This window comes from Gymnoscopelus braueri (genome assembly GCF_963280865.1).
Source record: "Gymnoscopelus braueri genome assembly, chromosome: 18".
In the NCBI taxonomy this organism is placed as follows: Eukaryota; Metazoa; Chordata; class Actinopteri; order Myctophiformes; family Myctophidae; genus Gymnoscopelus; species Gymnoscopelus braueri.
Genome location: NC_137618.1, coordinates 6,890,812 through 7,034,990, shown reverse-complemented (window position 1 = coordinate 7,034,990; position 144,179 = coordinate 6,890,812). Strand labels below are relative to the sequence as shown.

At 40.3% G+C, this 144,179-nt stretch overlaps 4 protein-coding genes across 10 annotated transcripts in view; 3 read left to right on the top strand and 1 right to left on the bottom strand.

Annotated features, from left to right (window-relative positions):
* Positions 1-14,078, top strand: part of ranbp2 (RAN binding protein 2) — a 48,137-nt gene extending 34,059 nt beyond the window's left edge. For both annotated transcript variants that reach the window (XM_080412699.1, XM_080412698.1), the window contains exons 19-27: positions 5,400-5,567; positions 6,797-6,880; positions 8,003-8,217; positions 8,476-8,842; positions 9,470-9,553; positions 9,989-10,140; positions 11,626-11,899; positions 12,497-12,843; positions 13,687-14,078. In XM_080412699.1, coding sequence (XP_080268825.1) covers positions 5,400-5,567; positions 6,797-6,880; positions 8,003-8,217; positions 8,476-8,842; positions 9,470-9,553; positions 9,989-10,140; positions 11,626-11,899; positions 12,497-12,843; positions 13,687-14,001 — 2,006 coding nt within the window. In that variant the 3' untranslated portion in view covers positions 14,002-14,078. The remainder of the gene's footprint in view (positions 1-5,399; positions 5,568-6,796; positions 6,881-8,002; positions 8,218-8,475; positions 8,843-9,469; positions 9,554-9,988; positions 10,141-11,625; positions 11,900-12,496; positions 12,844-13,686) is intronic.
* A 22,731-nt stretch (positions 14,079-36,809) lies between these two features.
* Positions 36,810-44,232, top strand: LOC308073571 (translationally-controlled tumor protein homolog). The gene is made up of 6 exons (XM_080412540.1): positions 36,810-36,964; positions 38,823-38,890; positions 39,285-39,466; positions 41,165-41,270; positions 42,301-42,417; positions 43,681-44,232. The coding sequence occupies exons 1-6, from the start codon at positions 36,937-36,939 to the stop codon at positions 43,681-43,683; spliced, it is 504 nt and encodes a 167-aa protein (XP_080268666.1). The 5' UTR covers positions 36,810-36,936; the 3' UTR covers positions 43,684-44,232.
* A 10,756-nt stretch (positions 44,233-54,988) lies between these two features.
* On the bottom strand, positions 54,989-75,757 carry LOC308073673 (uncharacterized protein). 2 transcript variants are annotated; one of them, XM_080412708.1, is made up of 11 exons: positions 75,589-75,757; positions 69,933-70,201; positions 68,207-68,330; positions 66,462-66,614; positions 64,005-64,205; positions 61,470-61,543; positions 59,911-60,108; positions 58,748-58,885; positions 56,993-57,082; positions 56,044-56,187; positions 54,989-55,263 (listed from the first exon to the last, which is right to left on the bottom strand). In XM_080412708.1, exons 2-11 carry the CDS (start codon positions 70,185-70,187, stop codon positions 55,129-55,131), a joined length of 1,512 nt encoding a protein of 503 aa, XP_080268834.1. In that variant the 5' UTR covers positions 70,188-70,201; positions 75,589-75,757; the 3' UTR covers positions 54,989-55,128. The 2 variants fall into 2 exon arrangements, 1 of the variants encoding a protein (XP_080268834.1); XR_013932023.1 differs by having other exon boundaries at positions 55,123-55,263; positions 56,955-57,082.
* A 2,428-nt stretch (positions 75,758-78,185) lies between these two features.
* On the top strand, positions 78,186-137,312 carry LOC308073671 (serine/threonine-protein kinase/endoribonuclease IRE1-like). Of its 5 annotated transcripts, XM_080412704.1 has the most exons (8): positions 78,186-78,246; positions 81,748-83,755; positions 83,866-84,029; positions 84,129-84,349; positions 84,526-84,658; positions 84,869-84,969; positions 104,392-104,521; positions 104,792-105,048. In XM_080412704.1, exons 2-8 carry the CDS (start codon positions 81,766-81,768, stop codon positions 104,933-104,935), a joined length of 2,883 nt encoding a protein of 960 aa, XP_080268830.1. In that variant the 5' UTR covers positions 78,186-78,246; positions 81,748-81,765; the 3' UTR covers positions 104,936-105,048. The 5 variants fall into 5 exon arrangements, with proteins under 5 accessions (XP_080268830.1, XP_080268828.1, XP_080268829.1 ...); XM_080412702.1 differs by having other exon boundaries at positions 104,392-105,048; XM_080412703.1 differs by lacking the exons at positions 104,392-104,521; positions 104,792-105,048 and adding an exon at positions 85,522-86,348.
* Positions 137,313-144,179: the final 6,867 nt, after the last annotated feature.

Below are 144,179 nucleotides of genomic sequence, written 5' to 3'. Positions count from 1 at the left end.
GCAACATGTTGGGTTTCTTTTCCACATCATTTGACAGTTTGACCTCATTGTCTTGTTCCACCTACGTCTCATGTTTGCAACCAACCTATGTTCAACCTATGTTGACGGGATCAGGCTCAATGTTCACGTTCCTCCACTTCCGCTCCATACAGCCTTTTTTTTCTTATTATATCTTTAAATATATGAGATAAGTATACTTTGACAATTCTTGCAACACATTCAAATGTGTTAACTACAGTCATAACAAGACACACTCTCAAAAGGATTGCCTGAATATATAACCATTTTTGAATAATTCCAATGTACATAACCGTATTTAACCTCTATAATTGACCAGTTTTAGACTTGTTATTGTGATTTATAACTCCACCGTACTTTTAATTCCTTCTCACACGGCAAACCGTTATCTTCATAGGGTTGGATTTTAGGCTTTTCAAAGATAACCCAATGGCTTTTTGGACCAGCACATCTGCCACCCAATTTGAGCCCCCAGGTACTCCTTTGTCACAACGTGTGTGTGTGTCGCCACGTGACATGTTGACCCACTCGAACCCTCACCTGGCTGGCCCGTCACTGCCAGACAGACATAACCCAGCTGCACGGAGTGGAAAAAAACCAAATCAGGATGGCGAATGCGCTGCATGTCTTAGTTTGTGTGACCAAGCGTGGCGTCTGGTTTTTGAAGAAACCTGTACATTTGTTTGCTAACCTCCCCGAGTGACCCGCTAAATATGTGTGAATTCATATAAAACCAGACAAAGTAGCCGTTTGTTGTGCCTACAGCAGTGGTGGAAAAAGTACTCAAATGTTTTACTTAAAGGACGACTTCACCGCTTTTCAACCTATCTTCATATAATAGCTCCTCACTAATGCTCATGATAAAATGGTACAATTTTCTTCTACTTGGTCTGTGTCTCATAGGAGCGCTGTGGACAGTCCAGAAACCCGTCTACCAGTGACATCATCGTTAGGCATGATTTTTTTTCCAACAAGATTTCACATTTTTTATTTAGATTTGTATTAACACGAGAACAATGGCTTCTTTTATTGCATTGCAACTTTCCAGGAATTGAAAGCCTGCAGTTTCTATTAGCTTGGATTCCCCATTGATGATGTCACTGGTAGACGGGACTCTGAACTGTCCACAGCCCTCCTCTGAGACACAGACCGAGTAGAAAAAAATGGTACCATTTTATCATGAGTATTAGTGAGGACCAATTATATGAAGATAGGTTGAAAAGTGGTGAAGTCGTCCTTTAAGTAAAAGTATCAATACTGCATTTATAGAAATACTTTGTTACAAGTAAAAGTCCAGAATTCTAAATTTACTTGAGTAAAAGTACAAAAGGATTGGCATCAAAATGTACTTAAAGTACCAAAAGTAAAAGTACTAAATATTTGAAAATAGCCGATCTACAAGCTCACAACGCGTCGCGATGCGACGCGTTGTGAGCTTGTAGATCTGCTATTTTCAAATAGCCCTAGGTATAAAATAGGTTTAAAGTGGTTAATGTAGGTTTCATTATATCATAATTTATATCTGAAAAGTAACTAGTAACTAAAGTTTTCAAATAATTGTAGTGGAGTAAAAGTACAATATTTGCCTCTGAGATGTAGTGGAGTAGAAGTAAAAATATTGGAAATTGGAAATACTCAAGTAAAGTACAAATACCTCAAAATTGTACTTAAGTACAGTACTTAAGTAAATGTACTTAGTTACTTTACACCACTGGCCTACAGTACAATTCAACTTCAAGCGCACAGTCGAACGGGATGGTAAAACAATTTGGAGGAAATTATTACTAAATATAATTTAATCGGCAAATTAATTAGAACAATAAATTGACTCGTAAAGCACATTATAAAACTGAAACAAATCTTGAGAATGGAATATAAGTGCTGCAAAAATATTGGTCTATAAATGTAGGCACTGTGCAACAATATGAGACCCAACACTTGATGTCATGATTTCACATTTATTTTTTTATTACATTTTTTTACCCCTTTTTCTCGCCAATTTAGTCGTTTTGCCAATTTATTCCTCCCCACACACATGTGTGTTGTCACTGCTGTTATGTATCCTACTGGCTCACCTGGCAGTGAGGAGCCCCCACCAGGAGGATGTAGAGCAGTGGTTCTCAAACTTTTTCATCTCAAGGACCCCCAAATTGACTTATTAGCCCGCGGGCCCCCATTTGAAAAGATATGCCAGGGACCCCCATAGGAGAAGATTTTTACGGCTCTCTAGCAGTGATTCTCAACCATTTTAATTTCAAGGACCCCCAGTTTGACATGCATTAGGGCTACGGACCCCCATTTTATAGCATTTCTATCTCTGGGACCACAATTTAAATAGTAAAATCAATTTAATTTAATTCTGAGAGTGTACAAATGGAACCAAATGGACCCGTTAGGGTCCATTTGTACACTCTCAGAGTTACAGACCCATAAGGGTCCATTTGGTTTCTATCCATCATTTAGCTGGGGACCCCCTGGAACTCTCTCAAGAACCCCTGGGGGTCCCCAGACCCCACTTTGAGAACCAATGATGTAGAGCCTTCCTCCAATAGAGCATCGCAGTTCCCGCCCACTTCCTGGTTTTTCGTGGTGCCGGAAGGAACAACTCAATGCATTTTTCCCATTGACATTTCCAAAAATATTTGTATCTATTAATTTAAGCCTCGAATCAAGCCATCATGACATGACATGAATCATGACCACAAAACGTTTGATTCTGTGATTATTATTTTTTTGAAAACGGCAAAACAAAGGGTATTTATTAAATATAGTATATCATATAATTAAATATAAAATAAAAAAAAATCACAGAAAAAAACGTTTTATGGTCATGATTCATGTCATGTCATGATGGCTTGATTCGAGGCTTAAATTAATAGATATAAATATTTTTGGAAATGTCAATGGAAAAATGCATTGAGTTTTTTCTTCCGGCACCAAAAAAAACAGGAAGTGGGCGGGAACTGCGACGCTCTATACCTCCCACCCAACACTCCCTGCTGACAGGTGCCACCCCCAGCCCGTAGGAGTACCTGCAGTGATATCACATTGCCCGCCACATTGGCTTCCCTCCCCCGAACACGAAACCATTTGTTTTCGTATAGACGCTCGACAAGGCTGGATGCACCACGGTGGATTCGAACCCACAACCTCCTCCGGTGGTGGCCAGGCACTTTACCACCGTGCCACCCGAGCGCACCCCAATTTCACATTATTATGATGATTTTTTTATTTCAACAGGTCACCTATTTCCCATTTTACTGGTCAAAGAAGGCGTGGTAATAATATATTTATAGTAGTATACATCCACTCTTATCGTCCTAACTGGGCCGCAAACATGCTACTACCATACTCCTACTCTCTTGTTGATTTTAACCCATTGAGACCTGAAGCCGATTCTACATGTCTCCTAAATCTCAACAGTTTTCTGAAAAACGTATGTTTCTATATCAGTGGTGCTCAATCTTTTTCATGTCAAGGACCCCCAAAATTATATGTATTTGGCCGCGGACCCCCATCAAAATATTTTGTTCCAGGGACCCCCAGAAGCAACGATTTGAGTTAAAAATGTTCGCTTTAAAAATATATTATGTTCAAAGATTAGCACACATTTTCATGATTTTTCAAAAATAGCAGATATACAAGCTCGTAGCGCGGCACTCGGTGCCGCGCTATGAGCTTGTATATCTGCTATTTTTGAATAGCCTAAAGTGTAAAATGCTTTTTAGCTCAAATCTAAAAATGACACAGTTCCAGGTCTTAATGGGTTAAAGACAGGCTTGCAAGTAACTAAGAGTACTTTGATTTTAAATTAAGACTGAGATTATCTGTCAGCCTAAAATATCACAGAAAGCTGTTTTGCCAAGCTACCATGTAGTGCGGTAACTTACAAACGGCAAGGATTAATGACTTATCATTCAGTATAGATGTATCATATGTGGTCAAATGTCTTTATTTACATTATTTGTAAATACTGCAAAAAATGTAAATGCTTTGTGCTTAAGGTCCTGTTTAGACAGGACTTTAGATGGACAGAAAGCCATGGGCAGAGAACGGGGAAGATGTGCAACATGGGTCCCCGAGGGCGGAATCAAACGAGGAACATTGTGATGTTTTATAGTATGGTTTTCATTTGACAGTAGATTCAACCCTTTGTGGACACAAAATTGTGTGGGCAAAAAATACCATACGTCTTCATTGTGTTCCACGAAATACGAAGTGTACGCTTGATGACGTCAAAAGTGTTTCTACTTTGCGGCCGCACATCAGCATGACCAACGACGTGAAGCGACAACTGCTTGCATTGCAAGTGAACAAGGATGCAGGAGTTTATGTAGTATATTACTTACTGTCTATTTATGGAACAATACAATCTGTAAACCATGTCATATTAGAGGCCCCTGTCAGCCCACTGCTCTTGGAATATTTACAATTTTTCATCCCTAATTGGCTTATCTGTTGCAACACATTTAGATGTAATGCGGTACACGACTATAAGCACCGGTTGTAAAAACAAGGGTCTGCAGGTCCTGTTACTCTCCCTGTGTTGAAAGGTGAGCTGAGGAGATTCCACTGAGCGTTCACGCCCAGAGAGGAATGCGCTGTGCTGCGCTGCCTCTCCACGTCACCCGCAACCATTTTTAGTGCAGGACGGGTAGCAACAGGGTGTAAGGCGAAGCCCCATCCAACTACCAAAAAGGTAGCCAGGGTTCAAGTTAGGATAGAACGCTCCTGTGCTTCACAGGGTATTGGGTTACAAAATGACTAGGAAATGCATTCCGAGTGTGTCCCGGTAGTTTGACAGTAGAACAAATGCATGGTATGGAATTTTGTGCAATTGCATGGAGAGTTTATTCTGTGTGGCTAACTAACACCTGGATATGCAGAGAACCCCTGAAGGTGGGAACAAATTGAAGTTCCAAAGCTGCAAACTTGACCTATAGAGTACCAAAGTCTGACGTCCAAAGCCACACCCCGTCAGTCATACGCATTTTCCCATTTGCTTTTTTGATAGTGATTGTCAGTGATTAGTAGGCAGGCTTGTATTTTTGGCTTCTTAAATTAGTTTTCCAGCATTCATTTATGCTTAGTAACCATATTAATAAAATGCATGGACTGATTTATTATTATGTATACTCTATATATGAATTAAGTTTCTTATATTGATTGATTTAAACAAAGATCAGTGATATTTTTGAATGGGAGCATTTCTTTAGGACGCAGGGGGTGTGACTTGGGTACTCTAGCAAGTCTTCTACCTTTTTGTTACAATGTAACCACAATGAAGCCAGTTGACTGTAATACTGTCTTATGTCTCCTTCTGCAGCCTCTGCTCACACTGAACGTTTCCCCTCTTCATTGTTTCTGTTGTTGTTGTGTAGCGCCCCCTCAGGCAGAGGCAGGTAATGAGTCAGACGGAGAGGTGGAGGTGGTGTATGTAAGGGAACCCACGGCTGAGCAGGCTTCCTTGGCCCAGACGCTGCTCCTGCCCCACACCTTCTTCTGTTACCAGAACGAACCAGACTACGCCAGTGACTCTGAAACAGACGGTGAGACAAAAACACAGCACTGCCACCTCTTTACTTTTTCCTTAACCGTATATGAATCCTATGGTCCCTATTCTGGGGTGCATGGACATTTTAGCGAAAATAGCCGGTCTACAAGCTCACAGTGCGCTGCATTTTGCGACGCACTGTGAGCTTGTAGATCGTCTCTTTTCCACAGAGATTTGGTGTAGAGCGGTGTGGTCTTCAACGTTTTTCATGCCAAGGAAAGCTTAGCTGAGAGAGGGAGAGACAAAACAGGAACCCCCACTACATGCATTGTATAAAATTGTATTGCATATTTAACTTGTTTAATTTTTGAAAGTGCAACTTGATAAGAGTCTTTCAAAGTTAACTCACCATATTAAGCTGTCTGTCTCATCAATGTCTGTTAACCGTTTTGAGAGATTTGAGACTAGCTTGGAAGTATTCCACTTGTTTTTATTTTATTTTAAGTGCCTAATGCCTATGGGTTGGTGCGGCAGCTGTGATGGCTTCATAGATTTAGAGGAGATCAACGCTGGAGCAGCACGGACAGTTTTAAGGTTTTTATTATTTAGGTGCAAGTATAAAAGGTGACTCTTTCATACTGGCACCTAAATAATAAAAGGCTTAAAACTGTCCATGCTGCTCCAGTGCTGATCTTTTCCGCATCTGTTGTCCCAGTGACGCACCGGACTGGTGGTTTTAGGCTTAGGCGCCCCGGTAGACTCCCTTTGTTCTCAGGCTTGATAGATTTGTTTGACGGCACTCTGCTAATTTGTTGAGTTCATGTTAATGTGTATTTTCAGACATTCAACTAAAAACATGTAAAATAGATGTTCCTATTACACAAACATTTGGTGGGCCCCTTGTAGGAATTCTGAGGACCCCCTGTTGAAGACCCACGGTGTAGAGAGAAAAAAGGAGGGGGGGCTAGTCTACAAAGCATACACTATATTTTAAGTGGGTAATTTGACCAGATGTACTGTAGTGTCCATTCAAACTGAGGGGGGCACCTAATATGTAATCTGTAATCTTAACACCTTTCAGAAGCATAAAAATACACGATCTCCTCCAGACATGTATGAGCCCTTAGATGGCCCTGGAATGTCTCAATAAAGGCCTGGATTTGATTTGATACCTTATTTGATCCTCAAGGGGAAAGGTTAAGTTCTGGGCCAGGGAAGTAAGGAAGACCCTCGATCGATTAACATAATCCCCCTGAATGAGCTGAACTTGTGGTGTGTTTTCAGATGAGACCTTTGAGTCTGCAGTGAAGGCCTTGAATGGAAAGCTCTATCCTGATCCCACAGAGAAACGACCTGCAGCCTCCCATGGTATACATTATGTTACATCTCATCATGTAAATGATATACATTATATGTTACATCTCATCATGTAAATGATATACATTATATGTTACATCTCATCATGTAAATGATATACATTATATGTTACATCTCATCATGTAAATGATATACATTATATGTTACATCTCATGGTATACATGATATGTTACATCTCATGGTATACATTATATGTTACATCTCATCATGTAAATGATATACATTATATGTTACATCTCATCATGTAAATGATATACATTATATGTTACATCTCATGGTATACATGATATACATTATATGTTACATCTCATGGTATACATGATATACATTATATGTTACATCTCATGGTATACATGATATGTTACATCTCATCATGTAAATGATATACATGATATGTTACATCATCATGTAAATGATATACATTATATGTTACATCTCATCATGTAAATGATATACATTATATGTTACATCTCATCATGTAAATGATATCCTACATCTCAACATTAGGGCTGTCACCATTACACATTTAAGTTGACGATTAATTGTCACTCAAATAATTGTGATTAACGATGTGATTGTGTGTTTGGCCATTGACCATATGAAGCCTTTAAGGCTTCGTAATAAAAAAATGCACAGGGCAGATATGACAAATAACTGAAACATACAAAGAAATTATTGAGATATTTTATCATTTTATTCATCTAAGAAAAAAGCTGAAATGGCTGATCTACAAGCTTACAAAGTTGTAAGCTTGTAGATCTACTATTTCTGCTTTTTAAAATATTTTTCAACATGGAAACGGTTATGATGCAAAAATAATAATAGCGATTTGACGAGTATGTAATAACTGTGACGGGCCTACTCAACATGTACTGTATTATATATTTAGTACATCTCAACTCTCCTCCCAAATAAATACAGATTATCCTTCTTCTTTTCAATGACCATATCAGTCTGATGTCTTTGTAACAGACATACAGTATACATACACTATACACATATCTATGCATTAAAAAAGGGGGGGGGAAATGAATGAGTTTCCATATCTCTGTGCAAGTTTAATACAAGAGCTTAATTAAATTAAAAGCGGCTCCTCATCTCGTCTACCTCCAGGCGCCCAGGCGGAGGTGGCCGGTGGTCGCAGCAGTACCCCAGATTGCCAGGTGGTGTGGGAGAAGAAGGCCACGCCGGAGGAGGAGGAGAAGGCCAAGAGCTTGCAGCTGCCCCCCCACTTCTTCTGTGGCCTGGGTACCGCTAGTGACAGCGACAGTGACCGAGACAAAGCGGACGACTTTGACACAGAGGTCCGCAAGGCCCAGGAGGCCCTGGTACGCAGCATCCTCTAACTTATCACATTTTAGTAAGAAATAATAACTTAAATTTTTTTGTAGCACTTTTCAAAACTGTTACAAAGTGCTGCACACAGTAAGTGACATGAATGACCAGGTATACAGTACTGTAATACAACTATAAAAAAAAGTCCAATCACATTTTTATGTGGGGGAAAAAAAACGCATGCAAAGGAAATACAACACAATACATGCTGTAAGCCATTGAATTGGAGCTTAATTGTTGAACTGTTTCAGGATGCCGAGCTACGAATGGAAGCTGCTCCATCTTCCAGCAGCCCAGCCGAAGCTCCTCAAGACCAGACCGCTGTCCAGGAGGTTCTGGCCACTTCTCAAAAGACTCCAGAACCACAGGACCTGGGTCAGGATGCCACAGAACCACAGACCGTGGCCCAGGAGACCCCAGAAGAGCAGGCTCCAAGCCAAGGGACTGTAGAACCACTGGCCTTGGAGCAGGAGACTGAACCAGACTCTTCCACACCCCAAGAACAGTCCACTGAGGCCCAGAGTGTGGCCGCTCCCATAGACCTGTCAACGAAAAAGACCTCTGAACCCGACTCCACCACTGACACTACTATTACTACTACTGATGCTGCTACTGAAGGTAATCTAGTGAAACCACTGATTTTTAAGAGACGGACAGGAAAGCGAGGGGGTAACATGTGATATAAGGGCTTGATTTGAACCCAATATGCAACTAACAGTTTGAATATTATGACCTATACATGTAATTATAACACTGTTTGAATATTATGACCTATACATGTAATTATAACACTGTTTGAATATTATGACCTATACATGTAATTATAACACTGTTTGAATATTATGACCTATACATGTAATTATAACACTGTTGTCAATTGACAACAGTGTTATAATTACATGTATATTGTAATTATGTGTAATTGGCGAGATATCTTGCTCCATTGTGTCATTGATGAGGATATTCCCAAAATGGTCTCCTCATTGCCACACACTGTATGGTGAAGCAGCTTGCAAAGTCATTCTTTTAGCACATAAAGGAAAACAAAGAAAGCTCATATATAACATCACATACTATACATTAAGGAAGGTCAAGGTTAATGAAATGAATATACAACACCAACTACTATACAGTAAAACAAAACATTCTCCCATCTCATCCATTAAATACACTTTAAACAGATTACTTGGCGAGTATTCTGGCTGCCGTGCACTTAACCTCCCTTTACCCCGCTTTTCTCTGCAGACTTCGGCTTCAACTCCTTTGGGAGCTTCTCTTTCGCTGACCTGGCCCAAACCACCAGCGAAGAGTTTGCATTCGGAAAGCAAGGTTTGCAACCTCTTTATAAACAATAATGCATCATTGATTTTGATTGGTTGATGGAGAGGAGATCCCTCGAGGGATGAGCGGACTCATCTGAGCAAGAGGTGAAACGTAGACGAAACTGGAAGAGACTTGAGGACACATTTAGCAACCGATGACGCACGCGCAAACCTCCACGAAACTGAGTGGACAAAATCTGAAACGGTGGTTCTCAAACTTTTGAATGTCAAGGACTCCCTATAACTCATGAGAGCATTCCATTTGTGCACTCCCTAGTCCCTAAGAGTTATAGACCTGTAAAGGGTCCGTTTGGAATACCCTCAAGGAACCCTGTGCGTCCCTGGACCCCACCTTGAGAACATTTTTGCTTTTAAGCACTTTACAGCTTCACCACCCAAGCGCTGCCTGTATGTAATTATTAATGTTTTCCTTATTTTCTAGACTCCTCCTTCTCGTGGGCGAACACCGGGGCTAAGGTCTTTGGGGCTGGAGCACCGCCGGCGCCAAAGAAGGACGGAGAGGAAGAGGGGAGCGATGAAGAGGATGCGGCCAACAACGACATCCACTTTGAGCCCATTGTGTCGCTACCAGAGGTGACCTACTGACAGACACACACACACTCGTCTTTAAAAATCTGTTACGTCCATGTCCCACCCCGGGGTTCGAACCTGGGTCGCCCCCCGTGTCTAACAATGTCTCCCACTGAGCTAATAATAGAGCACACCTCTTGATCAGGTGGAAAGATTACATTTTGACCTTCAGGCAAAAATAGTTACCACTTGTCAGCCAGTAGTGGTGATACTAGGTAGCCTGGCTCCACCCCCTGAATCGTTTGCCTTGCATTCAGGGTCTGGTGACGGCGGGTGTTTCTCGGTTGAAAATCTGTACGACGAATCGGGATCGGGATAATCCAGTATGAACCAATCGCCAAAGAGTCTTTGAAAAAAACAACTTTGGCCACGCCCCCATCTCAGAAATCGGCTGCATTGAGAGGGCTTTCAGACTGAATAATGGAGTGAAACGAAATGAAAATTCAGGCTGAGTGTCAGGCTAGATACTAGGGGTGGAAATTAAAAATCGATTCATAGATTAATCGCGACGCTGACATGGACGATTATGAATCGATTCACAAATGTCTAAAATCGAAATCAGCCAGATTTTGTTTGGTTATCAGAATATTGAGAAGTCAGTGTTATTTTACAAAAAAGGGCTTGTTTATTTTCTTGTTGGTTTTCTGCAATTGTTGATGTTGGCACATATAACCTTCCAGTTGACAGTGACACATCTCTTCCATTTGTTTCTAGTATCAATAAAAGATAATGGAAGTAAATTAATCACAATGCATCTCTAATCGGAATGTAAGCGAATCGTAGCCCTCTGAATGGGAATGGAATCGTCAGGTACCTAGGTGATACCTGACCACCTTTAGTAGAGGACCAGGGAGACCAAATACAACCACCACAGTTGTGCTAGTTATATTGTATTAATGCGGCACTATGTAACTTTTTTTGGGCGGTGAAACCGCCCCTACATGTGAGGTTTGGACAGGGGGTCCCATTGCACCCCCCAACCCTGCGCTGTGATTGGCCACCATTGTACCCCCCTAACCCTGCACCGTGATTGGCCAATCACAGTCTATTCAGGACTGTGATTGGCTAGTGAAACATGACACATGTGCATAGCCCTATAAATAGGTTTTTTTTTAAGTTAGGGGTGTACAATGGTTGGTCCACAATATTACTTTTCTTCCATCACTTCTTCCATCACTGTGATGACCACTGTGACCACACCGCCCACTTCACACTGGGTGTGATTTTTTAAATAACATGTAATGTTGTCCAATCTGTATGGTAGGGTATGTTAATACAATATAACTTATACAGTTCGGGTGGTTGTATTTTGGCTCTATTGAGACATTTAGATTGTGTCAAAGGTCATGTCTCATTTTGAATTTTTAATCTGAGGTCAAGATCCTGAGCAAGGGTAAAACATTCAGCACTCCAAATCCGGGGTAGAAGAGGAAAGTTACACTGTGCAGCTTTAACACACGAATGAAAACGCTCTCGTTCTGTCTACAGGTGGAAACCAAGTCTGGTGAGGAGGAGGAGGAGATCCTCTTCAAGGAACGGACCAAGCTGTTCCGCTGGGACCGGGACCTCAATCAGTGGAAGGAGCGTGGAGTGGGCGACATCAAGATCCTCTTCCACCCCGTCAAGCACTTCTACCGCGTCCTGATGAGGCGCGAGCAGGTGCTGAGGGTGTGTGCCAACCACACCATCTCCCAGGCCATGGAGCTCAAACCCATGAACTCGTCGGCCAACGCTTTGGTCTGGACCGCCACAGACTACACAGGTACGCTGTCGCTTGGAACAGTGATTCTTCAAGGACCCCCAGTTTAACCCATTAAGACCTGAAGCCGATTCTACAAATGTCTTCTAAATCCCAACAGTTTTTTGAAAAAAATCTTTAAAAAAACAAAACTCTATTTTTCAAAAATAGCAGATCTACAAGCTCATAGCGCGGCACTCGGTGCTGCGCTATGAGCTTGTATATCTGCTATTTTTCAGTAGCCAAATAAATCTTAAAGTGACACAGATGCGTTTCAGGTCCTAATGGGTTAATATGCATTAGGCCAGTGGTTCTCAATTTTTGTATTTGGCCTGGGACCCACATCTGAAAATATTTTGTGCCTGGGACCCCCCATACAAGATTTGTGTTCCACATTTTTCCACTGTATAATAGGGTAAATGTGGTTGAAATGATTATGCTATATTAACACATTTTGTTGTGCACCCCCTGGAACCCCCTCAAGCACCCCTGGGTGAGAACCACTGCATTAGGCCATGGGGCCCCCATTTATTAGTTTTTGTTTTGTTTTATCTCTGGGACCCCAATCTGCACTGTAAAACCCTCCGTGTTAATTTAACTCTCATTCACATCTCTCTCCAGAGGGCGAGGGCCGAATAGAACAGCTGGCGGCCAAGTTCAAGACCCCCGAGGTGGCCGAAACCTTCCGGAAGACCTTCTGCGAGTGCCAGGAGCGCATGGGCCAGGACACCTCTGACCCGTCCTACACCCACATGTCCCGGGCCTCGCAGCACTCCAGGGAGACCAACCCCCTGGTGTTCCTCACCGTGGCGGCCGACGGCCAGCCTCTGGGCACCGTCACCGTGGAGCTTTTCGCCCACGTCGTCCCCAAGACGGCGGAGAACTTCCGGGTCCTGTGCACCGGCGAGAGGGGCTACGGGTTCCGGAACTCCACGTTCCACAGAGTCATACCGGACTTCATGTGTCAGGTGAGGAGAGGCGCTAAGACACTAAGGGTGACGCTAAGGGTGTCTGTTGATCAAATATCAAAATATTGTGAGAAGTTGGTTAAAAATATTGTACGTCAAGTCACCTTTATTTGTATAGCACGTTTAAAAACGACGGGAGTTTATCTCTTGGAATGAAGAGATTTTTTTTTTTAAAAGACAAAAGAATACTAAAATCAGAGAACACACTAACAGAAACTGAGTAAAACTGAAAAAAGCTAAATGACATACATTGGTTTTGATATAAACCTAGACTATGATATAAACCTAGACTATCAATCGCCCTCAGACAGAGCTAAAAGTGAGGGAGAAAAGTTTTGTCTTTAGGTTCGATTTAAGAAGATTGTCTGTCTAAGAATGAGATTCAGATAGCATGTTGTTTAGACTGATTAACATTTATGGTTGAGAGAGGGTATCGTGTTGAAATCAAGCCACGGGACTCTTAGAAGTGTTTGGTCTGTCTTTCAATAATAGGTTGACTATTATCAGATGCCTATTTTAGATGGTTTTATATTATATATATGTGTGTGTGTGTGTGTGTGTGTGTGTGCTGCTTAATTTCCCCTCTGGGATGAATAAAGTACCTACCTTACATGCAGGGTTTTATTTTTATTCTTTACAAATCAAATGCCTTGAAAATGATCTTGTAAAGAATTCCACATCCCATAGTGACCGGTTCTCTCCTAGGTTGATGAATTGAATACAATGGCTGTCCTTTTAGCCCAAGTGTTTTACTGTACCTCCGTGCCATTTACCTTTTTTGGCTAATCAAATAATCAATCAGTCAATTAAACAAAACGCCTCTATGCGCTGTCGTTTCCTCAGGGAGGCGACATCACCAACCACGACGGCACGGGAGGCAAGTCCATCTACGGCGGCGCCTTCGAGGACGAGAACTTCGACGTGCGCCACACGTCCTCCGGCCTGCTGTCCATGGCCAACAAGGGGCGCAACACCAACAGCTCCCAGTTCTACGTCACGCTGACCAAGACCGAGCACCTGGACTTCAAGCACGTGGTGTTCGGCTGGGTGCGGGAGGGCATGGACGTGGTGAAGCAGATGGGCGCGCTGGGCACCAAGAGCGGCAAGCCCAGCAAGAGGATTGTGATCACAGACTGTGGACAGCGTCCGGCTTTTTAAAACGTCACCTTGCTTTGATAACAACAGTGGATGATGGGGGGTGGTGTTCAGCGAGGCTGCAAAAAGACCTGTAGAGGGGGGGAAAAAGACATTCCGCGTGCAGCACATGGCTTTTGGTCAAAACACCCCCAAAAATGTGACGCCGGAATAAAAGCTCTTAAGGACTGGAGCTGTTGATCTAAGATCAAAGTGACTTTGGTTTTGGTTTTGTAAAGATGTATTTTGAAGCTGAATTGGGATCTGGCTAACCTTTTTTTTTGTGGTCTAAAAAGCACTGGTTCTCAAATTTTGTAATTTCATGGTCCCTCAATTTAGAATACATTAGGCCACGGACACCTATAACTTCAAGAGTTACAGACCTGTAAGGGTCCTTTTGGTTCCTAACTGTCAATCATTTAGCTGGGAACCCAGCTTTGAGAACCGCTGGTCTAAAGTAGTGCACTTCATAGGGTATAGTATATTTGGGGGGTGGGGGGGGGTTTAGACCAGTGCTCTGTTGCCGTGTTCAACTTGCATCTTCCTCATTCTTCTTACCAAGGAATGGTCATGACGCAATATCCTCAAAACTGTATTTTGTGTGTATAATTGTACATGGACTTTTCTTCCTTTTCTTGTTTGTTTTTTTGAATGTGTTCCAAAAAACGCTGGTCTACATTGGCCTCTTATTTAACAAGGTTGTTTTTTTTGTTTGTTCCTTTGTGTAAGTCATACTTAATCTGAAATTGATCGCAGAGTTTTATGGAAAAGCACCTGTCGATTTGGAACTGCGTTCTTTTCCCATTTATCTAAAAGCTGCCTCTGTGTACAGTTTGCTGTAGGTGTATTTTTTTTGTGTTTCTTTGCTGCGTTCATTAATATGCAGAGAATGACAGTTTGCACATGCCTCCGACTGAATAGTAACAGCTGAATATAGCTGTTCCACAAGCTCACGATGCCTCACGCTGTCGTGCTTTGTGAGCTTGTAGATCGGCTAGGGTCAGAATTGACTCGAGTGTGTGTGTGTGTGTGTGTGTGGGGGGGGGGGGGTCATGGAAGTAGTTATAGATGCGGAGGATATTGGGATTGTCTGAGATCTCCATCTCCCTTCTCAGCTCATGTTCTACATCCTCTTTTTCTATCTAAGTATCCCATGGAATTGACACTCCTTTGACTACGACATGGTCCACTACCGGCCCTCTGAGATGTCTGCTTCTGGACGGCCCGCCATGGACTCCCAGTCACAGCAGCACTACGCCACTGATGAGGCCTCCCTAAGCATTGCTTAGAATGTAGCCTTTAGAGCCACACTTTGCTTTCCATGATTTCTCCCTGGCAAAGGTAGACATTCCCAAAGCTGCCCCTTCCCCCAGCGGTCGACCAATTTCAAAGTCAAATCGAAGGTGAATTAATTTGCTGCTGAAGGTTGGAGCGTGAGCCAATAGCCCCCCAGCCCTTCTGATTGTGTGTGTGTGTGAGAGAGAGTTACTGCACATGGGATTGCAAACTGGTCTTTCAAGACTTATCTTTTTTTTTGGTTCTGCATCATACTCAAGAATAAAAAACACGATGAGGCATGCAACAGAGTATAAATCCCCCTTAAGATGGAAGGAGACTGCAACCGTAACAACGTTGCATCTGATTTTGTATTTTAAAAGGACCCTCTGATTATATCTGTTATATTGGGATTATAATTAAGGTTCAAACAGTGCTTATTAATGCTGGAAAAGGAGAAATAAATAAAGTTGGTTTATATAAATAATTTACTAGTCATTTTATAGACTTGTTTTTATCTGTAGACTGTGTGTCGTACGTCATTAACCACTTTCAACCTGGAGCTGAACTTTAGAAAAAAAGAAATACAAATTATCCATCCATCCAGCTTCAACCGCTTATCCGGAATCGGGTCGTTGGGGTAACGGTTCCAACAGAGATTTCCAGTCTTCCCTTTCCAGAGCAACATTAGCAACTTCCTCCTGGGGGATCCCGAGGCGTTCCCAGGCCAGCGTGGAGCTATAATCCCCCCCCCCATCTGGTCCTTGGTCTGCCACAGGGTCTCTTCCCAGTGGGACGTGCAGCAAGGATCTCCCTAGGAAGACGCTCGGGAGGCATCCGTACTAGATGCCCGAACCACCCAAGCTGGCTCCTTTCCAAGTCAAGGAACAGCGGTTTTACTCTTGAGTCTCTCACGGATGACTGAACTTCTCACCCTATCTCTAAGGGAGAGGCCGGGCGGCCACCCGTCTGAGAAGACTCATTTCGTCCGCTTGTATCCGCAATCTTATTCTTTCGGTCATGACCCACACTTCAGGACCATGGGTTAGAGTAGGAACGAAGATTTCTCAGTATATCGAGATATTTGCCTTGATACATAATATATATTATATTTTTTAATATAATTTACAAGCTTGATGCAACATGTTGAGCTTGTAGATTGGATATTTTCACTATTCGTTGTACGAGTCACTTTCAATTAAAAGTTTCACTGATATTTTTCACAACAACCATCCAACTTCTCTATTGTCTGGTACACTATTAAATCATTTCCCTCCGTGAGCGTCTACCCCCGACACTCGCGCCAAAATGACGTAGGCACCTGCAATATGTTTATGTATTTTAACTTAACAAAATATCCTCTGGTGCTTAAAGGGATGGTTCACCCAAAACAATACTTTTTTCCTATCGATTAGTTACCCCATGGAGACTTGAATTCATGGATATATATTTTTGTTTCAATAGAAAAAAAAGGCATTTTGCGGACCACTAAAATGAACGTCAACGCTACACATTACACAATATGATAAGTTTTAATCTCTGCTTACAAACACCATGTTACCATCATGACAGCTTAAAGAATCCCAATCAGAGTCTTACTTGTCACATCACAGATTTACAGGTGTAAAGCAGTGGGTGAAATTCTTCTTTCCGTGTGCACTTTAAACAGCACTGTAAGGGACTGTGTACCATGCAATATGAGCAACATAGTTCAACACCTGTTGATTCACTGTCAACAATTAAGACTTCTTGCTAAGCTGTTTTATGGTGGGATGAATGAAACTGTTTTTTTTTCCATATCAGGACGATGGCAGACTAAACTCTGAACTCCTGAAACTCACTCCTATGCAAAGTAACCAAATTTACACAAATGTAATTTTGAGGTACTTTTACTTTACTTGAGTTATTTCAATTTGTTGATCCTTTGTACATCTCAGAGACAAATCTTGTACTTTTTACTCCAGTACAATTATTTGATAACTTTAGTTACTTTGTAGATGACTAGATTTGCAGGACGCTATGCGGCCTCCAAATCCAATCCTATATTGAGTAATCGTAACCGAGTTATGGTCGTTTTAAGTCTTAAACACTGCTGTAGCGCCCCATATGTAGGCCTACGTATATATTTGGTGTGACTATTCTCATGGCAGAAAAAGTGTTTGTGCCAAGTTGGGTGTGGATTGGAAGCAACTCGCAAGCCCGGATGTTAGGTTTGTGACGTCCACAGTCGACCCACCATCCACCTATCAGGCCATTTTAATATAGGATTATTACAAAGCATACATTAACCAATTAAGTCCTACTGTATTTTGTACTTTGTTTGAAAATAATTAATCTATAAGCTCACTACGCGTCGCAATGTTGTGAGCTTATAAGTAAGTAAGACCAACAGTTTGGGGGTGGCCATAGCTGAATGGTTAGAGAGCACCTGGGTAGCCGGAGTCTCCAGTTGTCCCAGGTTCAATTCCAGGCTTGGCCAGCAATGTGCGAATGTGACCGGTCGAGGTGTCCTTGAGCAAGACACTTAACCCCTAACTGCTCCAGTGATCAGCTGGGTTGAACTGACACCAAATGTCCCCAGTGGGAGCAAGTAGGTCAATATTATTATTATTGGTTCCAGAGCCATGTTGCCATGCCCTACAGTATCCCCTGTATCTGAAGCATGATCTACGTGTACATCCCCTGGACATGACATTAGTAAACCTATATATCCCATGGACTTAACCCCCAATCCAACCATTGGTGCCGAGTGCCAAGCAGGGAGGCATAGGGTCCCGTTTTTATAGTCTTTGGTATGATCCAGCCGGGGAATGGAACCTCACGGGGGTCAAACACTGTAGTTAACACGGCCAAAAAACTAAACAAATCGATCGACAGAGCCATGTCACACTACTTCACACAAGCATTTTCTTTGTGTTGTCTGTGATGCAACAGTAGAAGGTAATTAGTTGAATAAAAAATGAGATGGTTGTCATTGAACATTATTGCCTTTTTGTTTTTCCAGTTCATATGAAAGAGAATCAGAGCTACAAAACTGTTTTGTAAATAAATATTTTCTGTTGAGTTTTCTTTTTTAATTTCTCCCCAGAAACGTTAAGCTCTGAGAAAATCCGGCTTCAAAGTTTTAGCAAGGATTTTCACAGCTCAAAATACCCCCGCCCAAAATACATAGTTGGAAAAAATAATGTATTTATTCATTTATAGAATTATTATATTTAGTTAAAGTCATACTGTGTAACTTTTCCAATTAAACAATTAAAATATATATAATCTTGGTAGGCTATATTTTTATCAGTGGTATATTTTTCACAATTACCATGTATGGTGTTTGTTTTATTTTTTTTAATAATATCACATATCATGAATGCAACATCCAATCAATCATACTGAACCCAAATTGGACTGGCCTAGTAGAGCAGATCTCCAACACCGCTTTCACTTCTGCCCATAGGGGGCGCCACAAACAAACAGTTGCACTGTCTGTCATACAAACTGTATTTCCCCCACAGCGTGTGTCCTGACGGCTGCACCCCACAACGGACCTGGGTAGGCCAGCAGGCCTGGCGGAGATCTGCGCTCTGAGGAGCTTTCAATAAACAATCATCTCTGCATTCACTTTCATGTTGAGTAAGCCCAAAAGCAACAAAAGGGGGAGGGGGAGGGGATGTGTCAAATGGAGTGTAGACCAGTACTTTCAATTATTTTGGGGGAATTATTTTTCCATGCACAATTATACACAAAATAAACTGTTTATGAATATTGCGTTAAGATCATTCCTTGCGTTATGATCACCGACACCCCCTATATATATATATATATATATATATATATATATATATATATATATATATATATATATATATATATATGTATATGTTAAAGGGAGATTGAAGAACCAGGGAGATTGAAGAAAGCGTGCTCGTTTTTACCACCCAACCAGCAATTCTGTAGAAAAAGCACTAGAGGGAGCCACGAGCCAGGCTTTCCAACTAAAGTGCACACACATATATGGCCGCAATCACACACACACACACGCACACACACGCGCATGCACACGCGCTCATGCTTTCAATTTAGAAACAACACTAGAGGGAGCCACGAGCCAGGCGTCCCAACTAAAGTGCACACACACACACACACACACAGTCCACACACACACACACAAACGCACGCGCAAGCTGGGATTTTTTTCTTCAATTTGGTTTATTGAAAGCATGACTGTTAAGATACTTTTATTGTGTTCTGGCTTTTGTTATAGTTTCTCCTTGACTCGCACGCGCACGCGCTCATGCTTTCAATTTGGTTTATTGAAAGCATGACTGTTAAGATACTTTTATTGTGTTCTGGCTTTTGTTTTAGTTTCATGTTGAAACTTAGTTTCTCCCTGACACACACACACACACACACACACACACACACACACACACACACACACACACACACACACACAGTGATCCATGAAAAGAACTATTCTGTCCCTATCGGTTCACAACTCGGACGGCGCTGATTCGACTCAGCAGAGCATCGGCCGGTCAGCGCGGGCACTCGCGCCGCGCGCCTCCTCGGCCTCAAGCTCTGCTGAGTCGGCGCGCCTCCGTCATGGACAATAACTATTATCATGTGTGCGTGTGAACGCGTGTTCAGCGTTCCTCTAGCGTAGCTTCCTGGTTGCTACGTGGGGGGGAACTCTATGGGAACAACAAAAGACAGGTCCGCGTCGCATCAAAGCCCCGCCTCGCCCGAAGCCCCGTGCCTAAAAACGAGCGGTCTGTCTTCAATCTCCCTGGTTCTTCAATCTCCCTGTGACATATATATATATATATATATATATATACAAAACGCCTTATTCGAAGTGCACTACTTTAGTCCAATTCAGCTTCAAAGAACATCTTTATGAAGTCACTTGATCTCAGATTATCGCTCCAGTCTTTAAGAGCTCTTTTTTCTGCTTCAGATTTGGTGGTTTTGACCAAAAGTCATGTATTGCACAAGGAATGTATTTTTTCTCAGCAGAGGTCTTTTGCAGCCCGCCGAATCCCATGTGAGCTTAACCACTTAAACCCCTGTGGTCTCATCTACACCAAATGTCTTCGCCAAAAATAGTAATTGTAGATCTGCTGCAGTATCTCTGGCTAATGTTGCCCCCAGAATATGGACACTGGGGTTCAAGTGGTTAAGCGTGTGAGCTTAAAGTTGGATGCACTAGAGCTGTCCACAGTCTGTGATCACAATCCTCTTGCTGGGCTTGCCGCTCTTGGTGCCCAGCGCGCCCATCTGCTTCACCACGTCCATGCGCTCTCGCACCCAGCCGAACACTACGTGTTTGGAGTCCAGATGCTCTGTCTTCGTCAGCGTGATGTAGAACTGGGAGTTGTTGGTGTTACGGCCCCGGTTGGCCATGGACAGCAGGCCACAGGACGTGTGACGCACGTCGAAGTTCTCATCTTCAAACGTGCTGCCGTAGATGGACTGGCCTCCCGTCCCGTCATGGTTGGTGATGTCGCCTCCCTGACACATGAAGTCTGGTATGACTTTGTGGAAGATGGAGTTTTGCAGTCTGAAGCCCTTCTCACGAGTACACAGGGCCCGGAAGTTCTCCGCCGTCTTGGGGACGATGTGGAAGAAAAGCTCAATGGTAATGGTGCCCAGAAGCTGGCCGTTGGCCGCCACGGTGAGGAACACCAGGGGGTTGGTCTCCCTAGAGTGTTTTGAGGCCCGGGACATGTGCGTGTAGGACAGGTCAGATGTGTCCTGGCCCATGCGCTCCTCACCAGACTTGGTCTCCACCTCTGGTAGCAACACATTAGGCTTAAAGTGGATGTCCGAGTTATTGGGCGCCTCCTCTTCAATGCCCCCATCTTCCTCTTCACCATTCTTTAGTGGCACTGAAGTGTGAGTGGTGGAGCCAGGTTCAGAGGTCTTTTTCAATGGCAGGTCTATGGAAGCGCTGATGATAGGGGCTACACTCAGGGCATCTGTGGACTGCTCTAGTGGTGTGGAAGATTCTGATTCAGTCTCCTGCTCCAAGGCCTGTGGTGCCATAGTCTCTTGGCTTGGAGCCTGCTCTTCTGGAGCCTCCTGGCCAAGGGTCTGTAGTTCTGGAACCTCCTGGCCCAGAGCCTGTCGTTCTGGGACATCTTCATCCAGGGTTTGTCGTTCTGGAGTCTCCTGACCAGGGGTCTGTGGTTGTAGAGTATTCTGGCCCAGGGTTTGTGGTTCTGGAGTATTCTGGAACATGGTCTGTGGTTCTGGAGTCTCCCCGCCCACGGCTAGTAGTTTTGGGCCCTCTTGGAGAGGGGTCTGTGGTTCTGGAACATCCTCCTGGCCCAGGGCCTGTGGTTCTGGAGTCTCCTGAGAAGGAACCTGTGGTGCTGGGGCTTCCTGGACAAGGGCCAGTAGTTCTGGAGTCTCCTGGCCCTTAGCCTTTGGTGCTAGAACCTCCTCGCCCAGGGTCTGTCGTTCAAGAGTCTCCTGGCCTAGGGTCTGTGGATCTGGAGTCTTCTGACCAGACTTGGTCTCCACCTTTTGCAGTGAGACAATAGGCTCAAAGTTGATGTCCACATTATTGGATTCTTCCTCTTTGTCGCTCCCCTCTTCCTCTCCGACATGTTTTGGTGCTGGTGGTGCTGAAGCTCCAAAGACCATCTCCAGGGCGTTCATCCATGAGACGGAAGAGTCTTGCTTTCCAAATGCAAACTTGGCACCAATGTTTTTGGTAGTAGTAGTAGCAGTGTGAGTGGTGGAGTCAGGTTCAGAGGTCTTTATCAATGACAGGTCTATGGAAGCGCTGATGATAGGGGCTACACTCAGGGCATCTGTGGACTGCTCTAGTGGTGTGGAAGATTCTGATTCAGTCTCCTGCTCCAAGGCCTGTGGTGCCATAGTCTCTTGGCTTGGAGCCTGCTCTTCTGGAGCCTCCTGGCCAAGGGTCTGTGGTTCTGGAACCTCCTGGCCCAGAGCTTGTCGTTCTGGGACATCTTTATCCAGGGTTTGTCGTTCTGGAGTCTCCTGGCCAAGGGTCTGTGGTTGTAGAGTATTCTGGCCCAGGGTCTGTGGTTCTGGAGTATTCTGGCACAGGGTCTGTGGTTCTGGAGTCTCCCCGCCCACGGCTAGTAGTTTTGGGCTCTCTTGGAGAGGGGTCTGTGGTTCTGGAACATCCTCCTGGCCCAGGGCCTGTGGTTCTGGAGTCTCCTGAGAAGGAACCTGTGGTGCTGGGGCTTCCTGGACAAGGGCCAGTGGTCCTGGAGTCTCCTGGCCCTTAGCCTTTGGTGCTAGAACCTCCTCGCCCAGGGTCTGTCGTTCAAGAGTCTCCTGGCCTAGGGTCTGTGGATCTGGAGTCTTCTGACCAGACTTGGTCTCCACCTTTTGCAGTGAGACAATAGGCTCAAAGTTGATGTCCACATTATTGGATGCTTCCTCTTTGTCGCTCCCCTCTTCCTCTCCGACATGTTTTGGTGCTGGTGGTGCTGAAGCTCCAAAGACCATCTCCGGGGCGTTCATCAACGAGACGGAAGAGTCTTGCTTTCCAAACGCAAACTTGCCACCAATGTTTTTGGTAGTAGTAGCAGTAGTGTAAGTGGTGGAGTCAGGTTCAAAGGTCTTTTTCAATGGCAGGTCTATGGAAGCGCTGATGATAGGGGCTACACTCAGGGCATCTGTGGACTGCTCTAGTGGTGTGGAAGATTCTGATTCAGTCTCCTGCTCCAAGGCCTGTGGTGCCATATTCTCTTGGCTTGGGGCCTGCTCTTCTGGAGCCTCCTGGCCAAGGGTCTGTGGTTCTGGAACCTCCTGGCCCAGAGCTTGTTGTTCTGGGACATCTTTATCCAGGGTTTGTCGTTCTGGAGTCTCCTGGCCAAGGGTCTGTGGTTGTAGAGTATTCTGGCACAGAGTCTGTGGTTCTGGAGTCTCCCCGCCCACGGCTAGTAGTTTTGCGCCCTCTTGGAGAGGGGTCTGTGGTTCTGGAACATCCTCCTGGTCCTGGGCCTGTGGTTCTGGAGTCTCCTGAGAAGAAACCTGTGGTGCTGGGGCTTCCTGGACAAGGGCCAGTGGTCCTGGAGTCTCCTGGCCCATAGCCTTTGGTGCTAGAACCTCCTCGCCCAGGGTTTGTCGTTCAAGAGTCTCCTGGCCTAGGGTCTGTGGATCTGGAGTCTTCTGACCAGACTTGGTCTCCACCTTTTGCAGTGAGACAATAGGCTCAAAGTTGATGTCCATATTATTGGATGCTTCCTCTTTGTCGCTCCCCTCTTCCTCTCCGCCATTCTTTGGTGCTGGTGGTGCTGAAGCTCCAAAGACTATCTCCAGGGCGTTCATCCACGAGATGGAAGAGTCTTGCTTTCCAAATGCAAACTTGCCACCAATGTTTTTGTCCAGGTCAGTGGATGAGAGGCTTTCAAATGTGTTGAAGCCAAAGGTGGGGTCTTGAGTAGGAGCAGTAGCAGTAGTGTAAGTGGTGGAGTCAGGTTCAGAGGTCTTTTTCATTGACAGGGGAGCACTACTAATAGGGGCCACACTCTGGGCCTCTGTGGACTGCTCTTGGGTTGTGGAAGACTCTGATTCAGTCTCCTGCTCCAAGGCCTGTGGTTCCAGAATCTCTTGTCTTAAGGTTTGCTCTTCTGGTGCCTCCTGGTCAAGGGTCTGTGGTTCTGGAACCTCCTGGCCCAGAGCGTGTTGTTCTGGGAAATCCTCACCCAGGGTTGGTCGTTCTGGAGTCTCCTGGCCAAGGGTCTGTGGTTGTGGAATATTTTGGCCCAGGGTCTGTGGTTCTGGAGTCTCCCTGCCCACGGCTAGTGGTTTTGGGCCCTCTTGGAGAAGGGTCTGTGGTTCTGGAACATCCTCCTGGGCCAGGGCCTGTGGTTCTGGAACCTCCTGGCCCAGGGTTTTTGGTTCAGGAGTCTCTTGGCCCAGGTCTTGTGGTTCTGGATTCTCCTGGGCAGGAACCTGTGGTGCAGGGGCTTCCTGGACCAGGCCCTGTGGTTCTGGATTCTCCTGAGCAGGAACCTGTGGTGCTAGGGCTTCCTTGACAAGGGCCTGTGGTTCTGGAGTCTCCTGGCCCATAGCCTTTGGTGCTGAGGCCTCCTCACTCAGGGTCTGTGGTGGTTCTTGAGTCTCCTGGCTCAGGTCCTGTGGTTCTGGAGTCCCCTGACTAGGGTCCTGAACTTCTTTAACCTCCTGGACAGGGGCCTGGTCTTCTGTGGGATCAGGATAGAGATTTCCATCCAAGGTCTCCACTGCTGACTCATAGTCCTCATCGTCATCCATTTCAGAGTCACTGGTGTAGCCTGGTTCATTCTCAGTGGGTTCCCTTACATACACCACCTCCACGCCTCCGTCTGACTCATTAACTCGCTCTGCCTGAGGGGGCACTTTTTCTGGGATTCTGAATGCAGCTATTGCAGAAGCTTGGACAGGAGGTCCGCTGTCTTTGGCTTTAGAGCAGGACAAAGACACCCCAGTCTCAGGGGAAGATTTGGGTGATTTGGTGGCAGGGTCAAATCTGAACAATTTGACGTTCTGGGGGTAGAGGACCTGTTCGTCCTCCTCCCTAGTCACCAGCCCAGTCACCAGATCTACCTTGTCAGGAATGTCATCGTCCTCCTCAGTCTTAAACACCTGCTCACCAGCACGAGAAAAGCCTTTGAAATTGGGGTCTTTCTGTCCAAACTGGAGGTCTCCTGTAGTCTTAGCCAAATCTGAAAAACTGAAGGTGTTAGGCTGAACAGTGAATAATGGATTTTGATTGGTTTCTTCCACAGATGGTGTGGAGATAGAAATAAAAGTCTCCTTTTCTTTCTCTCTGCGCTGATCGTAAATGTTAGGAAACATGGAAGCAGACCCTGATGTTGGTGCTGGAACTGCAGTTGTTGGATCCTCAGTTGTAGAAGTTTCCTTTCCAGTGTGCTGAGTGCCACACTTTAAGCCACCAGATGAAATGGGCATTGAGATGAACCCTGAAGCACTAACCCCAGATGGTTGAGCCTCAAACTTAAATGAAGCAAAAGCAGGAGCATGTTTTTTTGCTGCGGTTGCAGTAAGGCCTATGGCGCCATTTCTATCTGGCCTTGATGAAGAATCAGGATCGTCACTCTGATTAGCAACGTACTTTGTAGTTGTGACATTATTTCTGACACAGTCCCATTCTCCTTCTTTCACTGCAAACGGGGCTCCAAATGTTGTTAATGGGCATTTAGTTGGTTCTGGTTCTTTCTTCTGTTGCTCTTCATGTTTTTCTGGTAACTTGGGCACAATTTTCTGTGCTTCCGCGAACTTTGTTTTTAAAAGCGCTGCCTCATCAGCTGTTTTGAATGGAATGGCTAGCTGCTCCGTTTCATTGTTATCTGGCTTGGATGAATAATTAGGATTGTCACTCTGACAAGCATCAATCAATATAAATGGTTGCTCCACTTTGCTCGACAGGTCTTCATTACCTGAGCGCTGTGCAGCATCAGCAAAGGAGAACCCACTAGTAGTTTTAGTGCCAACGGTGAAGATACTAGGTTGGTTGGGAGGTTGCTCGGGGGTCAGAGGATTTGAATTCAACTCCTGCTCCAACTTCAAATCCAACTTCAAGTCCAATGATGGGACCTTCAACTTCACAGCCTCTTGGGGCAAACACGGCGAGGGCCTCCTGACGTCACATCTTCCCACCAAAACAGATTCACCTGAGCAGAAGTCAGTTGGCGGCGTGGCTGGTGACTTAAAACGGAGAGGGCCATCAAAGACTTGGTCCTGAGGAGGGTAGATGCAACCTGGAGCCGCTGGTAGAGGTGTATATGTGTGCTGCTGGTATGCGTTGTGCTGTGGTCGTGGTTGCATATGACTCATACCATATATTGGGCCATTTGTAGGGGTTACATTAACTGTTGGACCTGTGGTTACAAATGTTCGGGGGGCTCTTTGGTTGGACCGTGCTGTGTATCCTTCCTGTAGGTCCCCATAGTTCTGTCTATACATTGTGTGATTGCGGTCTGGTCTGATCTGGCCCTCTCCCCAATGAGGTGGCGTCTTGGGAGTAATCCGGTGTCTTTTGAAAGAGATGATGCGCTTATTGGACGAAGAGGTGGCGAACTTGATGTGGGAGTGAGCTGGCTGTTCTGTTCCTACCTCCTCTTCATCATCATCCAGACCTTCTTCACTCTCCCCCAGCTGCTGTTTGACCTTATTCAGAAGATCCATCCCCTTTTCCATCGACACAGGAAGATTTTCTATGTCATTTAAATTAGAGCTGCATATCTTGGACATGTAGGTCTTGAACTTCTTGCGGAACATGATGCATCTTTCCTGGGTCTCTTCCACACCTTTGCCTGCTTCATTTGACAGCCGCTGGTATATCTGTGCCAGAAGCCAGGTGGATGACATGTTATTGATAGGTTCCAGGACAGCAATGGCTTCATCTCTCTTGCCCTCAATGTCCAGGAGGGTGGCGGCTGATATCATGGCCTCCTCTTCATAACCCTTTAAGGCTGAGATCTGAATGTCTTTGGAGGGGAAATGTTTGAACAGTGGGTACAGTGGTTTAGGGATGCTGCATCCGTGTTTGATCTTGTGTAGGAGAGGGACGACAACCTTCCAGTAGTGGTCACTGCGGCTGACATACTCTTTCTGCTCATGGTATGAGTTCACTGCCATACTCATCTGACTGAGATGCTGTGCCCAGTGGATGGCCAGCGCTGGTTGCAAGCCATGCTTCTCTCCGGCTCTTAGGGTGCTCAGTCCATGCTGTACGATCATCCGTAGCTTGGCTGACATGCCGGGTGGAGCTCGTTTGTGAATGAGGCTGTAAACGGCATCCCACCACTTCCTCTCGGGGTCCCACCACTCTCCACTGTCGGTGAAGAGTGGTGGGAGTTGGTTGTCCTGTTCCTGTCCTGTTCCAGCCACACACAGGAGACTGAGCAGTGGGAGGGGCATGCAGCGAGGTTCGTGGAGCTGCTGATGGCCTCCACTGTTGATCCTAGCCTTCTCCTGGAGCTGGCTATGGCTGCAGAACACAACGCCACACACAAACACCTCCAGGTCCAGCAGACAGATGGACTCTGGTGCGTTGGTGTCCAGCTTGGATGTCTCCAGTGTGAGCCTGGGGAACAGCTGCTTCAGCCAGTCTCGTAGGGACGCTCTCTGTCCCTGAATGGCCCACTGGAGACCCAGCCAGCTCAGATGCTGCAGGTCTCCCCCATGGAGCAGAATGGAACCATTGTCCAACTTTGCCAGGTGGATGAGCTTTGGGGACTGGCTTTTGAGAGAGCAGATGTCATCATTGGCGATGAAGGAGGTCCCGGTAGGGACCTCCTTCGTGGGGTCTTCGTCTGTTTGGACGTGGTGTCCAAACAGAAGCTCATAGAGAGTGCACTGACTGCTACGGTTCCCAAAAGCCTCCACCACCTCTTTGACCAGGGTGTCTATGTCCGTGGTGAGGTTGAACAACATGTGGCCCGCCTGGCTCTGTCTGTCGCTGGCCAGGAGTTCCACAAGCCGGTAAGCCGTCTGATCCCCTTTGCTGACTTTAGGCGTGGGTCTGGGTGCCTGGTAGGCCAGCAGGTAGCATAGAGCGGCCAGGTCTACCACGGCCCTCCACTGCTGTTTCCCCTCCTGGGCCATCTTCAGCAGCAAGGTGGCCGTGTGCAGGTACAGATGGCCCTTCATCTCCACAAACACCTCAGACAGATCATCTGACTGGCTGCCTGCTGTGCTGCTCAGGGCCTGCATGGCCTGGTCAAAACTTTTGAGGGCGTCTAGGCTGGCCTTCAGTTCTCTCCCAGACAGTGTGAGTCTCAGTAGGTTGCAGTGAGCCAATAGCAGCTCCCTCTGGAGCCGGCGGGACTCCTTGACGTTGTTGGCGAAATTGGGTTGGGCCAAGTATTCCTGCAGAGTGCTCAGCATCACGGTGTACCAGTCCAGGCTGTGACGCAGGAGGCCTCTCTGCTCTACTGTCAGACAATGCTTGATGGCTTCGTTCAGCCGTCCGTCCCTGCAGTACAGCTGCACCAGCTTGACGTTGACGAGGGTGTCTGACGGTCGAGCTGCCAGCTCAGCCTGCAGCAAGTCAAACAGACGGTTCCACCCTTGCTGGCCCTGACGGCTCAACAGCTTCTCCTTGAGATCGAAGACGGCCGGGTGGCCAGGCAGCAGCTTGGCAGCCTTCTCCACCCAGCACTCCGCCCTGCTGTCACATTGCTCATTACTGCACAGCAACTCTGCCACCTTCAGAACCAGGTCCTTCTGGGCTGGGTTTAAGTCCACTGACCGCTTGTAACATCCCACCGCCTTGTTGATTTCTCCTTCCTTCTCAAAAAGCTGGCCAAGGAACTTGTGTGCTTTGGAATCCCTAGCCTGGATCTTAAGATATTCTGATACATGTCTTTTAGCGAGGTCATACTCCTTTGCTTCCAAGTACAGTTTAGCAAATAAGAATCCTTTAATGGGTCTCTCTTTGAGTGAAGGAGACGAACTCTGTACTGAGGAGATGTAGCGGTCCACCTCAGCTTTACTCCGCCGCATGACTCAACAAAAATGATAATTTTATTAGATATAAATAAAATGCACAGAACACGAGAAATGTACCAATATATCAATTTAACATGAGATCCCGCTCGTCAATTGCCACTGTGTGCATTCATCGTGGCAGTGTGCAGACTCCATCTGTGTTTTCTCTGTCCTGGTGATCCACATATATGGGTATGTGACGTCAAACACAAAAGAAAGTGCTGCCTCACAATGCCGATTTGTGCTGAACAACATGTTCATATTTGGGCATAATTTGCCCACCTGCTACTCCGTCGGGCATGTCCATATTTGGGCATAATCTGAGCACACACTGTGCTGTATGGGCATGTGACGTACCTTTTTGCGCTTGCATTGGGCTGAAACCCTGTCGTTGCCAGGGTTATTGCATTGACAGTGCATCGCGGATGTGTAGTCCATATATGGGCATACCAGCACACCCCCCCCCCCCACCTTCTTGGTATTAGTAATGACTCGAGCTGAATGAGCTGTACTTCTGATAGATTTTGTCCATAGGCATCATTTCATAAATACTAAAGGGTGGCAAAAAAAAGGTTGTGAGCTTGTAGATCTGCTATTTTTTGAAAAAAGAAAACCTTTTTCTTTTGCCTTTTGCCAGTTTTAAAGTGATTAATGAATGTGTGGTTGCAGAAAGAAAACACATGTCTATAAGTGTGGATCTAAAATCATTAATCTGCAAAAACATTCAGATGTGGAGAAAATAATGAATAAAGGATTTTGAGGTTAGGGGGTGGCAATTGCCCCAAATGACGCTCCTGATTTTGCCCTCCACTGCAAGTTACCACTCAACCACTTAGTCACATGTGGTCATATTAACCACTTTAACCCCCCAAAACTTGTCTCAAACATGGGTAAAAATGCATTCTACTATGCTGCCACCAAAAGATATAAAGGTTCTCAACTCTCTACCCAAACTCAAAACTAACAAATTCCTGTCTTTAAAATACAAGTGGACATAGTTTAACTCCTTCAACCTTATGAGTTTTATTCCTATATATTTTGTATTGTATTTGTATTGTATTGTATTGTATCATAATTGTGTTAATTTGTGTATGTATTATAGTATTACTGATGAATTGAATACAATGGACTGCAATGGATACAAGCCCCCTGGGGCTTTTTGTGTTATACTTTTAACATAACCTTTGACTGACTTATCAATCAATCAATCAATCAATCAATCAATCAATCAATCAATCTCCAAGCTCACAACAAACGCCAGTTTTGAGCTATTAGGTTGGTTATTTTAACTTTTTTTAAACATTTTTGACAACTTTTGACAGCCCCAAAAACAAAGACGCCAATAGCCTTATGAATTGAAATACAATTTTGTATGTATAATATATGTTTCCCAATTGGCCTCCCTGACTCCCCCTGGTGGCCCCCACTTTGAAAAGCACTGTAAGGTGCTGTACCATGCTATATCAGCAACGCGTTATTATGAATACTGAGTTTAGGGTTAAGGTTAGGTTTAGGCATAGTTTTACTGAGGTTAGGGTTAAGGTTAGGTTTAGGCATAGTTTTACTGAGGTTAGGGTTAAGGTTAGGTTTAGGCATAGTTGCAAAAACGAGAACTGTCAATCACAGCGACTACTGGCCAATCACAGCGGGTCTCCCTTGAAAAGCGGTGGTATCCATAAGCATGCACTCACTGTAAACAATTAAATGGATACACATGGCTTTATGGCTGTGGGGTTCATATAAATTATCACCTGGGCCCAGGCCAAGAGTTCGAAACTTTTAATCCCTGTCCGTGTGGATCAGATTTGGATTTGGGTGTTAAAAGATAATGTTTGCTAAAGCTTATCCAACCGAAAGCAGACTTCTCCGGCCAAACTGTTACGGGAAGTTTATCAATTTATCACAGGCCTCTTCATTCAAATAAGGCTCAAACTATGATGCCACATCTTCGAGCACCAACAAATATGTTTATTTTAAGCACTTAAACCCACTTCACTGACCCCAGGGTTCTATCCTTGGTCCCCTCCTTTTTTCCATCTACACCAACAAATAACCCAACCTACAAGCCCACAACGCGTTGTGTTGCGACACGTTGTGAGCTTGTAGATCGGCTATTTTCGCGGAATGTGCTCTATTATGACATGCCCAGAATAGGGATGCGAGTGTCCGTGTGGTTTAAACAAAAGATGAAACCATAGAACAAAATAACAAAAGAAGGAGTAATAGGAGATCACAGCCAAACAGAACAAAAGATGGGGAAGCCACTGGGCCAACCACGCAATGGGGCTGTGCTAACGCAGCTCTTCCCTCTATACCATTGGTTCTCAACGTTGGGTCCGGGGACCACCGGAGGTCCAAATGTACCTCTGAGAGTGTAGAGGTAGAAGCACCAATGTCACAATTTGTGTAATTATTATATATAAGTGAACATAATCCTGCTGTTACACTGGCACAAAATATTTTCAGATGGAGGTCCGCGGCCAATTTTGGAGTCCTTGACATGGAAGAGGTTTGAGAACCACTGGCCTGGTGGCAGTGCTGTGCACTGTGCACAGGAAATATGATGCTGATGGTCCAGCGGTTTGAAAGATTACCTCTGGACAGACAGACAGACAGACCCTCTGTCAGAGCCATGCCGTAAAAAAACGTAAACATATTTGGGGGAAACTATGCATGATGGAGGTAATCAGTTGGGCTACTGGCAGTCCTCACATAATTGTGCTCACAATGTCTATCCTATATTGGGCCGACTGTGGACTGCAACATCCGGACTGGCAAGGCGCACCATTGCTCCAATGAATCCAATCCACACCAAACTTGGCATAAACACTGTCCAGGGGTCTGCCATTAGAATAGTAACACTACCGGCCCCAAGTGGCCTGTTAGAATGCCCGATTTGGAAGCAGTACAGAGGTAGCCTGACACTCAGCCTGATTTTTCATTTAGTTTCACTCCATCATTCAGTCTGAAAGCCCTCTCAGTGCAGCCGTTTTCTGAGATGAGGTCGTGGCCAAAGTGGGACTCATTGGCGATTGGTTCATACTAGATTATCCCGATCCCGACTGGGCCGGACCGCCGGTTTAGATTTTCAACTGAGAAAACCCCGCCTTCTACAGCGTCACCAGACCCTGAAAGCGAGGCTAGCGATTCCGGGGCCTGTAGACAGGCTAGTACAGAGGCCTACAGAGGGTGCAACCAAAAGCTATTTATTCACCAACAAAAATATAAAAAGGACAGGAGCTCCTAGAACTGCTAGGGCCTTGGGGGAAGAGGCATTGCCTGTAACAGTTTTTTCTTAGTTTGGTTATCTTTAACGTGTTATTTTTGCCTAAGGCCTGCACAGTAGGCCTTAAGATCCTGCATGGGACTAGCCTGGTTCCAGACGAATCTGCCGTTGCAAAATTGCATCGCACTTTAGCCCTCGGCAGATTAGGTCTGGCCCCCCTCCATAGAGATTTCATTTCTCTCCCTCCGAAGTCGTGAGGGACCAATCAGGGCCCAGTATCCAAATGTGGGCGGGCTTATCACCTTATTTGGAGCAATGACGTACAAGGAAGCACTGCTCTGATTCGTTCGTACAAGGAAGCACTGCTCTGATTGGTTTAGGTCTAACCAATAGAGTCCGTTTGGATCTTTTTGTAACCGCCCCTTGGAAAAAAATCTATCGTTGAAAGGGACCAGACTAATATCCACGCAGTGTGTCGTGTGATATTGTCTGGCCGCGCGAGGCTAGCATGGGACTGTTTTTATTGGTGTTTGGAGGTAAATGAAATACAAAAAAAGAAATCGACATTCTTGGATTTGGTGAATTCTTGGAGCCTTGACCATCCGACCTGTTACAGGTGTATTCTAGAATACAGGCCTACATAAATACATTGGTGCACATACCTTAGTTTTAACCCACATACAATTATATTAAAATTCTCAATGAACTACAAGTAATGATTCCTTCTCCTTCTTCACACTTCAGCAATTACCAAAAGCCCCCCCCCCCGCCATCCTCAGGCCCAATTATACTGGAAACCCTTAACAGGTACTGTTAAGCATTTAATCAAACATAACAATCAAAATTAAATTGCGCTTCTCCATCTGGCACTCTTACCTATAAACAAGACCAGGAGACCTGGTTCTGCCAGACCCAGACTTCACATGACGTGTCAGCCTGTGTCTATGCCCATGTATGGACGAAAGGGGGACAGACTTTTATGGCTGGGGCCTAAGGACAAAGTGACAGTGGTGGAAAAAGTACTCAAATTCTTTACTTAAGTAAAAGTACCAATACTGCAATATAAAAATACTTTGTTAAAAGTAAAAGTCCAGAATAAAAAAATTACTTGAGTAAAAGTACAAAAGTATTGGCATCAAAATGCACTTAAAGTACCAAAAGTAAAAGTACTAAATATTTGAAAATAGCAGATCTACAAGCTCACAACGCGTCGCATCGCGACGCGTTGTGAGCTTGTAGATCTGCTATTTTCAAATAGCATAGGTTTAAAATAGGTTTAAAGTGGTTAGTGTATGTTTCATTGTATCATAATTTATATCTGAAAAGTAACTAGTAACTAAAGTTTTCAAGTAAATGTAGTGGAGTAAAAGTACAATATTTGCCTCTGAGATGTAGTGGAGTAGAAGTAAAAGTATTGGAAATCGGAAATACTCAAGTAAAGTACAAATACCTCAAAATTGTACTTAAGTACAGTACTTAAGTAAATGTACTTAGTTACTTTCCACCACTGCAAAGTGACCATGCCCATGTATGGAGAAAACAGGTACAAAGCCTCATGTAAGCCAGACCCCCTGGGTCCGGCAAAAATATTGCACTTGCTCTTAAATGTCCATCTATTGCACTTGCCAATCATGATTCACCAAACACCAAACATTTGTTTCCCCAGGTGTAACTCGTTGGCTGAGTGGCCCGCTCAGCTCAACAGGAAACAAGTCAATTTATTCAACAAACAATAAAATCATGACTGTGCAAATTATGCTGTGCAGGTTAAAGTGCCAATATGCGGTGCAATTAATTAAATCAACCAGGGTTACAAATACAAACACTGTTCAGGGGTCTGGTATGAGAATACCGTAGTCACACCAAAAACACCTACATTGGCACACGTACTGTATGGGGCACTACAGCCGTGATACAGCAGTGTTCAACACTTCAAATGGCCATAATTACTCGGTGACCGCTCTGATCAGCTCAATATTTAGATTTGAATGGTTTATCAAAATCTACTATACTTGTGGGGACATGAGTCATGACACACACGCACACACACACGCACTCGCACACACACTTGAGCCCATATATACCGTCTTAGGCTTTGACTTTTACAGGGGCCAGTTTCGAATTGCAGCCCACTGTAAGTGCTCTTTTAGTATAGAGCGGTTTTGAAGAAGAGTAGGGATTCACACTCCTTTACGACTGTTGGTAGGGCGTGCCACATTTTTGTGGCATAGCAGGAGAACGAATTTAACCCCTTGTTAGAGCCAAATCTGGGTTGGACGTGATTAGCGGAGCTCCCTCTGGTGTTGTGATTGTGGACTTGGTTGACGTTTGTGAAGTAGTTTGACAGGTACATGGAGTGTCTTTGTGGTGCAGTGTATCTTGTAGACCAGGCCTATTGCAAGTTGCTGTACTCTGTCCTCTACCCTGAGCCATCCGACCATAGCAAAGTGAGGAGAGGGTGTACAGCCAAGACATTCATCTCAGCCTCTATTTATTCGATTAGGTGTCCTCAGTGTTTATCAAGTGAACCATCTTCAAATTGGTCTAGGTCTAGGTCCATAATTACTCAACACGTAGCTCAAATCACCTCAGACCTCCAAAGGCCCGTACGTCTCAAACACAGGTTAATATAGGCCACAGAGGGTTTAAAATATGGAATTCTCTGCCATTACATCTATGGGAGTTGTCTTCTCACCAATTCAAGAAGGTTCTGAAATGCTTCTCTTAACCACCAAATACTTTCCATATGGTCTGCCTAATTAACCTGGGTCCATTCAATATTTCTACCCAGAGGTTGTTTTTTTTTGCCCATGACTTTTATTGTTGCGATATGCTTTGCTGTTTCTTTTCTTTGTTATATTGTCCATATGGTTTGTTTTTTTCATCTGTATGACGATTGTCTATTAATCCTGTATCTGTAATAGATGTGTATTTTCCACATTGATGTAATGTTATCCTATGAATGAACAGTATAAACATTCCCGGAAAATGCCACTTCTCAAGCCCCTGGAGGGTTTTTAGGCATTCTCCTTCACATTTTTACTGATTCTTTGTGTATCATCTTTAAATTCTCTTGTAAGTGAAAATAAACAAACAAACAAACAAACAAACACACACACACGCTTTGACTTTATCTGGAGATTCAGGTCAATAGGACTGCGGTTTTGTGGCAACTGTAATTTAATAAACTGCATTGTTTACACACCTTTGGGCGTGTGTGTGTGTGTGTGTGTGTGTGTGTGTGTGTGTGTGTGTGTGTGTGTGTGTGTGTGTGTGTGTGTGTGTGTGTGTGTGTGTGTGTGTGTGTGTGTGTGTGTGTGTGTGTGTGTGTGTGTGCGTGCGTGCGTGCGTGCGTGTGTGTGTGTGTGTTGACACCAGTCACAAGGAGGTCCTGATTCTGGAGGTGGGCTGTGTTTTTGATTTGTACATGGACCAGGCTTTCCAAGATAAACATTCAAACAAAGTACAAACCATTACTACAGATGTAGATTCTCCATACTCATATTTGGAAGCCTGGGCCATGTTTATTAAACTGACTACGAGTGGCCTAACAATCGCTGGCATGACAAAGAGCAAAGCCAAACAACTTGGTAAATATTGCTCTGTTTCATCTGTTATAGGCAGTTTGTCTGTGTGGAGGAGAAGGTGCCATGTGTATCCTTAGGTGCCATGAACTATCAACCCCATTGCATGTTTCCCTGTAAATTAAACTAATTTGTGGATTCAAATAAATAATTAAAATGTGTGTGTTTGTGTGTGTGTGTGTGTGTGTGTTTTTTACTTTGATTATCGCAAAACACACTAACCACTTCAGCCCTATATGTATTTCGACCATTTGAAAATAGCACATCTACAAGCCCACAACGTGTTGCGATGCGACGCATTGTGAGCTATTTTCAAAAGATTGTTTTATAAATTCTGAACTTGCAATGGGACATTATGCATAATGAGTAGTTTTTACTTTTGGTACTTTATATTTTCATGCCAATACTTTTGTACTTTTTAATCAAGTACATTTTGAATTCCGGACTTTCTTCACTTGTAACAGAGTATTTCTACATTACAGAATTGCTACTTTTACTTAAGTAAATTGATTGATTGATTGAAATTTTTATTAGGCAAAAGAATGTAAAACAACACAGTTACATTTATAATGCTTTTGTCTAAAAGGTCCGGCCAAAAAAGTCCTTGCGGACTTGTTTCCGTTGGGGTCCTTGAATTAATTTCATAGACATATATAGTAGCAACCAAACAGTTCAAAAATCAATATGAAAATACAGATAATACAGAAAAAATACAACTATGTACCAAAAAAAGGAGCATGAAAAAAATTAAAATAAAAAATAAATGTACAAAAAAAGGGGGGGGGGGGGGTGAAGCATGGAAAAATAACGATTATATACAAAAAATGCATGAGGAAATACAAAATATGTACAAAAAAGAGGAGGGGGGGGGGGTCGTCTGTCTACAGGGAAACTGGTACTATCTCCTCTTTCGGCCTCCAGAAAGATGAGTTTTTAGGGCTGTTTTGAATGAGCCCAGCGAACTGCATTTTTTGAGGGATGGGGTTAGACTATTCCATTCCTTGGTGGCTGTGCTATAGAAGGAGAATTTGCCCATGTTTGTTTTATGGGTGGGTGGTACCAGATTGTTGTTTACGCTCCCTCTAGTTTCGTGGCTGTGGGTGTAAAACATTTGTATACTTTTCCGTGTGAGTCATGACATGAGTCAAGACTTGTGTGACACAAATCTGTGGGGGAAAAAAACTTTCTCTCTTCCTCCCCAGCCAGCCAGCACAGCAGCATGACGTCACGACGGCCGTGGCGCGGTGGGTGACGTCACGCTGGGTGGTGGTGGTAAAACGTGGTGCCGGAGGCCGCAACGGTCTTTTCTTCTCTCGTCCCGTCAGGGCAGCAGCAGCAGCTTTAGCGTCTCCAGCCTCTCTCCCCCTGAAACAACCCCAACAAAACACCGGCAAAATGATCATCTACAAGGACATCATCAGCGGTATGTTGCTGTTTATATAAAAGACTCGTGTCGTTATATAAATGTGTTTATTATATAAGTTTGTATTTATTTATCCGGTGTTGTAGCATTGCTTGCTGTGGCCCGGGCCGGCCAGGGCGGCATTTAATTGTCTTTAATAAATACATTTTTTTCATCATGTCATACTTTTCGTCGCGTCGGCCCTTTTTTTTTATACTTTATTCCCCTCGACACAAACAAAACGTATAAAATAGTTATTATAACGGTACACAATGGAGGAAAAAAAAGCCGTCGGGCGGCGGTGGTGATGAAGCTAATCGTCGAGGCTAACGTTAGCTATAGCTTGATTTGGGGGAAACGGCGTGAAAAGAGAAAAAAGACCCAGAATCTACAAGCTCACAGCGCGTCCCGTCCGCGACGTGCTGCGAGCTTGTAGATCTGCGCTTTGAGTTGCGCAACACCGTCGTACGACGGAGCCGTAAACACTTCCCCCCCCCCCCCCCCCCCCCTCTTCTTCACGGCAATGATTCATCCCTCAACTTTATGGCGTGGCATCATGGCGCGTGGCCTAAAAAACCACGACTTTTGTTTTCGAATAATGACGGCTTAAACGTCGTTGTTACTTCGATAAAACCGACCCTGGACGACCGATAATCGTGTTAAAAAGTGGTTGTTTTTTATCGTCGTGTTTATAGTGTCGTGTTGTTGTGTTAGCCACTGCTGCTGTATGCCGGTAGAGTTTTACATACAGGCCCTGGAACACAGAACCACAAGGATGCGTCAGTGACGTCAGTCAGTCCATGCGGAAGAAGGAAATGCTACTGTTGTAGTCTTATGCCCTTTTTTTATTCTTGTATATTAAAGTTTCTAACAAATAATAGCAGACTCTATGTAACAACAGGTTTTTTTTTATTAAATTTGATATCTTTTTTTTGGGCTGAGGCCTTATTTGGTAGAATGCAGTAGTTTGCCATTAAATGGGGAGAGCGGGATGGGGAGTGACACGCAGTGTTTAACTACCAGACTACACACTTCCTTCTGTGATGTCACTGGTCTATCCTTGGTGTCTTCATTGTACATTGTATACGGGTAGCTGGTAGGCGGCCTATTAGTAAAAATAGACTGAACTTAACTATGACCATGATCATTCTCTGTCCCACTAACACCGTTACGAATCATAACTGTTTTGTATTTAGTACATTCACACCAAGAAAAGCCTGTAGTGTAGAATAACATCCAGTTCATTTAACTCAACTATTTAACATTTGAGCTGTCACTTTTACTTGGGCTAACTAAATTTTTCTATCAAAGCCTCAGGCCTGTCATCTGCACATAGTGGACCATTCCATCTAAATTAAATAAACGCTTGCTGTTGCTAGCCACCCTATAGCAGTGTTTAGCTATCTGACACATCAAAATGTGGGCTGCTGAAAGGGTCTATCAAATTAATGCATCATCATCCGTCCGGGGCATAATTTTGATATCGTTCCAGGTGATGGCAACAAATTGTAAGCTATTGGCCGAGAACGTGTAAGCTGAACGACATATTGTGCATCCCCATTGTCTAACCCAGTGATTCCCAACTTTTCCTGGATCATGGCCCACTTGAAAATCTCAAAAGCATTCTCTCTGACCACTTAACACAGCAGCCGAATGGCTGCTTTTGAGGGTGGGATCAAGTTACTATTTATTGGTATCACAATGAACTAGAATGTTCACGGTTTTAAAGGAAAAATATCCAGACTTAGAATTTTAAAAATATTTTTATATTCTCAATCTTTGTTTTGCCATTATGTGGGGGCCCTTGCAATATCTTCTGGGCCTCCAGGTTGGGGGAAATGCTGGTCTAACCCCTCCATTGACTTGTTTGTTTCCCCAGGTGATGAGATGTTCTCGGACATCTACAAGATCAAAGACAACGGAATCATCATCGAAGTCGAGGGAAAGGTGTGTAAAACAACGCAGTTTATTAACCCATTTAGACCTGGAACGCATCTGTGTCACTTTAGGTTTCTTTGGCTATTAAAAAATAGCAGATATACAAGCTCATAGCGCGGCACCGAGTGCCGCGCTACGAGCTTGTAGATCTGCTATTTTTGAAAAATCGTGAGTTTTTTTTCCAGATTTTTTTCAAAAAACTGTTAGGATTTAGAAAACTTTTAAGAATCGCCTCAGGTCTTAATGGGTTAAATCTACCGTGAAGTTCTTGACCCCACTGCCCCATGTGAAATGTCTTGGCACGTTGTGGGCTGACAATAACAACTGACTTGAAACTGAAATGGTCTCTCCATCTCCCGCTGTCCTCCCCGCATGTCTGTCTCCTTCCGTTAAACGTGTCCAGATGATCAGTCGGTCGGAGGACAACATCGAGCTCCTGGGAGCCAACGAATCGCAGGAGGAGGCGGGTGACGACCTGGAGAGCACCACGGTCTCTGGCATCGACATCGTCCTCAACCACAAGCTGACGGAGACGGGCTTTGACAAAACCAGCTTCATCGCTTACATCAAGGAATACATGAAGACGTGAGTAGGACTGTTTTCACGTGCTGGAACTCGTTCGAGTCGGGGGTGTGAAGTTACTTTGGATGTGAACTAGTAACCTCTGTGTTCATTTAAGTCTGAAGAGTGTACATATGGAACCAATGTTTATTTAACCCATTAAAACCGGGAAAGCATCTGTAATTTTAGCGTTGGTTATTCAAAAATGGCAGATATACAAGCTCACAGCTCCCAAGTCGTGAAATCTTACGCATGTCTTTTTAATACGCCAACATTTTTAACTCAAATCTTTGCTACTGGGTGTCCCTGGAACTAAAAAATGTAGAGATGGCGGGCCACGGCCAAATGCATATCATTTTGGGAGTCCTTTTTGTTTGAGCACCACTGATATAGCAACGTAGGTTTTTCAGAAAACTGGGAGGATTTAGAAGACATTTGTAGAATCGGCCTCGGGGCATTCAAATGGCGGGTCTGCACTGCGGTGGTGAAGGCCAAAGCCCTGCCGCACGTTTCAGGACAGCCACCATTAATTCTGTCAGACACACCGCACCCAAAAAATATTGTCATCATCGGATCTAAACTAGCACGTCATTGACTCCCTTTCACAGGCTTGTAGACTGGGTAAACACAGTTGCATCTAATGAAACTAATTGTGCAGTCACATGGTAGTCACACAACACATGAAATGGTAGTGAGGCTGTTTGTTGATCTGCTGCTTTTAAAATCACGGCTGAAATTACAAGGCTTTTCTTATTTACTGCAAATATGCTGCTGTATATTATATTTATCATCTCCTCCCGTTACGGTGCTTCCTAGTGATGCTAGAGGCATCATATGATGTGTTGTGGTTGCTAATATCTGGGTTTATGTGTGCGTGTGTATATAAATATATCTATATATTTATTTATTTTGTGTTAACACATAAGCTGCTCAATTTGATTGGTGGCACTATTTTCTCTCATCCTGCTTTGCCACACCTAAAGTCTCACTCCTGCGCAAGTAGGCGTTCTATAGAGATTGCAGACAAGCTAGACAACTAATCACATTTTTGTGTTTACAAGTGCGTATTCCGGGCATTCGATGGAGATGAAGCTACATGCAGTCGTAATTTGCTTAATTCAGGGTCAGCTAAAACGCATTTAAGCATGGCAGATTTGGTCTAATTCTGGACTTTATTTTTTCTCCTTTTTTTTTCCCCCGGCACGAATCAGCTGTATGCCCCATTTGATTCAGATTGGGCTTAGCTAGCTAGAAATAAGTGTTTGTGAAAATGCATGACACAGGGCTTAAAGAAGTAGTAGTAGCAGAAAGGTGGCTTATTAAAACAAGTGGCCTTTTTTGTAAAATATGAAACAAAGGCTGCTTAAAGTAGATTTATTGAACTTTTATGGTGATTATGTCAACACTGTAACTGGATTTTTGAACTCAAACACTTTGTCAGTATGTTGGAATTTAGATTACGTCAAGGTGCAAGCACATGAAACTCGGCACAATAACAATTTACAATACACAATATTAAATGCAAAGTACCTCAGCGGCTGCTATTATGTCAGCCCAGAATTCCCCCCAAAAGTACACATTTTTTAAATTGGAGTGAGACTGGGTGACTGAGCCTACATATGTGTGCCTATTGAGGTGCTGTCAATGTGTGGACGGGGTTTGTTCAGTCGCTCTGCCACTGATCAGCCGAGTTGACTAAAGGGTGTCTGCGTTTGTGTCCAGGATCAAAGGCAGGCTGGCAGAGACCGACCCCGATAGAGTGAAGCCCTTCATGGCCGGCGCACAGGAGGAGGTGAAGAAGATCCTGGGCAACTTCAAGAACTACCAGGTAAGCTGACTGACAAAGAGGCCGTTTCTCCATCTGTCTGCTGATTCCACAAAGTTGCCAAGACGCATTTGGAGTCTTTTTAATATTGTCGTATAACCTGTGATTATGTGACCATAATCATCATGAGTGAACAGGGCTAAGCACTAGCATGTAACCGCAGAAAAGACCAATCATCAAAACCTTATCTAATCGAGTGCAGCACTAGCGTAAATAACCTTAATGGCCTCACCTTTTCAGCATTTTCTTTTTACAATGTTGACAATCCAGTGACTAATGCTATCTATAGATCACAACCAATGTGTTTACACCCCACGGTGCACATGGAATCTTCTTGCACCGTCTGTCTTTCATTACCAGAAGAATTTGTCATCTTGTCTACAATGGCCGCTGTGGCTGACCCCACCCAAAGCCACCGTGTCTTTTTTATTGTCAGAGTTCGTTTCAGTTACGAAACACTTTCTTATGCTGTACGTGATACTACTCATGGGATTCCTGACAGGCTGCTTGTATGAGTCATTAAAGCCCTAAGGCTTTCTGGAAGGGAAAATGATAACATGCCGGAACATAAACCTAAATGTTTGCATTGACGCTGTCCCACTTACAAAATGGCTTCACTTTCTGTCATTTTAAGGCTGGAGGCTCCAGACAATAGAAACTGCTTCCGATACGTATCGCACTTTTGTGTTTATTTCTCTTTCACACATATGAAGTATTTGACGGAGTTGAAATAAATCACCAATTAAAACTAGAAATGCCAAAATTCCTGACTTACTTATAACATTGTGCTCTGCCCACTCTGGTATGCTGTCCAAATAAGCTAATGATCAAAAAACAAGGAAGGTCACAAACTATGGGCTATCCATCATTCATCAGTATGAAGGCCGGATAGCCCAAACGTCTTGCAACTCTTCCCGAGGCATGGCAAAATAAACAAAAAATTTACTTATTTTTGAGTGTGGCCCTCCTACTTGATTCATAGTCTACTCTACGCAAAGACACTTGGTGTAATTGTATGCTTTTTGTGTCACAGTTCTACACGGGAGAGTCGATGAACGCAGATGGCCTGGTTGGTCTGCTGGACTTCCGTGAAGACGGCATCACACCATTCATGATCTTCTTCAAAGACGGCCTGGAGCAAGAGAAATGTGTAAGTATTCTCCTGACGGCGTCACAAAACCCATTATTCCCATGCTTCCAGACTGCAGACGAGACATTTCCATAGCATTTCTGATCATTTTACTAATTTAATTTATTTTATATAAAAAGTGTGCAGTTGTTAGTTTGACCTTGGCTGGAAAATAGATCTTAATGGTATTCAAAAGAACCTCTGGGTTGAGTTTATTAATTTAAAAAAGGGTAAGGGGCATAAAAAGGGCACGGAACAATACTTCTTTCTCTCTACACCAAATCTCTTCACTGGAAATAGCCGATCTACGAGCTCAGCATGCTTGTAGATATGCTATTTTTGCCAAATATTTGCCCTAGAATAGGGACGCTAGGGTTTGCGTTTACAAAAGGTTCTTGTGACCGGATTGTCGTAAACATTTTATTATTATAAATAAACTCTACATAGACGTTATGTATAAAAATCCTGGCCCTTGGCATTCATCTTAATTTCTATTGGTTGGATTTTGGCATTTTGGAATCCCTGCACGAGAGAAGGCAGATTTCCCTACAAGAGAGGAAGCAGTCTGGTGTGCATGTTATCTACTATATTTTCTTGCCATCACAGTCTGTTCAGAAACTAAATACTGTACCCTTGGAACGGCCTGTCGTCATGAGTAGCACTAAAATGTAACAAATAGGCTATTGTTACATGACATAATTGCCAGCGACTGTGGTAAAAATCCAATTGTTCACTTCTATTTAGCCAGATTCTCATGTGTAGAATATCATTAGCTATTGCTCAGAGCAGAGTGTTCTCTAATGATAACTGGTATTTGATTGGTCCAATACAGTTCTACGTGGCCTAAGGCAACCCAAAGTCGACACGACTAGGGCCGTACGTGCCGACCCTCTCACAGTGCATTTGTGCCCGTTTCCTTTTCGACTTGTAATTGTATTTTAGTTGGAATTGAGGCAAATTTATACTTTGTCTTTGGTGTGGACACCTTTTCAGTTGAATGCGAGACTTTCTGTGGACGGATGTATAAATTACATCGTAGCATTGTCAAGGACGGGTATGATGTGATGATGATGTCGGCACACCACCTATGGGTGCATTTTCATACACCAGGGAAATAATTTAAGAAATTAAACCTAAGTCAATACTCCGATTTTGAGGCCATGCATTCCATTTTCTGTGTTCTTCTTGCTAATATTTTCTAGATATTGCCGTTTTCACGATAATATTTTAAGGATTTTCAAGGCTCAACATTGAATAACCAACCCCTTGTCCCTCCTTTTCCAGTAATGACCCGGAACTACATCTGCTTTTTTGATTGTCTGCTGCTTCTGAAAGGACTCGAGAACACAGAGGGATACGCGACCACTCTCTGATCATGCCTGGACTCAAAGCATTCTCCTCCAGATCATTTATATATTCACATTTATTTTTGGTCCTCCAGACTAGGCCTGAGGCCGCCCGAAAGTGTTTAGTGTTGAATATATGACTGAACAGGTCACTGAATGCCATTTTTAAAACTTAGCTCTTTTTTTTTTTTTTTTTTTCTCACTTTTGCAGTGGTTTAGTTTACCCCAATGTTGGCCAAGTGCCAGGTATTATTCCAAATTTAAATAAAAAGGCAAACTAGGAAAGCTCTTAACTCAAGGAAGCCTTGAACTCTGTCAACAATGATCCAGGAAGTTGTTTTAGAACTTCCTGTCACTGTTTTTAGCCATGGATGGGTCGGCTCTCTCTCAGGCCTCCTTTCTGCTCGGTTTATGGTCGCATTATCATCTACCATGGAAAGATGAGGGTGTCCTGTTTAAGTTGTGACAATAAAAACCTGGTGAAACATCAGATACGAGTGTTTTGTTTTTGATGACTTGTTCGAACAGCCGTGGAAGCTGTTGCCAAACTTTAAAAGGTTTCTATTTATTTTATTTACTAGTAATATTATTGAGGTAAAGGAACATTATAAACTTATAGAATAAATGTACAAGAAATGCATGACCATTTCAATAGAACCACAGAGTAATTGTGGCATTTAGAAAGTTTTAACCAATACAACTTTTTATATCAGGTTTTCGATGACGATCATTTGGAACTGGGTTCCGTGGCCTAATGAAAGTCAATTTGCGGGTCTATGATATGAATACGTTTGAAAACCTTATCTAACGGTCGTAATGGCTTGAGGTCTTTATGTTGAATTCTGGTGTAAAATGCAGTCACCTTTTTGAGAGCCAACATCCAAGCAACCCATAGTGTTTGGTGTGCAAACACAGCCACAGTGGCTCATGGTTACGCTATAATTGAGGTTGTGGGGTCAAGTCTTGTCTATTGTGTTTCTGTGACATACATACGGTTAAACCTTTTGCATTCGTGCCTTGAAAGAGATTGCGGAGTTGGGAGAACGTGGACTCCAGTGCCGAATCTGCAAAAGTTTCCTATTAAGTAAACCAACTTCACCAGTTAGTTCCTTGTTTCATTGTATACATTTCGAAACATCCAGGTAATGTATGGTTGTCGGCCACCTTTTTTTTTATTATCCCAATATTCGTGACGTTTTTTTGGGGGGAGAGTAACAAATGAGGACGCGTGGTGTGACTTGATTGCCCAGAGTCTCCAGACCAGTTGAGTCAGCGCCGTTTCTTTATAGGAGAAAAAGGTTATCAGGCAATCGTAATTCCTAAACAAAATACAGGTCTAGTGGGCACCTGAATAGAATAAAACGTGCACAATCTCCATCCCTGGCCTTTGGCATGGCTGGCAGAGATAATGGATAGCTATTAGGCTGATAATGAACATGGTCAAACAGCGCCATCTGCTGGATTTCAGTCTCACTTATGAACAAGCTGCAGAGACATAAACTCATTGTATGACACAAAAGATCACAAAAAGATCAACACAGAGACATGCAGTGAGAGCGAGGAGAGGGGGGGGAAAAGGATGACAAAGACAAGAGACTAAGAGCTAAAATAATAGATTTGATTTGACGCATACAATTGCATATGTAGTTTTAATTTAAATAAGGGTGAACTCTAGACCTCGAGAGCATCAAACATCAAAGACACATGTACAGACAGGGATTTGAACCCAGGCCTCTCACATCCCAGTCAGCTAATGGGTCAGGCTCGCTGGCAAGCAGACATGCAGTTAAGAAATACAATTACTGATATCTGGAATATGCAGTCTAGTCATTAAATGTTGCTTTTAGATATTAAATGCTTCTTCAGATGTAACAGAGCTAGTGGAAGCAAATGCCATTGGGGAGCCAGGTGTCAATCAACTCTAGTCAACCTACCAGGCTCTGAGACGGGTGCAAACAGATGTTTACATTCTAAAGTGATAAATTCAATAATCTGGTGTAAATGACCACCCCCAGAGGTTATTGGCATTTGCATTTTTTGTTAATGCTCTCTATAATTTAGTCAAGACAGTTTTGGTTGAACATTTTCTTTCATTAGCCTTTTTTGTGACGTCATACATTTGTTTTGTCTCTGAGATCATGTTTCTGTTGATTTAATATAAACTCAGTTACAGTGTGTGCAGTTTACATAAAGTTTCTGTTGATTTCATGTAAACTCTGTTACAGTGTGTGCAGTTTACATAACGATTCTGTAAAAAAGATTGCGAAAATTGCTAAAACTGTAGAAAGCAGTAAATGAATTTTATTTACTTTCATTACAAGCTAATAGGCAATAAGCTTAGACATTTTACAGGGGCCAGTTACAATTTGCAGCCACCTGTACGTGGTTTTGAAGGAGACTAAGGAGTCACACGTTTTTATGACATTTTTTTTGTGCCGAAATGCGGGTTCAGTGAGATCAGTGGGGCTCCTTCTGGTGTTACACTATTGTGTGTCTTTTACGCTACTGAAGTAGTCTAACAGGTACCTGTTTTCTCCCGTATCTTGTAGACCAGGCCCATTGTACCCTAGTATAATGAGCAGGGGTCAGAGGTGAGTTCAGGGCCTGAGGTCTAGTATCACCCTAGCTGCTATACTAGCACCATGGGGTTTTTACTTCAACTCCACTACAATCATCAGGGGTTCGGTGAGTTCTGCTTTTTTCTCATGCTTTCATGCTATTATCCGCCGCGTAGCGATTTGGCTTTTTTTTTTTAAGCTTAACCCATTAAGACCGGGAACGCATCTGTGTGTCATTTCAAGATTTCTTTGCGCTATTCAAAAATAGCAGATCTACAAGCTCATAGCGCGACACAGAGTACCACGCTATGAGCTTGTAGATCTGCTTTTTTTTATTTATAACATGTGTAACTCAAATCTTTGCTTTTGGGGATTCTACAAAATGTCTTCTAAATCCTAACAGTTTTCTGAAAAACTTATGTTTCTATATCAGTGGTTCTCAAACTTTTTCATGTCATGGACTCCCAAAATTATATGTATTTGGCCGCGGACCTCCATCTCAAAATATGTTGTTCCAGGGACCCCCAGAAGCAAAAATTGGAGTAAAAGATTTTCCCTTTAAAAATATATATTCAAATATTTGCACAAACTTTCACGATTTTTCAAAAATAGCAGATCTACAAGCTCATAGCGCGGCACTCGGTGCCGTGCTATGAGCTTGTATATCTGCTATTTTTGAATAGCCAAAGTGTAAAATAATGGTTAAAGTGGTTACACAGACTCGTTCCCGGTCTGGCTCAATCCCCCCCTACTATCTGTAGTTCTCTCTCACAGAGTTAACCATGTGCACCCGACAACACCTGTGCATCGGCTTCCTCTTCCTTCTGTGTTTGCTGTCTTATCTCTTGTACTACAACCTGCAGACCACTAAGCAACTTTTAAGATCTACAAGCGACACATTGTGAGCTTGTTGATCTGCTACTTTTTATATTTTTGAATTTGAATCCTGAAAAATAATTGTTTTTTCTTTTGGACATATGAGGTTTCCACCCGACAGAGACCATATATTTTTTGTAACGCTTCTACTGTCCGTATTATCTCATATTATCTCATATTATCTCATATTGTTTCCATGGAATTCATGTTATAATGTCCTCAGGTACCCACAGAGCCGCTACCACAGTGCCATCTCATGGTTAATCTGTGACATTACACCTCAACACATCACTTTATTATCCCTGCTAGTGTCTATTATTGCCTTTACACTCTATATACACAGTGGTGTAAAGTAACTAAGTACATTTACTCAAGTACTGAACTTAAGTACATTTTTAGGCATATTTACTTTACTGGAGTATTTCCAATGTTCAATACTTTCACTTCTACTCCACTAAATCTCAGAGGCAAATATTATATTTTTTACTCCACTACAATTATTTGACAACTTTAGTTACTAGTTACTTTGTAGAGTTTGATTATTATTACAAAAGATACATTAACCCTTCCGTTGTGTTAGGGTAATTTTTGACCCGTTTTCAAGTTTAAATACCCTTTACATTTCTTTATTGGAACAAGACTTCATGATATCCTCAGAAACAGCTATTGTAACACAACAACATTGATTATCACCATTTTAGTTCATTCTGATGGTCTCTATAAAAAAAGTGACATCTGTGGTGTTAAGGGTCAAATTTGACCCGGCAGAGAAGTTAAAAAAAATAAAACAAGTATTTTATTTTTGGAAGTGTGTTCTAATATTAGTATATTATAGCTAGATAACAATTATCCATTGTCTTCATTATAGGAAATGTAATGAGTGAATTTGAAAATTTTTATAATTGAAAACGAGCTATATTGAAAGATCTAACCCTAACCCCAAAAAATATTTTAAAAAGACTTTACATGGATATGAATGCATAACAAGTCAGCTATGAAGTGTGGGGGGGGGGGGGGGGTAAAACAATTTTTTTTACCCGCCAACACCAAAAGTGTCAGCAGTCAACCCCTCCACCCACGTCCACAACCTAGGTGTCATTTTTGAATTTTTGGAACTTGTGAAATGGAACTTTCTGGATAATGAGTACTTTTACTTTTGGTACTTTAAGTATATTTAATGCACATACTTCTGTACTTTTACTCAAGTCAATTTTGATTACCAGACTTTTACTTGTGACAGAGTATTTGTACACCGTAGTATTGATACTTTTACTTAAGTAAAAGATGCGAGTACTTTTTCCACCACTGCCACCCTCAATAGTGGTGGAAAAAGTACCATAATAGTTAAGTGTGTGTGTGCGTGTGCGTGCGTGCGGGTGTAAATGACTGGATACAGAAGGTGGGGTCAACCATGCAAATAAAAACAGAGGGCAAGTGGAATACAATAATATGCTTTATTTAAGCCAGCCATTGCATATGTTTTCCTTCACAAAAAGTATTGCTTCATTGATAAATCAGCTCAATTCAGGTAATTCAGGTAAGAGGTAAGGAGAGTGGTTAATACAGTTGTAACATTATTCATTTTAACTGGTTTTGCATCACATTTCCTGACATACAGGAAGACAGGAGAGGTCACTTCAGATATGTACAGTGCTTATCGGGACAACATGAGCAGTGATGGAAAAAGTACTCTGTTTTACTCAAGTACATTTTTTATTCCGGACTTTTGCTTGTAACAGAGTACTTCTACATTGCAGTATTGATACTTTTACTTGAGTAAAAGCACAAAAGTATTGGTATAAAAATGTACTTAGAGTACCAAAAGTAAAAGTAATAAAATGTTTGAAAATAGAAGATTTACAAGCTCACAGTGTGAGCTTGTAGATCTGCTATTTTCAAATAGCCTAGGTCTAAAATAAGGCTTAAGTGGTTATTGTATGTTTTGTATCTTCAAAGTAACTAGTAACTAAACATTTCAAATAATTGTAGTGGAGTAAAAGTACAATATTTGCCTCTGAGATGTAGTGCAGTAGAAGTAAAAGTACTGACATTTTGAAATACTCCAGTAAAGTAAAAAATACCTCAAAATTGTACTTAAGAACAGCACTTGAGTAAATGTACTTAGTTACTTTACACCACTGAAAATTAGACATGAGACCATACGATCATGAGACATCCAGAGTCCATGGTGTATTGATAAACCGTTCAGTGATTATTCAAATGCAATCTGCTTACTTCTTCAGTTTAAGTAGACTGAACTGAAATCATGTTGTGTCTATAATGTTCAGTGGCTCTCAATCATTTTCCATGTCAAGGTCAGCCCAAAATGTATATGGCTGCTGACCCCCAATCTGAAAAGCGACGACTGACCAATCACAGTGCGTCCTCGTTGCTTGCAGATAATCTTGGGTAATGAAGTCCAAGATGTTGGCCGCCATGTTATTTGTGTCCAAGGTGGCCACTGACACCCCAAACTACATAGTGCTGCTTTAACAAAACGTTAGCCTCTTAGCATAATTGCCTAACTCATATGTTTAAGGTTTTAAGGACAAAAACAAAACAATTTCTGCCTAAGTCACCTAGATGACTTAGGCACATATAAATAAAGGCAGATAAAAACACCTTAGGACAAATGGAGTTCTTTTACTTTCTGCCCAACTCTACTCTCCTAACACTGCTGATTCATTCTGCCTTATTGCCTATGTTCTAAGCCTATCAGAATGCTTGTTACATTCAAAATAATTTTAGCCTCATGGCATAATTGCCTAAGTCATTTTTGGAATGTAACAAGCATTCTGATGAGCTGAGGACATAGGCAATAAGGCACAATGAAGCAGCAGTATAAGGAGAGTAACAGAAATGTACATTTGGCCAAAAACGTACTTAAGCAATTATGCTATGAGGCTAACGAAAAAGAAAAAGAAAAGCAGATTCTCGATTAATCGATTAACGTACATGAGGCAAGATTAAGTCGGCCATTGGCTATAAATATTGGTTTCAATATATTTCCGGTTAACTGCCCAGTCCTAGTGTACTGTAGGTGTTGCAAACTCTTCTCCTGGATGGGGTAACAGACAGTACATGCAGGGTCAGGACCAAGGCACTGACAACAAGAGGACACAAGAGAGTTCCTGCTAACAGGCACTGAATGGGACATTATCAGGTTTAATCAGACTATTGATTGGTCTAAGTAGGTGAGATACTGACCTACCCACGGGGCTCAGTAGGTGTTTTGTCGTTATTCTTGGGGTTGATGAAAGTTGGGGCAAACGCTCACCCCAAAACATGATTTACGATTCTGTGCCTATCGGTACATAACTCGGACGGCGCCGAGTCGGCTCAAGCGAACTTCGCAACGGCAACGAGCTCGCTTTAGCTCACTCGGTGGTGCCTTTCGTTGCTCAAGTTGGCTTGAGACGGCGCACAGTCCAAAACTATACTTTATACAAAACACCTACTGAGCCCCGTGGGTAGGTCAGTATCTCACCTACTTAGACCAATCAATAGTCTGATTAAACGTGATAATGTCCCATTCAGTGCATTGACGGCATCCGAAATGGGTGCAACAGGCCACTGGCTCCAGATCAGAGGGTCAAATCCAGCATTGCATGCTGCCATGCCATGCCATGCATGCAGCAACCGACCGCATTCCATTCACTTTCAAAATACATGCGTTTCTGTGCGTTTTAACTGTTTGCTTTTAGTGCTTGGATTTGTGGCTTTTTCTTTTTTAGGAACAGAGAGTCCCTCAGCACATGTAGGCTCACAGCAAACCTGAAGAAAGGAACCAAACGCATGACCAAAAGGTTCACTTTACAATCAAATATAGGAGCCGGAAACTATTCAACTCAAGGAAGATGAAAATGTCCAGAAGAGGCAGTATGTCATACAGTGATTGTATAGTGCAGGGGTCTTCAACAGGGGGTCCGGGACCCCTAGGGGGTCCTCAGAGTTACTACAGGGGGGCCGCCAAATAGTTGTGTGATACCAATTGTTTTTTTTACATTAACCACTTGAACCCTAGCATCCCTATTCTGAGGAGAACTTTAGCCGAAAATAGCAGATCTACAAGCTTCGCAGCGTTGTGAGCTTGTAGATCTGCTATTTTCGGCAAAAAGGTTTGGTGTAGAGGGGAAAAAGAGCAGACCAAGTACAGAGCCAATAAGGTCAAGTATTGAGGGTTTAAGTGCTTAAATGTCTGAAAATACACACTAACATGAATCCAGCACAATTTTATACCATATGTAGTGCGGGGGGGGGGGGGGGGGTCCCTGCTTCATCTCTCTCTCAACTAAGTGGTCCTTGGCCTGAAAAAACGTTGAAGACCCCTGGTATAGTGGGTTCAAGTGTTTGTCAAGCCTAATTTATGCTCCGTGTCAAAGCGACAAAGCAAAAACGAGGCTTCAGGAGGAGCCGTGTTTGTAGACACACTGACACAGATAAGCGCACGTACGTACGCACGCACGTACGCATGCACGTACACTCGCACAGTCTTTTCTTCCCCTTGCACCTGAGATAAACACAGTTGCTTAGTGAGCACAGAGGAAGTCCCCTCCTTAAAAAGGGAAAAGGAGCATTCCACCATTTCACTCCTTACAGTACAACATAGCAAACTACAATGAAATCTACATGTGACCTTTACACTGAAGGAAACCTGGGAGAAAAAAATACCCCCTCAAGATAAAAACACATTTCATTCATGAAAACCCGACTGTAAGTCTTACTTGAGACAAATAGAAAGCTTGGATACAGGAAGAGGCACCTGAGAAGAAATTGGATATTTTTTTCCCCAAAATGTGAAAAAAGTTCAGAATAAAAGTATGCTTTTGAAAATGGTATGAAACAACGTATACATGATTTGAACATGCACGGTGCATCATTATCTGACCAAGATTTTACCTTCAACTTCTTGCTTATGCCATAATGACTGGCTCCCTGTCTACAGGTTTTGTAGCGATTTGCAGCAATTGTTGAAATATTAGGCCTAAATGTAAATGCCAAATCATGTACACTTAACCTTATTTTAGACCATTTTCCAATGCATACATTTATTCATTTTTTTTTACATTTTGAGGAAAAATAGCCAATTTAACATTGAGGTACCCAGGTTCTCAAACTTTTTCATGTCAAGGACCACCACAATTATGTGTATTTAGCCACAGACCCCCATCTGAAAATATTGTGTTCCAGGGACCCCTCAGAAGCAAAGATTTGAGTTACAAATGTTGGCTTTAAAAATACATTCAAAGATTTGCGCAAATGTTCAAGATTTTTCTAAAATAGCTGATCTACAAGCTCAAGCTATGAGCTTGTATATCTGCTATTTTTGAATAGCCAAAGTATACAATAATGGTTAGAGTGGTTAAAATGATTGTGACGCTATATTAACTCATTCAGCTGGGGACCCCCTGGCACCCCGCCAAGGACCCCTGGGGGTCCCCGGACCCCACTTTGAGAACCAATGGTCTAAGGTGTCCACTCTTCCGTTTAACCGTGAGCTTACTTTCTCCATTTGTTTGGAAAAACAGAAACACGTTGACCATACACATGCAAACAAGTGTCTCAGTGCTGCCCCCCACAGGCTTAAGTATCAATAAATATTTCACTAATCAAATATATTAGCCTACTATTTCAATGGATTTATCTATAAGAAATAAGAAATGAAAATGCAGCAGCATCCTCGCGGTTTCAAATGAAAGATACAGTACAGAATGGCTGTAAACAACCATGATGCTATATTATCACCTATATTCAGCTGAAGTTACAGGTAGAGATCAACCGATACCATTTTTTCCCGATACCCATAACTTGCGTATCGGTCGATACCGAGTATCGATCCCGATACCAGTGTGTAATTTAAACAAATACAGGATAGTGGTTCTCAAAGTAGGGTCCACGGACCATGTGGAGTTCCAAATGGACCCTTACAGGTCTGTAACTCTGAGAGTGTACAAATGGAACCCAAAAACGGACCCTTACGGGTCCATTTGGTTCCATTTGTACACTCTCAGAGTTATGGGGTCCTTGAAATTAAAAAGGTTTGAGAACCACTGATCTATGAATAAATACAAATGCCATTAATAATTGTTGATGTGCAGCTACAAGCTAGTAAAATGATAGTGTTAATAGTACAGTCGTGCAAAACATCATCTGAAGCAATCAAATTATGACTGTAATGAATGAAATATTGTCATGTGATAAATTAAGTGGTAAAATATGTTGTTCCAGGGACCCGCCCCCGCCCCCCCCGAAGCTAAGATTTGAGTTACAAATGTTCGGTTTAACAAATATACATATTCAAAGATTTGCGCACATTTTCAAGATTTTTCAAAAATAGCAGATCTACAAGCTCGTAGCACAGCACTCGGTTTTGTACAAAACCGTTACTTTTCAGTGGAAAAAAAAGTTATGTAGTTATTATTCAGTCACACTAGCTCTTGTCACTACTTTTCACCGGTTCAATATTTATATAACTCACAGAAACACTTAACCTTATGCTTTCAAAACAATTTGAACCCATTTAGACGGCTGAGGCCGATTCTAAAAACCTTCCTTCTAAATTTTCTGGGAAAACTTAAAACAAAATTCATGTTTCTATATACTGTACATATACAGTAGCGACATCTAAAATGCTACAGATGCTGTTCCAGATTGAAAGGTATAACAACGCATATAGGTTTAACGCTTTTAATATAGCAAAATAACTAGGGCTGGGATACGATTAAAAGAATGTATCTAATGCATTAGAGGCTTTGTAACTAATTAATCGAAATAAATCGCATGTTTAATCGCATATCAATATTTGACCTGAGAAGCAATTTATTTTCAGTTAAAACAGATTTTGGTATGTGAGTGAATCAATGAGTACATAAGTTTAAGCAACAAAATATAGTTATTTTTTTTATCAAGGTGGTACTAAACAGACCAACAGATCAGTGCTATCTAAATGTAAATCTCCTCTCCACTGGGCCAAGTAAAGCAGTCTGATCGGCTTCTTCTCCCATTGTCTTCTGTTATGATCATTGCGTGCACTGGTATGATCACTGGTTTGAAACTCGTCCAGTGTGAAAGGTTCCGTGGTGCAAAAACTAAGCGCGATTAAAATGCGAATAATCTTTCTAATCACGTTATCTTTCTGTAATGAATTCATCGAAATGAATCAGTTAAAGTCCCAGCCCAAAAAAAATAACAGATCTACAAGCTCACAGATGAGATTGTAGATTTTCACAACTTTTGCACTCTGGTATGACAAAGTAGGGCATTTATTTATTAACCACTTAAACCCTGTATGGTTGGGCGGAGTCGCTCAGGGCTCTAGGCTAGTGTGTTTTCTGTTTTCTGCGACGCGGTGTGAGCTTGTCGATCGGCTATTTTCTGCGAAAGCTTTCCCCATAATACGGATGCTGGGGTTTAAATGGTTAAAAAGAAAAAAAAAACATAAAAAAGTTGAAATATAGACATGCAAGGTTTCTGCCCGACAACAACGAAGTCAACCTTGATTTACTTTATAAAATTATTTCAGTCCATAAAAGGAATTCCCGGTGGATGGATGGCATAGAGAGCTTTGCCCCTCCCACACCTGGGAGGGGCATAGAGAGCTTTTCCCCTCCCACACCTGGGAGGGGCATAGAGAGCTTTGCCCCTCCCACACCTGGGACTATAAAGAGGTGTGCTTGATATATTTTTGCATAACAGTGTCATGTCTTCCTCCGGTTGGAGGAGAACACACTGGAACTGGAAGACACTTTTTCAATGATGGGAAAAGGATAGAAACTGTTGTTGAACATGTGTTTTGCGTGTGTTTTGCGTGTGTGTGTGTGTGTGTGTGTGTGTGTGTGTGTGTGTGTGTGTGTGTGTGTGTGTGTGTGTGTGTGTGTGTGTGTGTGTGTGTGTGTGTGTGTGTGTGTGTGTGTGCGTGCGTGCGTGCGTGCGTGCGTGCGTGTGTGTGTGTGTCAGTGAGCACTGCTGTTGGTGCTCCAGTCATAAGGAAGGTAGGTGACTCTGGTCTTCTTCCCATCAGAGAGGACTGTCTGCAGGCTGCTCTTCTTAGGAGAGTCTCCCATGTGCTCCATCACCCAGTGCAGCAGCTGCAACACCACACACATGTACTTTCAACCCCAACATCATAGGCCATTCTATAGGGGGGCAATTGCCCCCCCCCCCCCCCACCGGTGGCCGGACAATTTATTTTTATATTTGTTTCGTTACAATTATTCTTTTTAAATATATATAGTTTTTTGCAAATATATGGCAAGTATATGCAGAATATATGCTGCATATGCCACATTCAGGTTCAGGTTCATATATGTGCATTATATGTGGATATAGAGGAGATATATGTCTCATATTTAGCTTATACATGTCCACATATATGCCAATTTCGAATATGTCACATATATGATAAACATATATTATGTAACATATATAACATATATGTTCATATATTTCCTTTGCCCCCCCTCTGCTGGCAGAGGCGAGCCGATCTGCACGCTCACAACGTGTCGCAATGTGCTGCGTTGCGTGCTTGTACCAGAGTGTAGAAACATTGTTACTGTCTCATTGAGACAGACAGAGCACTTCCGCATTCCATTCTTACAATGGGAGTCAACGCTAGTGTAATAACTCTCTTATACGGCTCTGGCTTGTACTATAGCTGTAGATAGGCTATTTTTGGCAAAGAGATTTGGTGTACACGGAAAAAGCGGTCCAAGTACAGAGCCAACTCAGGTCCAGTTTCCCGGCCTAGATTAAGGGTTCCCAGACTTTTCAGGCCGTAACTAGCCGTACTACAAGCTCACGCCGCCTCGCAGCCTTCTATCACTTCACAAGGCGAAATGCTGATCAATAGGATGTGAACAAAGCCATACCTTCTCGTCGGTGCCTCCAAAATCAGCTTTGTACCACTTGAAGATCTGGCTCAGTCTCACTTCCCCTTTCCCAGAATCCACCACGCAGCCGTCGTCATTCTCCAGGAAGGCCTCGGCCGCCGTACGCAGCTGCTCGTCAATGTCCTGATGAGAGGAACGGAGAACGCACAACATGTATGACCTACGACCGGGGATGTGTTCATTTCGTCGAATAAAACTATGACAAAAAAAAATCCTTGACTTTTTCATTGACGGAAACTAAATAAAAACTACATAAAATCTAAGCTATGAAACAGAGACTAAATATAATTGACAATTTCATCAACAAATAAAAACTAGACTAATGTTTTACTTTACTGGAGTATTTCCAATTGTCTATACTTTTACTTCTACTCCACTACATCTCAGAGGCAAATATTGTACTTTTACTCCACTACAATTATTTGAAAACTTTAGTTACTAGTACTTTGCAGATATAAATTATTATATTATATTAACCACTTTAGTCCTATTTTATACCTAGGGCTATTTGAAAATAGCCGATCTACAAGCTCACAACGCGTCGCACCGCGACACGTTGTAAGCTTGTAGATCTGCTATTTTCAAACAATTTTGTACTTTTACTTTTGGTACTTTAAGTTCATTTTGATACCAATATTTTGTACTTTTACTCAAGTAAATTTTGAATTCCAGACTCCCACTTGTAACAGAGTACTTCTACATTGCAGTATTGATACTTTTACTTAAGTAAAATATTTGTAGTACTTCTTCCACCACTGGAACAGAAGCACTCATAAGATTTCAATAATTAAAAAAAGGGTCTAAAAACAAAGTCACAACAGAGTTGTTTCAGCAGCACCAGAACAGCATCACATGTGGAGTGTCTGTTTTGATGGGTGGACAGCCCTTACCTGTGGAGTGTATGTTTTGATGGGTGGACAGCCCTTACCTGTGGAGTGTATGTTTTGATGGGTGGACAGCCCTTGGCGCCACAGTTCAGGGCAAAATGGATGAGGGGCTCAGCATCAGGGAGAGCCACCTAGTGGACAGCAGGAGAATCACATTTCAGTGGTCAATGGAACATTACCAGATTGTGGAAGGAAATATCACTTAAAGCACACATGGGCAACATACGGCCCGGGGGCCAGACCCCGGCCCCTGGAAACATCTCAATCCGGCCCGCGACTTCCTCAAAAAGCAAAAAAAAAACCGACCCCCCCAAAAATCGAAATCATAAAAGGCATCAATTCTCGATTCCAAATATTGGCAATTAATATTTACGATTGGAGTCCATACCTGCATTCCATTGATGTGAAACTGCCTTGAGTCCAGAATTTTGTGTGTACCAAATCGAAGCCCTTCTTTTAACCCATTCAGTCCAGGACGAATCTCTGTCATTTTAGATGTCTTTGGCTATTAAAAAATAGCAGATATACAAGCTCGAGTGCCGCGCTATGAGCTTGTAGATCTGCTATTTTTGAAAAATCGTGAAAATGTTTGCAAATCTTTGAATATATACTTTTTAAAGCGAACATTTGTAACTCAAATCTTTGCTTCTGGGGGTCCCTGGAACAAAATATTTTACAAATGTTCGCTTTAAAAAATACATATTTCAAGATTTGCACAAATTTCCATGCAATACCAGCACTCACGGAATTTTAAGGCACTTTTATTTATATAAATGAAGTAGGCATGGTATGCTGCAGAGCAGCCAACAACGTACGCGTTTCGGCGTCATGCCTTCATCAGCGTTGTGTGCTGCGGGCAACGGAAGTGTCCTATTTATAGTGTCCGTAGGAAAGACAACTTCCCCTGTCCATGTACAGATCAACAACCTCCAACCAATGTGTACAAAAAGCGCAGTCATAACACATTACATTACACATCAGAGTCACCTCATTGAAGCCTTTAAATAATTAAGTACAGCTAATCTGAGTCTGTTCCAATATAGGGGTCCAAGTCAAGTAGTACAGCATAAACATATTAATTCACTATAGACCGAGTACAATAATAAAGCACAATTGGCTGAGTCCTCACAAAGGGGGGTAAGGTACCCATATATAAACTTAGCATGACAGAAAAAAGAAAGAAAGCAGTTCTTAACCCTTTAAGACCGGGGACGCATCTGTGTCACTTTTTGATTTGAGCTAAAAAGCATTATTTTACACGAATTTTATTTTATTTTGCAAAAAAAGCAGATATACAAGCTCATAGCGCGGCACCGAGTGCTGCGCTATGAGCTTGTAGATCTGCTATTTTTGAAGAAAATGCGTGCAAATCTTTGAATATATATATTCTTTTAAAGCGAACCTTAACTAAAATCTTTGCTTCTGGGGGGGTAAAATATTTTGAGATGGGGGTCCGTGGCCAAATTCATATAATTTTGGGGGTCCTTGACATGAAAAAGTTTGAAAACCACTGATATAGAAACATACGTTTTTCAGAAAACCGTTAGGATTTAGAAGACATTTTGCAGAATCGGAACCTCAGGCCTCAATGGATTAAGGTAAATATGGTAGTACTGCATGTCTATCCCATATCCAGTCCTTCTGTTATATGAGGTAAAATATTATTACTTCCACTAACATAATTAATAATTTAATTCAAAAAACTGTTAGGATTTAGAAAACATTTTTAAGAATCGCCTCAGGTCTTAATGACTTAAAGAGTTGACCCAGAGTGTATGAGGCATTACATACAGTACCTGTAGGCGTGGGTCGGTCTTGGAGAAGGGCCTGAGGAGCTGAGCCATGCCTTTCCTGTTCCCCCTCAGAACCCCGTTCTCAATGTCCTGAAGGGTGAACACCTCTCCTCCAATGAGGTAGCTCACATAGTTAAAGAACTACAAAAATGGAGAAAAACAAACAACTATGTCAGTATCATCCATTCTTCATCGAGGACATTTCGTTACTGTCAGGCAGAAACCTAGTTTCTTGTTGTTTTTTTTCATAATTAATACCCTACTCCGTCAAACTACAGTGTCACACAGAAGTAGCAGAAAGATTTAAAAAAAAACTAACACATTGCAATCTTGTAGATCTGCAATTTTTTGCTAGTCCTATATTGTTTTTTTGTTCCAGTTCCGAACCAAAAAACAGAAAGTATTTTTTGGTTCCAGTTCCGAACCAACTTTTAGGATTCTGAACCAATTCATTTTCAGTGGAAACACTCTGAACCGGTCCAACCCACCGGTGGAAAAGGGGCCAGAGTGAGCAGACATAAATGGTCATAATGAGCATTAGTGAGGACCAATTATATGAAGATGAGTAGGTGTGTGCTGATACACTAATTTCACGAAACGATACGATACGATATTGGGCTCACAACTTCGATACGATTTCGATACGATACGATCTTTTTTATTATGAAAATATATGGGGGAGAAAAAAAGCAAATGCAAACAAATAATTCTGTTTTTGCATTATTCAGACATGCAAACTTGTAGCTTTTCAGCTACAATAGCTGTTTTGAATCCAAATAGGGCAATAGTGTGACACCTGACCCATAAAGAAAACAACATGTTGTCACCCTTTTCACCTCAGGGCTGTTTGCATGCCTGATTATTATTATTGTAAAAAAACGATATTTTTCCCCCCAAAACGATACATATCGTCACGAAAACGTATCGCGATATATCGCGGGACGATATATCGGCACACCCCTAAAGATGAGGTTGAAAATGGGGGAATAAGAACGTTAGTAACAATTCAGCAATGATTGGTTCTAGTTGTTTCCCTAGGTTTATTCTGTTGGATGTAGAGTACTAGTGTCTGTTTCCTGACTGTGTATGTACAGTATGTGTATAAAATATGGGCAAAATTAAAGATATTTGAGTAATAATAATAATACAATTGGGACATTTTGTACCCGGTATCTCTGCCACAGGTTGGTGGGGGGCCCCAGGCGGAGGTAGCCGTGGATGACCAGAGCGTTGTAGATGTTGATGAAGAAGGCCAGCTTCTCCTCTCTGCTCAGCGACAACAGCTCCACCCTCTGGAGCTGCACCGCCAGCTCACCGTAGCGCTCAAACAGAGGACTCACCGCCATGCCTTTATAGTCTACACTCTACCAGAGAGAGAGAGAGAGAGAGAGAGAGAGAGAGAGAGACATGCCCTTATAGTCTACACTCTACCAGAGAGAGAGAGAGAGAGAGAGAGACATGCCCTTATAGTCTACACTCTACCAGAGAGAGAGAGAGAGAGAGAGAGACATGCCCTTATAGTCTACACTCTACCAGAGAGAGAGAGAGAGAGAGAGAGAGACATGCCCTTATAGTCTACACTCTACCAGAGAGAGAGAGAGAGAGAGACATGCCCTTATAGTCTACACTCTACCAGAGAGAGAGAGAGAGAGAGAGAGAGAGAGAGAGAGACCGATAGAGACAGAGACAGAGAGAGAGACAGAGACAGAGAGAGAGAGAGAGACAGAGACAGATAGAGAGAGAGACCGATAGAGAGAGAGGCAGAGACAGAGAGAGAGACCGATAGAGAGAGAGGCAGAGACAGAGACAGATAGAGAGAGAGACCGATAGAGAGAGAGAGACCGATAGAGAGAGAGACAGAGACAGAGACAGAGACAGATAGAGAGAGAGACCGATAGAGAGAGAGGCAGAGACAGAGAGAGAGACCGATAGAGAGAGAGGCAGAGACAGAGACAGAGACAGATAGAGAGAGAGACCGATAGAGAGAGAGGCAGAGACAGAGAGAGAGACCGATAGAGAGAGAGGCAGAGACAGAGACAGAGACAGATAGAGAGAGAGACCGATAGAGAGAGAGAGACCGATAGAGAGAGAGGCAGAGACAGAGAGAGAGACCGATAGAGAGAGAGGCAGAGACAGAGACAGAGACCGATAGAGAGAGAGACCGATAGAGAGAGAGAGACCGATAGAGAGAGAGACAGAGACAGAGAGAGAGACAGAGATAGAGAGTGTGTGATTGATGTGCTAAGGCAGTTAACGGTAAAATGTGTGTCACTAACTGGACCAAATAACCTAAACTAACCAAACTAAAGTTATAAGAATGTTATGTATGTAATAAATCACTTAAATGTAATCTATTATTGTTCCTCACACAATATTTTACAATACTTAATTTATTATTTTAGGTAATTTAAGTTCCATTTGTACACTCTCAGAGTTACAGACCCGTAAGGTTCCACTTGCAACCCCCTCAGGGAACCCTGAGGGTCCCTGGACCTCACTTTGAGAACCACTATGCTAAGACTCACACATGAACATGACTGTGCAATTCTAGGCACACAAACAACGTTCACACACCGCTCTCAGAGACAAAAACACATGACATTCGTGTCAATGCACACACACACACACACACACACGCACGCACGCACGCACGCACACACACACACGCACGCACGCACGCACGCACGCACACACACACACGCACACACACACAATGAGTCATTACCTTGCCATCAGCAGACAGATACTCAGAGAATAGCTTCAGGATCATCTCCCTCAGAAGAGCTGAGAGTTCAGCAGCTGAGAGACACAGGAGGAAGAGACGTGGAGACAATGAATGCAAAGTTTACCACAGTTAAAGAGGTGCTGTGATAAAAAAAGGCAAACAAAAAATTTGATTTTGTTCCAGTTCCACTTTTGTCCTTTTTCGTGTTATATCACTTCGTATTTCACTAAGTGAAGTGCTTATGTGCAAATGAACTCAAATCAATCAATTAATCAAAGAGCTGGACAGACAGGGAGACCCCTGTTACTGAACAAACGTAGCAATGATTGCTAGTCATTTAATACTGATTTCAACAACAAAATATCACAACACATTGACTGCCAATCACGTAGATCTACGCGAACCGCTTTAAAGCCGCCACGTGCCAATCGCGTAGAAGTGAAAAAAAAAAAAAGAAAATGTGATTAGTTGAAGATCTAGACTCCTATCCACCTCCTTGTTAACTTAAAACTTAAAAATGCTGTATTTCGGCTCCTGAGTACTTTTTTTTTTCCAATGAAAAACTCTGGCACTGGCTAAAAAAATATGCAATAATTCTGGCAGTCAATGTGTTAATCAGACTTAAGATTAGTTTAAGTGTAAATGTTTAGTTTGCAATTCAATTAGGCTTGAGACCAAGAGGAGAAATTCATATTTCTGGTGACCCAAGACTAAATATGCACAATCACTTTGTTAGTGGCTCCAGCGTGTGTCCATAACATGAATTATTAATTATTAGTAACAAGTAGGGGCGTTAAAAAAAAATCAACATAAGCATTAGGGGTGTGCCGATATATCGTCCCCCATATATTTTCATTCCCCCCCCCCATATATTTTCATAATAGAAAAGTGCCATATATCGTATCGTATCGATATCATGAGCCCAATATCGTGTATCGTATCGTAACGTGAAATTGGTGTATCGGCACAGCCCTAATAAGCATCATCACATGCGTTATCTGTACATCGTTGCTGTCGGGCAGAAACCTTTTTATGTTTTTTTCCCCCATAAGGGGCAAACAAAGGGGATAGGCCCTACTTCATCATACAAGAGTGTCGCTCAAAAGTAGTGAATATAGCCGATCTACAAGCTCAAAACGTGTCACATGTGAGCTTGTAGATCGGCTATTTTCAGTATTTTATTTAATATTTGTTTTATATTAAAAAAAAGGAACGGTTTTGGACACAGAGTTCAAGGTTTTCCACCCGACAGTGACGACATATTATGTATACATCTCTCCATCTAACCATGAAGCACTGTAAGGAACGGTCTTACTGTGGTGTAACCACAGTAAGACCTTTACACCACAGTAAGACCGTGACATGACAAATACAACTGATTCTGAATTCTGAAAAGTCAGAAGGTGGACAATCTGCACAGCGACCAGGCGGGCCTCTAAGAAGGAGGACTGGTCTGATAATAGCAGAGTTTTGTACACGTACTTCAAAGGCAGAATGTTCTGTGTATATCAGGGGAACATCAGAGCCCCGAAAAGAAGCCCAGTTTGATAGATGCAAGAACACACACCAGCAGCACACACACACACCTGCACAGCCACAAACACACCTACACACACACCATGTCACTGTAAGGGGCTCTCTGCAGCGGTACAATGAAGATAAGCTCGTTAGTTTCAGCCTCCAGAGGAGTGTAAGCACTGGGTAATTAGTAAAGCACAACACAACAGCATGAGGTGATACCTCCCACCACCACGAAAAAAAACTATCTTCTACGTATGAACACTGGAAGCTGACAAGCCTAAGATCTCTGACACAGAACATCCTGTGTTCATATAAATCTGAGTGTAAAAAAGAACTCCTACTTTCCCTCTACACCAAGTATTTTCACTGTGTGCTTGTATTTTGTTAATGTATGTTATCTTTGCTTTAAATGCATTTTAAAGCACAGGTTGGTTTGAAAAGTCTGGCTGGAGTTAATTATGATAATAATTTATGAACGCAATTAAAATGATGACTTATTAAAGGGATATTTCACTTTCAAACATGTTTGGGGTCATTTTAACATCTACTCTGGCTTTTGTGAGCACCTCAGACTTTTTATTCATACATTTTTTATAATTTTGGAGAAAAAAAATGTAATAAATGAAAAAACTAATTGAAAAAACACGGTCTCCTCACACATTAGTAGGACAATGCTTTCGAAGCATCTATCACGGTTAAGATGGAGTTTGAAGCTACAATGGGTTTGTATAGGAAGGGGGCGTGTCTGATAAAATGAATATCAAAAAGTCTAAACACTGAAATCAAGCAACTTAAAGACTTGTCTGGGCGACGCATTGTGAGCTTGTAGATCGGCTATTTTTGGCAAAGAGAATTGGCGTAGACGGGGAAAAAAGCGTACAGTTGCAATTCAACTTTGTTTCACTAAAACCAAGCGGCTAAGAAGAGGATTTTGCTGTGCAATAACATGGACAACACTAAGCCAGCAGCAGCAGCAGACGGTAGAATAAAGACTGAGGGCCCTGACAACCATACCCTTCAGGGGGGCACAGGCTGCCGTCTGTCCTGCATTGAGGGCCGAGTGGGGGTCGTGCTCCAGGAGCCTGTACAGAGCGTCCCCGTCGGCCCCCTCTTCAAAGTGGCCCTCCTCCTGATGACGTTTGTCGGGGCCACTCACGCTCACCATGTACTTCTTCTGCAGCAACGCACGGCCGGTGTCACCGGCATCGGCCCTGGCTGTAGCAGACACAGCCAGAGGTAAAGCAGACGTGGGACAATGTCACTGTTTAGCACAAGTACAAGTAAGTCTCAAGTCTTTGCTCTCGAGTCCCGAGTCTCGTGATGATTTCGTCGATTAAAACTATATGACGAAAAATGTCCTTTTTTCACTGACGAAAACTAAATAAGAACTAAGCTATGATGACTAAAACTAAGACTAAATATATTGACAATTTCGGCAACAAATAAAAACTAGACCAACATGTTAGGGAGGGACGAGTGGGGAAGAGATCCAGTAGAACCAAAAGACAAGTCATTTTAAGTTTGGTTGCGCTCTGAAAATAGCCGATCTACAAGCTCACAACGCGTCACAGCGCGACGCGTTGTGAGCTTGTAGATCGGCTATTTTCAGCATGCAACCAAGTGTAAAATCAGCCATTACGACGCCATCAAGGCCAAAATACATTTTAGTCGACTAAATCAACTGTAGATTTAGTCGACTATAATCTTATGATATTTAAGTCGACTAAAACTAGACAAAAACTAAAACATTTCCGATGACTAAAATATGCCTAAAACTAAATGGAATTTTATTCAAAAGACTATGCCTAAAACTAAATACTAATTTGCTGTCAAAATCAACACATGGTCCCGAGTCAAGACAGGCAAGTCCCAAAGTCCAACCCCTAAACTTTTTGTTCTGATTTCCCAAACGAGTCCTAAGCTGTTTGTAGGTATCAGGTGACTTGAAAAGACTTGAAGTCTCAAGTCAAGAGAGGGCTCATGAGAGGGCGTTATTATTGTTGTTGTTGTATGTTATTGGCGTTGAAGTCTTAGTTGAGTCCGAGACTCCGAGTATTTATCTTCTTTGATCAAGTAAGTCTGAAATCTTGAAATTTGTGTCTCGAGTCCAAGTCAAGTCTCAAGTCCAAGTCTTGAGTCCACACCTCTCGTATTAACCCATTAAGACCGGGAACACATCTGAGTCATTTTTAGATTTCTTTGGCTATTCAAAAGTAGCAGATATACAAGCTCAAAGCACAGCACTCTATGAGTTTGTAGATCTGCATTTTTTTTCATAGTGCAAATCTTTGAATATTATATATTTCTTTAATGCGAACATTTGTAACTCAAATCTTTGCTTCTGGGGTTCTACAAATGTCCTCTAAATCCTAACAGGGTTTTTGAAAAAAACGTATCAGTGGTTCTCAAACTCTTTCATGCCAAAATGATATGTATTTGGCCGCGGACCCCCATCTCAACATATTTTGTTCCAGGGACCCCCAGAAGCAAAGATTAGAGTTACAAATGTCCGCTTTAAAAAGATATATATATTCAAAGATTTGCACACATTTTCAAAAAAAATCCAAAAATAGCAGATCTACAAGCTCATATCGCGACATTGAGCTTGTAGATCTGCTATTTTTGAATAGCCAAAGAAATCTTAAAATGACACAGTATGTGTTCCCGGATTGAATGGGTTAAGGAAGGATGTCATGTTATTGATTTGGTTAGATTATGTGCGGTCTAGTATTACTGCTAAGTTTTAGGAATGACCATACGTGTGTGTCCGGCTAGTTTGTAAGGTCAACCGGAAGGGTGGGCACCTGAGATGTCATTTGAGCTCCTCAATGTTAAATTGGCAAGAATAAATGTATGCTTTGTAAAATGGTCTGAAGTAAGGTCAAGTATACATGATATGAACATGCTTGAACATTTGACATTTAAGGCCTAATATTTCAATAATTATACAAATTGCTACATCATTTGGGGCATTAACGACAAGTTGAAGGGTACATTTAGTTCTGATAATGATGGTGCAACCGTGCATGTTCAAGTCATGTATATTTATATTGTTTCAGACCATTTTCCATTTTCCTTGTATTCTTTACTTTCTCACATTTAGTTTTTTTTCACATTGAGGTCTTCTTAGGTAACCACTCTTCCTGTATTTGTAAGTTAGTGATCTAGAGGAAAACGTTACTGAGATTAACTGGAAACGGCAGTATTTGAGCCGTCCTATTAAGGGATAGGAGAAGATTAGCGTGCTTCTCCAAGGGAGCGCACAGGGAGAGCAATTAGGTTGGCTTCAGTGTCTTGCTCAGTATAGGGACACCTTGACACGAAAACATGGATGAGCCGGGGGAATCGACCCGGAGACGGCCACTCTACCTCCTGAGCAACTGTCACGTAGCAGCAAACATAGCAGGCTACTGACTATAGGACAGTCACTCTATTCTACTACTCTACTGTGCTGCTAACTGCCTTACTTACCCATGCCCTTCTCTTTGAGCAACCAGCCCATCAGGTCATCACCTGAGAAGCTCTTTTTGATTAAACTCAGCCCCTTCCTGTGACAGCCAATCACAGTGCTCTGTTTGAGCTCCTCAACCACGTTCGCCAACTCATCTCTCTCACAGCTAAACTCTGCAGAGGGGGAGGAATATGAACACACACACACACACACACACACACACACACACACACACACACACACACACACACACACACACACACACACGCACACACACACACATGAAAAATAATAAATTGTGATCCACATGCAATGAACACACACACACACACACACACACACACACACACACACACACACACACACACACACACACACTGGAACTGGTGTTTGCATTTTATTCAGAGCACCCTTTCACAAATTAATGTAGTTGAGGCTAACCCTTTCTAAGGGTATGTGCTAGAAAAAAACAGGTTCAGTTGATGTTCATAATATGTAAACCACTTAAGACCTATTTACTCATGTTGTACAATGAATACAGTGAAAACGGCCGATGGACAGGCTCACAATGCATCGCGGGTAGGGGTGTGCCGATACACTAATTTCACGATACGATACATGATATTGGGCTCACGATATCCACACACACACACACACACACACACGCGGGTCGAAGTACAAACACCTGCAGTTTAACAAAACCCAGTCTGTCTGAGCAACGCAAAAAAAAGCAAACTGAATCTTAACCTTTCACCCACTTAAACCCTGTATACTTCATTATGAATAGCAAAAATACCGGATCTACAAGCTCACAAGATCTGCTATTTTCAAAATCACACACACACGGTTACTTTGTCAACATCCAACAAATGTTGCTCAAAGGCTTGGTAGCCTAGTTCCTTATTCATCATGATTCATCAGTTTAATACCAGCACACACACACACACACACACACACACACACACACACACACACACACACACACACACACACACACACACACACACACACACACACACACACACACACACACACACACACACACACACACACACACACACACACACACACACACACACACACACACAGGAATTCGGTATGCAGCCGTTTTGTCAATCAATGATGGACAAAACCAGTTAAAGAAGCACTTCACCCATTTTCAACCTTCATCTTATAAGCTCTTCAGCAGATCTACAAGCTCACAACACGTCGCATTGGGACGCGTTGTGATCTAGTGGTGTCAAAAATAATCGAATAATCGATTAATCGCAATGCGGACATGGACAATTATGAATCGATTCACAAATGTCAATAATCGATTAATCGAATAATCGATTTTGAAAAAGAAAATATATATTTTAATTTTTTTTAATATAAATATATATATATATTTTAATCATGTTGCTAATTGCACAGAGAAGCAGCCAGATTTATATGTCGTTCAGTATATCTGACTGCTTGTATTGACTGATGAAAAAGTTGCCATGTTGTACAATAATATAGAAAAGTGTGATGCATCGCAATGCATCGTTGAATCGAATCGAATCGAATTATTACAAGGTTAATTGTAATCGAATCGAAACCTGGTGAATCGTAATCGAATTGAATCGTGAGGGCAGTGCCAATGCACACCTCTACTATTTTCAGCAAAGAAGAGTGAAAACAGAAAGGTCACTGGTACAGAGCCCTGAGAGAATACGCTCCTTAACGTATGTGATGTCTGTGTTGTGTCCGCTGTGTGATTCATGGCGGGTTGGCCTCTCACCTCCGTCGGGTTCCCCAGGCAGCTCGGAGCCTTCAGCGGAGGTCTGTTCTGGAAGGGGCAAGGCGTCCGACGCTACCGGCTCCTTCATCACCAGCTCTACCAGCTTGCCTAGCGCCTCCGGAGACTGGTCAAGTCACACACACACACACACACACACACACACAGACGCACACACACAGACACACACACACACACGTCTAATGTGTTTCTCTCGGACACATACTGAACATTTATTTGCCCCTCTAGAACTTTGTCATGTTCAAGGACCCCCGAATGTATGTGTATTTGACTGCAGAACCCCCATCTCATCTGAAAATGTTTTGTGCCAGGGACCCCCCCGATGAGCAGGTCGGTGCCTTGCATGGTTTCCTCCGGCCATCGGTGTATGAATGTGTGTGTGAATGGGTGAACGTAATGCACAATCTATGTATAGCGCTTTGGATAAAAGCGCTATACCATTTACCATTTAACCCATTGAGACCTGAAGCCGATTCTACATGTCTCCTAAATCTCAACAGTATTCTGAAAAACCTATGTTTCTATATCAGTGGTGCTCAATCTTTTTCATGCCAAGGACCCCCAAAATTATATGTTTTTGGCCGCGGACCCCCATCAAAATATTTTGTTCCAGGGACCCCCAGAAGCAAAGATTTTGAGTAAAAAATGTTTGCTTTAAAAATATATATATTCAGAAGATTTGAACACATTTTCACGATTTTTCAAAAATAAATCGGACACTATTTTTGAAAAAGTGTAAAATAATGCTTTTTAGCTCAAATCTAAAAATGACACAGTTCCAGGTCTTAATGGGTTAAGAGAAGATTTGTGTGATGCTATTTTTGAACAGCCAACATGTAAGACATGGATGAAGTGGTTAGAATGTTTGGGATGCTATATCAACATATTTTGCTGGGGACGGGTCCCCGGAAACCAGTGTTGATTTTGACAGCAAATTTTGATTCAGTTTTAGTCATAGTCTTTTGAATAAAATTGAATTTAGTTTTAGTCATATTTTAGTAATCTGAAATGTTTTCGTTTTAGTCGACTAAATATCAACATTTTAGACTACCGTAATTTTCGCACTATAAGCCGCACCTGAATATAAGCCGCAGCAGCTAAATTGAATGATTTGTACATATATAAGCCGCACGGGACTATAAGCCGCGGGTGTAAAATCCATAGATTTAGGAGGTCCCCTAGTGGCCGTTAGCTGTAAAAATCCATAGATAAGCCGCACCGTTATATAAGCCGCAGGGTCGAAAAATGGGAAAAAAAGGTCGCGGCTTATAGTCCGAAATTTACGGTAAAATTTATTTTGGCGTGCCGTGATGGCGTAGTAATGGCTCGTTTTACACTTGGTTGCATGCTGAAATTAGCAGATCTAGCTTGTAGATCTGCTATTTTTAGAGTGCAACATCGGAGCGCAACCAAACATAAAATGACTTGTCTTTTAGTTCTACTGGATCTCTTCTCCTCTAGATCCCTCACTAACATTTTAGTCTAGTTTGTATTTGTTGACAGAATTATCAATATATTTAGTCTTAGTTTTAGTCATTATAGCTTAGTTTTTATTTAGTTTTTATTTAGTTTTCGTCAGTGAATAAAGGTAGTCGACGAACATTTTTCGTCATAGTTTTAGTCGACTAACTCAACACTGGCGGAAACCCCAGCAGTTTGCTCTTAGGAGCCACATGGCTGCATTAACATAACAGAGTCACATCCATACCAGTTTCTGCAGCTCGTCGTTGCCTCCCACGTGCACGTGGTTGAAGAAGATCTGGGGCACCGTGCTGCGCCCCGTCAGCTGCTTCACCCGGGCCCTCAGCTCCGGGTGGGCGCCCACGTCCACGCTGTGCACGGGCACGCCCAGGCGGCCCAGGCTGGCCTTGGCCTGCACGCAGTGCGGGCATCCCTGGATGGAGTAGACGGTCACCCGGCCCAGAGGAGCGTCGCTCTCACTGCTGTCCCCCATCATCATCATGTGTCCCCCCCGCTCTGACAGAAATAGGGAAGCAAATTATCGATTAATTAATTAATTGATAATTGATAACCTTATCGATCGATTAACCAATTAATTGATAAGGTGGATTTTTTTTTTAGGACCAAAAGGAAAATTCTTGTCCGAAACCAAAAATGAGTGCAGAAACATAATTGCCTTGATGTATATAACATTAAAGAGCATCAACGAGCATCAGCTGGACACAGACACACACACCTGCCCTCTGCAGTGCTCTATGGAGTCTGTCTCATTTCTCTACAAAAGCCCTTGAATATGATGGAATATGATTAAGGATTACTGTGATTATGGTAAGCTCACATTTCTTTTTTTCAATTAATTGAAAATCGATAATTTTAATGGAATAAATTCTTAACGGTAGTTAATAGTTTACAGTGTGGGAAAAGTACTCATATGTCTTACTTATGTAAAAGTATCAATACTGCAATGTAGAAATTCTCTGTTACAAGTAAAAAGTCCGGAGTTCAAAATTAACTTGAGTAAAAGTGCAAAAGTGTTGGCATCAAAATGTACTTAAAGTATCAAAGTAGAAAGTACTCATTATGCAGATTGTCCCGTTTCACAAGTTTGTATAAAAATCTTTTGAAAATAGCCGATCTACAAGCTCACAATGCGTCGCGATCGGCTATTTCCAAATGGCCAAAATGTATATAGGGCTGAAGCGGTTAATGTATGTTTTGTAATAATAATCTAAATCTCCAGAGTAACTAGCAACTAATGTTTTCAAATAATTGTAGTGGAGTAAATGTACAATATTTGCCTCTGAGATGTAGTGGAGTAGAAGTAAAAGTACTGAAAATTGGAAATACTCCAGTAAGTAAAAAACACCTCAAAAAGTTGATTAAACACACAGACAATATATAGTGCTGGCCACATCACATGACCAGGAGATATGAGTCATAACAGATATGGAAAAGAACACAAAGTAATAAAACAACAACACATGTCACTGGGCACAGGCTACAGTGTTCTGATAAAGCACTGATGACCATGGCCAAGAATATCAGAAGCCTTTGCTTACACAGAGGAGAGACAATCAGTGCATCATGTACCAGTCAAAAAGATAAAAGATATTATCATAACACTCTATTGACGCACATAGATTCAGGTTCAAGGGCTTGTGTTGAAATGGCTCAATACACATTCCACACACCGGATCATGCACCCATAGTAACTTAAATGAATGTCAACGTGTGAGCTTGTAGAGCGACTATTTTCCCCAAAAAATAAAAGTATTTTCCTTATAATATATTTAAGTTATTTGTCATGTCTGCTCTGTGCAATTTGTGTTTACAAAGCCTAAATGGCAAACAGAAATGTAATGCATATATATTCATTATGTTCCAATATTCAATGCCATAAACACAATTAAATTGTTAACCCATTAAGACCGGGAACGCATCTGTGTCATTTTAAGATGTCTTTGGCTATTCAAAAATAGCAGATCTACAAGCTCTGCTCATAGGGTGCCGCACTCGGTGCCGCGCTATGAGCTTGTAGATCTGCAATTTTTTTGAAAAATCGTGAAAATGTGTGCAAATCTTAAGCGAACATTTGTAACTAAAATAGTTGCTTCTGGGGATTCTTCAAATGTCTTCTAAATCAGTGTTTATCAACCTTTTTTGTGCCAAGGCACACCTGGCATAGCCAAAAAATCCCAGGGCACACCTAGATATACGGTATATATATATATATATATATATATATATATATATATATATATATATATATATATATATATATATATATATATATATATATATATATATATATATATATATATAATTATATATATATATATATACGGTATATCTATATACACACACTAGGGGGTGTGCCGATACGATACGATACGACACGAAACGATACGGTACGATATTGGGCACACAACTTCGATACGATTTCGATACAATACGCACTTTTTTATCATGAAAATATATGGGGGAGATAAAAAGCAAATGCAAACAAATACTTCTGTTTTTGCATTATTCAGACATGCAAACTTGTAGCTTTTCAGCTTCCAATAGCCGTTTTGAATCCAAATAGGGCAATAGTGTGACACCTGACCCGAAAAAAAACAGCATGTTGTCACCCTTTTCACCTCGGGGCTGTTTGCATGCCTAATTATTATTATTGTTTAAAAAAAAAAAACCTTCTTCAAACGGCGCGGCACACCTCAGCAGTAGCCCCGGCCCAAAATTGGGACGTTTGCCAGGGTTGATAAACACTGTTCTAAATCCTAACTTAAGGACCCCCTAAATCCTAACTTAAGGACCCCCAAAATGATATGTATTTGGTCGCGGACCCCCATCTCAAAATGTTTTGTTCCAGGGACCCCCAGAAGCAAAGATTTGAGTTACAAATGTTGGCTTTAAAAATATATTCACCTGTTTCCTAGGCTGTGTGTTTTCCACTTCCTGTCGATTTCATTGGATATCATTGGTCATCTGACCAGTTTCATTGGATTTCATTGGTCATCTGACCAGTTTAATTGGATTTCATTGGATCAAATCGACAGGAAGTGGAAAACACACAGCCTAGGAAACAGGTGAATATATTCAAAGATTTGCACACATTTTCACGATCAAAAAAAATAAATAGCAGATCTACAAGCTCATAGCGCGGCACTCGGTTTTTTTTATAGCCAAAGAAATCACATCAGATGCATTCCCGGTCTGAATGGGTTAATAGCAGTTATTTATATGACAATTAATCGTCATGGCAAATATCATGATTGTAACAGCCCCTTATGTCACTTTAGAAGTAATCTATTACAGTTACTCTATAAATCTCTATTTTAACATGTTAGTCTGACCAACCCCTGAGATTTGACCTTTTGGATGTGCAGTGCTTTGTAACCTTTTAGCATGACTTCTGTTGTAATTGCAGTGGCGTAAAGTAACTAAGTACATTTACCCAAGTAATATACTTATGTACAATGTTGAGGTATTTTTTTACTTTACTGGAGTATTTCCAATTTTCTGTACTTTTACTTCTACTCCACATCCCAAAGGCAAATGTTGTACCTTTTACTCAATTACAATTATTTGTAAACTTTAGTTACTTTGTAGATTTAGATTATTATTACAAAACATGCATTAACCACTTCAGCCCTATATGCATTTCGGCCATTTGAAAATAGCTGATCTACAAGCTCACAATGCGTAGCAATGTGGCTCATTGTGAGCTTGAAGATCTGCTATTTTCAAATGATTTATACATTACATTTTTATACATTTGAAAACTTGTGAAATGGGACATTCTGCAATCTGCATAATGAGTACTTCCAACTTTTGGTACATTTTGATACCAATACTTTTGTACTTTTACTCAAGTACATTTTGAATTCTGGACAGAGTATTTCTACAGTGCAGTATTGATACTTTTACTCGAGTAAAAAAATGTGAGTACTTTTTCCACCACTGTGTAATCGCACCACAGTTGAGACGTATTTCATTGGTATGAACGGTTACTTTGTCAACATCCAACAAGTGTTGCTCAAAGGCTTGGTAGCCTAGTTCCTTATTCATCATGATTCATCAGTTTAATACCAGCACACACACACACACACACACACACACACACACACACACACACACACACACACACACACACACACACACACACACACACACACACACACACACACACACACACACACACACACACACACACACACACACACACACACACACACACACACACACACACACACACACACGGCTGGCTGTGTAAACTTTGACCATGATGGTATGTTCCTGAGTTACTGATCTACTAACACAGTGCCAGTGGTGGAAAAAGTACTAAATTTTTTTTTACTTAGGTAAAAGTATCAATACTACAATGTAGAAATACTCTGTTACAAGTAAAAGTCCAAAATGTAATTGAGTAAAAGAACAAAAGTATTGGTATCAAAATGCACTTAAAGTACCAAAAGTACTCATTGTGCAGAGTGTCCCATTTCACAAGTTCAAAATGTATAAAATTCTTTTGAAAATAGCAGATCTACAAGCTCACAATGCGTCGAATCGCGACGCATTCCTGAAAAATTTACTTAAGTACAGTACTTGAGTAAATGTACTTAGTTACTCACTTTACACCACTGCATGTAGTATGAGACTAAAAGTGAAATAAATAAATACATAAATAAATAAATAAAGAATACATCGATATCGCAGTTGCAATATAATTATTATAGCAATAAATAATAATGTTATGTCAGTATGACTCATGCATAGCCATAGAGCGATGCAGCTTATAATATCTGATGTGTTATAACTTATAATAACAACCTTATAGCAGTGATAATAATCATATGTACAGTGTTAGATTATGACTCGTATAGTATAAGTCATTGGTTCTCAAAGTGGGGTCCGGGGATAGATTAGGCACCAAATGGACCCTTATGGGACTGTAACTCTCAGAGTTAAATTTACATTGATTTTACAATATAAATTGGGGTCCCAGGCATAGAAATGCCATTAAATGGGGGTCTGTAGCCCTAATGCATGTCAAACTGGGGGTCCTTGAAATTAAAATGGTTGAGAATCACTGCTAGAGCCGTAAAAGATCTTCTCTTATGGGGGTCCCTGGCATATCTTTTCAAATGGGGGTCCGCGGGCTAATAAGTGTCAATTTGGGGGTCCCTGGCATGAAAAAGTTTGAGAACCACTGGCTTATAATATCTGATGTGTTATAACTTATAATAACAACCTTATAGCAGTGATAATAATCATATTTACAGCGTTAGGTTATGACTCAATAGCAGTGGTGGAAAAAGTACTCAAATTCTTTACTTAAGTAAAAGTACCAATACTGCAATATAAAAATACTCTGTTACAAGTAAAAATCCAAAATTAAAAATTTACTTGAGTAAAAGTACAAAAGTATTGGCATCAAAATGTACTTAAAGTACCAAAAGTAAAAGTACTAAATATTTGAAAATAGCCGATCTACAAGCTCACAACGCGTCGCGTTGTGAGCTTGTAGATCTGCTATTTTCAAATAGCCTATGTATAAAATAGGGCTAAAGTGGTTAATGTATGTTTCATTATATCATAGTTTATATCTGAAAAGTAACTAGTAACTAAAGTTTTCAAATAATTGTACTGGAGTAAAAGTACAATATTTGCCTCTGAGATGTAGTGGAGTAGAAGTTAAAGTATTGGAAATTGGAAATACTCAAGTAAAGTACAAATACATCAAAATTGTACTTAAGTACAGTACTTGAGTAAATGTACTTGGTTACTTTCCACGACTGCTCAATAGGAAGGAGCCGCACTATCAATAAGACAGCAGGCATGATGATCGATGATGTGAAAGCTATGATCACTTAATACATGATCAGGTTGATGGCATGGCTTACCTTTCAGTCTCTCTCCTTCCCTTGTCTGTCTGGCACTGAAACAATAATGTCACTTCCTGTGGATTCCCTCCGTTAAAGCATAGCTGGCCTGGATGTTCATAACATTATGTGTGTGTTGTGATATTATTCTGGGGCTGATCTGTGAGCTAACTGACCGTTAGCTTGCAGTACAACAACACATCTTCCATGGTGTGTGTTCATCACTAAACCATAGAGTTATTATACATCTAGAGGGCGGATTGCCCCGCCCCCAGCTATTCGTTTCTATTAAAATGCTCAGTGGTGTTTTGAAGCACCCGGAAGTAAGAATAGGAACCAATATGGAACCAATATGAACCAATGGAATGGATCCATGGGTCGTGACGCGTCGTGAGCATGCGCACACAACGGGAGACGCACGCGCAGTAGCATTTAAGTGCATTCTCAGATTTGACCACCAGGCTTGGCCGCTTCACTGTTCTACCGTAGTTCTGGGGGCTTGCACTAAACAACCAGCCTGGGATCTGTTCCTGGTCGGAGCGGAAATCACTTGCACGTCATCAGGTGAACCGGAACCCATGACCGGAACCACTGGCGCCGTGCACCGCCATAATGATTCCCCTGGTTTAAAATGTGTTTGTAGTCTATAGACTATTCACACGGCGGCCATATTGGAATTTAACATTGAAAGTGCCGCCACCCGGGGTGGCTACTTTCATTGACTTCATAGAAACATGGCCGCCGTGTGAATATGGTCTATAATCAGTCAGTGGTGGAAGAAGTACACACATATTTGACTTAAGTAAAAGTAGCAATACCACGATATACAAATACTCTGTTACAAGCAAAGGGGCCTGTGTTCAAAATGTCACTTTAGTAAAAGTTTTTTTTTTTCATTTCATTTATTTCATTTCTTTTATTTTATTTTTGTAAAAAAAACTTTAGTAAAAGTACAAAAGTATTGGCATCAAAATATACTTAAAGTATCAAAAGTAAAAGTGCTAAAATGTTTGAAAATAGCAGATCTACAAGCTCACAACGCGTCGCATTGATCTGCTATTTTCAAATAGCCTATGTATAAAATAGGGCTAAAGTGGTTAATGTATGTTTACGTTTTATAATGTAATAATTTATATCTGCAAAGTAACTAGTAACTTAAGTTTTCAAATAATTGTACTGGAGTAAAAGTACAATATTTGCCTCTGAGATCTAGTAAAGTAAAAAATACCTCAAAATTGTACTTAAGTACACTACTACGCATACGCGCGTGCATGTGTCCGTCGCCTGGGGGGCTAAGCCCCGAACCTAGTAGAGACCAAGCAACGCGTCTGCATTTGTGGTCGAGAAAAACTAAATTTATGAAACAAAAACATGAGAACAAGTGAGTGATCTGCATACTGCATACATATTTAGTTGAATTATTAAATAATATATTATTAGAATATCTGGGCTGTGTGCTTTAAAACAAATGATACACTAAAATCATTGTTGTGAGCTTCTGTGAGCTTTTTCACTGATGTGTAGATGTTGTGCAGATAAGATTGGGTTGATAACATTCACAATGCAACCACAAAAACACACAATATTTACATAATGATGTGTACTAGATACTGTAAAAAAAATGATAAAAACATTGTTGCTGTCAGGTAGAAACCTTATATCTCTGTGTTTCAACTTTAAATGTTTTCCTCACAACAATGTGATGCGTTGTGAGCTTGTTCATCGGCTATCTTAAAAAAAAAAATCCCTAAATTTGAATCACACATTGAGGGGCCTCTAAACCACACAGAAGGGCCTCACTTACACCTAAAGGGGGCGCCAGATGTATGTGGCTGCAGAGCCCCATGCAAGATTTGTATTGTTTAAATGTTTCAAAAATATTCCACATTTTTCAAGTTTTTTCAAGATCTGTTTAAAAAAAAAATATATAGCAGATCTTTAATCGCAACGTGTTGTGAGCTTGTAAATCTATTTTAAAATAGCTGATGTATATAGGGATAAAGTGGTTTTTGATGCTATATCAATTCATTTTGCTGGGGACCCCCCAAAACCTCCTCAAGCACCCCTGGGGCCGGGACCCCGGACCCCACTTTGGGGACCATTGATATACTGTGGCAGCTACTGATAAATGCTAATGGCGTATATAATATGCAGAGCATAATACACTGTGCATACTGACCTGTCATTATAATATTAGGATTAGACTACTGCTTTTTTTGCTATTTTTTCTGTATAATTATTATCTATGCTGCTACACTGTCTGAAGGAAGCTGAACACAAATACGTTTTACTCTTATGTACCTGTAGACAAGATGTAACCTTGACCCTGACCTTGATGACATACACACTTGTACCATGACAATGGAGTCCATTTGTTGGGGTTTTCACTGTGACTTGTTGACTGTTGTGCATAGACTATAGAACAAAAAGAGAGATTAAAAAAGTGTACAAACCGGTATTGTTGCATGCCTTAAGGATGACTTTCCCTACATGTCCTAACCACCAAATATGAGAGAGAGAGAGAGAGAGAGAGAGAGAGAGAGAGAGAGAGAGAGAGAGAGAGAGAGAGAGAGAGAGAGAGAGAGAATGGGAAGTCCTAAGGACGATTTTATATTCATGAAGTTGTAACCAGCCTGACACAGGTGTGACGTGGATTTGAAAGACAGACGTGTTTAAACTGTAAGTTTAATTTACCACCTTATTCTTAATGCTGTTGTTACACTACAGGCAGTTGGAATACACCTGAGGAGTTGTGACTTATACTATTTGTTTACTATCAACATATTTTTGAAAAATGTTTTAAAGAATGAATAGGTTGTGACATGTGAAATCCTCTTTTCCCATAATCTTTTCTTCTTTTTCTATGAGAGTAACATCAGAACAAGACCAGTATGTTTCTGCTGTTAAACACTATTAAATCTGCCACACCCTAAGTCTATGTTCATAGCATTTTAAAGAGAGACACCCTTACTTACTTAGGGCGCATCTGCCAATGCTTTGTCAATGCAAATGCATGGATTCTTGGAAAAAATCCGCAAGACCAGGAATCCACGCATTTGCATTGACAAAGCATTGGCAGATTCTGCCCCAGAGGTAAAATAAAAGTGCGGTGGGAGCACGCCCTTACCCAGTGTTATGCAAGTTATACTCTGGAAGAGTAATAAGGTAGCCTACTAGATACTTATTACTCTTTAAAACATTATAACAGTACAACTTATTTCCTGGTATCAAGAGTAGTTATTACGTGCCACGTATATACTTTTAAACGTAGCGTCATCATTTCGCAATGGGCATGTGCTAAAAAAAGAACAGATCTACAAATGTGTCACTTCACAATGTAGTTGATAGCTTAGATCTGTTCTTTTTTCACATGTGACAATATCCTACTATAAATGATAGGCTTAATATAGTCTATCTTGGACAAAAACAAATCACATTCATTATAACTCAGTAACTCAAAGTTACTTGGAATAATATCTGTGATATTATTAATGTTTTGGCAATAGTAATAATTTACACTACTAGTTACTGGGGAAAGTAATAATATTACAGCAATATATTACTTAGTAAATAGTTACTGCCTAACACTGGCTATACCTTTACAATGGCACAGCATTATGTAACTAGTATAATTACTGGCCATTTTCCAAACAGCCTTAAAATGCAGTGGTGGAAAGTAACTAAGTAAATTTACTCAAGTACTGTAGCCTACTTAAGTACAATGTTGAGGTACTTTGTTTTTACTTTACTGGAGTGTTTACAATTTTCAAAACTTTTATTTCTACTCCACTACATCTCAAAGGCAAATGTTGTACTTTTACTCCATTATTTGAAAACCTTAGTTACTAGTTACTTTGTAGATTTTGATTATTAATTAAAAAAACACTTCAGACCTAAATACTTTGGCAATTTGAAAATAGCCGATCTACAAGCTCACAACGTGCCGCTTTTGTGAGCTCGTAGATCTGCTATTTTCAAAGGATTATTATACATTGTGAAATGGGGCCTTCTGCATAATGAGTACTTTTACTTTTGGTACCTTTATTACATTTTGATGCCAATACTTTTATTTTTAATATTCTTTCTACATTGTGGTATTTATACATTTACTTAAGTAAAACATTTCAGTAGCCTACTTTTTCCACCACTGCTACTGCTTAAATGTATAAGAATGTCTGCGTACAACAAGATGGCAACGCATTCAGTTTGATTAATGAGTGCTGTGTTTGTACAGTATGTCTTCCTCTCTGTCTGATAAGCATACGTCTAATAAGGAAGTTCAGAGTAAAGATAACATCAATACTGTAGGTGCATAAAGAGCTCCATTACTTAATTATACATGCATAGAAAGGGACACAGTTTTTTATGAAAGAGAATAAAAAGCTAAATAAACAATGCTTTTAAAATATTTGTAAATATAAAAATGGAACCAATTGGACAAACAATATGTTCTACTTTTACTGTTTCATGGATGGCCATGAAAACAGACTTTGGACACTTGATTTCAATTGCATACTGCTTTCAGGAGTAGCCAAGTAGCTTGTGACACAAAGGTATTCATTCATATTCATAAAGTGGATATTTTTTCGGGACAGAAAGAATAGTTACAACCAACATTCCTACTTGGTATACCATTACCTACTGTATATCTCAACAGGTTGGAGTGATAGAGACAGGTCTGGTATAACATATATTTTAAAAGGTGCTTGCCAGATTACACACAGTGGTGGAGGAAAAAGTATTCTGATTTATAATTATTATGTTTCTTCTTGTTTCACTTAAAGTATCAATGAAGAAATACTCTGTTACAAGTATAAGTCATGTATTCAAATTATTATTTGAGCAAAAGTATAAACGTATTGTCATCAAAATATACTTAAAGTACCAAAAGTAAAAGTACTCATTCTGCAGAATGTCCCATTTCAAAGGTTTTCAGAATTTGAAAAACTTTCGAAAATAGCCGATCTACAAGCTCACAATGCTCCAAAAGGGTAGCAAATCCAAAAAAATCAATCAAATGGAGGACAAATTACTCACATTTCCACTTTTTTTTTATTGGCACACCAATAAAATGAACGCTTACGTGTTTCGGCTATGAGCCTTCCTCAGAGCATTCATATCACATAGATTCAACTCACTTTATACAAAAGGTCAGAGTTCACCAACAGCTGAAATCTAACTATATCATCATATTAAGACTATCTTTGATGCCCCTTCACTGTTTATGTGTTACTTTATGATATATGCCTCAAATTACCTGTAATTGCATGTGTTCTTGCATACTAGTGATTGACTTGAGATATCAGCTGTTGGTGAACTCTGACCTTTTGTGTTCCTTTTTTTTTTTTGTCCTCCATTTAATTGAAATATATGTTCTACCAGACCTGTCTCTGTCACTCCAACCTGTTGATATATACAGTAGGTAATGGTATATCAAGTAGGAATGTTGGTTGTAACTATTCTTTCTGTCCCGAAAAGAATATCCACTTTATGAATATGAATGAATATCTTTGTGATATGAGCATTCATATCACATATATTCAATTCACTTTATAGTGAGTTTAATCTATGTGATATGAATGCTCTGAGGAAGGCTCATAGCGTTCATTTTATTGGTGTGCCAATAAAAAAAAGTGGATATGTGAGTAATTTCTCCTCCATTTAATTGAAAATTTTGGATGTGCTACCCTTTTGGATTTTTTTTAATTCCTTTTTTTAATATGTTTACTGTATATATATCTTTCTTTTTTATCAATACTCGTATATATGATGTTTTGCAAATTATTGTATATTATTGTTTGTCTTTAAATGTCTCGATTAATTGAATACACAGGACTCAATAGTATTCAATCAATTAAATATAAAACAGGGCTTCATTTGTTAATGTGTGTAATTTTCATAATAATCTTTAGCTACAAAGTAAATCAGTAAGTAAATTTGCCTCTGAGATGTAGTGGAGTAGAAGTATAAAGTATTGAAAAATGCATACTCAAATGAAGTAAAAATGCCTCAAAATGGTGTTCAGTACTTGAGTAAATGTACTTAGTTTCTTTCCACCAATGATTACACAACAACCTTACATTTCTAAAACTGTCCCTTCTTCATGTGTAGAGGTTCAGTTAAATACACAATAAATGTTTGAGCAAATGTATTGAACACATTTTCTTTGTCAACCCACAGTTATTCTGAAGCAAAGAAATGGATCCGGTAGCTCAGAGCATGAATAATGAGCTCCAAGTGGTTCCACCAGGGACCACAGCTGGCCCAACAGAAACACATCCCATAATACAGTCCATTATGAGTGGAAACCTCAAGAAGTTCAAGAAATCAATCAGAGACAAAGACATTAATGGCCTATACCGATCCAAAGAGCTCAACATTCAGATATGTCCTTTGGCTGCTGCTGTGGTATATCACAAGGAGGACATTTTTGCCTTTCTTCTGAAAAAGCATCCAAACCCAGATCAGTTATCCACAAATAACTGGAGGACCCCTCTGCATTTTGCCTCCATTCATAAAACACCACTTGATTTTGTGCACAAACTGATTAAAGCAGGAGCAGATCCAAATGCTATCACAAATGCACCCCGCGCTATGACACCACTTCAGGTTGCTGCCATCAGTAAGAGGGATGATATTGTGAAAGTCCTAATCAAAGCTGGAGGGCTTGTACGACTAATCCCTGTTACACATCCTGCACATGAAATTTTCAATTTAAAAATATCTGACATGATGCATGAGCTTGCATTGAGTGGCGGTGACTATTATTCTAAAATAAAACTCTTTGTGGATCTGGAAATTGCTGTACAACAGAAAACACCAACAGAAGTTTTGAGCATTTTTGATCATTGTATGATGGAGGAGAATCCTCAGACCCATCTGACCATGATTGACACACTCTTTGCTGTTACCGGAAGAGTATCAGAAGAGTATCGTCAGAGAACTATTAAGTGGTTGAAGGACAATGATAAGCTGAACTTCTACATTGAAAATGCAGACAAACGCCTTCCAGAAATTCAAGGTGCAACACTGCAGAGTCTAGTTGTTCAAAGTCTACATGCAGTTTTCTGCACAATGAGAGAGATACCCAGTGAGGTATCACTGTCTATGATCCCCAAGCTGCTGAAAGTCCTTTCCACAAGCACTCAAATTCCTCAATTACAGCACAACATTCTGATAACTCTTTATGTGATAGCACAAAAAACTAAAGTAAAAGATGACTGGAATCAGTACCTCATCGATACATTATGCACAACGATTGTTCCTTTTGTGAAGAAAGAGCACTCCACTGATATTAGAGTGTATACATATTGCATACTGGCAAACCTGCTTCCATGTGAACGTGCCATCTTTCTATCAGTGGGAATAGATCATGTGCCTGAGGATATAATTACATCTGCAGACATGGAGATGGATAATGACCCGAAAGAAAAGCTTAGAGAAATGCAAAAGTATCTCAACAAACCAAGCTCAGAGTGTGATGTTTCCACAACTAGCAGTACAGAGCCACCAGGATCCAAAAAGAAGAAGAGAATAAGGAGAAAAAAGTCAGGAAAGCAAGAGGAGCTGAAAGATGAAGTTCATGTTGATGCAGATACTGTTCCTGTTGAGGAATCTTGTCTGACTGAAACTTCATATGTGCAACCTATCCACCCCGTAGCCAGTGTGTCACCAAAACCACGTAATTGGTACCCAAACAGTCAAAGATGGAAGCAACAGTTAGAGGAGCTTGCAAACATAGATGAAAGTAAAGTGATCAAAGTTGGGAGTCTTGTGTTTGGGACAGATGATGAATTCTGCATTGCAATGGGAAGTGATGGAACTGAGGTCTTCTTGGGGCTGAGGGATCCTGACGGCACTGAAATCGCAGTTAAGAGAATGAGAAAAAAAAACTACCAAGTGCTGAAGAATGAGGAAGGCGTTTTACGTCTTCCAAAGCTTGATCATCCTTCGATTGTACGATATGTCGACTCTGCAGAGGATAAGAACTTTGGATACCTTGGGCTTCAGTTATGTGAATACACGCTGGAAGAATACATCAATCAATCAATCAATCACTTACCTGAAGACAGCCTTAGTGAAATGAGGAAGGATCTTGCGAAACAGGTTCTCAATAGCTTAAGCATTCTTCATTGCCAAAATCCTCATATTCTCCACCGGGATATCAAGCCCCAAAATGTCTTCATTGGTAAGATAAAGGAGAAATTAAGAGCAAACCATTTCATAGATTGAAACAACATACAGCACTTTCTTTTTTCCATCAATCTAAAACACTGTTATATCCAAATTGCCTTGCAGATGTTGAAAAAAGGGTAAGATTAGCAGATTTTGGAATAAGTCGCCGATTACCCAAAGGACAAACAACCCTACGTACAAGCAGTGCAGGAACAAAATGCTGGAAGGCAAAGGAGACTTTGAACGAAGACAGTAATATTGCATATAAAAGTAGCACTGATATCCAGGTAAATTCTTAATTAATTATTTTGTCTGTGTGAGAATTCTCTTTTATACATGAGAACAGAAAACATGATAATCTTACTAATTTTCATACTCCTTCTTAGGTGGCGGGGATGTTGATATATTACATCCTTTCTGGAGGACACCATCCATTTGGCACAGGCTTTAGATGTGAAACCAACATCTACGATGGAATCTACAACCTGGATGATGTTCAGGATGTGGTTGCCAAGGATCTCATTGAGTGGATGATCCATGCAGACCCAAAGAAAAGACCTAAAGTGGAGGAATGCTTGGCTCATCCATTCTTTTGGTCAAACGAGAGGTATGACAGAACGTAAAACATTTTCCGTTCCATTATTGTTCATGCATTCTGATATCCAAACATTATTTCCGCTTATAGAATTTGGTTTGATCTGACGGTAAGGTACTTATATTCTACCAATATGTTTAAGGTTAGCCTAATATTTTCAGTATGTATATATTTTGTTTTTTTTACAGGAAAGTAGAATACTTGAGAAAGACTGGAAATCTAAAAGAAGTTCAGAATTGTCGAAATGCTGACAATGCTGACCTCATGGGGGCAATAGACCAGTATGGTGAGAAAGGACTATTCAACACGTGGAAACACAAGGTACAATAACACTTTGATGTTTGTTTTAATTTCTCTATGTTATTCCCTCTATTCTTTATGTCTCTTAAAATGCCTTTGCATACATTATGTAAAGCACTTTGAATACCTTTGTGTATAGTATAGAAACAAACTTGCTTTGCCATGGAAACTAAAGAGTAATTTTCAAGTCCCAAGTCCATTTGATCTTTAAGTTGTATGTTTTTATTCCAGTTCCCACCTGAGTTGGTCCAGAAGATGGATGCCAAGAACAAGGCCTACCCTGAGAACACATTTGGATTGCTGCGCTTCATACGCAATCTCCATGATCACTAGTAAGTTACAAATTGGCAAGGCACCGTGGGCTTATATTATAGTGGTTCTCAATTCTTAAAAAAAAACAAAAAAAGAAATACTCATGTAAGTCAAAGTAACTCAACATTAAAGGCATAGTATTTATCTTTGCCCTAAGTTAACAAAACAATCAATACATTATTACCCATCATTTCATTCAATACCAGCAGTCATAAGCCACTGGAGTAGTGTGGTGGTGTTTACCTGCTATATTTTGGTGTTTTCACAGTTCGCTTTGGTTTCCCCAAAAACTTCCCTGCCTACCCAAACAATTATCAAATAAGTGAAAACACCAAAATACAGTGAGAGGGCAAAGTGTTTCTGCAGGTAAACACCACCACACTACTCCATTGGCCGATAAACTGCTGGAAAAGATTGGTAAAAGAACAATAATATATATATATATATTGTTTTATTGTGTAAATACAGGGCAAATTGACATACTATGCCTTTAAGTACAGTACTTGAGTAAATGCACTTAGTTACTTAGTTTCCACCACTACAGAATTGTGATTTAATTTCTCTGTTCACAGCCCTGACGATGAGGATGCAGCCGGCATTGACCTGATGAAGATGTTTCCTGCTCTGTTCGGATGTGTTTACAGGTTTGCCCAAGATCAAGGCTGGAACTCAAGAACCACCCTGAAGAAATTTCTTTGGAGAGATGTGGGCAGCAGTGCTGTGTGCACATCCACACACCCTGACATAAAGACCAGTGTCAGTGCTGTGTGCACGTCTACACACCCTGACAGAAAGACCAGTGTCAGTGCTGTGTGCACGTCTACACACCCTGACAGAAAGACCAGTGTCAGTCTACCAGTGCAAGAATCTGGACTTAAAGACTCTAAAGTAACTGGTTCCGAGGACAACCAGGGGGTCCTTGGGGGGGTTCCAGAGCAAAATGTGTTAATTTAGCATCAACATCAGTCTTGTGGATATGCTATTTTGGAAAAGAAGAAAGTTGAGAAAGATTTGTAATAATTTTGGCCACAAACTATTTTCAGATGGGGGTCCGCGGCCAAATACATATCCATTTGGGGGTCCTTGACATGAAAATGTTTGAGAACCACTTAGTGACTGACCATAATGACTTGAGGGTCCAATAATGGACAAATGGGACATTCTGCATACTTAGTATTTTTACTTTTGGTACTTTGAGTACATTTTGATATTAGATATTCGTTCTAATTCGTATAAAGTTTGAATTGAATTGAATCGAATTTTGATGCCAATACTTTTGGGGGCCTATTTTCGCCAGTGTCTCACCCATTATCCCTAAACTTCTTTGCCATTTTTTAAACTATTTTTAAAAACATTTTCAAATAGTTCAAACAGCCAATCTACAAGCTCACAATGTGTCGATGTAGATCGGTTAGTTGTTTTTAAAAATAGTGAAAGATGGCAAAGAAGTTTAGGGATAATGGGTGAGGCACCGGTGAAAATAGGGCCCTTGTACTTTTTATTTCTACATTGAGGTGTTGATACCTTTACTTAAAATCTGAATACCTCTGGATATGTGTAAAAAGGAAACTACATTTATTTTCTTAGTGATTGTTCTAATTATTGGGTTAATTAAATAATCAATTAATATGTTCTTTTTCATAAAATATGTTTTCTATCAATAAATCAATGTCAAACATAATTCTAATTGCTGATCTTTTATTATAGTTTCAAATGGATTACTCTGAATAAGTGTTGCTACTGCCTTATCAGTAAGTTCCTCTTTCTTCTCTGACAGCTACTCTTGCCAGTAAACGGACGCTTACTCAAGGCGATAAAGAAGTGCACGCTTCAACTCTTTAGGCCTGTGTTAATCACAGATTGCCCCTAACTACCAGTATAACTTGTGAGTATTTAAACAAACCAAAACATTAACTGTAGATTAATAGAATGCCAATAAAGTAGGATAAACAACATAATAATAATGTAAAATATAGCTGCAAGCTGCAGTGTTGGGCAGTAAAGAGTTACTTTTAATATATTACTGTAATATTATTATTTTACCCAGTAACGAGTATTGTAAGGTATAACATTATACCATATTACTATATACATTTAAAAAAAACTAGTACATAGTACATATTACTCAGGTTTTGTTGGCTGCCTTTTGAAAACATTTTGTTTAAAAGGTCAAGAGAGATTGCTGCTTTATTTTATAGACCTTTTGGCTTATTGGTGACTCTTATTATTATAATTATTATTCCAAAAATGTGGATTCAGTTCTAAAAGGAGCTGGCTAAACAGATTGTGTTGTATTAAATGTCTTTTTATGTTTTTATGTGTGTGTGTGTGTGTGTGTGTGTGTGTGTGTGTGTGTGTGTGTGTGTGTGTGTGTGTGTGTGTGTGTGTGTGTGTGTGTGTGTGTGTGTGTGTGTGTGGGGGGGGGGGGGGGGTAATATGTAACATATTTGTATCATATGAGGTGGCCATATTTAGCATGCAGGGGAGGAATAAGGGGATAACAATCCCACTCAAGGATACCTCAACCCATGGCCGTGAATTGAACCAGTGACCTTCACACTCACAGGCTGCCGCTCTACCCACTGAGCTAAAGGACCACCCTGTTGGTATCTGTTGATGAGCACAAAGTCTTGCCTTCTGTCATGAACCAAGGCCCTGTTTCATTAACACTACTCTAGATCAATGGTTCACAAACCATTTAGGTCGAGACCCAAAAGAGACATTTGATATCTCCCTGGGCGCCAAAATAGTGACAATAGCCAATTTACAAGCTCACTACGCGTTGCAATACGAAGAATTGTGGGCTTGTAGATAGGCTATTTTCATTACTCTTAATTTTATGGGATTTTGTAGATTTTTGTTTTTAAATATATGAACTAATTGGTGCGAATGAAGGTGAACAATTCAGGAGGATCTACTGTACATCCCTAGATGATATTTCAACATGATAACTGTTTGTTTTTGCTGCAGCTGTGTCGCTTGTGTTGGTTCAGTACTACTGAGTAGTGTTTGGCCTTCGAAATCATCGCTAGTCAGTGAGTACACGTTTAGCACATGATCATCTATCCATGTTTTCATTGTATGTTGTGAAATGCATCGTGCGAAGCCACATTTCATTGATGCAAGAACATGCCTCATTCACCAACGAATGAAGAAATTTCCTCTTAGGACTGACTTACGCAGTTTTCACAAAGATTCTGACATTCAACCAATGTTGTCTTAGCTGTGATTTGTTCTTCGGTAAGAACAGAATCTATGCACACTCAAGAGCACTCGCAAAAGAATTGGCTCTTGTGATTTTTTCAATTCTACAGTCGTATAATATAAGATTTTAACAAAGGGTTAGGTATATCATTTATAATATATTTTTGTAATTGTCATCTTTAGAGCAGTGGTTCTCAGAGTGGGGCAAAAATAAATATTAATTTGTTGAGATTTGGAACTCAGAAGAACACTAAGGAATAATAATAAGAAAACTAAGACAAACTAAAGGGGACTACTGCACTACTTGCTTCTACCCCTGAATGGTGGAATCAGGGGATTGAGGTGCTGGTGTAGATGGGGAATAGGTGGGTGTTGACAGAGAATAGGCTATCTCATCCAGGGCAGTGGGAATAGGGAGGATATGAAGCAATGAGGGAATAGGGCACTTCTTCTCATGGCTCCCCCTGCTGGGCATCCTCCGGAATGCTGGCCTGATGTGCTTGTAGGGGGACTCCCTCTTTCATTGGTGTTTTGCCTTCATTGCGTCTAAACCCTAACATTTAACTTCACTGAAACTATGCCTAAACCTAACCTTAACCATAACCCTAACCTCACAGAAACAGTGGTGGAAAGTAACTAAGTACATGTACTCAAGTCCTGTACTTAAGTACAATGTTGAGGTATTTGTACTTTACTTCTACTCCACTACATCTCAGAGGCAAATATTGTACTTTTACTCGACTACAATTATTTGAATTCTTTAGTTACCTACTTTGCGGGTATAAATTATTACATTATAAAACAAACATTAACCACTTTAGCCTACTTTATAACTAGGCTATTTGAAAATAGCCGATCTACAAGCTCACAATGCGTTGCATCGCGACGCATTGTGAGCTTGTAGATCTGCTATTTTCAAACATTTCAGTACTTTTACTTTTGGTACTTTAAGTACATTTTGATACCAATACTTTTGTACTTTTACTCAAGTACATTTTTAACACCAGACTTTTACTTGTAACAGAGTACTTCTACATTGCAGTATTGATACTTTTACTTATGTAAAACATTTGAGTACTTTTTCCACCACTGCACAGAAATAATGCCTAAACCTAACCTCGGAACCCTTTCCGCCTGGGCGAAACACAGGGAAACGTGTAGAGCCCCACCATCCACATCTTCCCTCTCTGCTCTAGCCTGCTCTATCCTGCTCTTCTGTGTCACATTAGGTTCTCTTGCTACTCCCTCAACCTCTCTCTTAACGCCCTATTCTCTCTTATCCTTGTGTGTTCCAATGGATCCAATGTAGTTATTTAGTCACAAGCAATTTTTATTGGATTACAGTAATATTTGTAAAATCCACAGACAGACTTAACCACTTTTTTTTTTTTTTTTTTTTTTAAACAGCACTGAGGATTTTACAGTGTAGATTGTGGTTCCAGGGATAAAAATGTGGGGTCTGTTGTCTAATGCATATAAATGGTCCTTGAAATGAAAAAGGTTGAGAATCACATCTACTGAAGGTCCAGGGTCTCAAACAGAAGCAGTAACAGAAGTTAGCTTTCATTTTTCTACATGTTGTCTCTAATAACAGAGCAGAAAGACTTCACACCTGATGGTTGTGTACAGCAATAGTTATACAAACTCTATAAAACCTTGAATATACAATACATAACACTGGCAATTTACTGTGATGGAAGGTATATTTACTCAAGTACTGTTACTTAAAGCTGCACTATGTAACTTTCCTCTTCTACCCCGGATTTGAACCCGGTTTCCTGTGCAAGTGCTGACATTTTTATTATTAAGATAATAGAGATTGAATCGATTGAATTGATTTATCCCCTGCTTGCTCAGGGGATAAATCAAATCTTGATCATCAGGTCATTTTTTTTTGTCAGATCCTGTGTCTAGGTGAGACATGACCTTTGACATGATCTAAGAAGATCAGGGAGACAAAATACAAGCACCCCAATTTTATAAGTTATATTGTATTAACATACTCTACCATACAGATTAAACTAAATTATATTTTATTCATTAATAAAAGTTACATAGTGAGGCTTTAAGTACAATTGTGTGAGGTACATTTCCTTACATATTTCTTAGTTTTATACTTTAAACTTTCTCAGAGGAAGATATTGTACTTTTTAGTTACTAGTTATTTTGCAGATTTTGATTATTTTTCTTTTTTATAGGCCTTTTACTTTTGTAATATATTTTTATATTGTAGCATTGCTACTTTTACTTCAGTACAAGATCTTAAAACTTCTTACACCTAACACCAGTGCCAGTTTCCTAACTAGGCCATTAATGACTTTAACGTAACATCTTCTACACTACAGTATAGGCTACAATGGTCTTTGGTCTGTAGCGCCATCTGCTGGGTCAATTGTCTACATGCTCAACATTATGTTTAAGACTTGAACCCAGAAATGTAACAGAAAAATCACTTATTTTACCAGTGGATGTTTGTCTACTACTGTATAGTAAATATCATGGGATCATCTGTGCTTTATGCATCTGTGCTTTATGCATCTAGTCAGACATACATGTCTGACTAGAAAGTCACATCATTCAGTCAGAAGACAAAAATATTTTGTTGATTATCAAGGAAACAATTTTACATTTTAAGTCCAATTTAATTACAATAGCAGATGCTCCTATCCAGAGCGACTTTCATGAATTGTGCTAAGTTGTAATTTGCACTTATTCCATTCTTATGTGTATGTTGTCTTATTTTTATTAGCCTGCATTAAAATAACATGGAGCACATTAGTATTAGCCTACAGTAAACCATGACCAAAATATACAAGCAACACACCTCATTGTGACAGCTTGTGAGCTTGTAGATCGGCTATTTCCACCATAAAGAAAATTCAAAAAATGCTATCAATTCAAACATTGTAATATCATAATTCATGTCATATATATTTGTGAAGTGAGACTACGAGACCTTTTTTCACTTATGGGTGATCTATTTTGCTGGATACCTATCAATAACGAGCCTGTGAGGTTTTTATTTTCGCTGCTCAGTATTGGATTATTAGCTTCTGTCTGACTATTGCCTTGACTATGTGAATTCTTTATTGATCTATCCTGATGACTTATTGGATTACTGTTGTTCGTTTGGATTAGGCCTACTTGTGAACGTGTGGAGGCGCGAATGGACTATGTGTGCATGTACAGTGTAACGAAGTAGATAAAAAAAAAAGAATGAATCTACCCCAAATTTGAATGACACATTGAGGGGCCTCTAAACAACACTGTGCACACACACTCCCTGGATGCCAATTCAGAACCTCTGCCCCAAACCTTTCACATGGGCCTGTTATAGCGCCACCAGGAGGCTCCGAGGAGCACTTTTTCTAGTTGCTCTTGTTGTTTTCTTTATTATTATTGTTACCTATAGGCTACTGCTACATTGTCTGAAGGAAGCCGAACAAACTAAGTGTAACTCTTATGTACTGTACACAATATGTAACAATAAATAACAACCTTGACCCTGACCTTGAGGACTTACACAAGCAACCCAGCCTGGCGGAAATTGCTAGTTTAATGTGCCAGCCCTGCCAATGGCAGAACACTTATTGTAATCCGCCATACTTAATAATAATATTCTTCCTGCTAAATTTGTCCCGTCATGGCGCCTGCATGGTTGACACAACCCCCGCAATATATACATCAAACAGAGTTAAATATACCTTGTTTGGCGCACCAGCGGTCTGGGCACCAAGGCTGGTAATCCAGGCTGACAGCACGTCGCGGGTTCGACTCCCGATCCCGACGACCTTTGCTGCGTGTCACCCCCCCCATCTCTCTCCCCATTTCCTGTCAGTTCCTATCAATAAAGACAGAAAAAGCCCCACAAAATATCTTAGAAAAAATATATATACCTTGTTTACCACACATTTTATTATTAAATGATGATTCATATCTAAGCTTAACACTTCATAAAAAGAGTGTTTTTGGCCGGTTTAACGGCAGCAAAGAAAATACTCGTAATGAGATGGAAACCACCTCATAACCTATAGTATTCATTGTTGAAAGCTGTCCTTCTACGAAGTCTTGAGATTGGATGCGTCCAGTGCTAGAGCACAGGGAGCAAGGACATAATCGATCCAAACATAAACATTACTTACTGCGGCCCAGAAGGTTAAATCAGTACTCCACTAGGTTGAACACCTGTACTTCTGCATCAGAGATCCCTTCAGGTTTTTTCCATAAGCAAGATTAGAGGTTATCCAACAACATAATTATGATTTGTTCTGGTTTTCATTTGATTGTATTATTAAAAAATATTGTGTTATATACGTATATACATCATGGTTTTTCCTTTCCTTTAATGTCTATGCAAATCCGGGGGTCTGGTGGCGGGGTTAAGAAGCGGCCTGGGTTGCAACAACAGGACCGCCAGATCAGAGGAAGAGACTGTTACTACTGCTAGCAGGCAAACTATACTGTAGAGTACATGAGTACATTAATGACCACTGACTGACAATCTATGTACTGAAAAGATGCACTCCCATAAGCTACTGTGGGATTTTGTGTAAACTGTTTGTCCATACACAGTGATATAATGTAATGTCTCTCCCCTCTGAAAAGCTTTTAAAAAATACAATAAAAAGTTGGTCATAAAAGAAAAGACTGTACTGTATTGAGTGTATTGTTGCATGCCTTTAAAGATTAACTTTCACTACATGCCCTGCCCACAAACTTAGGAGAGAGAGAGAGAGAGAGAGAGAGAGAGAGAGAGAGAGAGAGAGAGAGAGAGAGAGAGAGAGAGAGAGAGAGAGAGAGAGAATGGCAAGTCCTAAGGAACATTCATAACGCCTGTAACCAGACTGACAGGTGTGACGTGGATTTGAAAGACAGACGTGTTTATCTGTCACTGTCAAGATTAAACCCAGAAACTGTAAGTTTAATTTACCACCTTATTCTTAGTGCTGTTGTTACGCTACAGGCAGTCAGATACTGTACACCTGAGCAGTTGTCACTGTTTACTATGACCAAATTTGTGTATGTATGTTATTTATTAATTAAGTATGAATAGGGTATGATTTGTACAATCCTGTATTTTGTTTTTATTATTCTGTGAAAACAGCATTGGAACCAGACCAGTATTGTATCTGCTGTTAAACAGTTCTGCCAGACCCAAATTATCTGTTCATAACATTCTGAAGAGAGCTACCCAGTGTTAATTCAGGAAGGGTAAGTTACTAGTTACTTATAAAAAGTAACAATATTACATTACTTATTACTTGGTATCAAGAGTAAGATACAGTACGTTATATTACATTACTTTTGCATGTTCAAATGACAGCATCATTTTGTGAAAGGGTGCATGCTTAAAAAGAACAGATCTACAAGCTGTTTGTTTGTTTGATTGATTGATTGAAAACTTTATTAACAGTTTGCAAAAGAAAAAGAGCACATAAAGTACAGTTTAATACAAATACAATGCTAAAAGGATTGAACCCAAGAAAGCACTATGGCTTGTTTCCATTGGGGTCCTGTGTATTCAGTTCATAGGAACATTTAGTGACAGACAAATACAATAATACTATACTATGCAAAACATTATATAAACAAGTTGTAATTAGGATGTCTGGAGCCTTGTTTTTAAGGCCTTTGTGGTGCTATGGTACCATGAGGTGCATGCATAGTCATAGTGGCATTGGATGAGTGCTCCAGCTAACAATGAGTTGCATCGCAACGTGTTGTATGTGACAACCTCCTATGGAGTATAAACGATAGGCTTAATAACTTGGACAAAAAAAAGTTACTTGGCTTAATAACTGTAATATTATTACTGTTTTGGCAATTCAACAAAGTTACACTTACTGGGGAAAGTAATTACTGTATATGACATTAATTAGTTACTGCCGAACACTGGCTATATCTATTACGAAAGCACAGCATTATGTAACTGACCATTATGGAAAATACCCCTCCTGACAATTTTCAGCCTTAAATAAGGTGGTGAAACATTCAGTTTGATTAATGACTGCTGTGTTTGTACAGTATGGCAAATAATGTCCTGCTCTCTTATCTGATAGAGAAGTCACGTAGGGGAGTTCAAAGTCCAATCTTTACTCTATGACAGGGCTACTCAACTTAAGATGGCTCAGGGGCCACTCAGCAAAATACCAAAAGTCCAAGGGGCCGCCATAAAACACACAAGAAAATGTACATTTTGACATCATATTCTTTTCACTGTACCAGTTTATTTTGTGTGTATGTCCAGTGGCATCAATTCAGCAAAAGCTAAGGTATGGCAAGGTTAGGGTTGCCAACTCCCAGAGATTGAAATAAGGGACACCTATCCTGGGCGCGCGGCAAAGCCGCGCGGCCGGAAAAATGTGGGGGTCAAACCCCCCCAAAACCCCGAAATGCATAGAAAACTATGCATTATACCTGAAACAATTGACGCACCTGTATGTATGTCTGTCTGTTTGTTTTTGAAAAATGTTTTAGCAACCCATATATTTGAACGGAAATGTATATTTTTATCCTGTGCTTAAAAAAAAAAAAAAAAAACTTTTTTTTTTTTTTTTTTACCATGAGGGGGCCGCGAAGACGCTGCGTTCGGGCCGCATGCGTCCCGCGGGCCGCGGGTTGAGTAGCGCTATGACATCAATATGTGATTGTGCATAAAGATGAGCTCAATTACTAAATTGCCACTTTTTCTACTTTTACTGTTTGTTGTAATAGAAGGGTTCATGCATGATCATAAAAACAGACTTTGGACACTTATTTAGATTGCAGGTATTTCAAATGCTGCTTTCAGGTTGTAGCCAAGTAGCTTGTGACACCAGGCCCATAAAGATATTCACTTCAAAGTGGTGATACCTATATCTTAACTGGTTGGAGTAACAGAGAGAGAGGTATAATAAAAAAATCTTTAAGTACAACTTTTGTAGGCACTTGCCAGATTACACATAGTGGTGGAAAAAGTACTTACTTACTTTGGTAAAAATGACCACCGCCACAACTTAAAAACACTATGTTACAAGTAAAAGTATTGGCATCAACATATACTCAAAGAAGTACCAAAAGTAAAAGTACTAATTCTGCAGAATGTCCGGTTCAAAAGTTTTCTAAATGTGTAAAAATAGTTGATCTAAAAGCTACAGGTGGCATTGCAATGTTTTATAACCTTGTAGATTGGCTATTTGCGAACCGGTAAAGTATAAAATAGGGCTTAATTTGTTAATGTATGTTTTGTATTAATCTAAATCTGCTAAATAACTTAAAGGACCACTTCACCCATTTTCAACTTCATATAATTGGTCCTCACTAATGCGCATTATGAGATGCTACCATATTTATTGATCTGTATCTCAGAGGAGGGCTGTGCATGGACAGTTCAGAAACCTGCGTACCAGTGACATCATCGATGGGGAATAGAAGCTAATAGAAACGGCAGGCTTTCTATTCCTGGAAAGTTATCATGCTGTAATATAATCAAATCACATTCATTGTAACTCAGTCACTCAAAGTTACTTGGAATAATATATGTGATATTATTACTGTTTTGGTAATAGTAATAATTTACACTACTAGTTACTGGGAGAGTAATAATATTACAGCAATATATTACTTAGTAAAGCGGCACGTTGTGAGCTCGTAGATCTGCTATTTTCAAAGGATTATTATACATTGTGAAATGGGGCCTTCTGCATAATGAGTACTTTTACTTTTGGTATCTTTATTACATTTTGATGCCAATACTTTTATTTTTAATATTCTTTCTACATTATGGTATTTATACATTTACTTAAGTAAAACATTTCAGTAGCCTACTTCTTCCACCACTGCTTAAATGTATAAGAATGTCTGCGTACAACAAGATGGAAATGCATTCAGTTTGATTAATGAGTGCTGTGTTTGTACAGTATGTCTTCCTCTCTGTCTGATAAGCATACGTCTAAGGAAGTTCAGAGTAAAGATAACATCAATACTGTAGGTGCATAAAGAGCTCAATTACTTAATTATACATGCATAGAAAGGGACACAGTTTTTTTTATGAAAGAGAATAAAAAGCTAAATAGACAATGCTTTTAAAATATTTGTAAATATAAAAATGGAACCAATTGGACAAACAATATGTTTTTTACTGTTTCATGGATGGCCATGAAAACAGACTTTGGACACTTGATTTCAATTGCCGCCATTTAGACTCACGATACTGCTTTCAGGATGTAGCCAAGTATTGCGACACAAAGGTATTCATTCATATTCATAAAGTGGATATTTTTTTCGGGACAGAAAGAATAGTTACAACCAACATTCCTACTTGGTATACCATTAACTACTGTATATCTCAACAGGTTGGAGTGACAGAGACAGGTCTGGTATAACATGTATTTTAAAAGGTGCTTGCCAGATTACACACAGTGGTGGAGGAAAAAGTATTCTGATTTCTTTTTGTTTCACTTAAAGTATCAATGAAGAAATACTCTGTTACAAGTATAAGTCATGTATTCAAATTATTATTTGAGCAAAAGTATAAACGTATTGTCATCAAAATGTACTTAAAGTACCAAAAGTAAAAGTACTCATTCTGCAGAATGTCCCATTTCAAAGGTTTTCAGAATTTGTCAAAAAACGTTCGAAAATAGACGATCTACAAGCTCACAATGTGTCACATCAAAACGCACAGCTTGTATATAAGTCTAAGCTTATCACTGGAAATGACCCCCCCACCCCCCAACTGTTTACTGTATATAAATAAGAAAAAGAGGTTGCGCATCAACAATGGGTTTTCTCAGTGGAGTGCTAGACCCAAAGTCCAGTATACATATCAAAAAAAGGAATACAAAAAATTCCAAAAGGGTAGCACATCCAAAAAAATCAATTAAATGGAGGACAAATTACTCACATTTCCACTTTTTTTATTGGCACACCAATAAAATGAACGCTTACGCGTTTCGGCTATGAGCCTTCCTCAGAGCATTCATATCACACAGATTCAACTCACTTTATACAAAAGGTCAGAGTTCACCAACAGCTGAAATCTAACTATCTTATAATACAATTCGCATAACTGCGCATGTGCGGAGTGCCTCTGCAGGCAGTTTGTTTGCAAGCAGATCGTGTGTAATCGCAAAACTGTGCTTGCACACAAAACTGCGCAGTGTTGCCATATTGTGCGCGAGCAACAAGCAACCAGCTTCATGAAAAAACACAGAGCTAATAACACACCAACCCACGCAGAGGAGAATACCTACCTACTCCGAGTCCTACACAATGATGAGCTGAACCACTCCTCCACAATGACGAGCTTAATCGGAACTTCACCAGACGAAGGCACTCATTCCACTGTGTGTTTACACGCCACTTAATGAAAGTAAATCCATCTCTTTCCCTGGGCGCGCCGTTGTTGCTTCGGGTGTGTGGCTGTGTGCGCGCGCGTGCGAGCGTGTTTCCCCTTGAACCGTGTGTGTATGTGTGTGTATGTGTGTGTACGTGTGTGTGTGTGTGTGTGTGTGTGTGTGCACGCGCGAGCGCGCTTCCCCCGCACGCTGTGCTCCATTCTCACACACAGAGAATGGAGCGGACCCCCTGGGGGTCCGCGGACCCCCAGGGGGTCCCCCATGTATTAAAAATAATAATAAATTAAAACATTTTTATTTAAAATTTTGTTTTTGTAAATTTTTATCCCACGACGCTTTTGTGGGTATTTGCGAAATCCCGAAGTGGAGTTTTGGTCATTGGAACGGTGATGCACGTCACCCCTTTGTGAAGTGGGTATTTTCAAACCCTGGAGTGGATTTAGGGGAGCGTCAGAGTGTTTGTGTTGGAGCGCCTCAGTGCGGCTGAAGAGTTCATGTGCAACCTTGCATGCGTGGCTGTGGCTTTACAGTTTTCCGTTTTCCTTCGCTGTGTCTGTAGGTCTCCAGGGACCCCCAAGGGTCTCCAGGGAACCCCCAAGGGTCTCGCGGGACCCCCAAGGGGTCCGCTATGTTTCGCGGGGGTCCGAAGGGCTCCACGATGTTTTGCGGGTGTCCCAAGATTCCAAGGGGTCCGCGGAAAGAGGGGAGCACAGGACACTCAGCGTTGCCATGTCCTCTGATTATACGCGCATTTGCCTTACTTTTCCCCACAGCGTTGCCATGTCTGAAAATCATAAGCGACTTTGCCCTACTTTCACACAATACTCTCTCTCACACTGTGAGGTGGCTGCGATGCGAAGTGGATGACGCGCCACGAACTTCTAGTATCATCATAAAAAGACTATCTTTGATGTCCCTTCACTTTTTATTGGATGTGTTACTTTGTTACTTTATGATATATGCCTCAAATTACCTGTAATTTCCTGTGTTCTTGCATACTAGTGATTGACTTGAGATTTCAGCTGTTGGTGAACTCTGACCTTTTGTGCTGACCTTTTGTGTCCTCCATTTAATTGAAATATATGTTATACCAGACCGGTCTCTGTCACTCCAACCTGTTGACATATACAGTAGGTAATGGTATACCAAGTAGGAATTTTGGTTGTAACTATTCTTTTTGTCCTGAAAAAATATCCACTTTATGAATATGAATAAATATCTTTGTGATATGAGCATTCATATCACATAGATTCAACTCACTTTATAGTGAGTTGAATCTATGTGAAATGAATGCTCTGAGGAAGGCTCATAGCCGAAACGCGTAAGCGTTCATTTTATTGGTGTGCCAATAAAAAAAGTGGAAATGTGAGTAATTTGTCCTCCATTTAATTGAATTTTTTTGATGTGCTAGCCTTTTGAATTTTTTTTAAATCCTTTTTTTTTTAATATGTTTACTGTATATATGTTTATTTTTTATCACTACTCGTATATATGATGTTTAGCAAATTATTGTATATTATTGTTTGTCTTTAAATGTCTCGATTAATTGAATACACAGGACTCAATAGTATTCAATCAATAAATTAAATATAAAACAGGGCTTCATTTGTTAATGTGTGTAATTTTCATAATAATCTATAGCGTAAATCAGTAAGTAATTTAGCGTCTGAGATGTAATGGAGTAGAAGTATAAAGTATTAAAAAATGCATACTCAAATGAAGTAAAAATGCCTCAAAATCAAAATGGTATACAGTACTTGAGTAAATGTACTTTGTTCTTTCCACCAATGATTACACAACAACCTTACATTTCTAAAACTGTCCCTTCTTTATCAACACGTGTAGAGCTTCAGTTAAATACACAATACATGTTTAAGAAAATGTATTGAACACATTTTCTTTGTCAACCCACAGTTATTCTGAAGCAAAGAAATGGATCCGGTAGCTCAGAGCATGAATAATGAGCTCCAAGTGGTTCCACCAGGGACCACAGCTGCCCCAACAGAAACACATCCCATAATACAGTTCATTATGAGTGGAAACCTCAAGAAGTTCAAGAGATCAATCAGAGACAAAGACATTAATGGCCTTTACCCATCCAAAGAGCTCAACATTCAGATATGTCCTTTGGCTGCTACTGTGGTATATCACAAGGAGGACATTCTTGCCTTTCTTCTGAAAGAGCATGCAAACCCAGATCAATTATCCACAAATAACTGGACCCCTCTGCATTTTGCCTCCTTTCATAAAACACCACTTGATTTTGTGCACAAACTGATTAAAGCAAGAGCAGATCCAAATGCTACCACAAATGGTCCCCGCGCTATGACACCACTTCAGGTTGCTGCCATCAGTAAGAGAGATGATATTGTGAAAGTCCTAATCAAAGCTGGAGGGCTTATACAACCAATCCCTGTTACACATCCTGCACATGGTATTTTCAATATAAAAATATCTGACATGATGCATGAGCTTGCATTGAGTGGCGGTGAATATTATTCTAAAATAAAACTTTTTGTTGATCTGGAAATTGCTGTACAACAGAAAACACCAACAGAAGTTTGGAGCATTTTTGATCGTTATATGCTGGAAGAGGATCCTCAGACCCATATGACCATTATTGACTCACTCTTTACTGTTACCGGACGATCATCAGAAGAGTATCGTCAGAGAACTATTAAGTGGTTGAAGGACAATGACAAGCTGAACTTCTACATTGAAAATGCAGACAAACGCCTTCCAGAAATTCCAGCTGAAACCGCGCAGAGTATAGTTGTTCAAAGTCTACATGCAGTTTTCTGCACAATGAGAGAGATACCCAGTCAGTTATCACTATCTATGATCCCCACGCTGCTGAAACTCCTTTCCACAAGCACTCAAATTCCTCAATTACAGCATAACGTTCTGTTAACTCTTTATGTGATAGCACAAAAAACGAAAGTCAAAGATGACTGGAATCAGTACCTCATCGATACATTATGCAAAACGATTGTTAATTTTGTGAAGAAAGAGCACTCCACTAATATGAGAGTGTATATGTTACAGTATGATTGGAGAACCAGTACGATTGAAGAAGGCTCGCTCGTTTTTACCACCCACCCAGCAATTCTGTAGAAGCAACACTAGAGGGAGCCACAAGCCAGGCTTGTGCACAAGCATATATTGCCGCGACCACACACACACGTGCGCGCGTGTGTGACCGGCTTCGAGTGCTATCAATGCATTGAATGGGGAAATAGGCGAGTTTATTAGACCTTTCAATGGGCGAAATAGGCTACTACCTACCCGCGATTTATCAGACCATTCATTCAGGAGCTACTGACCTACTTGGAGGCGGAGCAGTCCGCACAACAATATTTACGATTCTGTGCCTATCGGTACATAACTCAAACGGCGCTGAGTAGGCACAGGCGAACGTCACACCGTTCAGGACGGCAACTCGGTCGCCTTAGCTCCCTCTGTGGTCCTTCACGGGGTGACAGTTCGCCTGTGACTGCGCGCCTCCGTCAGGGTCCAAAACCAAAAGCGAAACCTAAACTGAACTATTAAGTCATGTCAGTTGGTAGGTTAGTATGTCTTGATAACACCCAATGAATGGTCTGATAAATCGTGGGTAGGTAAGTAGGTCGCCTATTTCGCCCATTCAAAGGTCTAATAAACTCGCCTATTTCCCCATTCAATGCAGATAGCATTCGAATCAGGTGGACTGTTAAGATACTTTTATTGTGTTCTGCTGGCTTTTGTTTTAGTTTCTCCCTGACACACACACACACACACACACACACACACACACACACACACACACACACACACACACACACACGGAGGAGGAGAAGGAGAAGGAGGAGGAGCTCCTCCTCCTCGCGAGCCTCGCTAATAAACCCTGTCTCGAAAAGCCCCGCATCGCCCCGAAGCCCCGTGCCTAAAAACGAGCGCTCTGTCTTCAATCGTACTGGTTCTCCAAACGTACTGTGACATATACATATAGCATACTGGCAAACCTGCTTCCATGTGAACGTGCCATCTTTCTATCAGTGGGAATAGATCATGTGCCTGAGGATATAATTACATTTGCAGACATGCAGATGGATAATGACCTGAAAGAAAAGCTTAGAGAAATGCAAAAGTATCTAAACAAGCCAAGCTCAGAGTGTGATGTTTCCACAACTAGCAGTACAGAGCCACCAGGATCCAAAAAGAAGAAGAGAATAAGGAGAAAAAGGTCAGGAAAGCAAGAGGAGCTGAAAGATGAAGTTCATGTTGATGCAGATACTGTTCCTGTTGAGGAATCTGGTCTGACTGAAACTTCAAATGTGCAACCGATCCACCCTGTAGCCAGTGTGTCACCAAAACCACGTAATTGGTACCCAAACAGTCAAAGATGGAAGCAACAGTTAGAGAAGCTTGCAAACATAGATGAAAGTAAAGTGATGAAAGTTGGGAGTCTTGTGTTTGGGAAAGATGATGAATTCTGCATCGCAATGGGAAGTGATGGAACTGAGGTCTTCTTGGGGCTGAGGGATCCTGACGGCACTGAAATTGCAGTTAAGAGAATGAGGAAAAAAAACTACCAAGTGCTGAAGAATGAGGAAGGCGTTTTACGTCTTCCAAAGCTTGATCATCCTTCGATTGTACGATATGTCGACTCTGCAGAGGATGAGAACTTTGGATACCTTGGGCTTCAGTTATGTGAATACACGCTGGAAGAATACATCAATGAATCAATCAATGACTTTCCTGATGACAGCCTTAGTGAAATGAGGAGGGATCTTGCAAATCAGGTTGTCAATAGCTTAAGCATTCTTCATTGCCAAAATCCTCATATTCTCCACCGGGATATCAAGCCCCAGAATGTATTCATTGGTAAAACAACATACAACTTTTTTTTCATCAATCTTAAACACTGTTTTATAGTGTATATATATATATATATATATATATATATATATATATATATATATATATATATATATATATATGTGTTGATCTACTCAAATTGCCTTGCAGATGTAAACAATAGGGCAAGATTAGCAGATTTTGGAATAAGCCGGCGATTACCCAAAGGACAAACAACCCTACGTACAAGCAGTGCAGGAACGAAATGCTGGAAGGCAAAGGAGACTTTGAACGAAGACAGTGATATTGCATATAAAAGTAGCACTGATATCCAGGTTAATTCTTAATTCATTATTTTGTCTGTGTGAGAATTCTCTTTTATACATGAGAACAGAAAACGTGATAATCTTACTAATTGTCATACTCCTTCTTAGGTGGCTGGGATGTTAATATATTACATCCTTTCTGGAGGACACCATCCATTTGGCACAGGCTTTAGATGTGAAAGCAACATCTACGATGGAATTTACAACCTGGATCATGTTCAGGATGTGGTTGCCAAGGATCTCATTGAGTGGATGATCCATGCAGACCCAAAGAAAAGACCTAAAGTGGAGGAATGCCTGGCTCATCCCTTCTTTTGGTCAAACGAAAGGTATGACAGAACGTAAAACATTTTCCCTTCCATTATTGTTCATGCATTCTGATACATTATTTCCGCTAATAGAATTTGGTTTGATCTGACGGTAAGGTACTTATATTCTACCAATATGTTTAAGATTAGCCTAATATTCAGTACATGTATATATTTTGTTTTTTACAGGAAAGTAGAATACTTGATAAAGATTGGAAATCTAAAAGAAGTTCAGAATTGTCGAAATGCTAACGTGGACCTCTTGGGGGCACTAGACCAGTATGGTGAGAAGGGACAGTTCAACACGTGGAAACACAAGGTACATGAGCTTATTGCAAATAGTTTGAGAAGAAATAAAACTGCAATTGCACTTTTATGTTTATTTATTTATTATTATGTTATTCCTTCTATTCTTTATGTCTCTTAAAATTCCTTTGCATAACTTATGCAAGCACTTTGAATACCTTTGTGTATAGTGTAGAAACAAACTTAGCCAAGGAAACTAAATAATAATGAGTAATTTTCAAGTCCATTTGATCTCTAAGTTGTATGTTTTTATTCCAGTTCCCACCTAAGTTGCTCCAGAAGATGGATGGCACGAAGAAGGCCTATCCTGAGAACTCATTCGGATTGCTGCGCTTCATTCGCAATCTCCATGAGCACTAGTAAGTTGAATTAGATTTAAAAACAACACAAAGAGAAGTCAGTCCTGTCCATCTTTAAATCAATGTATTTATTTTTCACTCCGCTGGCCAGTTGCCAACAAGTTGTCGACATACACATTGATATTCAGGACTCATGAACGCAATAGAAAGGCGCATGCACAAATTGACAAGGCACCGTGGACTTAAATGTACTGCTTTTGACATAGGTGGACACGCACTGACCTTTTGCACCTTAATCCCATGTATAACGCACTGACTTTTTTTTGTCTTTTTTATTGTGCTCTTTTTTCTCTAAGCACCTTAACGTCCATATGTATATCATGCACAGTATAAGTATAACATGCACAGTATACATACATTGCTGCTATGCTCAGGCACCTTAGTTTTCTATCTCAGGTACTTTGTAAATATGTAGATAACTTGTCTGGCGTTCTGTTGCTCTCTTGTTTTGATCTCCTTCCCACTTGCCCCCCACCCCTCTTCTTCTCCCCCCCCCCTCTTCTTTCTATGGAAATTAACGTTGCGATGGGAACGATGTACAAAAACGAATTTCACCCACTTTTTTACCTTGTAAACCTGTGATGTGACAATAAAACTGATTCTTTTGTTCTAAAACAGAGATTCTCAAACATTTATTGAAAAATGGACATACTCAAGTAAAGTAAAAGTAACTACAAGTTGTACTTAAGTACAGTAATTGAGTAAATGTAGTTAGTTTCCACCACTGCAGTATTGTGACTTATGACTTCATTTATCTGTTCACAGCGCTGAGGATGCAGCTGACATTGACCTGATGGAGATGTTTCCTGCTCTGTTCGGATGTGTTTACAGGTTTGCCCAAGATCAAGGCTGGAACTCAACGACCACCCTGAAGAAAATGTGTCCGAGAGAAGATGTGGGCAGCAGTGCTGTGTGCACGTCTACACACCCTGACAGAAAGACCAGTGTCAGTGCTGTGTGCACGTCTACACACCCTGACAGAAAGACCAGTGTCAGTGCTGTGTGCACGTCTACACACCCTGACAGAAAGACCAGTGTCAGTGCTGTGTGCACGTCTACACACCCTGACATAAAGACCAGTGTCAGTGCTGTGTGCACGTCTACACACCCTGACAGAAAGACCAGTGTCAGTGCTGTGTGCACGTCTACACACCCTGACAGAAAGACCAGTGTCAGTGCTGTGTGCACGTCTACACACCCTGACATAAAGACCAGTGTCAGTCTGCCAGTGCAAGAATCTGGACTTAAAGACTCTGAAGTGACTGGTTCTCAAAGTGGGGTCCTTGAGGGGGTTGCAGGGGGTCCTTGAGGGAATTCCAGGGCGTCCCGAGCATAATCTGTTAATTTAGCATCAAAATTAGTCATCTGCTATTTTGGAACAATCTCAGACATTTTTGAAATTAGAAGAAGTTATTTGAAAAAGTATCTAAATCTTTTCAGGTCTGTTCTGCACTGAAGTCAAATACATATCAATTTGGGGGTCAATGAAACTGACTGATCTGACTGGTGACTTGGAGGACAATATCTTGTTAAAAAGACATCTTGTCTGTAAAAAGCATTGGTGGAAAATACATTTACTGAAGTACTGTACTTCAGTGCAATTTTGAGATACTTTTACTTTACTGGAGTATTTCCATCTTTCAATGCTTCTACTCCACTACACCTCAGAGGCAAATATTGTACTTTTTACAACACGACAAGTTACTTAGTTACTTAGATTATTATTACAAAGCATACATTAACGATTTTAACACATTTGGAAAACTTTTCTTTTTTTAAACATGCCAAATGGGACGTTCTGCATACTTCGAATATTTACTTAGTACTTTGAGTACATTTTGATGCCAATACTTTAGTACTGTCTTAAGTGAAATTTTGAATACCGGATTTGTAACAGAGTAAATTTATACTTGTACTCCCACCAATTGATGTCTGTAAAAAGGAAGCTACATTTAGTTTCTGTGATGTTCTGTTGATTATTGATTACTTATTGGGTTAATTGAATAATAATGTTGTTTTAAATAGCTTTCATATATCAATAAATCAGCATTAATTAATTGCCTTTTTATTATATAATAGATTAAGTTGATTAGTCTGAATAAGTCTTGCAGCTTTCTGACTTTATGGTCAATTTATATTATTTAACCACGTAAATCCTATAGGGGTCCCCCAGGGCTCTACACTTGGCCCCCTCCTTTTTCCCCTCAAATCTCTGTGCCAAAAAGCTGCGTCGCAACACAACTCAATGAGAGCTTGTAGATCTGCTATTTCTGCCGAATGTTAGCCTGTCCAACAGCTATGATATCACACAGTAAGCACTAAATTAACACTGAGGATTTTACAATGTAGATTGGGGTCCCAGGGATAAAAATGGGGGGTCCGTGGTCTAATGCAGAGGTTCCCAAACTGGGGGTCGGGACCTCCAGGTGGGTCCCCAAATTATTTTGGGGGGTCCCCAGATGATTAGCTTAATGTGCAACATTGGTTTCTCACTCAACAGTGTATGCAGGGTGTCTGCACATTTCTAAAGTTACAATTTAATGACTTTTAATACCAAATTGGCCAAATAGTCAAATATTAAGCAAGAAATAGGCAAACATTGGGAAAATAGCAGATCTACAAGCTCACAACGCCTCGCAGTGCGAGGCGTTGTGAGCTTGTAGTTTGGCTATTTTCACAATATTTATCTGCGGAACCGAGTCAAACTAAATGTGGTGCCAACAACTTGAAGTGCTTGTCAGGGTGGGGGGTCCCCAGTTTAAATATGATTATTTTTTGGGGGGGGGTCACAGCCGGAAAAGGTTGAGAACCACTGGTCTAATGCATATCAAACTGGGGGTCCATGAAATGAATAAGGTTGAGAATCACATCTACTGAAGGTCCAGGGTCTCAAACAGAAGGAGTCAAATGTTGTCTCTAATAACAGAGCAGAAAGACTTCACACCTGATGGTTCTGTACAGCAATAGAAATATACAAACTCACTATAAAACCTTGAATATACAATACATAACACTGGCAATGTACAGTGGTGTAAGTACTGTACTTAAGTACAATAAGTACAAATTTGTATTATTAATTGAATTATTTATTATTGATTTAGTCTACTTTTACTTAATTACAAAATATGCATACTTCTTCCACCACTTGGACTGACTTTAACAAAACATCATCTACAGTGCAATGGGGTTTGGTTTGGCCTATACCGCCATCTGCTGGCTCACATGGCTACATGCTCAACATTATGTTTAAGACTTGACCCCAGACATGTAAGACTATATAGTAAATACCATGAGATCATCTGTGCTTTATGCATTTTTACATGTCTGAATAGAAAGTCACATCAGTCAGTATTATGTCGTTGATTACGGGGGAAAAAAATGTTTAAGAACAATGTCCAATTTTATTACAATTTAAGCATACAACAGATGCTCTTATCCAGAGTGACTTGCTATTGATAAATCGGAGAGAAAACATTAACTCTAGTCAATAAACAAGGTAAATAGTCACCTAAATAGAATGCATAGAGAACAATATAGTGCCTCAAAGAAACTACCAGGTAAACAATTAACCTAGCATTTCTCTGATAACCTGATATCTAAATAACCTTCTTAACATTTGTGGTCGAGAAAAACTAAATGTATGAAACAAAAACATGAGAACAAGTGAGATAGTAAACTAGCATCTGTTGAAGGAAAAAGAAAGTGCCAAGCAGGGATACAAGGAGAGTTGAATTATTAAATAATATATTATTAGAATATCTGGGCTGTCTGCTTTAAAACAAATGATACACTAAAACCACAACCATTGTTGTGAGCTTCTGTGAGCTTTTTCACTGGTGTGTAGATGTTGTGCAGATAAGATTGGGTTGATAACATTCACAATGCAACCACACAAACACACAATATTTACAGAATGATGTGTACTAGATACTGTAAAAATGTAATAAAAACATTGTTGCTGTCAGGCAGAAACCTTATCTCCGTATTTCAACTTCTAATGTTTTGTTTTTTGTAAATGAATGCCTACTTCACAGTGTCACACAACATTTGTGAGATGATGCGTTGTGAGCTTGTAGATCAGCTTCCTTCAAAAAATATATATGTTTTTAAAATAATCCCCAAATGTGAACCACACACATTGAGGGACCTCTAAACAACACAGAGCTAAAAGTGATTTCACTTACACCTAAAGGAGGCGCCAGATGTTTGCAGCACATCTTATATCTGTTGCTAGGTGCTGGACAACAAGGCAAAGAACAATGAAAAGTTAAAATATCCACACACTGGATATTAGCTCCCTAACAAATGTATTCACAAGGCAACGTTTTGACCATTTAGGTCTCCATCAGGCATCATCTTGTCCCCATTCGTGGCACTGAAGACAACAAAGCCAGCAGGATGTGATTTATTTTTACTTATCTGGGGAGTGAGAGAAGCAGAGGGACTTTTTCAGCTCCAGCATGCTGTGTGTAATGCTCAAACTATGTTCAGTGTGGCCACATCTAGATGGTGTCATATATCAGGGCATTCCACACTTTTGTAGCAGAGCTGAGCAGCTCTGCCAAGACCCAGTGGTGGTGTAAAGTAACTGAGTACATTTACTCAAGTACTGTACATATTATTATCCAGTAAAGCATTTTTACTGTACTGGAGTATTTCCAATTTTCAGTACTTTTACTTGTAATCCACTACATCTCAGAGGAAAATATTATACTTTTACTCCACCACAATTATTGGAAAACTTTAGTTATTAGTTACTTTGTAGATTTTGATTATTACAACACATACACAAGTAAGACGCACGAACGCTGGAAGCGAACGCAGCTCGAAAATAGTGTGTATTTACGGACTTATGAACAAATACATTTGAAAAGTTGTGAAATGGGACATTCTGCATAGTACTTCCTACTTTTGGTGCTTTACTTTAGGTACATTTTGATATCAATACTTTTGTATTTTTACTCAAGTATATTTTGAAATCCAGACTTTTGCTTGTAACAGAGTATTTCTACATAGCAATATTGATACTTTTACTTAAAAAAAAAGAAAAGAGTACTTTTCCCACACAATGGAAATGGTAGGGTGCTAGACCAGCGCCGGTCGGGGTAAAAATAAATAAATAAATAGACGAGCGTTCAGCGAGATCTCTAAATAGTGGGCGCCAATAATGTTTTTGTACACAAGATGTAACAATAAAGAACAACCTTAACCGTGACCTTGATGACCTACACAGCCCTAGCATGGCAACCCACCCTGGCGGAGATATGCACACTTTTCAAATTAACAACACAGCCGTTGTGTATAGAGTCACTGTAGAGTCCATTTAAAAAACATGTAGCCTACGGACCAGAATCGTTGCATTCCTTTACAGATGACTCTCTCTACATGCCCTGCCCACCATCCTAGAGAGAGAGAGAGAGAGAGAGAGAGAGAGAGAGAGACCGAGAGAAACAGAGAGCGAGAAAGAAACAGAGAGCGAGAGAGAAACAGAGAGTGAGAGAGCGAGCGAGCGAGAGAGAAGGAAGTCCCAAGCAACATTTAGTTTTCATGAGGTTGTAACCAGACTGTGGATTTGAAAGACAGATGTGTTTAACTGTCACTGTCAAGATTAAACCCAGAAACTGTAAGTTTAATTTACCACCGTATTCTTAATATAAGAGTTGTGACTTGTAGTATTTGTTTACGATGACCACATTTTTGTAAAAATGATATATTATGAGCTTATGACTTGTGAAATCCTGTTTTCCCCCTTTTTTTCTATGAGAGCATCAGAGCAACATCAGAACAACACCAGTATGTTTCTGCTGTTAAACACTATTAAATCTGCCACACCCTAAGTCTATGTTCATAGCATTTTAAAGAGAGACACCCAGTGTTGTGCAATTTACTACGGAAGAGTAATAAGGTACTAGACACGTATTACTCCTTTAAAACATAATAATAATACATTACTTATTTCTTGGTATCAAGAGTAAATAGTTACATTACATGTTACGTATATCACTATACTTTTACACATACACGTTGATGTATGTGTTGATGGGCGTGTGCTAAAAAAAAGAATAGATCTACAAATGTGTCACATCGCAATGATAGCTTAGATCTGTTCTTTTTTTCACATGTGACAACATCCTACTATAGAGAATATAATTATAGGCTTAATATAGTCGGACAAAAACAAATCAGCAACTCAGTAACTCAAAGTTACTTGAAATAATATCTGTGATATTATTACTGTTTTGGCAATAGTAATTATTCACACTACTAGTTACTGGGGAAAGTAATAATATTACAGCAATATATGACATATAGTAAATAGTTACTCTAACACTGGCTATACCTTTACAATGGCACAGCATTATGTAACTGTACAGTATAATTACTGGCCATTTTCTATACAGCCTTAAAATGCAGTGGTGTAAAGTAACTAAGTGCATTTACTCAAGTACTGTAACCTACTCAAGTGCAATTTTGAGGTATTATTTTACTTTACTTGAGTGTTGGGCGCATTGTGAGCTTGTAGATCTGCTATTTTCAAAGGATTATTATTATTATACATCGTGAAATGGGACCTTCTGCATAATGAGTACTTTTACTTTCAATACTTTTGTACTTTTACTCAAGTACATTTTGAATACCGGAATTTTACTTGTAAGGGCACGGCCACACCGCACTTTTGTTCTACCTATGGGAATGGCGTGGTTTGATGGTCTTGTGCATCTTTCCGCGTGTCGCGCACACCTTGCGTTAATGCGCTCTATACGCCTTGTCTATTTGAAGCAGATAAATGCTCGAGACAGATGCTCATTTTCCCCCTCTGTCCAATCGTGTGAGTCGAAGGTGGCTACAGGGAGGGTCCTGAAAGTGAGTGACAGGTGCGTCGCTGGTTATTGGGATAGAATGCGTTGGCTGAAAAAAACTGACGGCTGTGCACAACATGAGTTTATCAGCGGCCAGACATAGTTTGGTGTGGTCGGGCCCTAACAGAGTATTTTTACAATGTGGTATTTATACTTTTACTTAAGAAAACATTTCAGTACTTCTTCCACCACTGTTTAAATGTATAGGAACTAGAGGTTCGGGCCACTACGCGGCCCTCACATCTAGAGTTCGGGCTGCTACTCACACCCGTTATGGCAGACCCGTGAACAGTGTGCACTGCTGTACACTCTGTAATAGAATGAAAATGTACAAAGATATGTTTCTTAAAGTCGCTTGTAAATGTTTGTTTGTCTCTCGCGAAACCTGTAAACCTGGCAACCCTGTAAGCCACAGCCCACTGAGACCCAGACAAACAGCCCAGACAGCCACAGCCCACTTGCCAATTGTACAGACTTGGCAAGTGGGCCCGCTGCGCGGGCCTCACCTCTAGCGCCCGTGCCCACGTAGTGCCCACTTGGCAGCGCATATCAGTGGCATAGTGTCATGATGGCCAGTGGGGCCATGGCTCGTTCAGTAAAGACCCTCTAGTGCGTCTGATATCTGGCATAGAGGGGCGGATTCAAAATCTCCAGAGAAAACATCCGTGGGCTCCCATTGGTTCACCAATCTGTGCGCCTGCCCCGCGGCCCTCCTCCTTCCCCCAATGAGCAGTATTGAGAGCCCTGACGTCACAACATTTGGAGCGACGCCCACTGCACTCTGGTTGGTTGGGGAAATGAAAGGTTGACTCCCACTTCCTATGCCAGGAATGTCAACAGCCTGGTCCAGCCTCTTATTTTTGAGAAAAACGCGAAGGAAAATAAAAGCCTGGAGATCGAGGCTAGGGCCCACCTATGGCCCAGGTAGAACCCACGTATAGCCCACACGGGCAAGCCCAAGTGGGACCCAAGTGGATCCCGCTGACCCACTGTAGGCCCTTATAGTTCAGCCCACCTTGAAACCATATGGGACCCACGTCAGCCCCACATACATTTTGAAAAAAGTTGGGGTACACCTAGGGCCCGGGTAGAACCCACAGCCTGCATGGGCAAACCCAGTTAGGACCCACCTCGGTCCCACATAAACTTGCCTAGTTGGGGCCCACCTAAGGCCCAGGTAGAACCTACTTATAGCCCACATGGGCATCCCAGTTAGGACCCACCTCGGCCCCACATAGAATTGCCTAAGTGGGGCCCACCTAAGGCCCAGGTAGAACACAATTATATCCCACAAGGGCATCCCAGTTGGGACTCAAGTGGATCCCGCTGACATTGCCGACATGGGGCCCATATGGTTTAGCCCACCTTGAAAACCATATGGGAACTACGTTGCTGGCTGGAATGCAAACGCTGCATCATACCTGTAGTGTGTAGTTTGATGTTGTTTGTGTAACAGACATACCTGCGGTGTGTAGATCGATGTCCATATCCGCACTGAGGCGCTCCAAGACAAACACTCTGACATTAAGCTTCGCACAACAAACATCAGCACCACGCTGCTGTTTGTCCAAAACACACAATATCTCCTCTCCCACCGACGTCATGTGTTCATTTATCGACAGCCGTACAGACTCCATTTGACACATTTTACCTCGTTTATCCAGCTCTCACTGACTCTCCCCTAATAGGACGGAAATTATCTGAAATGACTACATTACCTAATGCACCCTAAACGTGCGTCGCACGGGGCGGACCTGCCGTTAGTTACCAGAGTTACTGTGGAGCTACACATTAGTTCTCCACAAGACACACAAGCCCACGAAATACACCATCTACAATGTACTAACTGAGCAGCAATATTAACATTCACCACACTAACGTTCATTGTTGACAAAGTGATTTCACAGCTGCTTCAGCCACGACAACCACGTTAGCGTTAGCTACATGCTAACGGTAAAAGTGCGTTAGCGTGAGCCGCATGCTAACGGCTCATGTTAAGCACCCCTGGGCACTAATCATTCAAATACAACGAACGCTATCACAGTAGTGGACATAAACATTCATTCCATTAGTAGCAGGCTGCAGTGACCTAAAAGTCTTGACAATATGAATGACAGGGTGATTTATTAGAGAAATGACGGTGATTGTGCTGTCCAGCTCAGCTCGCACAACTATGACGGAGCCCTCGTTGCTGCGTGTGACTTTGATGCTTTTATTTCGTTGTTGCTAAGATACGGTGTATGGCCCATAGCACGTCTGGACCATAGCTTGTAGATCTCTCGCACATGATTGGCGTAGCCTGCGTTGCCAGCTTGTTCGCATCAAAGAGGGTGCTCACTTTTTGTCGCAGATGATGATGATTGGCTGTTGAAACGGACCATCCGGAAGTAAATTGCAAGCTGAAATATACAACACTTTATGATTATTAGAAAAGGAGACACATGTGAGGGTGGAAAATGAAATAGATGAGATTATATACTTTTGCATGAGCGATCTTTGTAGCAAGTTGGTAGAGAATTGGCCCACTCCTGTGGCCGTGGGGTTGATAAGAACATTTTGGGTTCCAAAAGGGACGTCCTCTCTGATTGAGTGGCAAAGATAGATGTCTACGTACAACAAGATGGCAACACATTCAGTTTGATTCATGAGTGCTGTGTTTTTGTACAGTACGTATGTCTTGCTCTCGTCTGATAAGCATAAGTCTAATAAGGACGTTCGGAGTAAAGATAACAACAATACTGTAGGTGCATAAAGAAGAGCTCAATTACTTAATTATACATGCACAGAATGGGACAATTTTTTTTTAATGAAACAGAATAAAGAGTTAAATAGACAATGCTTTTTACCATTACTTACTGTATATTTTAACTGGTTGGAGTGACGGATACAGGTCTGGTATAACATATATTTTAAAAGTTCAAGTACAACCTTTGTAGTTGCTTGCCAGATTACACACAGTGGAGGAGGAAAAAGTAGCCTACTCTGATTTATAATTATTATGTATCTTTTTGTTTCACTTACTGTAAGTAAAAGTATACCACAATGAAGAAATACTCTGTTACAAGTAAAAGTCATGTATTCAAATTATTATTTGAGCAAAACGTATAAATGTATTGTCATCAAAATCTACTTAAAGGACCAAAAGTAAAAGTACTCATTCTGCAGAATGTCCCATTTGAAAGATTTTCAGAATTTTGTCGAAAATAGCCGATCTACAAGCTCACAATGTGTCACATCACAGCGCACAGCGTGTATATAAGTCTAAGCTTATCACCGGAAATGACCCCCCACCCCCCAACTGTTTACTGTATATATCTTTCTTTTTGATCACTAATATCGTATATATGATGTTTAGCATATTATTGTTTGTCTTTAAATGTCTCAATTAATTGAATACACAGGACTCAATAGTATTCAATCAATCAATCAAATATAAAACAGGGCTTACTTGTTAATGTGTGTAATTTACATAATAATCTAAAGCTACAAAGTAACTAAGTAAGTCATTTAGCCTCTGAGATGTAATGGAGTAGAAGTATAAAGTATTGAAAAATACATACTCAAATTAAGTAAAAGTGCCTCAAATGGTATATAGTACTTGAGTAAATGTTTCCACCAATGATTACACAACAACCTTACATTTCTAAAACTGTCCCTTCTTTATGTGTAGAGCTTCAGTTAAATACACAATAAATGTTTGAGAAAATGTATTGAACACATTTTCTTTGTCACCCACAGTTATTCTGAAACAAAGACATGGATCCGGTAGCGCAAAGCATGAATAATGAGCTCCAAGTGGTTCCACCAGGTTCCACCAGACTTGCCAAGTCTGTACAATTGGCAAGTGGGCTGTGGCTGTCTGGGCTGTTTGTCTGGGTCTCAGTGGGCTGTGGCTTACAGGGTTGCCAGGTTTACAGGTTTCGCGAGAGACAAACAAACATTTACAAGCGACTTTAAGAAACATATCTTTGTACATTTTCATTCTATTACAGAGTGTACAGCAGTGCACACTGTTCACGGGTCTGCCATAACGGGTGTGAGTAGCATAACATATATTTTAAAAGTTCAAGTACAACCTTTGTAGTTGCTTGCCAGATTACACACAGTGGAGGAGGAAAAAGTAGCCTACTCTGATTTATAATTATTATGTATCTTTTTGTTTCACTTACTGTAAGTAAAAGTATACCACAATGAAGAAATACTCTGTTACAAGTAAAAGTCATGTATTCAAATTATTATTTGAGCAAAACGTATAAATGTATTGTCATCAAAATCTACTTAAAGGACCAAAAGTAAAAGTACTCATTCTGCAGAATGTCCCATTTGAAAGATTTTCAGAATTTTGTCGAAAATAGCCGATCTACAAGCTCACAATGTGTCACATCACAGCGCACAGCGTGTATATAAGTCTAAGCTTATCACCGGAAATGACCCCCCACCCCCCAACTGTTTACTGTATATATCTTTCTTTTTGATCACTAATATCGTATATATGATGTTTAGCATATTATTGTTTGTCTTTAAATGTCTCAATTAATTGAATACACAGGACTCAATAGTATTCAATCAATCAATCAAATATAAAACAGGGCTTACTTGTTAATGTGTGTAATTTACATAATAATCTAAAGCTACAAAGTAACTAAGTAAGTCATTTAGCCTCTGAGATGTAATGGAGTAGAAGTATAAAGTATTGAAAAATACATACTCAAATTAAGTAAAAGTGCCTCAAATGGTATATAGTACTTGAGTAAATGTTTCCACCAATGATTACACAACAACCTTACATTTCTAAAACTGTCCCTTCTTTATGTGTAGAGCTTCAGTTAAATACACAATAAATGTTTGAGAAAATGTATTGAACACATTTTCTTTGTCACCCACAGTTATTCTGAAACAAAGACATGGATCCGGTAGCGCAAAGCATGAATAATGAGCTCCAAGTGGTTCCACCAGGGACCACAGCTGCCCCAACAGAAACACATCCCATAATACAGTTCATTATGAGTGGAAACCTCAAGAAGTTCAAGAGATCGAATGGCATGAATGGCATTTACCCATCCAAAGAGCTTAAGATTCAGATATGTCCTTTGGCTGCTGCTGTGGTATATCACAAGGAGGACATTTTTGCCTTTCTTCTGAAAGAGCATGCAAACCCAGATCAGTTATCCACAAATAACTGGACCCCTCTGCATTTTGCCTCCTTTCATAAAACACCACTTGATTTTGTGCACAAACTGATTAAAGCAGGAGCAGATCCAAATGTTCTCACAAATGGTCCCCGCGCTATGTCACCACTTCAGGTTGCTGCCATCAGTAAGAGGGATGATATTGTGAAAGTCCTAATCAAAGCTGGAGGGATTATACAACCAATCCCTGTTACACATCCTGCACATGGTATTTTCAATATAAAAATATCTGACATGATGCTTGAGCTTGCATTGAGTGGCGGTGAATATTATTCTAAAATAAAACTTTTTGTGGATCTGGAAATTGCTGTACAACAGAAAACACCAACAGAAGTTTGGAGCATTTTTGATCGTTATATGCTGGAAGAGGATCCTCAGACCCATCTGACCATGATTGACAGACTCTTTACTGTTACCGGAAGATCAGCAGAAGAGTATCGTCAGAGAACTATTAAGTGGTTAAAGGACAATGATAAGCTGAACTTCTACATTGAAAATGCAGACAAACGCCTTCCAGAAATTCAAGGTGCATTCCAGCAGACTTTAATTGTTCAAAGTCTACATGCAGTTTTCTGCACAATGAGAGAGATACCCAGTCAGTTATCACTGTCTATGATCCCCAAGCTGCTGAATCTCCTTTCCACAAGCACTCAAATTCCTCAATTAAAGCATTACGTTCTGGTAACTCTTTATGTGATAGCACAAAAAACTAAAGTCAAAGATGACTGGAATCAGTACCTCATCGATACATTATGCAAAACGATTGTTCCTTTTGTGAAGAAAGAGCACTCCACTGAGTTGAGAGGGTATACATATGGCATACTGGCAAACCTGCTTCCATGTGAACGTGCCATCTTTCTATCAGTGGGAATAGATCATGTGCCTGAGGATATAATTACATCTGCAGACATGCAGATGGATAATGACCTGAAAGAAAAGCTTAGAGAAATGCAAAAGTATCTAAACAAGCCAAGCTCAGAGTGTGATGTTTCCACAACTGCCAGTACAGAGCCACTGGGATCCAAAAAGAAGAAGAGAATAAGGAGGAAAAAAACAGGAAAGCAAGAGGAGCTGAAAGATGAAGTTCACGTTGATGCAGATACTGTTCCTGTTGAGGAATCTTGTCTGACTGAAAGTTCACATGTGGAACCTGTCCACCCAGTAGCCAGTGTGTCACCAAAACCACGAAAATGGCACCAAATCAGTCAAAGATGGAAGCAACAGTTAGAGAAGCTTGCAAACATAGATGAAAGTAAAGTGATCAAAGTTGGTAGTCTTATGTTTGGGAAACATGATGAATTCCGCATCGCAATGGGAAGTGATGGAACTGAGGTCTTCTTGGGGCTAAGGGATGACGGCACTGAAGTCGCAGTTAAGAGAATGCCCAAATTCAACTACCATGCGCTGAAGAATGAGGAAGGCTTTTTACGTCTTCCAAAGCTTGATCATCCTTCAATTGTACGATATGTCGATTTTACAGAGGATGATTACTTTGGATACCTTGGGCTTCAGCTATGTGAATACACGCTGGAAGAATACATCAAATGTCACTTTACTGAAGACAGCCTTGGTGAAATGAGGGATCTTGCTAATCAGGTTCTCTGTAGCTTAAGTATTCTTCATTGTCAGAATCCTCAAATTCTTCACCGGGATATCAAGCCCCAGAATGTCTTGATTGGTAAGAAATTAAGAGCACACAGTTTCAGAGATTTTATTTAATTTTATTTCCATCAATTTTAAACACTGTTCATTATATTGATGTACCCAATTTGCCTTGCAGATGTTGAAAAAAGGGCAAGATTAGCAGATTTTGGAATAAGCCGACGATTACCGAAAGGACAAACAACCCTACGTACAAGCAGTGCAGGAACAAAATGCTGGAAGGCAAAGGAGACTTTGAACGAAGACAGTGATATTGCATATAAAAGAAGCACTGATATCCAGGTTATTCTTTTATGTTTGTGAGAAAGTTTTAATAAATGGGGACAGAAAACATGATAATCTTATTCATTTTCATCCTCCTTTTTTTAGGTGGCTGGGATGTTGACGTATTACATCCTTTCTGGAGGACACCATCCATTTGGCACAGGTGTTGAATGTGAATATAACATCTACAAAGGAATCTACAACCTGGATCATGTTCAGGATGTGGTTGCCAAGGATCTCATTGAGTGGATGATCCATGCAGACCCAAAGAAAAGACCTAAAGTGGAGGAATGCTTGGGTCATCCATTATTTTGGCCAAACGAGAGGTATGACAGAAAGTAAAACATTATTGTGCATGTAATCTGATATGTAAAAATTAAGGTACTTACTGTATATTCTACCAATATGTTTTAAGAGTAGTCTAATATTTTTAATATTTGTATTTATTTGTTACAGGAAAGTAGAATACTTGAGAAAGATTGGAAATCTAAAGGAAGTTGAGAATTGTCGAAATGCTGACATGGACCTCATGGGGGCACTAGACCAGTATGGTGAGAAGGGACAGTTCAACACGTGGAAACACAAGGTACATGAGCTTATTGCAAATAGTTTGAGAAGAAATAAAACTGCAATTGCACTTTGATGTTTGTTCTTATTTCTCTACGTTATTCCTTCTATTCTTTATGTCTCTGAAAATGCCTTTACATACCTTATGTAAAGCACTTTGAATACCTTTGCGTATAGAAAAAACTTGCTTTGCCATGGAAACTAAAGAGTAATTTCCAAGTCCCAAGTCTATTTGATCTTTAAGTTGTATGTTTCTATTCTAGTTCCCACCTGAGTTGCTCCAGAAGATGGATGGCAAGAAGAAGGCCTACCCTGAGAACACATTTGGATTGCTGCGCTTCATACGCAATCTCCATGAGCACTAGTAAGTTACAAATTGGCAAGGCACCTTGGGCTTCAATCTATATTATAGTGGTTCTCAATTATTTTTAGAAAAAAATAAAATAATACTCACGTAAGTGAGTAACTCAACATTAAAGGCATAGTTAGTATGTAACTTTGCCATCTGTTAACAAAACAATCAATACATTTGTTTACCCATAATTTCCTTCTATACCAGCAGCACTGGAGTAGTGTGGTGGTGTTTACCTGCAAAAACACACTGTACATTCCAGCCTGATCTCCAAGAATTTAGTATACATTGCACGGATCCAGTGCACGTCATTGAGTAAATGTACTCAGTTACTTAGTTTCCACCACTACAGAATTGTGATTTCATTCCTCTGTTCACAGTGCTGACGATGAGGATGCAGCTGACATTGACCTGATGGAGATGTTTCCTGCTCTGTTCGGATGTGTTTACAGGTTTGCCAAAGATCAAGGCTGGAACTCAACGACCACCCTGAAGAAAATGTGTCCGAGAGAAAATGTGGGCAGCAGTGCTGTGTGCACGTCTACACACCCTGACATAAAGACCAGTGTCAGTGCTGTGCACGTCTACACACCCTGACAGAAAGACCAGTGTCAGTGCTGTGTGCACGTCTACACACCCTGACAGAAAGACCAGTGTCAGTGCTGTGTGCACGTCTACACACCCTGACAGAAAGACCAGTGTCAGTGCTGTGTGCACGTCTACACACCCTGACAGAAAGACCAGTGTCAGTCTACCAGTGCAAGAATCTGGACTGAAAGACTCTGAAGTGACTGGTTCTCAAAGTGGGGTCCTTGAAGCGGGTTCCAGGGGGTTCATGAGGGAATTCTAAGGTGCCCGAGCAAAATGTGTTAATTTAGCATCAACATCAGTCATCTGCCACTTTGGAAAAATCTCAATCTATCAAGTAATTTATTTGTAATACTTTGTTTGTTTTTTTTTCAACCAAAAATATTTTATGGAGGTCTCCGGCACAAAATCTTTTCAGATGGGGGTCTGCTCTGCACTGCAATCAAATACACATACATTTGGTGGTCCTTGACATGAGAAAGACTGACTGGTGACTTGAAGGACAATATGTTGTTAAAATGATTTAACATAATTGTCATTGATATGTTGTCTGTAAAAAGCATTGGTCGAAAGTAACTAAGTATATTTACTGAAGTATTGTATTTCAGTGCATTTTGATTTTAACAAATTTGGAAAACTTTTTTTTTAGAACATGAAAACTGGGATGTTCTTCATACTTTTACTTAGTACTTTGAGTACATTTTGATGCCTATACTATATCTTAAGTAATTTTTTTAATACCGGATTTGTAACAGAGTATTTTTACTTTTATTCCCACCTATTGATGTGTGTAAAAAGGAAGCTACATTTAGTTTTTTTGTGATCGTTCTATTGATTATTGATTACTTATTAGGTTAATTGAATAATCAATTATGTTCTTTTTATAAAATATGTTTTATATCAATAAATCAACATAACATTTTTAATTGCCTTTTTTATTGTATAATAGATTAAGTTGATCAGTGTTGCAGCTCTATGACTTTATGGTCAATTTATATGATTTAACCACGTAAATCCTATAGGGCTCTACACTTGGCCCCATCCTTTTTTCCCCCAAATCTCTTTTGCAAAAAGGTGCGTTGCAATACAACACAATGGGAGCTTGTAGATCTGCTATTTCTGCCGAATGTTAGCCTATTATTATGAAATACCTAGAATAGACCATAGGTTTAAGTGGTCAAACGTTTAAATAACATGGAGAAACAAGGCTTTAGTCCGACAGTGATGATATCACAGTAAGCACTAAATTAACACTGAGGATTTTACAGTGTAGATTGGGGTCCCAGGGATAAAAATTCCCAGGGATAAAAATGGGGGGTCCGTTGTCTAATGCAGTGGTTCCTAAACTGGGGGTCGGGACCCCCAGGGGGGTCTCCAAATTATTTTGGGGGGTCCCTAGATGATAAGCTTAATCTGCAACATTGTTTTCTCACTCAACAGTGTATGCAGGGTGTCTGCACATTTCTAAAGTTACAATGTAATGACTTTTAAGACCCTTTTTAATACCAAATTAGCCAAATTGTCAAATATTAGGTAAGAAAGAGGCAAACATTGGGAAAATAGCCGATCTACAAGCTCACAACGCCTCACAGTGCGAGGCATTGTGAGCTTGTAGATCAGCTATTTTCACAATATTTATCTGCGGAACCGAGTCAAACTAAATGTGATGCCTACAACTCCAAGTGCTTGTTCAAATATGAGCATATACAGCAATAGAAAAATACAAACTCACTATAAAACCTTACAATAGAATACATAACACTGGCAATGTACAGTGGGGTAATACTGTACTTAAGTACAATCTTCAGGTACTATTTCTTTACTTGAGCAGCTATTTTCCATTTTATTAATACTTTAAAACATACAATATTTCCATCTGAGAAGTATAGTGGAGTAGAAGTTTAGTTACTAGTTACTTTGCAGGTTCTTATTATTAATTGAGTTATTATTTATAGATTTTTTTTAAATAAATGCTACTTTTACTTAATTACAAAATCTGCATACTACTTCTACCAGAGCCAGTTTCTCGACTGGGCCATTAATGACTTTAACAAAACATCATCTACAGTACAATGGGGTTTGGTTTGGCCTGTAGCGCCATCTGCTGGGTCACATGTCTACATGCTCTACAGTATAAGACCCAGAAATGTAAGAGAGAAATGTCTTATTTTTCCAGTGGATGTTTGTCTACTATAGTAAATAACATGTGATCATCTTTGCTTTATGCATTTTTACATATCTGAATAGAAAGTCACATCAATCAGTCAGTATTAGGTTGAATGATTATTACGGAAAAAAAATTATGTTTTAAGAACAATGTCCAATGTTATTACATTTTACAATTTAAGCATATAGCATGCTTTTATTCAGAGCGACTTGCTAGTGGTAAATCAGAATAAATAGAGTAAACATGAACTCTAGTCAATAAACAAAGTAAATAGTCATCTAAATAGAATGCAGAAATAACAGTATGCCTCAAAGAAATTATAGGATACCAGGCTAACAATGAACCTAGTATGAAACAAAAGTGAGAACAAGTGAATTGTCTACGTAGTAAACTAGCATCTATCAAAGGGAAAAAGTGGCAAGGAAGGATACAAGGGGAGTTCAGTTATTTAGTTGAATTATTAAATAATATATTATTAGAATAGCTGAGCTGTCTGCCTTAAAACGAATTATACACTAAACTACAATCATTGTTGAGAGCTCCTGTGAGCTTTTTCACTGGTGTAGATTGGGTTGATAACATTCACAATGCAAACACACACACACACACACACACACACACACACACACACACACACACACACACACACACACACACACACACACACACACACACACACACACACACACACACACACACACACACACACACACACACACACACACCCGCACACGCACAAGCACACGCACACACACACGCAGACATTAACAGAATGACATGCACTAGTTACTTTAAGAACAGGTAATATGCATATGCATGATGTGGGCAGATTATGAGCATGGATCACGAACATCTGGCGAAAATAGCCGATCTACAAGCTCCAAGGGACAAGCTTGTAGAGGGACAGTTTTCAGCAAAGAGATTTGGTGTAGTATACAGAGGGTAAAAGGGAGGGGGTCAAGTACAGACACCTGTAGGTTTAAGTGGTTAAAGGTTAATTGACTCCACTCTCTGGTGTTCTTGCATTTGGATGTAGCAGGAGGGATGGGTGGCTCCTATCTTAGGGCTGTAATATCCTCATTCAAAACCACCATAAACGAGCACCGCAAATTGCAACAGGACCTAGACAAGTCTTCTGGTCATCCTGATGCCTTTACTGTTCATAAAGCAGTCAATCTGATCACAAACACTTATTCCATTCTTATGTGTATGTTGTCTTATTTTTATCAGCCTGCATTAAAATGACATAGGAGCACATTTCCAATACCACTTAAGTCCTATTATAGCCTACACCATCGGTTATATAAGCACACATTTCTTTAATTCTAAAAATGTTTTTAATTCTTCTAATATATATTTGTAAAGTGAGACTACGAGACCTTTTGTCACTTATGGGTGATCTATTTAGCTGTCTATCATGCTGTTTGTGGACTGCATGCCACAATCACTGCATATTGCATTATGCACAGGGATACCTATCAATGACGAGCCATCAAACCTGTGAGGTTTTTATCTTCACTGCTCAGTATTGGATTATTAGCTTCTATCTGATTATTGCCTTGACTATGTGGATTCTTTATTGCTCTATCCTGATGGCTTATTGGATTACTTGTGTTTGTTTGGATTACTTGTGAACGTGTGGAAACGCAAATTGATTATGTGTGCATGTACAGTAGCCTAAGTGCAATATTGAGCACGCAGAATTAAAAGAAAAAAAAAATCCAAAACGTCCGATCTGCCCCAAATTGGAATGACACATTGAGGGGCCTCTAAACAACACAGAGCCAAAAGTGATTTCACTTACACCTGAAGGGGGCGCCAGTTGTTTTTGCTTTGCTGCAGATTCAGTGAGAAACTGTGAGAGACTGCACACATTGATCACATAATTAATAAGTAGCTAATTGTCATTTGTCAGTTGTCTTTTTGAACCTCAAAACGCTTCACTGTTCCTACCTAAACTGTTATAATATATAAAGCAGAGGGTCTCAAACATTTTCATTTCAAGGACCTCCAAATGAATGAATGAATGAATTAATTAATCTATTTGCCCGAGGACCCCCATCAGAACAAGATGTGCCAGGGACCCCCATGCAAGATGTGTGTTGTTAAGATGTTTTAAAAGCTTGTACATTTTCTTTGTAGATCGGCTATTTTCTAAAAGCCGATGTATATAGATAGAGTTAAAGTGGTTTTTGATGCTATATTTTGCTGCTCCCCCATGGAACCTTCTCAAGGTCTCCGGACCCCACTTTGAAAACCACTGATATAAGGTACTGTGGCATCTACTGATAAATTCTGATGGTGTATGTAATATGCAGCGCATATACACTGTACATACACTGATGTTATTACAGTATATTATTACGATTAGAATACTGACTTTTTTTTTTGCTCTTGTTTTTTCTCTTTCTCTTATTGTGTTCACTATTATTACTTATACTGTTACATTGTCAGAAGGAAGCTGAACACACCTGTACAGAAGATGTAACAATAAAGAACAACCTTGACCCTAATCTCTCAAGAACAGATTCCGAGCTACAAAAAAACAGCAGAGGGCGCTGTTTTTTCCTTTTTTTTAGGATGAGTTCCCAGATTGCCTTGACCTTGACCTTGATGACTTACAAGGCTGATGTGAATTCCAATGCTGTCACTGAGTCTGAAGATGGAAGGTGGAAGAGAGGAGTGGAGACCAGAACCAAGTTGATACCCTTATAGCAGCAAAAGGACAACGATGCATCATGGAACAAACTGAAGTCAGACAAAGATGCTTGAGTTCAATCTATTCAGATTTATTGAAGGAAGTCACAGTATGTATAGGTTACAGAGGTACACATGTTCATACAAGAGTCGCACAATATAAAAGTCCCATGTGGCAGTCACATGGGCTGACAATAGGTACATGACTAAAGGTCCTTGCACACTGGTGCGTCTTTTCGTTGCGTTTTTTTTACAACAATGAAAAAAATTGAAAAAACAATGAAAAAAAATAAAACGCAACGAAAAGACGCACCAGTGTGCAAGGACCTTTACAGTGGTGGAAAGTAACTAAGTACTGTACTTAAGTACAATTGTGAGGTACTTTTACTTTACTGGAGTATTTCCAATTTTCTATACTTTTACTTCTACTCCACTACATCTCAGAGACAAATATAGTACTTTTACTCCACTACTTTTATTTTAAAACTTTAGTTACTAGTTACTTTATAGATATTAATTATTATTACAAAACATACATTAACCATATCAGCTCTATTTAAACTTTGGCTATTTGAAAATAGCAGATCTACAACCTCACAATGTGTCGCGATGCGACGCATTGTGAGCTTGTAGATCTGCTATATTTTCAAAAGATTTGTATACATTTTATGCATTTGAAAAGTTGTGAAATGGGATATTCTGCATGATGAGTACTTTTAATTTTTGGTACTTTAAGTACATTTTCATACCAATATGATATTTGATACTAATTTGCACTTTTACGTAAGTAGATTATGAATTCCGGACTTTTACTTGTAGCAGTATTTATACATTGCAGTATTGATACGTTTACTTAAATAAAACATTTGAGTATGTTTTCCACCATTGATGAAATATAGCAGAGGCGAGTAAAAAAGGCCACCAGATGTTTTCTTTGCAATGAAGCGTGCACAACGCTTCTTCCTGTCAGTTGAGGTGATGAGAGATGGAACACAAGATAGATGGTAAACAGGAAAGAACAATGTGTATGTGGTTAGCTGAGGAGGGTTTCACAGTTTAGTATGTCGCATATTCAGCTCCAACACAATTTCAGATGACATATAGGGCAAAAGGTTGAGCACAAAACGTGCTAGATCTGCAAAAAGGTGTTAGGACACAACCCTTCAGCTACTGTCAGCCACAACGAGGCCTCCTGCTATAAGGAACTTTAAGAGTGAACATTATGCACAAGAGTCCATTTGCTGGGGTTTTCACTGTGACCTTTTGACTGTTGTCCATAGACTGTAAAAGAGGAAACGTGTGCAGAGCGGTATCGTTGCACGCCTTTACAGATGACTTCCTCTACATGCCCTGCCCACCAACCTAGAGCGAGAGAGAGAGAGAGAGAGAGAGAGAGAGAGAGAGAGAGAGAGAGAGAGAGAGAGAGAGAGAGAGAGAGAGAGAGAGAATGGGAAGTCCCGAGGTCGTGACCAGACTGAGGTGACGTGGATTTGAAAGACAGACGTGTTTATCTGTCAATGTCAAGATTAAACAGAAACTGTAAGTTTAATTTACCACTTTATTCTTAATGCTGTTGTTACACTACAGACAGTCAGATACACCTGAGCAGTTGTCAATTGTAGAATGTGTTTACTATGACCATATTTGTGTATGTATTTTATTTATTAATTAAGTATGAATAGGGTATGATTTGTACAATCCTGTATTGTCCATCCATCTTCAACCGCTTATCCGGAGTCGGGTCGCGGGGGCAACAGTTCCAGCAGAGAGCTCCAGACCTTCCTCTCCTGAGCAACATTAGCAACTTCCTCCTGGGGGATCCCGAGGCGTTCCCAGGCCAGTGTGGAGATGTAATCCGCCCATCTGGTCCTTGGTCTGCCCCGGGGTCTCCTCCCAGTGGGACGTGCAGCGAGGACCTCCCTAGGGAGACGCTCGGGAGGCATCCGTACTAGATGCCCGAACCACCTAAGCTGGCTCCTTTCCAAGCGAAGGAGCAGCGACTCTACTCCGAGTCTCTCCCGGGTGACCGAACTTCTCACCCTATCTCTAAGGGAGATGCCAGCCACCCGTCTGAGAAAACTCATTTCGGCCGCTTGTACCCGCGACCTTATTCTTTCGGTCATGACCCACACTTCATGACCATAGGTGAGAGTAGGAACGAAGATTGCTCGGAAGACCGAGAGCTTTGCCTTCTGGCTCAGCTCTCTTTTCGTCACCACAGTGCGGTACATCCTGTACTGTGTTTTTATTATTCTGTGAAAACAACATTATTGAACCACCAGTATTGTATCTGCTGTTAAACAGTTCTGCCACACCAAAATTATCTGTTTATAACATTTTAAAGAGAGCTACCCAGTGTTGGGCAATTAATTCAGGAAGAGTAAGTTATTAGTTACTTATTACTAATTTAAAAAGCAACAATATTGCATTACTTATTACTTGGTATCAAGAGATATATTACGTTATTACTACATTACTTTTGCATGTTCAAAATACATCATACTTTTGTGAAAGGGTGCATGCTTAAAAATAGCAGATCTACAAGCTGTTTGATTTATTGATTGAATACTTTATTGACAGTTTCCACCCAAAAAAGCACAGAAAGTACAGTTTAATACAAATACAATGCTAAAAGGATTGAACCCAAGAAAGCAATATGGCTTGTTTCCATTGGGGTCCTGTGTATTGGATTCATAGGAACAATTAGTGACAGACAAATATACAATACTATGCAATAACATCATTAATACGAGTTGTAATCAAAAATAAAAATATATACAGTAAACAGTTCTGGGGCTTGAATTTTTTACAAGGGCCAGTTCCGAATTGCAGCCACCTGTAAGTGCTCTTTTAGAGCGGTTTTGAAGGAGAATAAGGATTCACACTTTTGTACGACTGTTGGTAGGGCATTCCACATTTTGGTGTCATAGCAGTAGAACAGATTTAACCCCTTATTCGAGCCAAATCTGTGTTGAATGTGATTTGTGGAGTTCCTCTGGTGTTGTGTTTGTGGACGTCTTTAACGTTTTTGAAGTAGTAGTTTGACAGGTACATGGGTGTCTTTGTGTTTGAGGTGTAGTGTATCTTGTAGACCAGGCCCATTGCAAGTTTCTGTACTCTGTCCTCTACCCTGCGCCATCCCACCCTAGCATAATGAACAGGGGTTAGATGAGTTGTAGGTGTGAGTTGTAAGCAGTAGCCTGACCAGTTTGTTTTACGATGTCTGGAGCCTTGTTTTTAAGGCCTTTGTGGTGCTATGGTACCATGAGGTGCATGCATAGTCATAGTGAGTGACATTGGATGAGTGCTCCAACTCCTGCATGTGACAACCTCCTATGGAGTATAAAATATCTTGCTCAAAAAACTATTGAGTTCATTATAACTTAGTAACTCAAAGTTACTCGGATTAATAACTGTAATATTATTACTGTTTTGGCAATTGAACAAAGTTACACTAGTTACTGGAAAGTAATTACTGTATATTACATGAATATATTAGTTACTGCGGAACACTGGCTATATCTATTACAAAGGCACAGCATTATGTAACTGACCATATTATGGAAAATACCCCTACTGACCATTTTCCAAACAGCCTTAAATAAGAATATCTGCTTACAAGCAGTGGTGGAAAAAGTACTCAGATATTACTTAAGTGAAAGTATCAATACTGCAATATAGAAATACTCAGTTACAAGTAAAAGTCCAGAATTAAAAATGTACTTGAGTAAAAGTAATAAGTATTGGTATGAAAATGTACCATAGTACCAAAAGTAAAAGTACAATTTTTTTTGAAAAAAGCAGATCTACAAGCTCACAACGCGTCACGATGCGACGCGTTGTGAGCTTGTAGATCAGCTATTTTCAAATAGCCTATGTATAAAATAGGTGGTTAATGTATGTTTTATAATATAATAATTGATAATTGTAACTAAAGTTTTCAAATAATTGTAGTGGAGTAAAAGTACAATACTTGCTTCTGAGATGTAGTGGAGTAGACGTAAAAGTACTGAAGATTGGAAATACTCCAGTAAAGTAAAAATACCTCAAAATTGTACTTAAGTACAGAACTTGAGTACATTTACTCAGTTACTTTACACCACTGCTTACAAGGTGGTGAAACATTCAGTTTGATTAATGACTGCTGTGTTTGTACAGTATGGCAACTAATGTCCTGCTCTCTTATCTGATAAGGAGAAGTCACGTAGGGAAGTTCAAAGTCCAATCTTTACTCTATGACAACATCAATATGTTATTGTGCATAAAGATGAGCTCAATTACTAAATTGCCACTCTTTTTACTTTTACTGTTTGTTGTAATTGTAGGGTTCATGCATGGTCATAAAAACAGACTTTGGACACTTATTTAAATTGCAGGTATTCCAAATCTGCTTTCAGGCTGTAGCCAAGTAGCTTGTGACACCAGGCCCATAAAGATATTCACTTCAAAGTGGTGATACCTATATCTTAACTAGTTTGAGTAACAGAGAGATCGGCCTAATTTACAATCTTTAAGTGCAACCTTTGTAGGCGCTTGCCAGATTACACATACTGTAGTGGTGGAAAAAAGTACTTACTGTACTTACTTTGGTAAAATGACCACCAACACAACTTAAAAACACTATGTTACAAGTGAAAGTCCTGTATTCAAAAAGGTATTTGAGCAAAAGTATTGGCATCAAAATATACTCAAAGTACGAAAAGTAAAAGTACTTATTCTGCAGAATGTCCGGTTCAAAAGTTTTCTAAATGTGTGTCTAAAAATAGTTTATCAAAAGCTAACAACAGGTGGCATTGCAATGTGCTATAACCTTGTAATCGGCTATTTTTGAATCGATAAAGTATAAAATAGGGCTTAATTTGTTAATGTATGTTTTGTAATAATAATCTAATTCTGCAAAATAACTTAAAGGACCACTTCACCCATTTTCAACCTATCTTCATATAATTGGTCCTCACTAATGCTCATTATGAGATGCTACCATATTTATTGATCTGTGTCTCAGAGGAGGGCTGTGCATGGACAGTTCAGAAACCCGCCTACCAGTGACATCATCGATGGGGAATAGAAGCTAATAGAAACTACAGGCTTTCTATTCCTGGAAAGTTAGCATGCTATAATAGAATCAAATCACATTCATTGTAACTCAGTAACTCAAAGTTACTTGGAATTATATCTGTGATAATATTACTGTTTTAGTAATAGTGATAATTTACAGTACTAGTAACTGGGGAAAGTCATAATATTACAGCAATATATTACTTAGTAAATAGTTACTGCCTAACACTGGCTATACCTTTACAATGGCACAGCATTATGTAACTGTACAGTATAATTACTGGCCATTTTCCAAACAGCCTTAAAATGCAGTGGTGGAAAGTAACTAAGTACATTTACTCAAGTACTGTAGCCTACTTAAGTACAATTTGGAGGTAGGCTACTTTTTTTTACTTTGCTGGAGTGAATTTTCAATTATTTTATTTCTACTCCACTACATCTCAAAGGCAAATGTTGTACTTTTACTCCATTATTTGAAAACTTTAGTTACTAGTTACTTTGTAGATTTTGATTTTTAGTACAAAAAACACTTCAGACCTAAATACTTTGGCAATTTGAAAATAGCCGATCTACAAGCTATCTGCTATTTTCAAAGGATTATTATACATTGTGAAATGGGGCCTTCTGCATAACGAGTACTTTTACTTTTGGTACCTTTATTACATTTTGATGCCAATACTTTTATTTTTAATATTCTTTCTACATTGTGGTATTTATACATTTACTTAAGTAAAACATTTCAGTAGCCTACTTCTTCCACCACTGCTTACATGCATAAGAATGTCTGCGTACAACAAGATGGCAACGCATTCAGTTTGTGTTTGTACAGTATGTCTTCCTCTCTGTCTGATAAGCATACGTCTAATAAGGAAGTTCAGAGTAAAGATAACATCAATACTGTAGGTGCATAAAGAGCTCAATTACATAATTATACATGCATAGAATGGGACACAGTTTTTGGGCGGTGAAACCGCCCCTATAAGTGAGGTTTGGAAATGTGTACAATTATCCTGCACCGTGATTGGTTTGGAAATTTGTACAATTATCCTGCACCGTGATTGGCCAATCACAGTCAATTCAGGACTGTGATTGGCCAGTGTCACATGACACATGTGCATAGCCCTATATAAGAAACCATAACTTTAAAAAAAACATAAAATTGTTTTTTTAAAGTTATGGTTTCGTCCACCATAAAGACTGTTTCAATAAATGTATTTATTTTTTGTACATGATTGGTTGACTCCATTCAGTATTGTGATTAGCTAGCAAAACACCGCCCACTTCACACAGGGTGTGATTTTTTTATGAAAGAGAATAAAAGGCTAAATAGACAATGCTTTTAAAATATTAGTAAATATAAAAATGGAAACATTTGGACAAACAATATGTTCTACTTTTACTGTTTCATGCATGGCCATGAAAACAGACAAATTCGATTGCAGCCATTTAAACTCACCATGCTGCTTTCAGGATGTAGCCAAGTAGCTTGTGACACAGGGCCCATAAAGATATTCATTCATATTAATATTCATAAAGTGGTTATTGTTTTGGGACAGAAAGAATAGTTACAAGCAACATTCCTTGGTATACCATTACCTACTGTATATCTCAACTGGTTGGAGTGACGGATACAGGTCTGGTCTAACATATATTTCAAAAGTTCAAGTAGAACTTTTGTAGGTGCTTGCCAGACTACACACAGTGGTGGAAAAAGTACTCTGATTTATAATTATTATGTTTCTTTTTGTTTCACTTACTGTAAGTAAAAGTATCAATGAAGAAATACTCTGTTACAAGTAAAAGTCATGTATTCAAAGTATTATTTGAGCAAAAGTATAAACGTATTGTCATCAAAATGTACTTAAAGTACCAAAAGTAAAAGTACTCATTCTGCAGAATGTCCCATTTCAAAGGTTTTCTGAATTTGCCAAAAATCTTTCGAAAATAGCCGATCTACAAGCTCACAATGTGTCACATCACCACGCACAGCTTGTATATAAGTCTAAGCTTATCCCCCACCCCCCAACTGTTTACTGTACATATCTTTCTTTTTTATCACTACTCGTATATATGATGTTTAGCATATTATTGTATATTATTGTTTGTCTTTAAATGTCTCGATTAATTTAATACACAGGTCCTCAATAGTATTCAATCAATCAATCAAATATAAAATAGGGCTTCATTTGTTAATGTGTGTAATCTACAAAGTAAATCAGTAAGTAATTTTGCCTCTGAGATGTAGTGGAGTAGAAGTATAAAGTATTGAAAAATGCATACTCAAATGAAGTAAAAGTGCCTCAAATGGTATACAGTACTTGAGTAAATGTACTTTCTTTCCACCAATGATTACACAACAACCTTACATTTCTAAAACTGTCCCTTCTTTATCGACATGTGTAGAGCTTCAGTTAAATACATAATAAATGTTTGAGCAAATGTTTTGAACACATTTTCTTTGTCAACCCACAGTTATTCTGAAGCAAAGACATGGATCCGGTAGCACAGAGCATGAATAATGAGCTCCAAGTGGTTCCACCAGGGACCACAGCTGCCCCAACAGAAACACATCCCATAATACAGTTCATTATGAGTGGAAACCTCAAGAAGTTCAAGAAATTAATCAGAGACAAAGAAAAGAATGGCCTATACCCATCCAAAGAGCTCAACATTCAGATATGTCCTTTGGCTGCTGCTGTGGTATATCACAAGGAGGACATTCTTGCCTTACTTCTGAAAGAGCATGCAAATCCAGATCAGCTATCCACAAATAACTGGACCCCTCTGCATTTTGCCTCCTTTTACAAAACACCACTTGATTTTGTGCACAAACTGATTAAAGCAGGAGCAAATCCAAATGCTCTCACAAATGGTCCCCGTGCTATGACACCACTTCAGGTTGCTGCCATCAGTAAGAGGGATGATATTGTGAAAGTCCTAATCAAAGCTGGAGGGTTTGTACAACCAATCCCTGGTACACATCCTGCACATGGTATTTTCAATTTAAAAATATCTGACATGATGCATGAGCTTGCATTGAGCGGTGGTGACTATTATTCTAAAATAAAACATTTTTTGGATCTGGCCATTGCTGTACAAGAGAAAACACCAACAGAAGTTTTCAGCATTTTTGATCGTTATATGCTGGAAGAGAATCCTCAGACCCATCTGACCATGATTGACATACTCTTTACTGGTCAAGGACCACCAGAGGAAGAGTATCGTCAGAGAACTATTAAGTGGTTGAAGGACAATGACAAGCTGAACTTCTACATTGAAAATGCAGACAAACGCCTTCCAGAAATTCAAGATGCAACCGCGCAGAATGTAGTTATTAACAGTCTACATACAGTTTTCTGCACAATGAGAGAGATACCCAGTCAGTTATCACTATCTATGATCCCCACGCTGCTGAAACTCCTTTCTACAAGCACTCAAATTCCTCAATTACAGCAAAGCATTCTGATAACTCTATATGTGATAGCACAAAAATCTAAAGTCAAAGATGACTGGAATCAGTACCTCATCGATATATTATGCACAACGATTGTTCCTTTTGTGAAGAAAGAGCACTCCTCTGCTATGAGAATGTTTACTTATGGCATACTGGCAAACCTGCTTCCATGTGAACGTGCCACTGACATCTTTGCATCAGTGGGAATAGTTAATGTGCCTGAAGATATAATTACATCTGCAGACATGCAGATGAATGACAACCTGAAAGAAAAGCTTAGAGAAATGCAAAAGTATCTAAACAAGCCAAGCTCAGAGTGTGATGTTTCCACAACTGCCAGTACAGAGCCACCAGGATCCAAAAAGAAGAAGAGAATAAGGAGAAAAAAGTCAGGAAAGCAAGAGGAGCTGAAAGATGAAGTTCATGTTGATGCAGATACTGTTCCTGTTGAGGAATCTTGTCTGACTGAAAGTTCACATGTGCAACCTATCCACCCCGTAGCCAGTGTGTCACCAAAACCACGTAATTGGTACCCAAACAGTCAAAGATGGAAGCAACAGTTAGAGAAGCTTGCAAACATAGATGAAAGTAAAGTGATCAAAGTTGGGAGTCTTGTGTTTGGGACAGATGATGAATTCTGCATTGCAATGGGAAGTGATGGAACTGAGGTCTTCTTGGGGCTGAGGGATCCTGACGGCACTGAAATCGCAGTTAAGAGAATGAGGAAAAAAAACTACCAAGTGCTGAAGAATGAGGAAGGCTTTTTACGTCTTCCAAAGCTTGATCATCCTTCGATTGTACGATATGTCGACTCTGCAGAGGATGAGAACTTTGGATACCTTGGGCTTCAGTTATGTGAATACACGCTGGAAGAATACATCACTGACTTTCCTCAAGACAGCCTTGGTGAAATGAGGAGGGATCTTGCAAATCAGGTTCTCAATAGCTTAAGAATTCTTCATTGTCAGAATCCTCAAATTCTCCACCGGGATATCAAGCCCCAGAATGTCTTGATTGGTAAGATACAGAATAAATCAAGAGCACACACCTCAGAAATTGAAACATCATACAATAAATTGTATTTCCATTCATCTTAAATAATGATTATTATATTGATCAACCCAATTTGCCTTGCAGATGTAAACAATAGGGCAAGATTAGCAGATTTTGGAATAAGCCGACAATTACCCAAAGGACAAACAACCCTACGTACAAGGAGTGAGGGAACAAAGTGCTGGAAGGCAAAGGAGACCTTGCATAAAGGCAGTACTAGTGCATATAAAAGAAGCACTGATATCCAGGTAAAATGTTTTGTGTTTGTGTGAAAAGTGTAATAAATGAGAACAGAAAACATGATAATCTTACGATGTTCCTTTTTAGGTGGCTGGGATGTTGATTTATTACATCCTTTCTGGAGGACACCATCCATTTGGCACAGGTGTTGAATGTGAATGTGAATATAACATCTACAAAGGAAACAAAAACTACAATCTGGATCATGTTCCGGATGTCGTTGCCAAGGATCTCATTGAGTGGATGATCGATGAAGACCCAAAGAAAAGACCTAAAGTGGAGAAATGCTTGGCTCATCCCTTCTTTTGGTCAAACGAGAAGTAAAAAAAATTCTGTTCCGTTAGTGTTCAGGCATTCTGATATGTAAAAAAAAATTCAGCTAATATTAATCATTTCTATCTAACGGTATAAGGTACTTATATTCTACCAATATGTTTTAAGATTAGCCTAACATTTTCAATATTATCATATTTTTTTCACAGGAAAGTAGAATACTTGAGAAAGATTGGAAATCTAAAGGAAGTTGAGAATTGTCGAAATGCTGACATGGACCTCATGGGGGCACTACACCAGTTTGGTGAGAAGTTCAACACGTGGAAACACAAGGTACTTATTGCAAATAGCTTATTGCAAATAGTCTGATGTTTTTTATTTGTATTTCTCTATGTTATTCCTTCTATTCTTTACGTCTCTTAAAATGCCTTTGCACATAACAAACTTGCTTTGCAATGGCAACTAAAGCTTACATTTCAGGCTCACATTCATATTTATGTTCCCATGTCCATTTGATCTTTAAGTTGTATGTTTTTATTCCAGTTCCCACCTGAGTTGGTCCAGAAGATGGATGGCAAGAAGAAGTCCTACCCTCAGAACACATTTGGATTGCTGCGCTTCATACGCAATCTCCATGAGCACTAGTAAGTTGAATTAGATTTAAAAACAACACAAAGAGAAGTCCATGTATAAATTAATTGATGTATTTATGTATGTATTTTTCACGGTGCTGGCCAGTGGCCAACAACTTGCCAGAATACAATTTGAAATTCAGGACTCTCGTGGATGCAATACAAAGGCGCATGCACACATTGACAAGGCAGTGTGGGCTTCAAAGTATTGAAGCTTGTGTTCTAAAACAGACATTTATTGATAAATGTGCATACTCACGTAAAGTAAAAGTAACCTATTTTCTTTTTTTAAGTCCAGTACTTGAGTACATGTGCACTTAGTTAATTAGTTTACTCCACTGCAGAATTGTGTCACTCCCTTCACAGATGAGTCAGTTGGGTTTGCTCACTGATAGTTTATTAAGCATCCTTTCAGCTCATATCAATAAACCAACGTCAAAATGTTGATAGAAAATAAATAACGATCAGGAAGATAAACAATAAACAGGTTTGATTGAATTGATTGAATACTTTTATTTAGAAAGACATGGTAACAGTACATGGAAGTACAAATCACAATACAAGGTCCTCTAAACTGGATCGCTCATAAAAGCACTTGGCTTATTTAAAATGAGATCCCCGTGCACTCAAATCATGATGACATTTAAGACATACAAATATACACTACTATGCAGAACGTCATACAATCAGCTTACATGTTACTGGTATGAAAAACAGGAAATACGTACAATAGACAGTTTTAGGAGGAGGGGAGGGGGAGGGGGGGTAGGTTAGGACTTTGACAGGGGCCAGTTTGGAATTGTAGCCTCCTGAAGGTGATTCTTTAGGGCAGTTTTGAAAGTGAGTAGGGTTTTACAATCCTTTACTCTTGGGTAGGGCATTCCACAATTTTGTTGAATAGCATGAGAAAGAGTTCATTCCCTTGTTTGTGCCAAATCTGGGTTGAACATGATCAGTGGAGCTGCCTCTGGTGTTATGATCGTGGACTTCATTTACGAATGTAGCATAACGAAAGAGAACACACTTGAAATAGACATGAAATTACCTCTCTGGGTGCATAGTGCTTATAAAGGGAATGAGGTGCAGTCCAAGGTACTCAAAGTTATCAGCGCCACGCTGCTTACATACGCACACACTGCTGCTAGGGAGCCATTTGACTGGGACACCATATATGGCCAAATGTCCGGAATACATAGAAACGCCACTTCCGACACAACACTTTCAGCATAATAACTAAACATTAGCAAATAAAGAAAACAACAAACAATTACAACAATAAATGATAATGCCAGCAGCTACAATTGTCACTTATGACTTCATTTCTCTGTTCACAGCGCTGAGGATGCAGCTGACATTGACCTGATGGAGATGTTTCCTGCTCTGTTCGGATGCGTTTACAAGTTTGCCCAAGATCAAGGCTGGAACTCGACCACCACCCTAAAGAAAATGTGTCCGAGAGAAGATGTGGGCAGCAGTGCTGTGTGCACGTCTACACACCCTGACATAAAGACCAGTGTCAGTGCTGTGTGCACGTCTACACACCCTGACATAAAGACCAGTGTCAGTCTACCAGTGCAAGAATCTGGACTGAAAGACTCTGAAGTGACTGGTTCTCAAAGTGGGGTCCTTGAGGGGGTTCCAGGAGGTCCATGAGGGAATTCCAGGGCGTCCCGAGCAAAATGTGTTAATTTAGCATCAAAATCAGTCATCTGCTATTTTGGAAAATTCTCTGAACATTTTGAAAGTAGAAGTTATTTGTAATAATTTCGATGTTTTTTTTTTACAACAAAAATCCTTTATGGAGGTCCATGGCACAATATCTTTTCAGGTGGGGGTCTGCTCTGCTCTGCAGTCAAATACACATACATTTGAGGGTCCATGACATGAAAAAGTCTGACTGATCTGACTGGTGACTTGAAGGACAATATCTTGTTAAAATGTTTTAACATAATTGTCATTGACATTGTGTTGTCTGTAAAAAGCATTGGTGGAAAGTACATTTACTGAAGTACTGCAGTACGTGCAATTTTTAGATACTTTTACTTTATTGGAGTATTTCCATATTCCAATGCTTCTACTCCACTACACCTCAAATATTGTACTTTTTACTTCACGACAAGTTACTTAGTTACTTAGATTATTATTACAAAACATACATTAACATTTTTTTTTAAACATGCGAAATGGGACGTTCTACCTAGTATTTTTACTTCGTTCTTTGAGTACATTTTGATGCCAATACTTTAGTCTTAAGTGAAATTTTGAATACCGGACTTGTAACAGAGTATTTCTACTTTTACTCTCACCAATGGATGTCTGTAAAAAGGAAGCTACATTTAGTTTCTTAGTGATTGTTCTATTGATTATTGATTACTTATAGGGTTAAGTGAATAATCAATTAGTATGTTATTTCTATAAAATACTTTTTATATCAATAAATCAACGTAAGAAAAATCTAATTGCCTTTTTTATTATATAATAGATTAAGTTGATTAGTCTGAATAAGTGTTGCAGCTCTATGACTTTATGGTCAATTTAGATTATTTAACCACGTAAATCCTATAGGGGTCCCCCAGGGCTCTATACTTGGCCCCCCTCCTTTTTTCCCTCTACACCAAATCTCTTTGCCAAAAAGGTGCGTCGCAACACAATAAAATGAGAGCTTGTAGATCTGCTATTTCTGCCGAATGTTAGCCTATTATTATGAAATACCCAGTAGATAGGGGTCCCAGGGATAAAAATGGGGGGTCCGTGGTCTAATCAGAGGTTCCCAAACTGGGGGTCGGGACCTCCAGGGGGGTCCCCAAATTATTTTGGGGGGGTCCCCAGATGATTAGCTTAAGGTGCAACATTGTTTTCTCACTCAACAGTGTATGCAGGGTGTCTGCACATTTCTAAAGTTACAATGTAATGACTTTTAAGACCCTTTTAATACCAAATTGGACAAATTGTCAAATATTAAGCAAGAAAGAGGCAAACATTGGGAAAATAGCAGATCTACAAGCTCACAACGCCTTGCAGTGCGAGGCGTTGTGAGCTGGTAGATCGGCTATTTTCACAATATTTATCTACGGAACGGAGTCAAACTAAATGTGATGCCAACAACTCCAAGCCTTGTCAGGGTGGGGGGTCCCCAGTTCACATATGATTATTTTGGGGGGTCGCAGCCTGAAAAGGTTGAGAACCACTGGTCTAATGCACATCAAACTGGGGGTCCTTGAAATGAATAAGGTTGAGAATCACATCTACTGAAGGTCCAGGGTCTCAAACAGAAGCAGTAACATGTTGTCTCTAATAACAGAGCAGAAAGACTTCACACCTGATGGTTCTGTACAGCAATAGAAAAATACAAACTCACTATAAAACCTTGAATATACAATATATAACACTGGCAATTTACTCTGGTGTAAGTACTGTACTTAAGTACAATCTTGACGTACCTTTTCTTCACTTGAGTAGCTATTTTCCAAACTTCTACTCCACTACTTCACAGATGGAAATATTGTATGTTTTAGTTACAAGTTACTGTGCAGATTTGTATTGTTAATTGAGTTATTAATGATTGATTTAGTCTACTCGTACTTAATTACACAATCTGCATACTTCTTCCACCACTTGGGCCATTACTGACTTTAACAAAACATCATCTACAGTACAATGGGGTTTGGTTTGGCCTATACCGCCATCTGCTGGGTGTCTACATGCTCAACATTATGTATAAGACTTGAACCCAGACATGTAAGACTACAGTAAATAACATGGGATCATCTGTGCTTTATGCATTTTTACATGTCTGAATAGAAAGTCACATCTATCAGTCAGTATTATGTTGTTGATTACAGAAAATAAATTATGTTTTAAGGACAATGTCCAATTGTATTACAATTTAAGCATATAGCAGATGCTCTTATCCAGAGCGACTTGCGCTGTAGACTAAACATGAAATAGTAAATAAACAGGGTAAATAGTCACCTACATAGAATACAGAGAGAACAATATAGTGCCTCAATGAAACTATAGGATACCAGGTAAACAATGAACCTAGCATTTCTCTAATAACCTGATATCTAGATATCTTTCTTAACATTTGTGGTCGAGAACAATTGAGGTATCTACATAGTAACCTAGCATCTGTTGAAGGAAAAAGAAAGTGGCAAACAGGGATACCAGGAGATTAAGTTATTTAGTTGAATTATTAAATAATATATTATTACAATATCTGGGCTGTCTGCTTTAAAACAGATGTTACGCTAAAACCAGTGTTGTGAGCTTCTGTGAGCTTTTTCACTGGTGTGTAGATGTTGTGCAGATAAGATTGGGTTGATAACATTAAGAATGCAACCACAAAAACACACATATCTACAGAATGATGTGTACTAGATTTTGCATTTTTTTTAAAATAAAAAGATTGTTGCTATCAGCCATAAACCTTGTTTTTCTGTATTTCAACTTTTAATGACGTTTATTTTTTTTTGTAAATGAATGCCCTAATTCATCACACAAGAGTGTCACACAAAATTTGTGAGATGCGTTGTGAGCTTGTAGATCAGCTATCTTCACAATTTTTTATCATATCCCCCAAATGTAAATCACATTGAGGGGCCTCTAAACAACACAGAGCCAAAAGCGATTTCACTTACACCTATAGGGGGCGCCAGATGTTTTTGCTTTTACATCATCTGAGCCTGTTTTAGGCCAGGTGCTGGACAACAATGCAAAGAACAATAAGAAGTTAAAATATCCACACACTGGATTACAGCTCCCTAATCAACAAATAGAACCAAATGGACCCTTATGGGTCTGTAACTCTAAGAGTGTACAAATGGAACCAAATGGACCCAGAGTTAAATTAACATTATTCATTCTCTTATGGGGGTCCCTGGCATATATTGTCAAATGGGGGGTCCGCGGGGGCTAATAAGTGTCAATTTGGGGGTCCCACCCTGACATGAAAAAGTTTGAGAACCACAGGTGTAGATGGTTTAGTGTTGATGACTGACAGCAGTCTGGGGGGATCAATTCACTCTGCAGGTTGAACATCCGGTCAGAAAACGGAAACGGAAATGGTGCGTCCTTGTTAGGTGAACGTGTTCACCTGACACACCGGATTCAGTAGGCGGGGCTATGGACCGGATGTGAATACGGGTTTAAAGAGGACGCAGGCGCACGACGCTCGTTTGATTTGAATTGTTTGGTGTGCAGCGCGCCCACTGTGCTCTAGAAGGTAATTTATATCAACATGACACGTGTTTATCCACCAATATTTAACACTATTATTATTTAAGCTTTCAAGGTGTTCTAGGACTGTGAATTATCATGACACCAACATGGATAAATATGTGAAATATTGTGTTTTATAACCGAGGGAGAAAATGCATCAAACTAGCCATTATTATAGAGTCTGACTTGAAATGAAATGTATAAATCTATAAAATAACATCTATTATAGTCTTGATCCAAGGCTATCATCAAACAAACATTTGTTCCAAATGGTCACTAAACTAAATTTTCACTTAAAGTTTAAACCTTAAACCACACTCACTGTGAAGGGGTTTGTAGATCTAACCCCACCATACATATACATTAATGTGCGCGTTTATAATCTATTTAAGCTTTGGATCAAGACGGTCAGGGATTTTATTCATGGTGATCGAGTCTGATGTTTGTTGGTAGTTTTAAACGGCTCATAAATCCCCATAAATGAACCCAATCCAACACATAAAGTGTTTAAACCCAAAGACACGGATGTTACCCTTCCATACGGGTCTGTTGTGTTCCATAATATTATGTAGAGTTTAATAAATAAGTGTTTTAATCCCGTGTGTGTCGGAACGCCGTTCTATTTCCTCGTTTACATGGAGTGTAGTACCTGCGTTCACCTGCTGCAACAGCGCCACTTTACCAAATAGTTTGTGGTTCTGTGTTTAAGGCTCGTGCGTCTACATTTATGTATGCATTGTAAATATAAAGGGATTATCTTAAAGCCACAGATGTTATCCGTACATACGGGGTGTTAGTGTTCAGTTAATGTTCAGTATAGTTTAATAAAGAAGTGTTTTAATCCCGTCTGTGGATGAACGTCATTGTATTTCCTGTATTACATGGGGGTGTAATACCGGCGTTCACCTGCTGCAACAGCAACACTTACACCCATTGAATGATATATATACAGCAGTTGTTCTCAAACTTTTTAATGTCAAGGACCCCCAAATTGACACTTATTGCCCGCGGGCCCCCATTTGAAAAGATAAGCCAGGAACCCCCATAAGAAGATTTTTTTACGGCTCTAGCAGTCATTCGCAACCATTTTAATTTCAAGCACTCCCAGTTTGACCTGCATTAGGCTACGGACCCCCATTTAATGGCATTTCTATCTCTGGGACCCCAATTCATATTGTAAAATCAATGTTAATTTAACTCTGAGAGTGTACAAATGGAACCAAGTGGACCCTAACGGGTCCACTTGGTTCCATTTGTACACTCTCAGAGTTACAGATAAGGGTCCCTTTGGTTCCTATCCATCATTTAGCAGGGGACCCCCTGGAACCCCCTCAAGTACCCCCGGGGGTCCCCGGACCCCACTTTGAGAACCAATGATATACAGTGATGTTCAGACAGACCAGATTGAAACATTTATTAATTGAATAATGTGGAATATTACTGAACATAAAGGGTCCGTATGGTGGGATAACATCTGTGGCTTTGGGATAAACACTTTATATCTAGAATGTATACATTTATGGATTTATGTTTGCTGTGGTGTAAAGTAACTAAGTACATGTACTCAAGTAGAATGTTTAGGTATTTTTTACCTGGAGTATTTTCAGTACTTTTACTTCTACTCCACTACATCTCAGAGGCAAATATTGTGCTTTACTCCACTACAATTATTTGAAAACTTTAGTTACTACCGTAGTTACTTTGCAGATATAAATTATTACATTATAAAACATACGTTAACCACTTCAGCCCTATTTTATACCTATAGGCTATTTGAGAATAGCAGCTCTACAAGCTCACAACGCGTCGCGATGTGTCGCGATCGTAGATCTGCTATTTTCAAACATTTTAGTACTTTTACTTTTGGTACTTTTAGTACATTTTGATACCAATACTTTTGTACTTTTACTCAAGTAAATTTTGAATTCCGGACAATTACTTGTAACAGAGTACTTCTACATTGCAGTATTGATACTTTTTACTTAAGTAAAACATTTGAGTACTTTTCCCACCACTGTGTGAAAGCCTAAGGATAGAGATAACAGAGCTACGTTGTAACATAACACTCAGGCAGGAGAATAAGTAATCTAAAGTAAATATCGATATCAAAATCCATAACAAATCTGAGTCTTGATCCAATGCTAAGATGAAACTATAATATGGTCTCTATCGGGAGGAAACCTCAGAATGTCACAAAACTGTTACTTTTCAGGATTCAAAAATGGCAAAAGTAGCAGATCTACAAGCTCAAAACATGTTGCTTTGTGCGTTTCAAGCTTGTAGATCTGCTACTGTTGATGCTTTTATGCGACGCTGTAGTATGATCAAATAGGACACGAGGTTCCTGCGCGACAACAACAAACGTATACTTGACGCTAGCATACATGGGCCCCCACCTTCACTTAATGCGGCCCGCAGGTTAATAGTGATATATTATTGATTTCAGCTGTTACAATTCCAAACATGCAATCATGACCCGCTTTAATTACTTCAGTCTATATTATCAGTTTAAAGGAGTAGTTCACCCAAAACAATTCTTATTTTCTATCAATTACACACCCCATGAAGCCTTGAATTCATGGAGATTTTTTAGTTTTTGTCGCATTCCTAAGACAATAATTTGATTACCAACGGTCTATCCGGTAGGAGACACAAAGAGTCTCCTTTGAGTCTCCTACCGGATACATAAGGATCTTTATTATTATCATCAAATTATTGGCTTTGACAAAAACTAAGAAATCTCCATGAATTCAAGGCTTCATGGGGTGTGTAATTGATAGAAAATAAGTAATTTTTTGGGGTGAACTACTCCTTTAAGGACTTTATGTCCAATGTATTTGTATTTAAGTTCATAAAGTTAACTTAAGTATAACTAAAAGTATTTGAAATTAAATTAAGAAAATACTTTTCAGGATTCAAATAAAAAAATATCAAATTATTCAGGATTCCAATTCCAAAATAGCAGATCTACACGCTCAAAACGCGTTGCGACGTGCTTTGAGCTTGTAGATCTGCTACTTTTGTGTGACATACTAGAATGACGAATTTCATTTACGGAAAAAGTAGAACAATAAGGAGATAATTAAATGTATATTATAATAAAATAAGAGGGTCTGCCCGACAGCAACAATATGCAATGTGTCCCTCTGGAGTGAGTGTGTAAATATAGTGGCCCTCTACATCATCAAAGTTGCATCACCCCTGCACTATAGCCTACTTAAAAACTCGATTTTTTATTATTATTATACAATATTTTAAATGTAATTTTGGTGTATGTCTGTGTCTTGCAGGTTAATCATGTGGTGACCTTCAGCAGAGTGGACTAAATCTACTTCATACAGTGAGTTAAAAACGCTGAGTCATGGCTTCTAGCTATGACTCAGCGTTTGACTCGCTGTATGAGTTCTACAGTGAAGGTCCTGAATGGATGGAGTCATCAGGAGATAGCTGGTAATAGAGTGTCTGTAACTCAGGACAAGGGGCTTGAAGATGGAACCTCGATGGAGCCGACGCAGCAACGAGCCCTGAGAGCTGAAACGTATAACGGTGCCAACGAACGCTCTCCGTCCGAGATACGAGGCGTACGGTGCTCGGGACGTGGTGCCATACAACCTACGCGGCTCTATTAATACCAGCTATCTTCAACCACGCGGCGGAAGACCCCACACGGTACGTACCTGGATCACACCTGGCCAGTATGAACTATAGGGCTGTGTCACCATTAAGACTGGGAACGCATCTGTGTCAAATGGCAGATGTACAAGCTCATAGTGCGCTATGAGCTTGTAGATCTGCTATTTTTTGGAAAAATCTTGAATTTGTGCAAATCATTGAATTTATATATATTTTTTAACTAACATTCTTAACTAAAATCTTTGCTTCTGGAACAAAATATTTTGAAATGGGGGTCTGAGGATTTCTACATTTGTAGAATCCCCCCAGAAGCAAAGATTTGAGTTACAAATGTTCGGTTAAAAAAAATAATATATATATTCAAAGATTTGCAAAAAAAATCACGATTTCTTTCGAAAAAATTGCAGATCTACAAGCTCATAGCGCGGCTCTCTGTACCGCGCTACGAGCTTGTAGATCTGCAATGTTTGAATAGCCTAAAGAAATCTAAAAATGACACGGATGCGTTCCCGGTCTTAAAGGGTTAATGATTTAATTGTGTTTGGCGTTGAACATTGGAACATGTGAATGCAATAATTCTTTCCGCGCTTTTAGGCTTCTTAAACACAAGTTGCACAAGGCAGATATGACAAATAATAATATAC

Excerpts from the sequence above, each read along its gene's own strand:
- LOC308073671 (XM_080412702.1), top strand. The coding sequence starts at position 81,766 with ATGGATCCGGTAGCTCAGAGCATGAATAATGAGCTCCAAGTGGTTCCA. Across the intron at positions 84,350-84,525 it reads TTCTTTTGGTCAAACGAGAG|GAAAGTAGAATACTTGAGAA; the intron begins GTATGACAGAAC and ends TTTTTTTTACAG. Across the intron at positions 84,970-104,391 it reads CGCAATCTCCATGATCACTA|CGCTGAGGATGCAGCTGACA; the intron begins GTAAGTTACAAA and ends ATCTGTTCACAG.
- LOC308073571 (XM_080412540.1), top strand. The coding sequence starts at position 36,937 with ATGATCATCTACAAGGACATCATCAGCG. Across the intron at positions 39,467-41,164 it reads ATCAAGGAATACATGAAGAC|GATCAAAGGCAGGCTGGCAG; the intron begins GTGAGTAGGACT and ends GTTTGTGTCCAG. Across the intron at positions 41,271-42,300 it reads GCAACTTCAAGAACTACCAG|TTCTACACGGGAGAGTCGAT; the intron begins GTAAGCTGACTG and ends TTTGTGTCACAG.
- LOC308073673 (XM_080412708.1), bottom strand. The coding sequence starts at position 70,187 with ATGATGATGATGGGGGACAGCAGTGAGAGCGACGCTCCTCTGGGCCGG. Across the intron at positions 68,331-69,932 it reads ACGACGAGCTGCAGAAACTG|TCTCCGGAGGCGCTAGGCAA; the intron begins GTATGGATGTGA and ends TGACTTGACCAG. Across the intron at positions 58,886-59,910 it reads ACCTGTGGCAGAGATACCGG|TTCTTTAACTATGTGAGCTA; the intron begins GTACAAAATGTC and ends CCATTTTTGTAG.